The 144,179-nt window shown below is 42.7% G+C and overlaps 1 protein-coding gene across 2 annotated transcripts; it reads left to right on the forward strand.

Moving 5' to 3' along the window:
* The first annotated feature begins 27,354 nt into the window (after nucleotides 1–27,354).
* Nucleotides 27,355–106,717, forward strand: Ryk (receptor like tyrosine kinase). Of its 2 annotated transcripts, none has more exons than XM_059268468.1 (15): nucleotides 27,355–27,538; nucleotides 54,442–54,563; nucleotides 60,308–60,407; nucleotides 63,191–63,325; nucleotides 65,386–65,439; nucleotides 70,070–70,214; nucleotides 75,742–75,842; nucleotides 79,096–79,230; nucleotides 81,508–81,594; nucleotides 84,794–84,863; nucleotides 91,284–91,416; nucleotides 92,621–92,730; nucleotides 92,886–93,045; nucleotides 104,133–104,269; nucleotides 105,629–106,717. In XM_059268468.1, exons 1-15 carry the CDS (start codon nucleotides 27,355–27,357, stop codon nucleotides 105,738–105,740), a joined length of 1,785 nt encoding a protein of 594 aa, XP_059124451.1. In that variant the 3' UTR covers nucleotides 105,741–106,717. The 2 variants fall into 2 exon arrangements, with proteins under 2 accessions (XP_059124451.1, XP_059124452.1); XM_059268469.1 differs by having other exon boundaries at nucleotides 79,105–79,230.
* Nucleotides 106,718–144,179: the final 37,462 nt, after the last annotated feature.

Here is a 144,179-nt window from a genome sequence, read left to right on the forward strand (position 1 = left end):
AAGCAGCTACTATGTTCTCTGCCTTGTCACATTTTAGGATGGTTTTCCTTATTCACTTTATCTAGTGTCAGTTACTTGTATCATCACTGTGACCAAATGCCTGATGGATACATCTAATGGAAGGAAGAATTGATTTTGGCTTCAAAAGCTGCAGTGTCACTGTGGAAAGAGCACGGTAGAGCAGAGAGACCCTAGCAGCCAGGAAGCAGAGAGGGGATGCCAACTTTCTTCTTCCTCGTATTCCACTCAGACTCTCACACATGTTCAGGACAGACAGGTCTTCCCCAATAATAAATGGAAACAAAGACTCGGCCTAAAGGCATGCTTCACTGATCTCCAGGGAGCTTAATACAGTCAAGTCGACAATCATGATTAACCATCCCAAGTCTCAATGTTGCCTTCCCTGGGTCTGCTCTTACTTACTCTTCAACCCAAATCCCTAAGCTGCCCTGCACATTAGTAGGTATAGTCTCCTACTTGGATAGAAGGGCATCCTCCAACAGTACTCCCTGGGAGCACTGGCTCAGAGCCAGACCATCCAGAACTTTCTGGACATCGTGAATGCTCACCATCACCAAGAAAAAATGCCAACCTTCCTTTTGATTATTCCCTTGGTGTAAATTCCCAGGCGTAGAGTAGCATGGTCCAAGCATAACAATATTGTTCGTAGCTCTCAGTTCAGGGCCATAAATTGTCTCCCCGGAGTCACATGATAGATAAGCACTATGCATTATACCTAATCATTGCACAGTTGCCAGGGGTAGTGATTGTTTTAAATTTTGCTATTGTCCCTGACAAAATAATGATGTTCCCCTTGTTTTGATTCATGTCTCTGAGATTCCTGCAGGCTTTCATCTTTTGCCATGTTCATAGAAATGTCTCCACTCCAGTGATTTGTGAGTGCAGATGTTGGGTGACTTCTTTGGGCCTTAATTTCTTAAACCGATTTTTGGAAGCTCTTTACGTAACTAAGATGTCAGGCTTCTGTCTGTGGTGATTGCATCTTTGAGCTTTCATGCAGCCACACAAATCCCAGTCTCTTTGTCAGTCTTTAGTGGCTTTTCTCTCTCTGTTCTTACGTTAAGGCTTATAAATATATTTCCTAGTCAAAAAGTATCAGTATTTGATTCTGTTTTCTTCTACTTTGTCACATACGTTTTATATATATATATATGTATATATATATAAACATAATATATATAACTTAAATGAAATAAAAAACACTTTAGAATCATGCCATTTAAAATAAATTATTATTATTACTTATTATTATTAAGACAGAGTCTCACTGGCCTAAATTCACTCTGCAGATCAGGCTGGCCTCAAACTCATAGAGATCTACCTTCCTAGTGCTGGAATTAAAGTTGTTTGCCACCATGTCCAGTCTGATTTTTTAAAGATTATTTTATTATTGAATTTTATATGTACAGATATTTTGTCTGCATGTATCCGTGTACCACTTTTGTGCCTGGTACCCATGGAGGCCAGAAGTGAACATCAGATCCCCTGGAACTGAAATCATAGACAGTTGTGAATGGCTATGAGGGTGTTGGAAATCGAACCCAGGTCCTCTGGAAGAACTTGTGCTCTTAATCTCTGATGCATCTCTCCAGTCTCGTTTTTGTTTTGGATTTTTGTTTTTTTCTCTACAAAACAGGGTTTCTCTGTGTAGCCCTGGTAATCTTGGAATTCACTCTGTAGAGATCCACCTACCTCTGCCTGTGCTGGAATTAAAGGTATGCGCCACCACCAACCGGCTTTTTTTTTTTTTTTTTTTTTTTTTTTTTTTTTTTTTTTAAGTAAAAATCAACTCTTACGGTGGGGGAGAAGTGAGGGGAGACTGCCATTTACACAAGAGGGTGCTCTGACTGAGTGGGTAAGGCGATGGAGCAGGCTGCCCATTTCCCCTGTAGCTCTGGACCCCGGGGGAGAGCTCCTATTCTGACCCCTAGTCAGGGTTCTCCAAAAACAGAACCCACAGGGCGAATATACATTAAAGGAATTATTAAATCAGCTTACGTTGAAATAGCAACAACATCTGTCTCACACCTGAAACTCGGTGGTTGCCCAGTCCATGAGTCTGCCTCAGCAGTCCCAATCTGGTGTGGAAAACCTGGAAGGTTCCTGGAGAGCTTAGTCCTTAGTCCACCAGGGAACCCTGAAACGCTGCTTCTGACCAATGAAGGAATAGGCAGCTGCAGCAACAAGATGAACTCATTTGGCTTCAAGAGAAAAGGCCAAGCGAGCAAAAGGTGAGCGATCTTCCATCTGCCACGCCCCTTTTCATCTGGGCTGCTACCAGATGGCGCTGCTCTCGGGGTGGGGCTTCCCACATCAATGAAGGCAACCGGGACAGGTCTTCAGGCAGGGCTCTGTAACTCAGGGGATTCCAAACTGTGGCAGGTCGACATTAAAACCAGACTTCGATGTCCACCGTGGAGGAGCCGAGGAACTTCATCCTCCTCTTTCCCCCTTCCTCTCTCTTGTTCCCCCCCCCCCCGCCCCCCCCTCCCCATTCTGCTCTCCAATTACGGCAGGCAGAAGGAGGCAGGGACAATAAATACCAATGAAAAGTCACCAGCCTCGCCTTTCCTCCGCGTCATTCTGAGATAGCCTTAGCAGGGGAAACTGTTTGCTTCAAGGGGTAAGAGAACATATTTCGGGTTTTGAATTCCAGACCCATGGGGCCAAGTGTTAAGCTCTGAATCGTTGTTGGCTGGAAGGACTGGCGGCAGCTGTGTTCCTTGTTTCAGGCTTACTCACCTACACCCTGCACCCTATCTCTGATTTCTCTACTTGCTTGCTCTGGCTCCTGGCATTTTAGAGTCTGGGCAGGGCCTGTTCAGGCAAGCCTTCATTTCTGTTTTTAGAGAAGGAAGTAAGATATCCATTTATTCACCGACTTTGGTTGCTCTAAAGCTACACTTGGCACAACCACGCATCCACAGCCAACAAAAGTCCATTTCTAAAAGCTTGCCGTTATGGCCGCTGTTACTGAATGTTTTTCCAAAAAGGTGCAATAAAGAGAAATCTATGAGCCAGTCCGTGGTGGTGGCACTCAGGAGGCAGAGGCAGGTAGATCTCTGAGTTTGAGGTCAGCATGGTCTACAGAGTGAGTTCCAGGACAGCCAGGGCTACACAAAGAAACTTTGTCTGGAAAAACAAAAAAACCAAACCAAAACAAAAATGGTTGTTTTAAGCCTAGAGGTACTTTTTTTTTCCCCTCTTCATTTTGTTTTGACTTTGATTTTTTTGAAACAGGGTCTCTGTACATAGCTCTCCAGAAACTCATTATGTAGACTAGACTGTCCTAGAACTCACAGAGATCTGACTGTTTCTGCCTCTGAGCTCTGGGATTAAAGGTGTGTGCCACCATGTATGGCCTAAGCCCAGAGGTTTTAAGGTGAGTTTGTTACTTATTTGGGGAACACAGACTGCAGTCTGTGATGTGTGCTAGACACTGAGGCGGCTAAGGAAAAGCACCGGATTAGGGGAGAGAACATATGAAATGTGCCGTGAGTAAATGATAAAGATTGAGGGTTATGGAATTTTGGAGGAAGGAGCTGACTGAAGAAGGCTTCCCTAGAAAACATGAGATGTGATCTGTGTGTGGATGGGTAGGCTTAACAGAGTAGGAATTAGAGTATGAAGCCAAAGGAGTAACATGAACAACTGTGTAAACCAAAGGAAAGACATATGTATGACACTGTGAGTAGAATTAGTTCAAATCTTCTCTCTCTCTCTCTCTCTCTCTCTCTCTCTCTCTCTCTCTCTCCACACACACACACACACACACACACACACACACACACTCCCTCTCTCTTCTTTGATTCTGTCTTTATGTCTGTTTTTAATACTGGCGATTGAACCCAGGGCTTCTCACACGCTAGGCAAGAGTATGGACACTAAATTCCTTAAAAATATTTTTTTTTTCTTTTGAGACAGGGTCTCACAGAGTTACCCAGTTAGCTTTGAACTTGTAATCCTCCTGCCTCAGCTTCTCAAGTAGCTGAGATTACAGGCCTATACTTGCAGACCTGACTAGTTGGCTCTCAAGAGTCAGCTGAAAGATATATTCTACCAGCCAACCTCCTCTATGTCTTCACGTCTTTCTGTTTCGCCTAAACTCATGTTTCCACTTGTATCATAGCACCAAAGATACTCTGACTTACTTCCTTCCTCCCTTCTTCCTTCTTTCCTTCCTTCCTTCCTTCCTTCCTCTTCCTTCCCTCCTTCCCTCTTTCCTCCCTCCCTCCCTCCCTCCTTCCCTTCCCTTTCCTTCCTTCCTTCCTTCCTTCCTTCCTTCCTTCCTTCCTTCCTTCCTTCCTTCCTAAAATATTCCTGCTGGGACTGGAGAGATGGCTCATCGGTTAAGAGCAGGGACGATCTTCCAGAGGACCTGGGTTCAATTCCCAGCACCCACATGGCAGCTCACAACTGTCTGTAATTCCTGTTCCAAGGGACCCGACGACGACGCCCATGGCAAAACACCAATGCACATGAAATAAAAATAAATAAATTTTAAAAAATATTCTTGCTATGGTTAAGGTAAAGGCACATGTCAATAGTAAAGAGTTCCAAAAATGCAATTATTCAAACTATGTAGGTGTTAATTTTTATCTCCCATGAAACAGTTCTGGGACTGGTTTCTCAAGGTCACCCAGAGACCCTGGTCCAGACAATGTGACAACCTGTACAATGTGATCAACTGCCTGATGGAAACATTGTCACCACCAGATCCAGTTTGGAAGGAAAGAGGAGTCACCACTGATGCCCATGCCCATCACTTCCTTCAGGTAACCTTGCTAAGAACTTGATCCTGTGGCCCCCACCTGAGCCCAAAGGAACATGGGAAATGTAGTCTAGGAGGCAGCAGACAGAACAGGACTTTACTGGAAGAAAGCAATTTGAGGAGGGCAGTGGCACAAGCTGGGCCACAAGTCCTCATCTTTTTCTCAGTCTGGGAGATGAATCTAGGCAAGAACTACGTGTTCTTCATCATGGCCCCTAGCTCCGAGCCAGTGCTGACCCACGTGGTACTCCACGCCTGTTTTCTGAGTAGATGAGGCCACAGCAGTGGGCTGGACTGCTACAGTGAAGGTGTGAGCAAATGTAGAGACCTGAGCCTCGAGAAAGAAAGAAGACAGATGTGGAGGAATTTCACAGGGAGAGCACAGGGCTTGATGGATCTTGCCAGAACACAGAACTGTTAATGTTATGATTTGGGGGGATTTAAGTTGACAGCTCCTTGGCACACGTTGAAAGAAGCCGAGCTGAATACCTCACTTTGCAGCAATTTATTGAACATATTCCAAAATTAAGAAATTCCTCAACTGTTTCAAAATCATGTTAAGAAAATGCATGCCTGGAGCTAAAAGGCATTCTGGTTCACTGCCACCCCAGCTACTGTCAACAGGCTGGAGCACCAGAGTGCACATCAGGGCCTCACCTGACTGCCACTCCGCGTCCCCACTGGGCCTTCTTGGCTCCAGCAATACCTTCCTGGTTACTGGCAGCCCCCAGAACATGGATGCATGCACACACTCGCACACAGATAGATGCCAGACACCAACTGTCTGCAGAAAGCCAGGCTTTGTGGCTGAGCCCCGGTTGGACATATCACCCCTGAAAGTCATCACAGGTTTTGGAATGTGTGCAGGCAGAGTCTGAGTTTTGGCTCAGCTACTTACTACCTACTTTGGTCAAGTTATTTCGTCCATTAAACTCTGCTTCCTTTGCCTGTAAAATGGAGCTTTGTTGGGGCCACATCACTGGGTATGTGAGAACTAAATGAGGGTCGGGCATTTGGTTCCACCAAACAGCAATTAACAGTGAACAACAGTTCAAAGGATTATGACAGCTGGGGTTTCAGGCTTGGGTGTTTCTTCAAATTTAAGAATATCAGTAACTATCCCAAAGCCAGCACTTGGGAAGCAGAGACAGGAGGATTATTATGGGGTTGAGTCCAGCCTGGACTAAATAGTAAAGTTCTAGACCAGACTGAACTACAGAGTGAGATCTTATTTTGAATGAATAAATAAATCAGAAACAATACCTAGTTATAGGCATTAACAAAACAACTGGGCAGCAATGGAATGCTATTCATTTCCAACCCTGTTTCTTGGATCTGGCTTCTGTGTGGCCCACCTCACTCCATGACTTCTGGGCCAAATTTGTTGCGACTACGTAACTGGAGTTTAGTGTTCCACCTCCGTGTCCTCTGTACTCCTCCTGAGGTCAGATGTAATCTCAGGATTTTCCCATCAGACATCTTGAGGGAGAAGTGGCTCCCTCTTTCGGTTACCTACGCTTTGGGAGCCATGCTGTTATTGGCTGCTGACATTCCATGGCCTGTGGTGCTTTCTCAGCTGTGACTTAGGATCTCTGGTCAGTGGCATATTCTGTTCCATCCTACAGAGCCTCCTCTTGTCCTTCCCTCACTCAGCAGCTAGGCCTGACCCTTCCTTCTTCTAGGGGTGGGCTGAGGTCATTTTTCCAAGGGAGGTGGGTGTCACCCAGGTCCCTGTGGCTCCTGCTCTCAGCTGGCTATGAGCTCACGGAAACTCTACAAGCTACATTTGGGGCTATGAAAAACTGGGTTCAGGCCACCATTCTTCTGGCTTCCCTTTTCCAGAGGGTGAAAGGCCTTGGATGAGCAAGTTCAACTGGGATGCGGAGCCCATTGTGTGTCCTTCACTCATAGCCATGTCCTCTCAGGGACACAGTTCTCCCCTCACGTCAGAGCTCACAGTGAAAAGAAAGAGTAATTTATTAGTTACCCCTTGCTCTTCCTTTGTAACTCTCCTCAGCACAAAGCTTGACTACTTTGTGTAAGTTGCAGTGACACACACACACACACATTCACTTGCACACACTGACTACATACACACACACACACACACACACACACACACACACACACACACACCCAGGAAAGGAACTGATTCTCCAAGTTTGTGAGTGTTTTCTTGGTTCCTTTATCCCTCAACCAGCAGAGAATAGAACTTCTTTGAAATACTACGCTAAGGAGTTTGCCCCTCTGGTTATCAACAGCCATTTATGGTGATTAAAGGGATTAACAGGCTATGTGAGGGCCCAGCTATTAGCTGCCATAAATGGATATTCTTCACATTCTATCTTGTCTCATAAGTTACACCGGTTATCACTAAGCTCGTGGTGGAAAGAGGTCTGCCAGGCTGCTCAGTCCTGGAGTGGACAGAATTGCCTCCAGCAAGCTCAGTCTGCGGAGTGCTCAGAATCCAGTTTAACTTCCACGTCTCATTCTGATCTTTTTACTGATTTCATTTTTGCTTTTCAAGACAGGGTTTCTCTGTGTAGTCCTGGCTGTTCTGGAACTCACTTTGTAGACCAGGCTGGCCTCAAACTCAGAGATCCACCTGCCTCTGCTTCCTGAGTGCTGGGATTAAAGGCATGTGCCATCCTGGCTTTTGATGAATTTTTATTTTCATCAAAGATATGTAGTTAAATAAACAAAACAAGGCAAACGGCATCCCCCTGCCTTTCTTCCTACTTTTACTTTCTGGTTTTGTTCCCCCATCTGACTGTTGATAGCGTGCATTGTATTGCCAAAGAATAGGGCTAGATAGCCACTTTTGGAGTTTGCAGTTTAGGCATTATTTGCCAATATTCCAGTATGGATGAGTTATTTTGTTTTTGTTTTGTTTTTTGTTTTGTATTTTTTTTTTTAAAAACTCTGACATGTACTACTAGCTTCTCCTTCCTCCACTTATATTTAGAATTTACATTGCTGTGACAACATAAACACTAACTATGTGAAACATGTAGCTTTTTGTTGTTGTTGGTTTTTCGAGACGGGGTTTCTCTGTGTAGTCCTGGCTGTCCTGGAACTTGTTCTGTAGACCAGGACATTCAATGCCTCTGTACTTGAGAGGCAGAGGCAGGCAGATCTCTGTGAGTTGGAGGCTAGTCTGGTGGTCTACACAGTGAGTTCCAGGACAGCCAAGGCTACTACACAGAGAAACCCTGTCTCGAAAAACAAAACAAAACAAAAAGTCATTCTAAGGTAGATGCAATGTGTTTTGACAACGGAACAGCCTACATTGCAGCTGGATTAGGCAGCATGGATCCATGAAGCATGTATGCTTGTAGGTTTGAGGCACATTGTCGATGAGAAGCTAGACCTCAAAAACTGTTTTGAAGATATTAGGCTTCTGAATTTGTGAGGTTTTTATTACTCTACTTGTACAAGAATAGATTTTAATAGCTAAAAAAGATTAATGCCACCACTCTTGGGGTGTGAGTACTTCATTAGGGTGTTTGAAATGCCAATTCACTGTTTCTATAGTGTAGATTGATGTTAACTTACAGACAAGCATGTATCAGTGTTCATACTGAAGCTTTTTTTTAATCAGGTTTTCACACAATGTAACAGTATGCCTTCTTGTTCTTGGTTTAGTCCTTCATTATGATGAAACAAATCATATAAAAAACTTCCTAAGAAATGGTTTATGGGAAATAATACTTTAAAGGTGTTGTTGTCTTATGATATACTTTGAGATTTAAAAAAATTTTTTTTTAAATTTTTTGGTTTTTTGAGACAGAGTTTCTCCATGTCGCCTTGGAGCCTGTCCTGGAATTCACTCTGTCGACCAGGCTGGTCTTGAACTCACGGAGATCCACCTGCCTCTGCCTCCTGAGTGCTGGGGCTAAAGGCATGCATCACCACCACTGCCTGGAGTACTTTGAGATCTTGATTGAAAGCATCTTTATTCTCTCTACATAGCAGTGGATAGTTTGGCTGGGTATAGGACTGTAAGTCAGAAATGGCTTTCTCTTAAAGTTTTCAAGCCACTGTTTCACTATGAAACCAATGTTCTCTTTGTGGAGACATTAGTTCCCATATCTCTGTCTCTAACTCTCTTGGCCTGCAGCATAGCTGCTGTCCTGGTGGTATAGCCCTCATCAGCCTCCCAAGGATTCTCTTTGCATTTCTTCTTATTTCCTGAAATCCATGTGTCATGTGACCTGAATTAGCCTGACCATTCCATGTCTTGTAGATTGTTTTGGTAAACACTCATGGACTCTACTGTAAGTCTCTCTCTCTCTCTCTCTCTCTCTCTCTCTCTCTCTCTCTCTCTCTCTAAGACAGGATTTCTCTGCATAGCCCTGGCTATTCTGGAACTCACTCTGTAGACCAGGCTAGCCTTGAACTCAGAGCCTCTGTCTCTTGAGCGCTGGGATTAAAGGCGTACCACTGCCCAGCCCTATAAGTCTCTTCTTGATAATACTATTGAAAAATGACACCATCTCTACCCTTTAAGATCTCTACCCAAAGTTTTAGAATTTTATTTGGCATATCGATAAAATCTTATATTTACATATTTCCCTAAGGATCTGGCAAAACAATTCAATCTACAAAATTGTCCTTTGACTTGGGAAACTTTTCTTTATTACTCTCTTGAATAAAATCTCCTTTATTCTCTCTTCTGGAGCCCCTACTGATTCAGAAGCCATACCTCTATGAGACACAGCCTCGTTCATCTCTGCTCCCTTCTTTCCTTTCTTTGTTTTTGTGTTGCTTTCTAGGAAATTTCTTTAATCTCATGTCCCAACTTTAATGTTGCCTGTTTAGTCTCTTCTGTCATGCTTTGCTAAGAATGCTTTTTGCTTGTTACAGATTTGTTCTTTCACAGCCTCTGCATTATCCCTAATTTCTCCAGGAATTAGTAACTGTATGTGAAGTACTTTCTACCTTGTCTTGTAGACTTTTCTATTTATCTTGGTCTCTGCCTTTTATACTACAGAACTGCCTCCATTGTCTGGTGGGTGATCCTCAGTTTCCCTTTCATGTTCAGGGATGTAGTGCTAAAAGTCTGATGATCTTTGACCCCTGACCTTTACCTAAAGTAATCTGAGTCTGAGAACACCAGTTGCCAGCATCTTTAGGTATTTTCTCTTAGATCAGACTTCCTGGGATAAAGTTCCCTTCCAGCTTCCTGAGAATGAAGAGTGAGAGTTGGAGGTGCAAGCAGGGGTCTTCCTATCCCATGTATCACTTCCGCTTACCCATGCCATCTCAGTTCTCATTGGTTCCTGTTGTCCTTCTGTTCATGGACCTGTTTTGTCCTTTCCAGGACACCATCTTCAGGTCAAGGACACTGGGTGTCTATGTTTCTCCTTGAGACAATCTGTCCTCCCATTCTTAGTTCTTGCGTTCCATTTTCGGAGATACCTGCAGCATCGAATTCCTGACTTTAGCTCCGTCAGTCACCATCACTCACCTGCCTGCAGCTTTCAAAACGCAGCCAGCTGTTGCTGTCTCTGTCCCCACTCCCCTTTCTCATCTGGGTTTGTGTGCTTAAGAAAAATCTATTTGCTTCTGTTTCATAAAGGTCTGTGGAGATTGCTGAGATAAAAGCTGTGTTTAATTTGCCACCATTTTATTTAAAAATGATTTAAATTTGTGTTCTTTATTTGGATGTGTGTGTGTGTGTGTGTGTGTGTGTGTTATATGTGTGCACCTATGTTTGCACCTATGTGTGCACATGTGGAGGCCAGATGACAATATCAGGTGTTTTCTTCTATTGTTCCCCACCTTCTATTTTCAGACGGAGTCTCACTATACCTGGAGCTTGGGGCGCAGTGGGTAAGGGCACTTGCCCTCAACTGACACTGGAGTTTAATCCCTGGAATCTATGTGGTGGAAGGAGAAAACCAATTTCTGCAATTTTTCCTGAAACCTTTACATGTGTGCCATGGTATGCTGATGTGCCTGTGCATGTGTGTGTGTGCCATGTACATGTACACACACACACACACACACACACACACACACACACACACACACCCCTAAAAAGCAATCTTTGAGCTCACCAATTGACCAGGCTGGCTAGCCAGTGAGCTTCAGGGATGCTCCTGGATAGGCTTGTATGTGCTTGACACCATGAGCATGATTTGCTTTTTTTTTTTTTTTTTTTTTCCTTTTAAAGCAAAAGGGTCTCAATGTTTCTGGTCCCTCTGATCTAATTTGGAAACTATCCAGACAAGATGGTTTCTGATGCATCATGTTAAAAACCCTCTTGCAGCCTTGTTCCATTTCTCCCCACTGCTCAGGTTCTCCATACAACAGCCCCAGTCCCACAGGCCATCTGCTCTGCCACCAGACTGCTTAACACCAGGGATTGGTGTCACCTCAGAGGCTTTCCCTTACTAGTTCCGGCTTCACTTTCAACCTACAGTTCTTTGGTACATCCAGGCATCCACAGACTTCATTGGCAGTTTCATACATTTGATCTTGCTAGCAAGGCCCCATCACTTCCCTACTCCTTGGTGTTTTCACCCAGAAATGACTTTGTCTTCGTCCAGAGAAAATAAAAGCAGCTGAATGTGAACTTCCTTTGCTCTTCTTTCCTACCACATCAAAAGATCTGCATCTGCAGCCAACCAGACCTCCCTGCTCAGCACACGCTGGCCCCTCTGTGATAGGCTCTTTCTGAACTGTCTGGGGTGTCTGGGCTGTTTGGGCTGTCTCTCCCACCACAGACACCATAGGGTAGCTTTCGGGCCCAAGCTGTGGGCGTCTTTGGGACACTGCCCCATGTCCTCTGTGCTTGTGTCTTTGACCTCTTTAGCACATTCCTTTTAGCTTAGAAACAGCATGAAATTTTCCATCCACCCCCCCCACCCCGCCCCGTGTATGTGTGTGTGTGTGTGTGTGTGTGTGTGTGTGTGTGTAGTGATAAGGATGGAATCCAGGGCCTGCCACATATTGGGCAAGTGTTTCCCCAAAGCACTTCACACAATTGGCAACCACATCCTTGCGCCAGACCCCACAACTCCCCATCTGCTTCTCCCAAGCCGCTAGTCACTCCTTTCTACGGTTTCTTTAGAATATGGATACCTTCGGCGTTCCATCTCAGCTCTGTATAAGGCTTTCCTAATGGGTCTCATACTAACCCCACAGCCTCTCCTAGCACGTCTGTGTGAATGACACTGAGGCAGCATGCACAGGGCCTGCACAGGTCTGCACCAGATGGGGTCCTAGAGCTGAGAACAGAAGTGGACACACGCCCTATCCCTAACCCAGAGGGTATCTTCAACTGATAATCACTTGCAAATGAAAATGTCATTTTCTCCAAGGAAGTACTCACTGGGATAATTAGCTACACTTAAGGGTGGGCCGCATGACCAGCAAGCAGTAGATGGCCAACAGAAAACAAATTCAGTGGTATGTTAGGTGGTTTCTTGTCTTATAATGCTGTGTTAGGGCTCTTTCTTCTTTTAATTTTATCATTTCTTAATTTCTCCCTTTTTTTAAAAAAACTGTATAGGACCTTTGTGTATATATTATGACTTCTGGTTTTGTGTTTCTATGGGACTCCTGAGTGTGTGAACGAGTGAGTCTCTGTGTCTATATCTGTTTCTTGTGTTTTTTCCTGGGCTCTTTTCCTTCTGGTTTTTTTTTTTTTTTTTTTTTTTTTTTTTGTCCTTTTCTGATGTATTCGTGTTTGTTTTATCTTATTAGATTTTATTTTATATTATATTACTATCTCTTAGAAGCCTGTTTGTTTCCTAATGAGACAGAAAGGGGGCAGATCTGGATGGGAGGGGAGGTGGGGAGGAACAGGGAGAACAAACTGTAGTCAGTACGTATTATATGAAAAAAAAAATCTTATGTCACCTTCTCCTGGGGCCCACTGTGGAGCGGGCATTATCAACTCCACTAACAAGGGATTGTAATGTGCCTGGAGTCATAGGTCTGGGGAGGTCTAGGTGTTGGGGTCTGGTCTGCTCTGTCAGATCATGGAGGATCTCTGTTTGCCAGTCAATGCTCTGCCTTTATTCTTGGATGAATGATCAGCTCCAGTTTTTAAATTGCTCCAAGAAAAACTCCTATTCAGTCACAGCTCTGAACAAAACTACCAGACCTATCAACTCACTCTGCAAATGGAAATAGATTACTCCAAGGAAGTACAGGAGGCTATGCTAACTTAGACAAAGTTCCTTTTGTCCTACGTCTGGTGTTCCTTCTACTGCATCAGAGTCCCAGACTGAGTCTGTGGAACTGATGGTGCCTGTTGATGATGCCATGAGAGAAGTGCCCTGCCTCGAAATGAGCATGGAATGACTGAGGGGAATGCAGCTTAACGTACTTCTCAGAACCTTCCCTGCTAACGTGCATCTGATTCTCCCAAAGCAAGCACTCGTAGGCTATGCTTTCCAAACTCAGGCACAGAGAGTCTGCTGGAACAGTTATTAGCCTCTTATGAAGCTGGTATAGTGTAGAACAGCTGGAGAACTCTAGCTTTCCCTGCAGAAGAATGCTTGATTTGAAGAAACAAGGGCATTGCAATAAGCAAGAGGTTCTGGCAGTGTAAACTGACCCTCCAAGAGATTGTGTTGTCAGGAAGAAGGGAGAATCTCCAGAGTCCTGAGTGGAGACGGACTCCAAAGAGGAAGGACATTTGGGTTAATGACCCTATGTAGGATAGACTTTGGAGGTAACAGAACTTAGCAGAAGGGGTCTAAGAGCGAAGTTAGATTATCATAGAATGTACACCTTCTAACTAGCAAGGGTCCCTCTAAGCACAAGAATGATAGTACCCTCATTTTATTTTCTCCAATAATAAATCTGTCTCTGAGGACTAATCACCATGGTCCACAGCATATCCTGTGACAATCATTTCCTGTGCTCTCTCTCCTTCTCATAGATCATTCTGGAAACCAAGCTTGTCAAGTCAGTAACACTTGGGGGAGATGACTTCTGGTCTTGGGGTATCCCCAGGATAGTCAGTAGTATAGCCCTTGCTAAAATGTAGGCTGCAGCTTAGAATGTCATCATCTCTCTAGTCAGGAATCTGAGATGATCCTCCAGGCACTGTATCCCAGACAGAACTCAGAGACTGGGACCCTGGCAGCAACCAGGGCAACTGCTCAGTGTCCAAAGACAAGCTCCTCATAGTACCTGAGATGCTCCTCTTCGAAGTCACAGTTGGCTGGGTCTACGCCTTCTTGCCTGGAAGCTCTGTTCCCATCCCCCATCTCACTCCTACTCTCAGCACACCCAATTCACCTTCTTCAGCATCACCTGCCCATCCCCCACCCCCGGGACAGGCTTTTTCTATGTAACAGTCTCAGCTGTCCTGGAACTCACTTTGTAAATCAGGCTGGCCTTGAACTCACAGAGTTCTGCCTGACTCTGCCTCCTAAGTGCTGGCATTAAAGGTGTGCGCCAGCAATGCCTGGCCGTATTTATTTTTTATATAGGGTTTTATATAGTCCAGGGTAATCTCAAGCTCACTAGGCAGTCAAATATAGCCTTGAATTTACAATCTTCCTGCCTCTACCTCCCAAATACTGGGATTATAGGTACGTCTCATAGATCTGGTTTACGCTTTGTTAAAGATCAAACCCAAGGTTTCATACGCACTAGATAAGCTCTCTACTGACCACATCCTCTGCCTAAGGATCCTTTTGAATGGGGGAAAATGTCTCTTCTTTCTTGGGCTAATGATGTCTCTGACAGCACCATTTAAAAAAAAAAGAAAAAGGTGCTTTCCAAAAACACATTATATCACAAACACAGAGAAAGTTCATAGCGTGGCCATCATTATATTTTTATTATCATTATATTGTTTTGAGACAACCCAGTCTCCAAGGTGCTGTGAGACCAAAACACCAAACAAAAGGGCAAAGAGATTCAGGATTACACAGAATGTAGTTCATCAGGTGACTTGCTGACAGCAGTAAGGTCCTGAGCTGCAACAAGACCAAGGGGACCCTCACAGTTTGGGTCAGAAGGAGAGCTGCGTGTATTGGCTAGGACAATAGTGACCTCATAAAAGTGGAACGTACCTGGTTTATCTTAAGCTAGTATCAAAGAGACAGGCACATTCCTAGCACCATGGCCCAGCTGTAAAACTCCACATGCCACTCTAATGGTTGTGTCTATTTACAGTTTGCTGGGAAACTATGCAGGAAAACTCAATCAGGTTATTCTGGGCCTGATCCTTTCTGCTACAGCTCAAGATGGCTGCCATTATGTCAAGATGAATTCATCCAATAAAGAGGCCAGCAAAAAGAAATCCACTTCAATGGGGGCCCAGGTCCTGTGGGAAATCCTTCCGCTAATGTTTAGAGGAAACCGTGGAATGCTTCTGACATGAGTGACAAGGACACTCCTGTGATCTCTGCTGTAGCGCAGGTGTCTGGAAAGTGTCACGGCTGAGCACAGGAGTGAGCGTGTTGAGGACCTGTGTGATGGCAGCAGCAGTGAATAGCATAAATACAGCGGCCACAGGAAGGCTGGCTGTGGTGCTTGAAGCACGCCAACTTGATGAAGCTGTGGTGCCCAGTTGTTTGGTAAACACTAGTGTAAATAATGCCATGCAAATGTATTGTAGATGGAATTAATGTTCAACTCTGTAGACTCTGAGATTACTTTCCACTGGGTGGGTGGGCCCCATCTTGTTAGTTGTAGCCCTAACAGCAAAGACTGGTTTCTAGACAACAAAGGAACCCGGGCTGAGTTTCTAGTCCATAAGTTTCGGCCTCAAGGCTTGAACACTAACTCTTCCCTCTATGTCCAATGCTTTTGGCTGCTACAGATTTCAGCCTTGCCTGTCCCACCAGCATGTGAGCTAATTCTTTAAAATCCCTCTCTGTCTCAGTGTCTGTGGCTCTCTGTCTGTCTTTCTCCACACATGTGCATTCATACTATTTTGAGCATGACCGTATTCACTAGAGATTAAGAATTAAAGGAATGCCTAGAATGAATGGGACCCCGGGTTTCATTCCTAACACTGCAAAAACAAACAAATTCATAAATACACAAATAAAAAGGAAAGAGAACTTAAATGACCAGATAGAAGCAGAGAGCAGAGGAGGGGCATGCTTGTTACCCCTCTCCAATCCCAAATCCCTTTCCTGAAGTTGGGGACAACATAGGAAAGAGAAGGGACCAGTGAGGCAGGGAAGCAGACTTACCACAGGGGCGGAAAACAAGAAAGTATCTAGTCAGTACCATGCCATTTCTGGGTTCTGAGAATCAGAAAGCAAACTCTTGAAGAAAGAAGAGCACTCAGCTGGATCTGAAGGCCTAGAATGTTCCATTGGTCTGCAGGGAAGTTTCTCTTTCAGCATTTGCCCCAGGCAGTCACTCTCAGTTGATGTCAGCCGTGAGCAGCAAACTCAAGCATCCAAACTGTACTTTTGTTCCTCTTCTTGCTCTCTATGCCACCCTGCTCTTCCTCTGGCTCTCGTATAGAATCCATACATGAAAGAGGCTTCTCGGTTTTCCTCATGGCCATAAACGCAGGTGCACTCACCGTGGCACTGTGACGGGCGGGTTCTTCCCAGTGACTTCTGTAATCATATGAAAACAGTGCAGGGGGTGACTGCATTGGTTGGCAGTTTTCAACTTGACACAAACTCAAGTCATCTGGGAAGAGGAAACCTCAGTTGAGGAACTGGTTCCATCAGGTTGGCCTCTGAGCAACTCTGGGGAGGGGGGGTGCATTTTCTAGATTGACGATTGAATTAGGAGGGTCCAGCTCACTGTAGGCAGTGCTGCCCCTGGACAGGTGGTGGTCCTGGGTTGTCTAAGAAAACAAGCTGAGGAAGCCAGAGAAAGGCGTTTCATGGCCTCTCCTTTAGTTTCTGCCTCCAGGTTCCTGTTTGAGTTCTTACCCTGAGTCCCCTCAATGATGAACTGTGATGTGGATGCATAAGATGGAGTAAACCCATTCTCTCCCAAGTTGCTTTTGGTCCTGGTGTTTATCACAGCTATAAAAAGTTACCTAGGACAGTAGCCTCATTTGTGCACCTAATGTGCAAACACATCTTCAGGTTGAAGTACTAAAAGTGGAAGAGCTGAGCTGGAAAGAATATATGCCTGTGAAATGGATAGATAATTGTCAAATTATCTGTACAGGAGCCTCCAGTGATTTCACTCCATCAATCATGTATGGAAGTACCTGTTTCCCCACACTGTGACCAATACCACGCTGTCGAACTGTTAGAAACTGGTCCACGGGCTGGAGAGATGGCTCAGAGGTTAAGAGCACTGACTGCTCTTCCAGAGGTCCTGAGTTCAATTCCCAGCAACCACATGGTGGCTCACAATCATCTGTAATGAGGTCTGGTGCCCTCTTCTGGTCATACATGCTGTATACATAATAAATAAATAAATCTTTAAAAAAAAAAAAAAAAGAAAAAAAGAAACTGGTCCACACTGTGACCAATACCACACTGTTAAACTGCTAGAAACTGGTTCAGTTTCTATTGGTCACAGTGTTTTTTTTTGGTTGGTTTTTTGAGACAGGGTTTCTCTGTGTAACAGCCTTGAACTCACAGAGCTCCGCCTGCCTCTGTCTCCACGAGTGCTGGGATTAAAGGCATGCACCACCACTGCCCAGCCCATGGTAACTCTTATAAAGGTAAACATTTAAATTGGGGCTTGTTTACAGTTTCAGTTAGTTCATTATCATCATGGCAGGAAGCATGGCAGCATGCAGGCAGACATGGTGCTGGAGAAGGAGCTGAGAGTTCTACACTTTGATCTACAGGCATCAGGAAAAGATCTGGCTTGAGTTTCTGAAACCTCAAAGCCCACCACCCTAGTGGTGGCACTCCCTCCAACAAAGCCACACCTACTCCAACTAAGCCACAACTCCTAATAGTGTCACTCCCTATGAACCTATAGGGATCATTTTTATTCAAACCACCACACCATCTAATTATTAGATTAGATTCTAATAGGTTAAAGTATAGATTATTGATTAGGGAAGGTTAATTTTTCTTTTCACTATGGTTAAGGAGGCTGGAGAGACTGCTCAGCTTTAAAAATACTGACTGCTGTTCCAGAGGGCCAGGGTTTGATTCCCAGCATCCACATGGTGGCTCACAACCATCTGTAACTCCAGTTCCAGGGCATCTGACACTTCTTCTGTCCTCTGTAGGGACTGCATGCAAGTGGTATACAGACAAACACGTGGGCAAAATACCCATACATGTAAAATAAAAATAAATAAATATTTTTTAAAAGACATTTAGAATTAAGTGTTTTAATACATTTCCAAATTATTTGCATTTTCTGTAGATTGTCCGGGTTGTTTTTTTTTTTTTTTTTGCCTATTCTTATTGTTGTTGTACTATAGATGTGTGTATGTGTGCACACCAATGTCTGTTTATGTCAGCTGGCAAAAGTTCCTCACATAACACAGTTCTTCGACTGCGGTGAAACTGCAAAGATTTCTGTCTTCTGTTTTTTGCCTTTGTTTATAGTTATTTTGTCATGCAGAAACATTTTATTTCTTATGAATGAATCCCCTCAAAAAATTGAGAAATCATGTAAAAGAAAGCAGATGGTATCAAATTAGCAGCAAAAACGAGATCAGAGAAAACCACGTCGTAAAACACACCCAGAGAAGGTCCCGCTTTGGAGGTGGGAGTGACTTTGGAACAGCTCCAAGTTCAGGGTCAAGGGACTCAAGGAAGGGGAAGGTGCCCCTGGGCAAACACCAGCACGTTTAATTTAGAGCATCTGGATGGAGGATCTTCCTTCTGTTCCTCCTGTGCTGAGCAGGCATTAGCAGCAGAGTTGTCCCTCCTGAGCTGAGGCCAGGGAGGTAGAAGGATGTCCTGGCAGCAAGTAACCCCAGGATCGAGAAAGCATGGGTAGGAAATGAACCCGCAGAGGGTCTATGTGCTCCCCAGAGCACACCACTAGAACCTGCACCTCCAAGACGCACATGCCTGGAGAGATGGTAGAGTGGTTAAGAGCACTCATTACTCTTCCAGAGGACCTGGGTTCAAATCCCAGCACCCATGTGGTAGCTCACAGCTGTCTGTAATTCAATTTCCAGGTTCTTCTGGCTCCACGGCACCAGGCATGGAAATGATGCTCAGCCACACATGTAGGCAAACTATCCATCCAGAGAATTTTTTCTTTTTTTAAGTTCACAATACACAAGACCAGGGTGACAAATAACCAATGGTTAGGAGATCATGAAGGAAACCAACCCTGAAAGAGAGCAGAGAAGACGGACGTCCAGAAGAGTCAGAACGAAGAGAGAAGTTTAAAGTACAGTAACCTACTGCTTTAGAACAGCGAACGTGGACTTTGGAATCAAATGGCCTGCAATCAATGTTCAGCTGTACCGTTTTCTAGGTGAATGAAAAGTATTGGGACCATTTTCCAAATCATGCCTCATTTTTCTCATCTATAAAATGGGATCTAAATAATACCAATCGCATGTGATTATTTTGAAAATTAACTGAGATGATTAGATAAAAACACTTGGTTCAGTAATGAGTCAATAATAAATGCTCAATAAACACAGATTTTATTTTTATTAAATCTACAGACAACTTTTGGGAGTTGGTGCTTCCCTTCCATGAGGGTTCCTCTTGTTCTTTCTGCTGCAGCACGTTACAGTAAACAGAGGTGTGCTGGCATTGTGGGGAAATTAGGCTAACTGCTTGGCTTTAGAACCATCTCCTGCTCATGCCCACTAGGACTGCACTCAGCTACAGGAGAGCACTGGGGTGGAGTTCACATCCCCAACTGTGCAGACACTGTCACAATTGAAAAGAACATTCCTTGGGTCTTCTCTCACGTTTTCCTTTTTCTTGTGCCCCCAAATTTCAAATCTATAACCCCCCCAAAAAATTCTTAATTTTTCTTTTTGGTTTTTCAAGACAGGGTTTCTCTGTGTAGTTTTGGTACCTGTCCTGGAACTCACTCTGTAGCCCAGGCTGGCCTCGAACTCACAGAGATCCCGCCTGCCTCTGCCTCCTGAGTGCTGGGATTAAAGGTGTGCACCACCGCTGCCCTCCCCTCCCTGACAGGGTTTCTCTGTGTAGTTTTGGTGCCTGTCCTGGATCTTTCCCTGTAGACCAGGCTGGCCTCAAACTCACAGAGATCCACCTGGCTCTGCCTCCCGAGTGCTGGGATTAAAGGCGTGTGCCACCATCACCCGGCGCCGAAAGTGCAGTGCTCTTAATCACTAAGCCATCTCTCCAGCCCCCCAAAATAAAATTTAGAATAAAAATTACGTATGTCCCTGTATTTGTGTGAATGTGTGCACACACATGCACATGAGCCCACACACATGCAGAGGATAGAGGCTGATGCTTGGCATCTTCCCCAACTGCTCAACTGCTTATCTTTTTGAAACAGGGTCTCTTACTGAACCTGACCTCACTGATTTGGCTGGGATGGTTGCTCAGAAAGCCCCAGAGATCCTCCTGTCTCTAGTCTCCCCTGCTCTGGAACTAGAAGTGTGTACATTACATCTGGCTTTTCTTTTTTTCTTTTTTTCTTTTCTTCCTTTCTTCCTCCCTTCCTCCCTTCCTTTCTTTCTTCCTTCCTTTCTTTCTTTTTCTTTTCTTTTTTTTTTTTTTTCCCCCGAGACAAGGTTTCTCTGTGTAGCTTTGTGCCTTTCCTGGAACTTACTCTGTAGCCCAGGTGGGCCTCGAACTCACAGAGATCTGCCTGCCTCTGCCTCCTGAGGCATGCCCCACCACTGCCTGCTTCTGTTTCTGCTTTATGTAACTCATGCGATTAGTGAACTGTTTAAAGTGCCATGAAAAAAATGTAACCCATCAAAATGAAATCCCGAACAATCTGGACGTTCAAGCTAGACCATCGCTCCCCAGCGGAAATACAGGTGAACTAGCTGTGTGGCTTTCAAGAGGGTGAAAAAGAAACAAGGGAAATGAATTTTAACAACATAATTTAGCGCAAACTATTTAAAATAGTATCACTTTGACACGTGACCAGTGTAACCCAGATTAATGACACTTGTACATTCTTCAAAACCTGGTGTATATTTTCATTAGTAGCCTATTTCAGTTCCTACCAGCCACGTGTCAAGCACTCAACTGCCACATGTGCATGGCTGACATGTTGGTACCATGGGTGAAGTTCTGGAGAGCTCTATGTGGAGGGGTGGAGAGGAGGAGGTGGAAGCAGGTGAAAGTTCTTGTTTTGCTTAAAGTTCCAGAGAACTACTGAGTGGGATATGCAATATTTGGTATACAATACACGATGTTGTCAACAAATGGTTCCCCATATGGAAAAAATAAAATTGTGTCATATGCTGCACATAAACATACTTTCCAGTTGGTTGAAGAAACCAAATTTTTTAAAGAGAATTTTTAAAAGAACAAAAGTATTAAAAATACAAAAATTATTAATTGGAAGGTCCTTTTTAAGCAAGACACGAGATACAGAAACCATAATGGAAAACATGGTCAGTTAACAAAAATAAAAATCCAAACTTTAAGCAAAAGAGTAAGCAAAATGAAAGGACAAGGGATATAGAGAAAGAACTGCAAATGAGTTAGACAACCAACCAAAAACCATGCAAAAGTTACAAATACTTTATTATACTCAGTATTTTATTTCGTGTGTGTGTGTGTGTGTGTGTGTGTGTGTGTGTGTGTATGTGTGTGTGTGTGTGCGCATGTGTATGGGCATGCACACACCATGGTGCATGTGTGGAGTCATCCTTTTACCTGTATATCAGCCCCAGTGATGGTCAGTTCCAGGACTTAATCCTAGTCATCAGGCTTGCTTGGCAGGTACTTCTGCCCACAGAGCCATTTCACAGCCCCCTGAATGGATACTTTAAAATGCAAATTAAAGTGCATAAATCATTCTCAATATATATATTGGCTGTGTAAAGGATGTAAATGTACAGAATGCCCAAGCTAACTTCTGACTGAAGGCAATAAAGATTAAACAATAATGAATCACTTTTCTTTTTCCAGTTGCTGTGCTAAAACAATGACCAAAAACATCTTGGGGGAAGAAAGGGTTTATTTGGCTTACAGCTTACGGTCCTTCATTGAGGGATGCCAAGGCAGGATCTCAAAGTAAGAACCTAAAGTCAGGAACTAAAGCAGGTACCATGGCGGAATGCTGCTTACTGGTTTGCTCAGCTTGCTTTCTTACATACAACCAGGACCACTTACAGGGGAATGGCACCACCCACAGTGGGTGAGGCCCTGCTATATCAACCACCAATCAAGAAAATGCCCTATAGACCTGACCAAAGGCCAATCGGATGGAGGCAATTCTTCAAGTGAGGTTCTGTAGCAGGCTTTCTCAGACAACCAGCCCCCAAATCATGACATGGAGACTCATTATTAGTTATGAATGCTCAGCTTTATCTTATGCTTGTCCCACTAGCTCTTATAACTTAATTTAACTGGTTTTTCTTCATCTACATTTTGCTTCAGGGCTTTTTACCTTTCTTTCATTCTGTATGTCCTACTTTCCTGCTCCCATCCTGTCTGTCTATCTGGCGGGTTGCCTGGCTGGCTGGCCCCAGCGTCTCCCTCTCTTTTTCCCTGGTTCTTTCTCAAGCCTAGATTTCTCCTCCTACTTAGTCTCTCTGCCCACCAGCCCTGCCTATCCCTCTACTGCCCAGCTATTGACCAATCAGGTGCCTTAAGCAGGCAAGGTAAAACAAATGCAATTCATCTTTACATAGTTAAACAAATGCAGCATAAACAAATGTAACATATCTTCACATAGCTAAAGTAATATTCCACAACAAGGTTCCTTCCCAGGTGACTCTAGTTTGTATCGAGTTGACAACAACGAACACAATTACCTTTTAAGCTCTCTGGTAGAAATGTACATTGGTAAAGTCTTTTTAAGGGCAACTGAAAAGAATATCAAAATTAAAATGTAACTCTCTTTGGCTCAGTGATTTCATTTCATGGAATCTACCCTCTGAAACATCTACCCATGTGCACCAGGATGTGTGTGCAAGGAAGTGAAGTGTAGTGCTGGAGCAGGTAAGATCTCTCAGGGTCCATCTGAATCAGGAGTACTCGGAGGTATCTCTGGGTGCTTTGTCATACAAGACTCCTCAAAATCTCAAGTTATTTTGATGAGTTAAAGAAGCAAACCATGGGGTTAGGAGTGGAGCCTGGTCGGTAGAGTGATTGTGGAGCATGCATGAGGTCCAGAGCTTGTTCTCCATCACTCAAGAAGTAAAGGAAGGAGGATCAGAAGTTTAAGGTCATCCTCAAGGACCTTGAGGTCAGCCTGGGATAGCAGCCCTGTCTCAAAACAAAACAAAACAAAACAAAACAAAAAACAACAAAAACAAAAAACTAAAAAAAAAACAAACCAAAAAACAACCCACCAAAAACCCCACCACAATCACGTAAATCATGATTTTATGTATGAAATGGAAATTTTAAAAACACAGTTGTGGCTCTAATATATATGGCTGTGTTAATGCCTAGAGAAAGGACTGTGGGACAAGCACCACGCTAGGTGGTAGGGAAGAACAGTGAAGGTACATGAGAAGGGGAAGATCACTTTTTTATGCCATGTACTTCTTTGCTGTTTGACCTGTTTGCAACCTAGAAAGGTTTACAGTGTGGCATCCTCAGGTGATCCAGCAGATGATGCTAGTGGAGATGTAAGCGAGTCAGGGACAGGGGTGCTGGCATCCCCTGGCTCTGTGAGCTCTGGGCTGCCTGGATATCTATCTTTGTGGGTACTAGCCAGTGGAGACACTGAGGCTATGCCAGAGCCATGCGAGGAACATCTGTTAACTCTGCCAACCCCTGACCAGCCTGCAGTGCTTCCAAGCACCCATCCTGTGGCATCTCATGCCTAAAGACGCCCTACTCTTATAGTAGTGAATACTGAGTGCTATGGTATTTTATGACTTTATTTTGTCTTCTGGAGAAGAATAAGGTCAACCATGGTGACAGGCAAAACCAAGGAGGTTGGGGGTGGGTGTGTAGAGTGTGGTCATGGCTGTGGCTTTCATTTTCCCTGGGGGCAAAGAAGCCTCAGGCTGAGGTCAGAGCTTCCCAGCATCTAGATGTTGAGGCATATTGGGAAATGTCAAAAATTGCCACCCACACCTTGGCAGGGGAGAGAAGAGACTCAGAGGGCTGCATAGTGTGGAGACCTTTTCGGGACACTAGGAAGAGTCTGCCATTAGATTCTGAGAGTTCCATAACAGTGTTGTTATTTTATTCTTATTCAGAGATTAACATGTGCATATAGATGTGAAGGAGGTGAGAAATGAAGCAATATGGATGTCAGAGGGAAGAACATTCCAAGCCTGAGGAAGGATTGTGTCTAAGGTTGGAAGAAGAGCCAGAATGCCATTGTTGCCGCCATGGTAGATAAAAGAGACTAGGAGGTACTGTCAGAAGGGAAGGGAGAAAGGTAGGGCTTGAGAACTGCCTCCTTCACATCTTGCAAGAACTTTGCCCCCCCCACCCCCCCCCCCTTTTTTTTTTTTGGTTTTTCGAGACAATTTCTCTGTGTAGCTTTAGCACCTTTCCTGGAACTCACTCTGTAGCCAGGCTGGCCTTGAACTCACAGAGATCCGCCTGCCTCTGCCTCTCAAGTGCTAGGACTAAAGGTGTGCGCCACCACCGGCCCGGAAAACTTGGCCTTTTCTTTTAGATGAGCTAGGGAAACACAGTGAATGACGCATCAGGCTGATGTTTTACAGGTTGACTCTGGCTGGTGTGTTAGAAACACACTGTGAGTGAGGGAGAGAGTGGCAGGCAGGCGCCCTGGGGGTGATAAGGGGTGTGGGGGTGGGGATGTGGGGGTGGGGAGGCACCTGCAGCAGATCAAAGGAGAGGCAGGAGCTGAGCCTTTCTTAACTGGGTGGCCAATACCGGAATCACCTTTAGGGCTCATGAAAACACAGGTTGATCCCCAATTCCAGTTGCTCCTCCTCTTAGTCTGGGGTGAGGCCCAGGAATTTGCATTTCTATAATTCCCTGGTGATGCAGCTGGTTTGGGAATCACACCCTGGGACCCTTTAAGTCTCCTTCACCGCACTGATGAAAACTTGCAATCAGTAATTGCTCATTGTAAATACTCAAGGAAGCTCTTTGTCATTCCTGTGTCCCTAGGGCCTCACACAAGGCCCAGCAGAAATGGGTGTTGGGCACGGGCTCTTGGTCATGCTTGGGATTAGCGAAGGAACTTTTGGAAGATTCCTCATTTGATTTGCCTGATAGTGTTGGTGATGAAACTCACAGAAGTGGTCACTAGAGGGAAGGATTCATTACATCAACAGTAATAATCACAAGCATGGCGCTTACCCAGTGTCTGCCCAGGTGCTTTATTTATAGTTTCTCCAACTAAGTCCTTGTAAAAGTCCTGCAAGTCAGGCCTTAGCGCATCTGTTTTACAAACGAAGAAACCAAGGCTCAGAGAGTTTAATTTTCCCAAGGCCGAACCATTAGTAAATACCAGAACCTAGCCTGGCCTGACTGACAGCTCTGGGCTGCATTATATCATACTGTCTCAAGATGTCACTGGCCAAAGATGTGGAAGTATGAAAGGCCCGCTAGAAGTCTCAGCTTCCTTTCTTGGAGAGTATTAGCTTGTTGCAAAAATGTAGACACCTGTATCATCGCCATAAAGGACCCCCCCCCCCCACCTCCCTTTTGTTTTCTAGAGCAGAGAGCCCTGTTCACACAGCATGTTTCCAGTCTCAGGTCCTTCCTGGTAGATCCCTGGTTCTCTACTAGGGAGCAGCGGCCACAGCTGACTTTTGTGTTTTTCATCCTTCACTGATGGCATGCTTTTCTTCAGTTCATGCCCACTTCCTAGCTCTTCCTGCAGGGCTACGGGCACTGTATTCTGTGCTGGGAAACTGAAGCTTGACAAATTGAGGCCAGCTTGTCTCCAAATGGAATCCATCCCTCTCACTACAGGAGGGGGGGGGGCGGGAATCATGGTCCAATACTTCCCTCCCTCCTCAGTCTCTCTCCCTGCCCTGGCAGGGGATAAAAATAGCATCTCTCAGGACCTGAGTGTGGATGGGGCAACTGTGAGCTTGAAGCTGGGCAGGGCAGAGAGCAGCTGCTTTCCACAGGCAAGGAGGGAGGCATGTGGTCAGTGCACGGGCCACAAGGATGGGACGACCCTGATCTGGAGGAACTGAGGAGGGAAGCCTGAGAGCCAACCTGAGTCGTGGCTCTTGGAGTGATCTTGACTGTCATGGTCGGGGGCTCCCTAAAATTCTTTATCAGTGTCTTTGGCGTATATCAGAGATTCTTAACTTGTTTAGGGAGACAAGGGCTTCCTAGAGCAAGCAATGAAATGTAAAAACCACTTTTGCGTATGTGGAAGCATCCATGCACACAGACAGCAATTCACAGCACACACTGTCACATACACTGCATATTTTGGGGGGTAGGGGCTGGCATGGGCCACAGGTTAAAACCCCAGATGCATGTTGACTTACAGCGAAGTAGAACTAGAACAAGAAATACAAATAACACACATAAAATCAAGCTTGCCGGGCGTGGTGGCACAGGCCTTTAAACCTTGCACTCGGGAAGAAGAGGCAGGAAGATCTCTGTGAGTTTGAGGCCTGCCTGATATACATAGCAAATTCCAGGCCGGTGAGGGCTACAAAGTGAGACCTTGTCTCAAAAAAACCCAAACTCAAGCCAAAACAAAAAGCAAAACCCAAAATACAAAATAAAAACAAGCTTACTAAAGTTTGCCAAGGTCTTTCTGGAAAGTGTGTGGCATACAGATCCCAAGGAACAGACTCGCTAATGTAGAGGCTGACCTCTGATGATGGGATTAGGGAAGAGTTCTACTCAAAACAGTATGCTTCTCTTTAGAAAACGCATCCAAGGGCTGGAGAGATGGCTCAGAGGTTAAGAGCACCGACTGCTCTTCCAGAGGTCCTGAGTTCAATTCCCAGCACCCACATGGTGGCTCACAACCATCTGTAATGAGATCTGGCACCCTCTTACTGTGTACATAATAAATAAATAAATAAATAAAATCTTTGAAAAAAAAAATAACGCATCCAAGACTTGGGGCGCACCTGGGAAAGAATGTAAGGACCGGAGGCTTCCCTGTGAAGTGGACCAATTAAGTCCAGGCCTCCACAACGTGGGCCGGGGACTGACTATCTTTACAGAGGGTGCACCCAGACCCCTTCGCCTGGTCAGGTCAATTTTTTGATTAACTTGTTCCCCTTTATCTCATTTCTTTTCTTGGCGCATTTCATACATGTAAACAACCTATGTTATTATTTCGACTCCGACTCTTCGGGCCCCTAACCCGACTTCACGTCCGCGACGCCCCCGCGGGCACGCGCGCTCTAGACCCGGGCGCTCTCGGCCCGGCGGAGCGTGCGCGCGCGCCCTCGCGCCCTCGGGCACGCGCACGCGCGCGTCTCCGCCGGCAGCTCCCTCCCCCCCGCCCTCCCGTTCCCGGGCGGCCGGTCTGAAGCGGCGGCGCTATGAGCTGGCCGGCCGCCCCCGGCTCGGGGCTGTGAGGCGCTCGGGGCCGGGGTGCGCGGCGGCGCGGCGGGCGGCGGACGCTCCTGCTCGGCGGCGGCCATGCGCGCGGGCCGGGGCGGCGTCCCGGGGACCGGCGGCCTGAGGGCCCCGCCGCCGCCGCTGCTGCTGCTGCTGCTGGCGCTGCTGCCCGCCGCCGCCCCGCGGTCCCCGGCCCTGGCCGCCGCTCCCGCGGGGCCCAGCGTGAGCCTCTACCTGAGCGAGGACGAGGTGCGCCGGCTGCTCGGTGAGTGGCGCCGCTCCCGGGGCCTCGTGAGCCCCGCGGTGCTGCCGCTGAGCCGCCCGCGCGCGCAGTCTCCGCAGCCTCTCTCTGCGCGTGTCACTCTAGGCCGCGGAGCTCCGGAGCCTCGGAGTCGGCGCTCGGGACCCGGGTGGCTGCCCCTTAGCTTGCTGTGGGTGGCCCACAGGCCACGCCGCTGCGCGCGTGCTTTCTGCTGAGCGAGTGGGGGCAAGGTGAGCCGGGCGCCCCCGGTGTGTGGCATCCTGCACACCTTCGGGCCGACCGGACCTGCAGCTCGGGAGGTTTGGCTTGGGTTCGTTGAGTTTGACCTGGTGCTGCAATTCCAGGCCACTCGCCTGCTCTGCAGACCCTGCAGCGAGAGAAGTTGGCTTTGGTTCCGTGGGTGGTTGCGTTTACCTGTTTAGCTCCGTTGTTTGGGGAGTCCGTTTGGGAAAACGATTCTCCCCCTCCGCTTGGAACTTCGTGGATTCTGAAAGTCAGCCCTTCAAGGAAGGCCTGGCCAGCCATCAAAAGGAAGTCTCTGGACGCCGAGGATACCCAACTTTTACCTTCTTTGTGCATTAATGCAGCCCCTTCACTCTCAGAGTGTGGCGTGTCTGAGTGGAGTGTTGGAACTGAAAAGTTCGCCTCCTAAACATCCATTATCTGTCACTTTTATTTTAGTGGGCGCGCATCTCTCTCTCTCTCTCTCTCTCTCTCTCTCTCTCTCTCTCTCTCTCTCTCTCTCTCTCTCGTGTGTGTGTGTGTGTGTGTGTGTGTGTGTGTGTGTGTGTGTGTGTGTGTTGTGTGTTAGAGGAGTTTCTTTTTTCTTTTCTTGAGACAGGGACTCTATGTAGCCCGGGCTGTACTGGAACCCACTATGTTCAGGTTGGCCTGAAGCTCAAAGATCCACCCGCCTGTTAGTCTTTTTTAGTGAAGTTTCTTAAGGTAGGTTGAGAGAGCTCAGCATCCGAATGAAATTGCTCTTAGCAGACTGTTTAGACATTGCTATATGTGTGGGTTGGTACTCTTTAACCAAAGAGGAATTGTGTTTTTGTAACGTCCTGTCTTAATCTTCCTTAGAGGCTAGTTGAATTAATTGAATTTTGTCTAGCAGAATTGAAACTGCATCTGAATTACTCCTGGAGCATGGAAGAAGGGCTTAAGAAAATAACGATTTGTAAAGCAACTCATAGGCATGCTTTTGTAAAGTGTTGTCTTTTGTTGTTGTTGTTAAAAGAACTTACATAATTGTGACTTTGTTGACATGTACTTCCTCTCCTCCTGTCTCAGCCAGGATGGAAGTAGGGGGACAGACAGCTAGCTGCAGACATGGACGGAGTGTTTGCATGAATCTTCCACTGCACGTTAGAATTTTGCTACCTTATTTATTTATTTGTGTGTGTATACCATGATATGTTGTGTTTATTTTTATGTGTGTTGTGTGGAGGTCAGAGGACAGCTTGAGGGTGTAGATTGTCCCCCTCCACAGTATGGGTCCCAGGGCTGGAGCTCAGATGATACAGCTTGACAACAAGCACCTTTAGCTGTGAGCCATCTTGCTGGGGAGCAATATGGATTTATATATGTCAGTTCTTCTCAAGTTCTTGTTACCCAGTGGGGTAGGTGTCAGGGGAGATGAGAAAAGTGAGGCTTTAAATAACCCACTTAAGGTAACAGGGCTTATTCCATACATTACACATTTGGTTAAAACCCACACAAAACAGTGTTTGCTGGCTGCAGACTAAGCTTAAGGCATGAAGATATTGTGCATATAGAAGTTTGATTAGAGGGTTGGGGATTTAGTGCTTGCCTAGCAAGCGCAAGGCCTTGGGTTCGATCCTCAGCTCCAAAAAAAAAAACCAAAGTTTGATTATGGCATGTTGGAAAAGAGACCACTGCTCATTAGTGCCTGAAAGGACTCTTTTGTAGCCAGGAACTGATCTTCTTAGGATTTGTAGCTGCATAAGCTCCTATGCTGAGTACTTGGCGAGTATGTCCAGAAGTGAGCAGTGTGTGGAGTGGAGGTGAGGAGCTTGCCTCCTTGAACTCTCTCATCCACCTGTAGGTATTTTCTGCCGTGCAAACTGAGTTGACCTGTTGCAGTGTGGCCTCTAGATCTTCATGTACCAGAGCTAGGGCCTCTTTCTGTCCCTTAGTGTCTCCCTCAGGTGTGCTGCCTTTGAAGGATTCTCTGGCTTTGTCTGGGTGGCAAAAAGTAAATAGTGGGATGTATGTGGGGCCTCCTGAACGTGGTAGCTATTATGGTGTGCAAGACTACTGGAGATAGTGCTTTTCTGCCGCATTCTCCAGTGCTTAAAAGGTTGAGCGCCTTCCAGAAGCTTAGACAAGCTAATCTTCATCTTACAACGTTTCGTGGACGGTGGATTCAGAAGGCCAAGTAGAAACTTAGAAGTCAGTCGTGACAACTTTACATGTTGAACTGGTTGTGCTTCATAGAAGAGGTTTTAATGCAGTCACTACAAGCACACAGCAAAAACCAATCCAATAACAAAAAAGGGCTGAAACCAGAAACTGCCAGCAACCTTCCTTTGGTCTCTTTTTACCTGGGCCCCACTCCGCAGTGCTCATAGTTCTCTAAACTGTTCTTCTGTTTACTTTCTCGTTTTTCTTTTGAATTTCTAGACCAGTGCGGAATGAGCATTTGTCTTCTGGAGTCATCCCTGTACTCTCCAGTGCACTTTTTTTTTTTAAACTTTAAATGACTTATTTTTATTTCATGTGCATTGGAGTTTTGCCTATATCAGAGTGTTGGATCCCCTGGAACTGGAGTTATAAACAGTTGTGAGCTGCCATGTGGGTGCTGGGAATTGAACCCGGGTCCTCTGGAAGAGCAGCCAGTGTTCTTAACCACTGAGCCATCTCTCCAGCCCCTCCAGTGCATTTTTAAACCAGCAGTCAGTGTTGATATTACTGTATACAAATACATTGCCCTTTTCTGAGTTAAATAGAAGCTGGTTGCCCCACCCCCACCCCGATTTTGTTTCCCTAGAGCAAATAGTTGGATTTTAAGCTTTTCTAATTAGTCTGCTTTGTGTCTCTGCTTATATTCCCTCAGGTACATGCTGAGCGCTTTTGATTTCCCACCCCCACTCCAGGTAGCGTATCAAGACATCTGTTAGTTCCATTGGATTTTTCTTAGCGATGTCTTGATTTAGTGTCATCCATATTCTTGCTTCAGGCTAGACAGTAGCACTTTGTGTGCCTCTCTGTCCTCTCTTGGTCGCTTGTCCTCTGTGTCCTTGATTTGCTTTCCTTTGCTGGCTGTGTGTGTGTGTCCTCAGTAGAGTCCTAAGAATGGGGTGCCTGGGAAAGAGCAATTATTTGAGGTCCTCCATGCCTGAAAATTTTCATTTTATCCTCATACTTTGTAGATGGTCTGGCTGGCTTACTTTAGAATTTTAGATTGAACATGATTTTTGGTTTTTGGTTACAATTCGGGCTGTATCTTCTCTTATAAGAATTTCAGATAAAAGATCCAAAGCCATTTTTAAATACTCCCCCCCCCCCATTTCAGAATTTCAGAGTGTTTTCCTCTGGCATTCTGAAGCTTTATAAGCAGGCATATGGAGTTATTTGTTAATCTGGATGCAAAGCCTTCAGATTTTGGAAGTGTCTGTTCACTTTTTAAATAATATCCCACGCCTTACTTTTTCCTATACTTTTTCTGAGATGGCTGTCCTGTGTCTGTTGATTCTCCACGTTGAACATCAGTTTTTCTCATCTTACCTTTTTCTTCTTCGTATTGAAGCTAGTGGACAGAGAATTCTCCCTCCCGGTTTTGTCTTTCCACCTTTTGTTTAAAAAAATGTTTGTAATTTTTAGAATCTTTGTTCTCTGCATTTCATTGTGTCTTATAAGTGTGTCATCTTCATTTTTCTCTGAGGCGCGTGTTACTTTTTTTTTTTTTATTTTGGTCTTTATGTTTCAGTTCCTCTGTTTGTAGTCATAGATGGGTGATTCTTGGCTTTGTGTAGTGAAGAGTGAGATGCTGGGATTGACAGGAAAGATGTCGGCGATTCCCCGTGTCTGTTGGAGTGCAGGTGGACTTTGCACTGGAAGGCTGTCCGAAACACCAGAATTTTGTGTCTAATTAGGGTTCTGCTCAGTGTCGTGAAGCCTCTAGAAATGTCTGTCTCTGGAATGCTGGGTGATAAATTAGCTGTCAGGGTTTGGGTTACCTGGTTGGGGGAAGAATGGAAGTTCTCACCCTTCAGGCTGTAGACTTTGACTTCTGCTTATAATTTCCCTGCCCTTTGGCTCTATTTCCTTAGACCTTTGTTCTCCTGCTGAACTTGGGGACCTGCAGCTTTGAGTATTTGCACAGTGGCTCCTTGCTTGTGAGGCCTGAGCTTCTAGGCTGCCTTTGGTACCTCCTAGGTACTTCCAGGGCTGAGCCTCTTAGGGGTCATAGGGGTAGAGATCTCTCCTGTCTGCTTTCCATCATGCATAAGTTTGCTAAAATCTATGATGTTTTCCCCTTCCTATCCTGGCTTTACTATCTAAAGGCTTTGGTCATTCTTAGCTGAGTGATGGCAGCTAAGCCTGGGCCTTACTGAAGATGACATGTGGCAGTTATTTTGTAAGGACAGTGGTGGTCAGTAGTGGGGGACAGAGTGCTGCTGATGTATGGTGGGGGTTTGCCCGTGTCAAATACATAGTCCTTCACCCTGTACACAGGCGGGCTGCTGAAACAAAAGTTCGTAAACGGAAGTGCTTAGAAGCAACAGAAATGTACTTTTCACAGTTCTGGATGCTGGGAAAGCCAATGTCAACGTGCTGGTGGCTGGGTTTCTGGTGAGGGCTTTCTTTGTGCTTCATAGATATCCTTAGCTTGTTCTCACACAGTGGGGGTGTGACAGGGGCACTAATCCCACTCACGTCTTTATGGCCTCATCCCCTCTCAAAGGCCCTGCTTGCTTCTCTGTCTTCCAGTGGGGGTTAGAATTGTAACCTGAATTCTGGGGGGTACAAAGGTTTTTACCTTCGCCATGAGCGAACAGGCTTGTAGTGGGTCCTTGGTCTGTGCCCACTGCATACAGTCCTGGTGGAAGTCTGCCTTCTCTGAAGACTTCCCAAATCTTTGGAGCGCTTAATCTCTGTGTAGTTTTCCCACGTCACTGGGCCCTGCCTCATGCCTCTTAATACTATCCTCCGCAGACTACAGTACTGGCTAGCTGTGTCTGAGTGTTGTGGACATTGAGAAAGCCAGGCCTCCACTCAGTTGTGCCTGAACCCGAATCCCTGCTGCTTCTGTCAGCCCTGGAGCAGCTGCAGTGAAGCCAGAACTTAAGCGGTGCTGGTTTGTGGTCCTGGTTACTGTCAGCGTTCTAGGTTTGCTACCACAGCCCTGTGCTCCATGATTGCTGGAGCAGTGCAGAGGTTTGGGACTAAGATGCCAGTGGGTGGGAAGTCATGGTGACAGTGATGGCTGTGATAGGGGGTTGTGGTCTCTAAGGATGAAGACAGCTTCTGAAAGACTGGACCAGTTAAACATTTCCTCTGGAGAGCTTGCTTCTCCTTTCAAACTAAATAGCCTCTGGGAGCGTCCTGCTTGTTCACATCTCATTTCAAATCAGTTCACTCTAGTTTTAGACACTTGCTCTTCAGAGCAGTCTAGAGAAAGAAAATTGAAGTCAGTGTATTGTAGAGAAATGACTAAAAATGATTAGATTCCTTTCCTTGGGGAGCTGAGGATTTTGGGGGGGGGATTTTTCCATGTAGGACTGTAGCTCTCAGATAAAGAGTTCCATTGTGGATTGATACGTTATTGGAGGAGTGATCACTTTTGACAGTGATTGATAGGGCTAAGTGGTGGGCAGGGTTACTTTTCTCTGGTTGATGGAAGTTTTTTGTAGGAATAATTACTTTTGAGAGAGAGAAGAGAGGCTTGTAGAGTTTGGGGAAGGGAACCCAGGAAAGAAATCATTTAGGTCTCGTCTCAAGGTTGAGCTGGGCAGGCAGAAGACAGAAGCATTGAAGGCCAGGGAGAGAGTGTGGCATGGAGTGTGGAGGCAGATGTGTGTGGAAACAGAACTCAGAAGTGGCCGGGATGAGACCAGTGAGCCCAGAAGAGGCAGAGAAGACAGCTGGGAGGTCGGCAGATGGTGGATTACGGATTCGAACTGTTTCTTAGGGAATGGAAAACTATTGGAGTATTTGGGCAGTACTTCAGAGGTGGAGGCAGGAGGATCAGGACTTCCAGTCCAGCCTTGTATATGTGAGACTCTTTTTTTTTTTTTTTTAATTTTATTTATTTTATGTATATGAGTGACCTGTCTTTATGCACACCAGAAGAGGGCATCAGATCTCATTGCAGATGGTTGTGAGCTACCATGTGGTTGCTGGGAATTGAACTCAGGACCTGTGGAAGAGCAGCCAGTGCTCTTAACCGCTGAGCCATCTCTCCAGACCATACGTGAGACTCTTGACTAGTGCCCCCCCAAACCCCCCACTCCCACCAAACAAAACCCAGCCAACAAAACAAAACACCCCAAAACAAGTAAAACAGAATTTAGGAAAGGAGAGTGTAGTCAGTACTGGGCTATAGAAAAGATAAGACACCTGTCATGGTACGTGGTTTGAGGGAGCAGGTGAAGAGGTGGGGTGGATTTATTGCAAAGACTTGGGAGGCTTAATGGAAGGAGACCTCGGGGCTAAAGAGAAGGTGTTCTTCAGAGTCCGTGGTTTAGATTTGGGTGTCTGAGCCAAAGGACCTTGTCTTTATGGGAAAGACAGTTGAGGAGAAGAAAAATGTGATTAGCCAAGTATTCTTCTCAGCCAAGCTTCTCTCTTTCCTCCAGAATCTCAGGCCAAATATTTGATTGGGGAAGGATGGCATCCTCTATGCTGGTGGCACTGGCATAACCTGCCACAGGGCGGCTTTGGCAGGAGTGCGTTAGCATCCTGAAGTGAACCCTTAACCCTAGGCGTTACGTTGGGGTTGGTGGTATTGGCACAGTTTAATCTGAGCCCATGTGTTCTTCATTGTGAGAGCGGGGCTGAGACATTGTGCAATTGTGGGTTTGGATTTCTTTCTCCCCTGCACATATGGAGGAAAATTCTATCCAATTATGGCTAAACTTGTCCCCTGTGAGTCACATCCTGAGTTAATGAGTGAATTCTGAAGGTGCTGCCTAAAATGCTGCTTGGGTTTTAAAGTTCACTTCAAGAGCAAATGGAAGGTGCCTGTCCGTCCATGTCCCGTCCCGTGTCGTTCCCCCCCCCCCCCCCCAGCACGTGGAATTGAGAAGTTCCCCAGCATCACTTTGGTTGTTTGCTGCGGTTACATCACTGTCCTCACAGATCTTGCCAGCCTGAGAGATAAGAATATCCTGCACTTGAGACCAAACCATTCAGTTACTCTGAGATTACAGTGGAAATATGCTTTTTTGTGTTATCCTTGCTGATGTAAGTGTTTTCTGATCTGGTTGTTACCAAACCTTGTGTAGGACTTCCCAAGATGTTCCTTGCCAAAACAATGTGTGTGTCGGGAAGGGTCAGATAGTAAATGCTTACTGAACAGTTTATTTTGCTGTTCCCAGCAATGAATGACAATGTTGAGTGACTGTTATTCTTACATACATTTTAAGCTGGAATACTATGCACACAGCTCTTAACTTGGGAGATACCCGTAATCTAGAGAGAACAAACATGTCTTACACATGCCAGATACTTCACATATGTTCTTCAGCAACGTCAGGTAGCATTGGTTACTATTTATTTATTTATTTGTTTTTCAAGACAGGGTTTCTCTGTTTAGTCCTTGCTGCCCTGGAACTCACTTTGTAGACCAGGCTGTCCTTACACTCAGAGATGGACCTGCCTCTGCCTCCTAAGCGCTGGGATCAAAGGCATGCCCCACCACCACCTGGCTATTTATTTATTTTTAAAAGATTTTATTTATTATGTATACAGTGTTCTGCCTGCATGTATGTCTGGCTGAAGAGGGCACATTATCTCATTATAGATGATTGTGAGCCACCATGTAGTTGCTGGGAATTCAGGACCTTTGGAAAAGCAGCCAGTGTTCTTAACCTCTGAGCCATCTCTCCAGCCCCCATTGGTTACTTTTTTTTTTTTTCTTTTTTTTTTTTTTGGTTTTTTTCGAGACAGGGTTTCTCTGTGTAGCTTTGCACCTTTCCTGGAACTCACTTGGTAGCCCAGGCTGCCCTTGAACTCACAGAGATCTGCCTGGCTCTGCCTCCCAAGTGCTGGGATTAAAGGCGTGCGCCACCACTGCCCGGCCATTGGTTACTTTTTAAACAGATACAACTGAGATTCTGGAAATACACGATTTGCTGGTGGTCTCAGATGTGTGCAGTTATGTAGCTCTGAAGTGCATTCTTTCTACCCTGTTGCTGGGAAGGTTAACAGTCCGTTCGGGTCCTACTGAAATCATCTGGGGAGCTGCAACAACATGCGGATTCCTAGATGTAGGAATTGGTGTAGTGATCTGAATTGCTGATCCTCCTGACTTCCCCTTTCAAGCCCTGGCATTCCAGGAGTCCACCACACCTGGTTCCTGTGGTGCTGGAGATCAAGCCAGGACTTCATGAATGCCAGGTAGGTGCTGTATCAGCTGAGCCAGGTCTTTAGCCTCTGTAGTTGATCTCAGATGGAGCTCAGAAGAGTCAGCCTTATGACTTGAATGCTCTGCTTCATTAGCTGTAAGATGCACAGCTTGGAACACTTGGTGCTGTCTTATAGTTAGTGGGAGTCATCAGTTAACAGGCTGTTTTCCTGCTAGGGATAGACTTCAGATAAAGTGACATGGGCTGTTATCAATAGGTGATACAGCTGGGGTCTAAACTCAGCTTCTTACTCTTGTGTAGCAAGCGTGTTACCAGCTGAGCATCTCCTCAGCCTGCCTGCCTGCCTGCCTTTCTTTTCCTTCTTTTATGTTTTTGCTTTTGTTTATTTTAGACAGGCAATGAATTGTAGGTATGTGCCAGCATGCCTGGCTGCTGAACATTTATGTAGTCCTTTAAATATTCTTGGATTTTGTTCTGGGGTGCAGTTAAATACTTGGAGACAGTTTGAGTCTTCTGGGTGTTGCTTATAAGGCTTGTTGGATGGGACAAAAACAGTACGAAGTAATCAGGCTCATTATTCCCTGCCAGTGAGTCAAGACACTTCTGTACTTATCCTCAATGATCCGTGAAGCGTGAGGCCCTCCAGCCTGGCTGATGGGAATAGATTCAAATTCCAAGTGCTAGGCACTGTTCACTTTTACCCTTTCTTTGCCCTTGAATGGCTTCCTAATATGCATGCCCATCAGGACTCATGAGCACTGGAGCTCAACCCTCCAGATCTTGGATTTCTTACTTTGTTTAGCTCTCCTTTCTAGTAATTTGTTCTGTGAGCCATTTCTCTAGATTCTTATCTTTCTGGATTTTGATCTTTTAAACATTTTTATCTTTTGTGTTTTTGAGACAAGATCTCACTCTGTAGCGTAGGCTGGCTTCTCAAACTCACAACAGCACTCTTGCCTTAGCTTCTTGAGTACTGGGGTTACAGATGTTGCCACAAGCCTAATTTACCTTTGTCACCTTCGTTTCTTCCTCATCCATCCATCCGTCCATCCATCCATCCATCTATCTATCGTCTACCTATCCATCCATTTATCTGTGTGCACACACATACCACAGAGTTCATGTGGACAACTTAGAGGAGCCAGTTCTCTCTTTCCACTGTGTATGTGGGCTTTGGCCATCAAACTCTAGTCATCAGACTCTGGTGAGTGGTCACCTGCTGAGCCATGTCACTTGCCCTCAGCACCCTCCCTTCTCTGTACTGTAACCTTAGAACTCATCTACTTGTGTTCTTTGTTCAGGGATCACTGTTGCCTTGTGATGAGTGATTTAAACGAGTGAATCAGTTGTGTCCAGTCTTAATTATTTCAGATGAAAGGATCAATCTAGCTCCTATTACTCTAATTAAATGCCTATTGTTTGTATCTCCCCTAAGGTGAATTCCTTAATGATTTATTAGAGGAAAGAAGTAGTCTGCTAAAAGAAGTAAGGTGTAAGGTTTGGATCTGTTTGTGCATGCACACTTGTGAGCAGATAGTAGATAGCAAGTGTAGGAGAATTGGGTTGGGAATCCACATGTTTGAGTGTTAATTCTATCCCTTCCTTCACTCTCCATGGGTGGCCATGTGTGGTGGCTAATCTTGATGGTCAGCTTGACATACCTGGAAAGAGGGAACCTCAATTGAAGAATTGCTCCCATCAGAATGGCCTGTGGACATACTTGTGGGGCATTTTCTTGATTAATGATGGATGTGGGGAAGCCTAGACCATTGTGGGTAGTGCCATCTCTGGGCATTCAGTAGTGGCTCATGTCTTTAATCTCAACACTCAAAAAGCAGAGTCAGGAGAATCTCTGAGGCCAGCCTGGTCTACAGAGTAAGTTCCAGGACAGCCAGAGCTACATAGAGAAATCCTGTCTTGAAAAAACAATGAAAACAAAAACAAAAAGCCATCTAGCACGAGCTGGCGAGTGAGCCAGTAAGTGTAGGAGAGTTTCTGTTTCTCCATGGGTTCTGCTTCAGTTTCTGCCTGGACTTCCCTTGTTGATTAATTGTGACCTGGGGGTTATAAGCTGAAATAAAACCCTCATTCCCCAGCTTGCTTTGATGTTTTATCACAGCAACAGAGAAGCAAACTGGAGCAGCATGTAACCAGTGTTCTGAGTATCCCTTTTTGCATATGTAAGATGGGTTGCTCTGCACAGCTGCTATAATGCATTTGAATAAGGTGCGTGAGCCTCAGAACAATTTATTTTAGTCTCTGGTTGGGATTTCTGTATCTTGGTATTAAAACAAATATCTAAACATTTCAGGCTGCTGCTTTTCTGGTTGGGCCCCACCAAGGAGGGTTGGCTGGCACATCTGTTTGGTTATGAGAAGGACTTGGAATAAGCAGCAGGAGACAGAAAAGGAACCTATTGATCATCCCAGGAAGGGCCAGAGAACTGCAGCTCCTGAGCTCCCTCCCTCATTTTCAACTGCGAGAGGAAATACTGTATGCAGCCTCTTGTCTTAGGCACAACCCACTGGAGTAGCTACTATTTGCCACTACTTTAACAGACCAAGCCTCAGGTTACTGGACCATTTAGATATTTGGTTGGTTGCCTTCAGTAGCAATATTCACTTACATGTGTAACATGATCTTATTTTAGGAGTGTGGGGTCTATTTTTGGTGGATAAAACAGATAAAGAGGGGGCTGGAGAGATGGCTCAGCGGTTAAGAGCACTGGCTGTTCTTCCAGAGGTCATGAGTTCAATTCCCAGCAACCACATGGTGGCTCACAACCATCTGTAATGAGATCTGGCGCCCTCTTCTGGCACGCAGGCATAACACTGTATACATAATAAATAAATAAATCTTTAAAAAAAAAAAACAAAAAAAAAAACAGATAAAGAGCCTGCCCTTGTGCAACTAACTTTTGGCAGAGAGCTATGTGATTTGCCTTTAAAAAATTCATATAGTTTTGGAATTGAATTCCTGAGATAGTACTCTGCTGCATGTTGCTGGCAGAGAGAAGCGATGCTTGTGAGTTCCCTGTGTTTTATGGTAACAGCCTAGATGAGCAGGCAAATCTGAGTCACTCCAGCCTCTGAGGTGTGCTCCTCTTAGGAGTGGCTGTGGAAGAAGTTGGGCAACGCTCTTGTGAAGCATTGGGCACATCTCTCCATCTCTGACTGTGTTGGTGGTACAAGTGTGAACTGCTCAAATCACTTTCTTATTTTAGGTCAGGGAACAATGTAGGCAGACTTTTCTTTCCCACCTGCCAGTTCCCAAATAACTGACACGGAGACTTAATATTAATTATAAATGCTTGGCCAATAGCTCAGGCTTACTACTAACTAGCTCTTACAACTTAAATTAACCCATTTCTATTAATCTACATTCTGTCACGTGGCATTACATCTCTTTCATCTTGCATCTCCTGTTTCTTCCCTGGATCTCTGGCAACTCCTCTGTCTCCGTCCTTCTTCTTCTTCCCAGTGTCCTTAGTCTGGTTTTCCCACCTAACTTTATCCTGTCTAGCCATTGGCCAGTCAGCTTCTTTATTAAACTAATCACAGCATAATTTACACACTGTACAGAAGGATTATTTCACAAGAGAACAACACCAAATTATTGTGCAGAGTGTCTGTCTTACCAGATGCTGGGGATTCTGGCTTCATGGCAGGGAGATTGTGTTTTATGTTTTAGTGCTGGAGCATGTGGCTTACACTCTGTTGATGTCCTTGAAAAGGATTTGGGAAGTACCTTTCACACTCTTGGCTATTGTACAAATCACATTTAATCACATTTTTAAGGGAAATTGTCTTATGTATTTTTCCTTTGACCTATATTTTCATTGGGAGTGAAAACTTTTTTTTTAATTTAAAATCTTAGCCATTTGCTACAGTATTTGCTAATGGGGGAAGGTGGCAGTGCATCTATTTGAAATCAAGTGACCTTACTCTTCCTCCAAGTCCACCTAACTTCTTTCAGAGCACTAGCAGTGACAAACTAGAACACAGCTTTTGTGATGGATAGCTTTGAGTTTCTGTGATCAGGTGTCACAGAATTACCATGGGTTCTGTGGAGACAGGTCTTGGTCTGAAGGAGGTAGCCTGAAATAAAAGGGCTGCAAAGTGAGGGCATAGTAATCTTTTATTGATCCTGGATGCCCTCCCTTTTTTTTTCTTTTAAAGCACCTACCTATTCTTGCCTCGTATTCTCTGTATGCAACTATACATTGTTAGCTCAATTCTGCCAAGATATTTAAGGTTGAGAGAGAACTAAGTGAAGCAAATACTGGATGTGGTGGAGTGGTACATTAAAATTCTCAGTTTCCGTGATTTGTGTTTGAGTAGCGACAAGGCTTGAAGACTGTACTTTTTTAATTGTGAAAAAAAGAAATTCCTTTCCTGCCGTCAAATGTTGAGAGTTCTCTGCTGTGAGCTACCATGTGTGTGTTGGAAACTAAACTCAGAACCTTCTGGAAGAAAAGCCAGTGTGTTTAACCACTGAGCCATCTCTCTAGCCCTGGCAATCTCTGCTGCATGTAATTAAATAGTTCTCAATAGATTTTCTTGGCATAAATAGATTTACTAGATTTTGATGAACAAACTTACTTATTTTCCTTTTTTCTGTTTTTTATTTTTCAACAGAGGGTTTGTGCAGCCTTGGCTGTCCTGGAACTAGCTCTGTAGACCAAGTAGGCCTTGAACTCACAGAGATCTGCCTGCCTGTGCCTCCTGAATGCTAGGATTAAATTGTGTGCCACCACCACCCAGCAAACTTACTTATTTTCAGTTTATTAGTTTACACCACCCAGAAAACTATTTTCAATTTATTAGTTTATATAACTTAGAAACATTTGAAGTTAGAGCTTTTTATTTTTATTTTGCATCAGTAAGTGTATTTAGTGGTTTATGATACATTGATTACTTTTCTTTGATTAGACTTTAAAGATTGTTTTGGTTTCATGAACTTTTTTAAAGTTTTGATTGATATGTAGGAATTATGGATGATATCATATAATACTTACATTTTGGCTGACATCTGGAAACTACTGGTGATGTCATAAAATTAGAGAATTTTTCAGTGAAGGAGGGGATTAACATCATCTGGTCTACCTCTTTTGTCTTATAGTTGAGAAAGTTGACTTCTAGAAGATGGCTCAGGAATTGAGTGCCAATTGCCATCCAACCACTTAGTCTCAGAGCCAGGAAAGGAAGTCTGGACTGTAATGCTGCTTTAGTTCCTTGCCACAATGTTACTTCTGTTTTCTTATTTTGACTGATTACTGGCATTTAAAAAAAAACTTTTCCTTAAATCCATCTTGGGTGTAGTTGATTTTTATCAATAGCCAACTATTCATGTATCTGGTGTTGAATGCTGCAAGCATGCTAGGTAGAGGAGGTTGCCCGCCATTTGAGCAGCTTTTAGAGTTGCTTTCTGTCAAGGGCTGTGAAGGTGGCACTCTTCTTCACTGAGGTGCACTTGCCAATAGAGTGACAACATTGGGGAACCTGTAGTTAACTGTCAGAATCATGCATTTGGAAAAGATTTAATTGGTGGATTATTAGACTTTGTACTAAGCTGGGCAGGTGACCCAGGAATTAAATTTGGGACTTAATACTGTATAGTGAAAAGCATATTTTTCTTGATAGGGTCATAAGAGTTTTGCAGGAATAACTTAAAATTTTCAGCATCAAATATGGGTTGTTTAAAAATCAAATTATGAACAAGTGTTGTCTTTTCTTAGGAGAGAGCAACATCCCTACTTTGCTGGAATTGGCAGCAAGAAAATTAAGTCTGGTTCATGTAGTTGAACAGTTGAAGTGTTTATCCTAAGTTAGAATGGCAATATTCTGTGTGTTGTGATGACAAAATGCTGCCTAGTCAGTTCATGGCTGGTGGCATTTGCCCTGTCTACCTCCACAGAGCCCTTTCTGTTCTGCCTGTTCTGCTTTCCCTGTTTTCTTCCCTCCTCTCTTGGCCTCCCCTGCCCCCCCCCCCCCCGCCCCCCTTATATGGTAGAATTTCAGCTCTTGAGTCTCCTCTGAGTCTTCATAGTTCTGCTTATTTTCAAAAATATATCTCTGTCTGTATATCGAGTTTGTGTGTGCATGAGTGTGCAGGAATTGGTTCTCTCCACTGTGTGGTTTCTGGGGATCAAACTCAGGTCATCATTGGTGGCAGGTACCTTGACCAGCTTAACGTCTCCACTGACCCCATTCTATATATTTATATAAGTGGATTCACATACAGTGTGATGTTTTATCTGGCTGTTTTCATGTAGCATAATGTTGTGGAGGATCATATATATCTTTTCATTTTGTTTTTAACATCACAATTAACTCTTCATCTGTTTGTGGACATTTGAGTTGTTTATACATTTTGGCTGTTATGAATAATGGTGCTGAGAATCTGCAAGTACCCAGTTGGATACATGTTCAAGTTAGATATATACTTAGACTAGAATAATGAATCATCTGGTAACACTGTTTAACTTTTTGAGGCACTGCTAGACTATTTCAGTGACTGTTTTACATTCCTGCCAAGACTGCAGTGGTCCTGTTTCTCTACATCTTTGCCAACTCTTGCTGTTTTCTGCTTTTTTTGGTTGTGGTTATTCTAAGGAGTATGAAGTACCTCATTTTCGTTTTGACTTCTGTTTCCCTAGTATTGAACAATGTGGAGCATCTTTTCATGTGGTCCTTTGTGTGGCTTCTCTGGAGAAATGGGTGTTCAAGTCCTTTGTCCATTTTTAGGTTGGACTGGTGTTCTGCCCTGTTGGTTTAAATGGCTGCCCTGATACTAGAACTGTACTATTAATTATCTTTTAAAACTTTTTGGGGTTGTAATCACAACAGTAGTCTTTTGTTGAATTGTGAGGCTTGTTTATCTATCTAGAATTCTTGATCCTTACCAGGTATGATTTGAGGTATCATCTTCCATTCTATGTGTTGTCTTGTCTTTTTTGTAATAGTGGGTTGTTTGTTTTTGTATAGAACTTAATATTTTTATGAACTTTGGTACATCTTTTTTCTTCTATTGCTTGTACTTTGGTACCCTATCTTAAGCAATCCAAGGTTATGAAGATATGCCTCTATGTTTTTTTCTAAGAGTTTTATTTATGTCTTTTAACTCTTTCTAAGAGTCTCTATTGTAGCATGAATCTTAAAAGAGTCTTAGTAAATCAAACCTGAAGCCAGGTATTGGGGTGAACGCTGGAAGATCAGAGAAGCAGAAAAAGCCACAGCTTCCTCACTTCGCCAATTCCTGAGCTGATCCTGTTTCCTCAGACTAGAAGCCTCTGAGTTCTCATCCGAATGGATCTCAGCTGAACTGCTGCTCAAAAGCCTAAAAGCTTAACCAGCTCTAGTTCCTGGTCCTCACGCCTTATGTACCTTTCTGCTTTCTGCCATCACTTCCTGGGATTAAAGGCATGAGTCACCATGCCTGGCTGTTTCCAGTGTGGCTTTGAACTCACAGAGATCCAAATGGATCTCTGCCTCTGGAATGCTAGGATTAAAGGCATGTGCTACCACTGCCTAACATTATGGTTGTTCTGTTCTCTGACCCCCAGATAAGTTTATTGGGGTGCACAATATATCAACCACATTCTATATTTTGTAGGTCATTGATCTATTTTGAATTAATCTTTGTATGTGGTATGAGGTAGGGTTTCAGTTTCATTCTTCTGACTGAAGAAGTTATCACACCATTATTAGTTGAAGGAAAGTAGTCTTTCTCTGGCAAATGATCTTGGTACCCTTATCAAAACTTGAGTCTTCAGAATTTTGTAATTTCATTTCTGGGCTCAATTCTGTTCTGGTGGTTTAAATGGCTGCCCTTATGCTATAACCATACTATTATTACTGTTTTAAAAAACTTTTTGAGATTATATTTACATCATTTCTGCCTTCCCTTTCTCCCCCCTTAGCCTTTCCACATAGCCCTCTTTCTTCTCTTTCAAATTCATGGTCTCTTTTTTCGTGTGTGTGTGTGTGTGTGTGTGTGTGTGTGTGTGTGTGTGTGTGTTCCTAAATACATAAATACAACCTGATCAGTCTGTATAATATTACTTTTATGTGTGTTTTCTCTTTCTTTCTTTCTTTCTTTTTTCTTTTTCTTTTTTTTTTTTTTTTGTTTTTTTTGTTTTTTTTTTTGTTTTGTTTTTTTTGAGACAGGGTTTCTCTGTGTAGTTTTGGAGCCTGTCCTGGATCTTGCTCTGTGGACCAGGCTGGCCTCGAACTCACAGAGATCCACCTGGCTCTGCCTCCCGAGTGCTGGGATTAAAGGCATGCGCCACCTCCGCCAGGTTTATGTATGCTTTCAAGACTGACCATTTGGTATGGAATAACCAGTTGGTGGGCTTGCCCCGGGGAAGACTGTTTCTCTGGTTCTCAGCATCCCTTAGTTGCTTACAGTTGTTTGTGTAGAGTTGAGGCCTCGTGAACTTTCTCTTGTCCACTTTAGATGTCTATTGTTCTTGTTCAGCTCATGTTTAAGCAGCCATGTTGGTGAGACTTCATGGATGTGGATTCTAACATTTTCGCAGCAAACTTTCTTTTTTTTTTTGGTTTTTCGAGACAGGGTTTCTCTGTGTAGCTTTGCGCCTTACCTGGAACTCACTTGGTAGCCCAGGCTGGCCTCGAACTCACATAGATCCACCTGGCTCTGCCTTTCGAGTGCTGGGATTAAAGGCATGCGCCACCACCGCCCGGCCTGCAGCAAACTTTCTGTTTCTCTGGTTCTTACAGTCTGTCCTTCCCCGTCTCCACAATGATCCCTGAGCCTTAGTTGCAGGAGTTGTGTTGTTTATGTCTGTTGGGACTGGGCTTCACAACTCTGCATTTTGATTGGAAACAGAGAAGTTTCCTCGAGGAAGGCTGAGGACTTATTTGTGGTTATAGGACAGGTATTTAGAATATGATTAGAGATGATGCCGGTTCAGTGAAGTGGCGGTTGTTGGCTCTCCTCCAGGATCTATGGCTTCACTCGCACTGGGTGGTTGGCTAGGTTTCCAGTACCAGAAACGATTTCCCCCTTGGTGAACACGTCTTAAGTCCATCTAGAGAGTGTTGGTTATTACCAAGGTATGTGTGCCTTCCTGCACTGTTTTGATCTAAGTCGCTTTGTAGTGAGTTTTGAAGCTGTGAAATGTGAATCTTCTGTATATGTGCCTTTTAAAGATTATTTTGACTATTTGGAGCAACTTTGCAATTCCATATCCATTTGAGGATCTATTATTATTATTATTATTACTACTATTATTTTTTTACTTCTGCATAAAAGGCAGGTGGAATTTTGTAGAGATTGCACGGACTCTGCACATTTGGGCTACATTGCCATCTGACTAACCCTCTTGTCTTCCCAACCGTAAACATGAGATGTTTTTCTGTTTATTTAGTTCTTTCAGTGTTTTGTATTTTTTAACTTAGTCTTATTTCTTTGGTTACATTGCTCCCTAAGTGTTTTATCCTTTGGGATGCGGCTATAAATGGAATTGGTTTCTTAATTTTCTTTTGGAATCATTCTTTGAGGAACCAGCTCTTATCGTGCATTCTATCTTTCTTTCTGTTGTTTTGCCCCAGGATGGTGACTCAGAATCCTCTTCTTTTGTTGTATGATCTTTACTTTATATGACCTTATACCCTTTAGTATTGGAGTCAAAAGACCTCTACAAAGTGATCCCCAAAGACTTTATTCTCTAAATCTAATTTTTCTTATTTACTTTCCTTTATCCCCCCAAAATATCAGAACCTATTTTGATTTTCTTTCAGCTATTCCTCTTTGCATCATGATGGTCCTGGTTTCTAGGACTCTTTTCTAAAGGCACATGTTGGGGTAACCTTTAGACTCATCCTCTTCTTGTTCTGACCCAGCACTGAGCCTTCCTTCCACTACCTTTCCTGGTTCCTGATCTTATAGCATTCCTGTACTTAGGGCTGGCAATGAAACTGGCTCACTGATGTACTGTGGAATGTGTTATTTTCCTGTCTGCCTCAGTAATACTCCTCAGTGTCCATTTGAGCTGGTTGATGCATGCCCCACCATTCTCCATAGTTATATCTGCCAGCCCCTATCCCTGAACTCAGTCTGCATTTAATTACTGTGGTTATAGTTGAAGCATTGATAATTGGTAGCAGTTGGAAAGGGGTATTTTGTATTATCTTCACTTGCCTTTTTTCCCCTTTGAGTGTATGATGGGAAAAGAAAGAAAAAGGAGATTAAACCTAGAAATATAAAGTATGTTATTCCCTATAAATTTAATATTTGTCAGAAAATCAGGATAAAATGGTTTAAAATTCTTTTTACTTTTCCTAATTTTATTTCTTGGATGTCAGTGCAAAACATAGTCTTTATTGACCATTTGGAAAATATATGTTCATGAAGAAGAAGAAAATAATAAACATTCATTACCAGCTTTTGGTAAATAATCTTTCTAGCTTGTTTTCTACATTCTTGTTTTTCTTTATGTGGGTGAGCACTTATAAAGGTGAAGAATGCAGGTAGATTGTACTTTATAACCTATATGTGTTTTCTGTCTCTGTGCCTTCTTCTTACCCACTGCTGACCAAATTGTGGCCTGTACATTTTTCTGCCTTAAGAAGTTGATTGTTCATTTCCTTATAACTGATAACTTTTAAAATTAGAAAAAATATTGCTATTTTATAGCTATGGGAAAAGATGTGGCACCAGTGTGGAGGTCAGAGGACAGCTCTCCGCTCTTTACTGTGGGATCTGGGTACTGAATTTAGATGACTAGACTTGTTCAGCAAGTGCCTTTACCCACTAGGCCACCTCATCAGCCCAACATTTTGTTGTTTTTGTTTTTATTTATAAACTCTGTCTTATATAGTCCAGACTAACTAAAAACCTGGTAAGTAGCTGAGATGCCTTGAACTCCTGCTGCCTCCACACCCCAGTTGCTGGAATTACTAGTGTGTCACCAGCCTGGCTGCTGATAACTTCATATAACTGTCTTGTGGGTGATTTGAGAGGAGATGATTTTAAGAGTGTACCATCTTGACTTGTGCCTTAATTATGGCTATACTAATTATAGATGTGCATGTCTTCTGTTCTCTGTATACTAATTTCATACCCCAGTTATACTTAAATTGGGTTCTCTATATGTTTAGAAATGCTTTGTGTTAAAAAATATTTATTTATTTTCATTGATATGTATGATTGTCTGCATGTGTGTATATGCTCCATGTGGGTGCAGTGCCTATGGAGACCAGAAGAGGGCATCAGATCCCCTTAAACATCTGATCCACACCCACAAGGCCCACAGAGAGCTAACTGGAATGGTATAAGCTTTTGAAGCCTCAAAGCCCGCCTCCAGTGACGTACCTCCTCTAACTAGGCTACACCTCCCAAACCTTACATTTCTACCAACTGTGGACCAAGCATTCAAATATATGAGACTCTAGGGGCCATTCTCATTCAAACCACCATAGAAAGTAATTGGATTTTGGTTTTAGTGACTTGCTAAATGCTACATACATATTTCTTAAAATGTTTTTGAAACCCTTTAATTTTTTTTCTAGTTTATAGTTCATAGAAAACATAAACTCTTTTAGATGAGTCTCAGGATATTGTCCTGGCTGTCTTGGCGTGGAACTCGTTATGTAGGGTCTACCTGCCTCTGCCTCCTAAATACTGGAGTTAAAGGCATGCACCATTGTACCCAGCCTTCAAAGAAAACTTAAGGAGAAAGAAAATAATAAAGGGTACGTAAAAGTCACTCATAATCCACTATTTATAACCAACTACTTAGTGTATTCTGATACTCACTTTCTTTAAAAAAGTGGAACATACATAATATGCATATTCATATATCATTCATATATATTTAATTTCGTGGACATTTATTGAACACTTTTAGGTGCTAGGCATTTTTGAAAATTTGCTGAATATTGTTTGCATCTTGCCTGTTTTCCTTTAGGGTTAAATTCTGGACAAAACTCAGTTTATTACACTGTATTTGTAGGAGCCCTGCTCATTGTGTCAATCTTTTCAGAGTTTTTTAGTTTAGTCTTCCCTCCCTCCCTCCCTCCCTCCCTCCCTCCTACCTTCCTTCCCTCTACCATCAGAGTTACTTTGTGTTGCTGGGACCAAAAACCTGATGGAAGCAGGTTGAGGAAGGGCAGGCTGATTTGGCTTTGCATTGCAGAGTACAGTCTGTCCTGACAGGGAAGGCATGGCAGCAGGAGGTGGGCAGTGATTTGTCCACAGGCAACAGACAGGAAGCAGAAAAGGCAGGCTGGAAGCCAGTGGCCAGTACCTCTAGAGTCCTGCACTTAGTGACCTACTTCTGACAGGTAGGGCACCAGCCCTGAAGGCTCCCTCCACAGCTTTCAAAATAGAAACATAAGCTGGGGACCTAGCATTTAAAGCATGAATTTGTGGTAACAGACCAGACTCAGACCATAACAGGTGTCTAGTATACTGCATGGATGAACGTGGATGGATTAGATTGAAAGGCCATAATCCCTGGGATACCACCTCAGATGGTCTTCTACAAAGAAAGACATGTTTAGAATCATTGTTTTCTTACAGATGTGACTGTGGTTTATTAATCATTGCTGTCTTGCTAGGAATTTATAAGTTTATAGCCACAAATTGCTGCTACACCCTGTCTAACATTCAGTGTTATATTTAAAGAACATAAGCATTTCTGTTATAATATCAAACCCACTCCTAAGAAAACTTTCAAGAGTGCTTATTCACTAAAAATAACGGGATTATGGTGAAAAGAAGGTTCAAGGCAGACCACTCAAGACTTCTGCTATTTCAGACCAGAGAGCACTAACAAAAGCATAATTGGTACCTTATGAGGTAAGGTGGGTCGCCCAGTCAAACCACTTATTGTGGCTGAGGCTGCCTGAGAGCAGAGTAAAGCTATTAAAGTAAGAGGATGGAAATTGCAGGGCTCTGGTGGTGAGCTGTAGGGCTGCCCTAGGAGTGGCACAGGGAAGTGCAGCTTGCTCTGCCAGGAACCATGCATAGGCCGATCTGTGCTCCTGTGGGGAGAGAGCCCATGTGCATGCATTCACCTTGACTAGTCTTCAAATGGAGCTGAAAGAGCCCAGGCTTGGCGGAGCGGAGTTGGTTTGAGGGCTGTTGTCACTGAAATCGAGGATTCTCTTCCTGTCTCCGCCACTTTGTTGTGTCAGGAACAGAGTTCCTTATTTCTCTGGGAAAATATTTGATGTTGAAATTTGGAAATCGATTAGTTATAGCTAATCTTTTCCCTAAAGTTATTTGTTAGTGCTATCCTATTTTGTGATTAACAGTTTTTTTGAGATTAAAATGAGGTAAAAAATCTTGACTGTTGTCTTTCACTCCTCTCAGAAAATTTAAATAAACTTACATGAAATGAAGTGCATGGGCTTTATATGTTCAGTAGATTGAGCTTTAAGAAATGCAGAGAATGGCCAGGCGGCAGTGGTGCAGGCCTTTAATCCCAGCACTTGGGAGTCAGAGCCAGGTGGATCTCTGTGAGTTTGAGGCCAGCCTGGTCTACAGAGCAAGATCCAGGACAGGCTCCAAACCAAAAGTATACAGAAAAGCCAAAAAAAAAAAAAAAAAAAAAAAAAAGAAAGAAAGAAAGAAAGAAGAAATGTAGAGAATGTAGCTCAGTGATAGAGTACTTGCTTAGCCAGTGGAAGGCCCTGAGTCCAACCTGTAACAGCAGCACTGAAACCACATCACACCCCCCACCCCTACACACCCTGCCTCAGGACTACAGAGGTAACTCAGTTGTTAAGAGCACTTACAATTCTTGCAGAGCACCCACCCAGGAGGCTAGCAACTGTCTATAACTCTAGCTCCAGGAGACCCAACACCCTCTCCTGGATTCTGCAAGCACCTGCACTCACATGTGCACATACCCTCACCCCTACCCCCAAGTTAAAAATAAAATAAATTGTTTATATACAGCCTTGTGACCTAGACTCAAGTCAAGATATTGAACATTGCCATCATCACAGGAAGTTCCCTATAATCTCCGTGTCTCCTGTCCTTCTTTCTAGATGACCATGGTTGGGAGTTGTATCACTATGAATTAATGTTGTATGTTCTAGAAGTTTTATCTAACTAGACTCAAATAGTTGATATTCTAGATTCTCATTTGTCAAGTTTCTTTCACTCTAAGAAGTCCATCCTTGTTTCAAAGTTTGATTTTTATTGTAGAGTAGTATTCAATTGCTGAATGTTAACAATTGGTATCAAGTTCAAACATTTACATTATTTCCACTTCTGCTTATTAAGCATAAAGGGCCTATGAACATCTGTACACAAGTGTTTTGTGGATACAGTGTTTTCATTTCCTTTGCATAATTACCTCAGTTGGAATTGATGGTCACAGAGCAGGTGTGTGTTTAATTTATAAGCAACTGTTAGCTTTTCAAAGCAGTTGAGCGCTTTTTTTCATGCTTGCCAGCCAGCCTTGCCAGAATCAATTGTAGTTATTCTCTTGGGTGCTAATGGTTTTCATTGTACTTCTAACCTTTGTTTTTCTGAAGATTAATGATGTGTTTTAGCACCTCTTCACATTTTCATGGCTCCGTGTCTCTTACTTTGAAATGCACCAATCTCCTTTCTACTCATATAGTGTGGTTGAGAGCAAAATTTACTTAGGGCTCGAGAAGAGGCTTGGGCCTCTTCAAGCTCATTCCTTGTGGTTTCTTTGCACAGCTCTATCTAAAACATAGAATATCTTAGAAGAAGGCTAACCAGCATTTAAAGGGGCAGCAGATCTTTTCCCATAAGTGGAGTTTTCTCCTAAGAGCACTTGTCTAGCACAAATTCTCCAGTACTTGTTTTTCATAGTGTTTAGTAGATTTTCATTGTGTTCTATAACTATAATGACTATAATGTCTTGTCATTGGCAGGGACTCCTAGTATGAAATTGGCTAAGAGTGGGGACATCCTTACCTTGTACATGATTTTAAGAAGAATTTAAGAATTCACCATTGAGCATGCTAGCTATATGGCTTTGTAAATGCTCTTTACCAGACCAAGAAAATGTCTGTTCATTCATTATTTGTTGACTATTTTTTTTTATCAGTATAGGCTTTTAATCTGAGATGCCCTCAGTGTTTTGTTTCAAAACAAGGTCTCATGTTGTCCAGGTTGGCCTCAAATTTGCTAAAATAACCAAGGATAACCTTGAATTCCTGACCCACTTGCTTCTGCTTCCTAAGTGCTGGGACTACTGGTGTGAGCCACCACATCTGCTTTTATTATTTTTTCCTTTTCTACTAATGTGGTGAATTGTAGCTAGAGTTTTCCTGCCTGGCCCACGGTCAGGGCAAATCTCTCTCACCCGCCAGTCCCACAGCCACTCAGACCCGATCAAGTAAACATAGAGACTTATATTAGTTACAAACTGTATGGCCGTGGCAGGCTTCTTGCTAACTGTTCTTATATCTTAAATTAATCCATTTCCATTAATCTATACCTTGCCACATGGCTCATGGCTTACCGGGATCTTCCCATGCGGCTTGTCATGGTGGCGGCTGGCAGTGTCTCCCTCTCAGCCTTCCACTTCCCAGAATTCTTCTCCTTGTCCCGCCTGTACTTCTTGCCTAGCCAATGGCCAATCAGTGATTTATTTACTGACCAATCAGCAACATACTTGACATACAGACCATCCCACAGCAGTGAATTCTGACTTTTTGGAAGTAATTTGGTTATGATATGCTTTCCCTTTCACATACTGTTGTATTACATTTGCTAATATTTTGTGGAGAGTGTTTGAGTCTGTGTGAAAAACATTGGTCTGTAGTTTTCTATTCTGTAATATTTTAATTAGTTCTTGGCTTTGTGCTGGCCTTGTGAGTAAGAAAATGACCTTTTCTCCTATTTTCTGATAGTTATTTAAGATTGGTGTTTATCTTCTGTAATGTTTTGAATTCCCTGGTGACTGGAGCTTTCCCCTTGGGTGGGTTCTTGATCATTTGGGGCTTTTAATTTGTATTGTCTTTTGGTAACTGATGTTACCAAGGATTTTCTATTTGATCTGATTTATTGAATTTCTTGTCATAACGTTCTTAGTAGTCTTTATATTTTTAACATCTGTAAGATTTGTAATGATATTCCTTTCTATTTCTAATATTGATAATAGCATTTTATATTTTTAAAAATCTATCTTTTAAAGGCTATAACTATCTTCAAAGGGTCATTTTTGGCTTTATCTTTATAATTAATTTTTTGTTATATTTGACTAGAGAAGGCAGGCTACATGATATTTTTGTTGTTTTTAAAATGTGTATGGTCTTAGTTTATGATTAATCTCCTTTTCATATTTCATAATTGTTCAAGTCATGAGTCCACTCTTTGGGTTCTGGGGGGCTGTTAGTCTGTGGCTATGGATTGTCTATCTTCTCTCTTGGCTTTTGTTTTCTATATAGAAAGCTTTGTTGCTATACAGTATCCTTCGTAGCTTTTGTGTATAGAGAATCCTAGTTGTGAGTTTTATTAACTAATAAGTGAGTTGTTTCACCTTGAGTTCTAATTGTATGCTGTCACTTTGGCTTCATTTTTGTTTGTTTGTTTTTTGTTGTCGTGTTTTTTGTTTGTTTGTTTTTGTTTTGTTTTTTGTTTTTTGAGACAGAGTTTCTCTGTGTAACTCTGGCTGTCCTGGAACTTGCTTTGCAGACCAGGCTGTCCTCAAACTCACAGAGATCCATCTGCCTCTGCCTCCTGAGTACTGGGATTAAAGGTGTGTGCCACTACTGCCCAGCTTTTTTCTTTTTCTTTACTTGACACATATTTCTGAACTTTGTTTTAACCCTGTTTTTATAAATCTACCTAGACTAGCGTATCTCAGGCTTAAGTGAATTTTTGTAAACATTTTATTATTGTTATGTGTATAGGTGTTTTGTCTGCTTGTGTGTCTGTGCACTACATGTGTGTAATGCGCACAGAGGCCAGAAGAGGGCATTGAATGAAATGCCTGGAAATGAGGCAATGAACTGATGTGAGCTGCCACGTGGGTGCTGGCAATCAAACTCAGGTCCATTGAAAGAGCAGTCAGTACTCCAGCCCCTTAAATGAATTGAAACCATGTATTATTGTGATTATTGGTGTTTTCTTTGAATTCTTCTCCCCTTTTTTGTTCAACCCTACATCCCCCTGCCTTCTTTCTGTCTTCCTCCACCTCCACCAGCCCCCACCTTGTTCCTTAGCATTTCCTGTCCTGTCGGCAGGGAGACTTCTGTACAGCTTCCAGCTTTCTCCTGCTGTATCTGGCATCCCATGCAGGATGCATAAAATAGTGCCACTCAGATCTCATTTTTGACTTAAAGATGTTATCAGATCTGAGTCAGAAATGAAGAAGCAGCATTGACAGGTGAACTATCCGTGGCAGAGTTGTTGTTCTTTCTCTATGTGATTAGGAGGTCTGAGGTATCCAGTTTGACCTCTTTCACACCGCCCTTGAGTTTCAGACCTGCAGTGCATGCTCAGTAAATGTGCAATTTAAATTTCATTTTGCCTGAGTACTAGGGACGTCCGGACTAAACTTTACCAGTAAATCAGTTTAAAGGATGTTACTCTGCCGTTATCCTTTCAACGCTGGTTCTTTGCCCGTCTCTAACACTGGCTAATACCTCCCTCTCCCTTTTGTCAACAGAGCCCAGGGCTCAAGTCCACTGTCTTGGCAGCACCAGTAATGAACATAGAACCATTGTTTTATTTTCCTTCTGGTTTCTTTCCTTTTTTTTTTTCGTTTTTTTTTGAGACAAGGTTTCTCTGTGTAGTTTTGGTGCCTGTCCTGGATCTTGCTCTGTAGACCAGGCTGGCCTTGAACTCACAGAGATCCACCTGGCTCTGCCTCCAGAGTGCTGAGATTAAAGGCGTGCGCCACCACGCCTCCTTTTTTTTTTTTTTTTAAACCATCTTGTATTTTTTCACAGTAAGTTGACTTTCCATTGAAGGTAGTGATTTAAAAGTTTTCTTCAGGGCTAGAGAGATGGCTTAGTGGTGGCTCACGAGCTTCTGCCACTCCAGTCCCCCCACAATCCCCCCTTTCCATTTTGACTTTCTAAGTCTGGGCCAGTGTTGGGGAGGCGGGAGGGTTTCCTCTTTGGTGCTCCTCTGAGAGGTACCATATCCAGAAGGCCGGTGGCTGCAGGTGGTACTGGCATGGCTGTCTCAGAAGGAGAGCTACTTCTTGGGTGCCAGTTTCTCTGTTTGTGAGCTGTGATGCTGCAGTGTCCTGCTTCCTGAGGCAGCTCCCATGTCAGCTGTCTGCAGCATACACTTGTGCATCCGTGTTTTCTCTCTGCGCTGTACTGGTGTTTGTGATGCTCTGAAGACATTTGGATGGTTAACTCTTTTTCCATTTTTTTTTTCTTCTAGGTCTTGATGCAGAACTTTACTATGTGAGAAATGACCTTATTAGTCACTACGCGTTGTCCTTTAACCTGCTAGTGCCCAGTGAGACAAACTTCCTGCACTTCACTTGGCATGCAAAGTCCAAGGTAAGAGCTGCTGGCAGACAGCATGACAGGGTCACCCAGTCTCCCTAGGCAAGGGCTGTCCCTGAGGATGGGCTTTCCTCTCCACCGAAGGGTCAGTGATGGTACACATGTAGCACTGGGTCTTTTCAGGTTTAGATCTTCCAGATGCAGTCTTGAGCCTGTTCCGTTAAAACTTTAGATTTAGGTGGCTACCAGGTGGATGGTCATCACATAGGACTGGGTCCTTTCAGGCCTTTCCAGTGGGATCTGGATCCAGCTCAGGAAGAGGACAGTTGGCTCTGATGATGACCTTGCTGTTACGGAGAAGCCATGTGTGGTTGGAGAATGGCTGTGGGTATGTGGGGAGAAGTATTGCTGAGCTGGCTCTTCCAGACACAATTGATGACTTGAATATAGTTTTCACATTCAGCCTCCCGCATGTACCACACTGAGCTCCAGTAACCTTAGAGATTGAACACAGGGACTTAGCAACTTCTTGTCTGGTTTATTCATTGGTGATTTCTTCATATCTCTGACTGCCTCAGTTCCTCCATCCCAAGAAATCTTACATCTTCATTTCCCACATTTGCAAAATGAAATTGTTTGTACCGTTTGCTCCTGACTCCCTGCCCATGTTTGCCCTTGAACTGTTTGAAAGTGCATTGAAAGCATTGTGTTCCTTGCTCCTACCTTAGACTGCAGGACATTGGTGTTATTTACATAATCAGAGTACAGGTCCCAGAATCAGGAAGTTAGTGTGTAAGTCCCAGCACTCAGAGCTCATCAATTATCTCCAGCATCTTTCTGACTAATGTCTCACTAGTTGATATTGCTTTAGTTTGTGTCAATCTGAAGTTTTTTTTTGCCCTGTCCATGTGTTTCAGCCTCAGAAATTATTGGTAGTGGGGAACCTGTCATGATGGAAGCTAGCTTGGAGGGATTTTCTATGAATATATATATATATATATATTCATAGAAATATATATATATATATATATGCTTTCAGGGTAAACACTAGAGGGGCCCAGTATAACTCTAATTATCCTAATATCTTGTAGATTTCTTTTCTTTTTTTGAGAAAGGGTCTCACTCTATAGCTCTGGCTGTCCTGGAACTCAATTTGTAGACCAAATTGGCTTTGGACTCAGAGAGATCTGCCTGCCTCTGCCTCACAAATGCTGGGATTAAAAGTGTACACCACTACACCTGACTAGAGCATGTTTTTAAACTATAGCTTTAGGCTTCTTCTTAATGATATTGCAGTTCCTAATTCTAGTTCTTAGATCATAGTAAGTGGTGATTTTTAGCATGGTTGACTAGTTGCAGTTTGTTTATTTAAAAAGTTAATCATATGAGTCGGCAGTATATGGATATGGTACAAATTCCAGAGGCATGTAAGAGTATACAATGAAAGGAAGGTTTTCCGCTGTCGTAGTAGCATGCTGAGCAAGCCTGTCAAGATCTTGGTCCTCACCGGGCATTATTGCCTGGTTCTTGTCTCCTAAAGAAAGGTGTGTGTGTGTGTAGTGTGCATATGTACACTTAAATGCTTCATGCTTTTGTGTAGTGCAGAGTTCTGAGCAATGTGTGCTGGTAGAGGTCCTCTGTTCCTCCGTATTGATTTGTGTGTTTTCCCCCTTCAAATAACTTTTATCATATTTCCTTGTATAGCTGTGCTTTGATTTATTGATCATTTCCTGCCAGAGGAAACTGGGACCCCAGTTTGTTAAGGACTTGCTCAAGAGAGTTTGGAGGCAGAAGAAGCAGTAGAGGTGACCCAAAGTGGCAGAGTCACCCAAGAGGACAGAGTGCTATGGTGATGGGGTCTCTTGATCATTTGGCTCTGAGATGCAGTCATAAACTTTCAGAAGGAAGGCTGCCACTCTCAGTTTCTGACACTCTGTCAGAAACTCTCCGTTTGGACTTTTTAAGATCTTGCCAGAAGATGAAATACTTGCTTCTGAGGATCCCCAGACTCCCTGATGTATCACTTGAACAGTACAGATGCTTTAACGTCAGTTGTCCACATCAAAGCTTTTGGTGGTAATGTTTACTTGACTGGTCTTGCCAAAGATTCTAGTTCCTCAGAGGCTGGGGCCGTGTGTGTCTTTTTCTTAACATCTGTGTCATGCGTGCCTTAGTGAGTGGTAGAGACTGTGTTAATTGTGTTTTAAGATGGGAGTAGAGCTCTGGTATTGATTCTCTCACAAGAATAGACTACTAGGCGGTCTTAACAGATAATTAGTTTCTTGTATGTTCCAGAAAATTCCCCAGTGTTCAAGAAAAAACATGAACTGTGCCTGTTACATGTCAGTAGATACGCTCGAGCGCCAGAAGGCAGAAACATACCAAGATGTGGCAGAAGACTCCACCACCCACTCTCCTTGGTCTCAGTCCAGGAGAGTGTGCAGGGAGCTTGTCAGAGCTCCAGCAGCAGCCTCTGGGGGCCGGCCTGCTGGGTCCCCGGAATGAAGTAGCTGTGAGAAAGGCAGTTCTGGCAGCTTGGGAGGAATTAAAAGGCTGTTGGACCGTAGGCAAGCACATTCACTTTAGATCTGTGTTCCAGAAAGAGACAGCTTTACTCATCATCTGCCTAGTCACATAGCCATGTGTTCCAAGTAAGGGAAAAATACCAAACATGTTTATTTTTTAGCTTACTCAAATATTTATAGTTTCTCTAGTAACTTTTCTGAAGTATTTTGGCTCATTTATTTTTCTGATAAACAACTGCTGTTCAGAGTATTTTGTTTGGTAGTCTGTGATGTAGTTTCTAAATAGATCTGTTTCTTCAAAGGTGATTGACAAGTGATGTTCCTTACAGATTAGTGCTTGCCAAAGTAGAGAAAATTGGATTTCAATAATTGGCAGTCTTCTCTGACTCCAAAAACTACATTTAAAAATTAGGTACCCTAAGGACCTCAGTGGGAGGAGAGAGTTGCCTTGTGATGCTTCCCAGGTTCATTCAGCCTGTCAGAAGAAGTGGTAGACAAAGGGTCGGCTTCCATGCGTCTTCCTGTGGTTCCTCCAAGCCACCGGTGATTGTCTTAGTGCTCTCCTCAGCCTCTCTCACCTCTGCTTCTGCTCCTGCTCCTGCTCCTCATTTCTTTTCTCTTTCTCCCTCTCCCTGTGGCTACACTGAGACGCCTCTTGCCCTCAGCTCTGCCATTAGGGCCCTTCGACTCCTTGGCTATGCCCAGTCTTTGCTTTCCTAGGTGTTTTGGTCCCCGGGCAGCTATTCCTCTGCTTATAACTGAGACTTTTAATAAAGGAGACTGAAAGGTTTTGTGGGGGTTGTTCAAGAGGGACACTGCAGAGGATTGATAGGGAGTAAGGAGTTTCTAGGAAAGCTATTAATGTCATGGACAGACAGAGAGGCAACAGTCTGGTAGGGGCCTCAAGGAGAGTTCAGGCCCTAGTCCCAGAGACTAACAGCATGGCAGCCTCTCTGGAGAGAGGCATCAGAGCCCATGTGATAAAGGTGGGGTCTTGTTTTTATATCTGAGGATGGAGTGAGTTCCAGAGCATACACCTATAGTCAGGTTCTCTGATTCCCAGGCAGGAGGCAGGGAAGGAGTGGGGAGCAGCTTGTGACACCAAGTAATTAACTGCTCAAATGAGAGATCCTGGCCCGCCCCAGAGTGTTTTTTAGCTAGGAACTCACAGTGTCTCAGTAGGGTGCCTGTCTGTATCTATAAGAGGAGACTGCTACAGGTAATGGCCTGAGGCTGGATTCTAGCATGGCATTCTGTAGAAACTTTGTGAGTTTGGTAAAAAGGGAAGCTCAACTCTGGATTTTAGATTTGAGGCTGTAGGGATACAAGGTGGATATGCCCAGTAGATGGCTGGAGGGAAAGGAGAGTGAGAGACAAGTTGAGATCTCATCTGTGGCCAAAGGGGTTGGAGCCTAGTGTATGGGGAGAAGGGTTCATCCTCTGATGAGGAGGCTGGAGCTTTCCTTGGAACCAGAGTGCAGAGTTCTGACAGGTGTGTCTGATGCTGGAAAGGACTAAAAAGAGTCCTCTGTGCTAGCTGAAAGTGAAGAAGGAGAAGGCAGCATGTGGTGCATCACTAAGAGTGTCAGTGAGGTTGAAGAAGGGCAGCCATTGAGCACAGGACTTGGGGGGTGGGTTCTCATCGTGTGTAAACACAGTTCTCTAGGATATCTCCCAGCAAGCTGATCTGAGGGCATTGGGGCATTGGGGCTGCCATCCAAGTATGTGGAACAAGGAGTGAACCAGCTGAAGGTGTTAAAATGACTATGTCAGTGATGTCCGTGCTGGGGCACAGGCCGTCGGAACGTGAAACCGAGTGGTCCTGGCTGTGCCGGGAAGGAAGGAAGTAGTTTAATTGACCACTGCCTTCCCCTTCTACAAGCACAACCCTTGGCTCATAAACATGCCTCATAAATGTTGTCTGACTTAAAGCAGTGAACACAAAGAACGGCTTTTGTAGGGACCAGAGGTGGGTGGTCAGAGGCAGTGCTGGGACCTTGGGTGGAATGGACAATATTTTTGTATCTGTTTCGGACATGGAGAGGTTGAGTGGTATGTCAGAAAGAATACTGCATTTCAAAGTTAACAGGAAGGTGGCAGGGGACAGAGTGAGCTAGCGGTCAAAAGCTCTGGAGTCAGTCCTGTTAGCATGCTAGCGTGTGGATGGCACGGGTGGAAGTGAGCTTCAGAGTGTGTGTGTGTGGGGGTTTCACAGCACATCTAGAGAGGACCTTAGAGCCTTAAACGCCTACTGACCCCACATGTAGACCCAGTGGTCGGGTGTAGAAAGTGGACACCAGGAAGAAGAAGAGGATGCCTGAAGGGAAAGCGACGGTGAGGGGAACAGGAGGAAGATGGCCGTGAAGAGGTTGAGAGTCTGAGAGGCTGTGAGAACCCTGAGGTTTCTTCCGTGGGGAACAAAAAGGCATGCGCAGTGTTGATAGCACAGGAGGTCTGTGTGGGAGTCCCTGGGGTTGGCAGGAGGCTGGGGAGCTTCTGAGGCCTCCAGGTCTACGTTAGCAAAGGGCCCTGATCCGTTGTCACAGGTGTGCTGTGTGGTCAATACATTTGCTCCTCATGTTGAATGATCCTCATTTTCTAAAAGCTGAAGCTTGGAAAAGTTGCTTATTTGTGTAGGTCACATGGCTTCATGATCCTAGAGCCATGCTAATTTCCTTCATGCACCTTCCCTGGCTTTATGGTTGTATTCTGAGATAACTTTGCCATAACTATACGGTTATCCTCTTGATGTTTTATTGTTGGCAAGCCCGAGGGTACCCTAGAGATAGCGCTCTAGCACCCCTTGGTGGCAGTCAGGGTGTTGTGGTGAGTTGAAGAGAGTGAATGCTTCCTCTCCAGCATAACAGTAAATCATTGGCTATAGCATTGTTGTCAGGAAGGCTGGTGGGTTTTAGTGAAAGGGTGGTCCTGTTCTATATACTAAATAGCCTTTGGTTGAATTTTTTTCTGGTTGAAAATTCCTAGAATGATTTTAGTTTTATTGTTTTTATTTATATTTTTGAGAAAGGTTCTCACTTTGTAGTTCTGGCTGTCCTGGAACTCACTATATAGGCCAAGTTGGCCTCAAACTCTCCAAAGTCTGCCTTCCTCTGCCTGTGAATGCTGGGATTAGAGGCTTGCTCTTCGGAAATTTTTGGTAGTGGGATTGTTTGCACCTGCGAATAGCTCATATACTGCTTAATTAATGAGCTCATTAACGAAATCCTTTCTGTTGTCACAGGTCCAATGCTTTTATCTCTCTTCATTTTACAGGTTGAATATAAGCTGGGATTCCAAGTAGACAATTTTGTGGCTATGGGCATGCCCCAGGTCAATATTTCTGCTCAAGGGGAAGTCCCACGCACTTTATCAGGTGAGCCAGTGAAGACAGACTTAGCACACTGCTTTCAGCTGTCTCCCTCATAGCCCTACAGGGACGGTTTACTGAGTGCCTGTCTTTGAAAAGTACTTTGAATGAATCCTGTTACGTCTTTGTAGAACTGTCTTTGCTTAGCTCCTCCTTGGCTCCTTTTCCGTGTTGCTGGCATCTCCATCTGAGTCCCTGCCTCTGCTCTTACTCCCTTTGTTTAAGTCCTACCTGATACCATTGGCTTGGGATGGCCACTGTACATTTGCATCTGACCACATGGTATCAAGTCCTTCAGTGCCTCCTGCTCCAGTCAGCTGGCTCACTGCAGACTTCTCAGCTTTTCCTGCGTCCATTAATACCTGCCTCTGGCCACTGCCCATGTTCCAGCACCCCAGGAATCCAGTCTGTGTTCATTTTTTTTTTTTTTTTGTTGTTTTTCGAGACAGAGTTTCTCTGTGTAGTTTTGGTGCCTTTCCTGGACCTCGCTCTCTAGACCAGGCTGGCCTCGAACTCACAAAGATCCGCCTGCCTCTGCCTCCCGAGTGCTGGGATTAAAGGTGTGCGCCACCACCGCCCGGCCTGTGTTCAGTTCTGATACCCAGGCCTTTGCACACACCCCAGCATTGCAGCAGTTCCAGTTTGTGTATAATTTTCACCCCCAGGCCTTTGTACATGCTGGTCTCAATTTGGAACCGTCTTTCCCTTATTTCTGCTTGGAATTCCCATCTATCCATTCTATAAGATGTAAAGTCTACACCATCCTTTTCCTGTTCCACTGCCAGTTGTTAACTCCTCTGTGCTTCCTGCCCATACCAGCTTGCATGTGACTGTTAATAAACTTATTACAGTATCTAGTGATTCCTTGCACAGCAGTTGGTATGCAATAGGCACTCAGTATGTGTCTGACTAAATGGACTGAATGTTTTATTTCCACCACCGTCACAGCGTATAAGCAGACCCTTTGAAAGATGTCCTGGGTGGTTTTCGGTTGCTGTCATAAATACCACTTGGGGAGGAAAGGGTTGATTTCAGCTTTCTAGAGTCCATTCTCGAGGGAAGTCAAGGCAGGAACTCAAAGCAACAACCTGGAGGAGGAACTGAAGCAGAGATCATGGAGGAGTGTTGTTTGCTGGCTTGCTGTCCATGGCTTACTCGGTTTGCTTTCCTATACGACCCAGGACCACCTGCCCATGGCTGGCATGTCCTGCAGTGCTGGGCCTTCCCATGTCAATCATTAATTAAGAAAATGCCCCACAGCCGAGCCTGTCTGATGGAGGCAGTTCCTCAGTTGGAGGTTCCAGTCTCAGGGACTCTAGTTTGTATCAAGCTGATGAAAACTGAGCAACACAGAAAGGCTCTGGGACGTGGGAGATTTTAAGATGGATTTTTGTTGTTGTTATTATTACTTTAAAGGAAGCGTAAGTAGAGCTTTTCCTGGCAGTTTTAGTCACTTACTGAATTCACTTATTTATTTCCTCATTCTTAGTGGCACATGTTCATCTAGGCTTTTTTTTGTTGGTCAGCAAGGATGTTCAGAAATGCCTAAATCTCTGATCCACTTATATAGATGGTGAAATAATATTTTCTCAAGTTGTAAGAAAGAAATCTTAAGCTGAAAGATAAAAAAGTTACTAAAATCTACTTTTTCATCCTTAATGTCACTAGAAATACTTTTTAAAGCTAATCCTATTTAGAAGGGCAGTGGTTTCAATTCATATCAAGAATTTGTCAGTTTCATTTATAGGTTTATTATAACTTATAGGTTTATTATAACTTCATATAAAAGTTTATTATAATTTACCCCAGTAACAATGTCTTTATTTCCTAGGAGTACTTACTGGATAAGACAATTTTTAAATGTGATTACTAAATACACATACCCATTTTCCATAGAGAGTACTTCCAAACATGCTATTACTATGTCATTGAGGTGTGCTAATGTATATATTTGCATATCTGTATGTCATAGCTCTAAGTCCAATAGGAACTCTCGGGCCACCCAATTCAGTGTGGCTTTGGTTTCCCCCCATTTTGTTAACCAGACACCAGGAAAGGGTGCCCCTGCTCTAGGAATATGGTGCTGACATGTTTTATTTGGGGCATTTCATGTCTGCCCTGCAGACAGCAATGCATACGCTACCTTCCTGAAAGTTACATCCTCCAAATGCTAGGAGCAATATATAATTGCACTTGGTACTGCATAGTCTTTCCTTTTACTGTGTGATTTTGTTACTGTTGCTAGTGACACTGGTAAGGTCAGCAGGGTTTGCCTTATGATTTTGTAACATTAGTATATTGGAAAGCAGAACGTATAAGACAAACTAGCATGTTCAGAATCACAGGCAAGGCTTGAAAGTGATTGTCACTTATCTAAGCCTGCTTTCCTCCTCAGCACTCTTCTGTGTCTACAGTGAAGGAAATAGAAACGTCCAGAGCTGTGGTGATTCGGTCTCGGAAAGCTTCTGTCTGGTCCACTTATTTAAATGTATTTGATTTTTTTTTTTTTTTTTTTTTTTTTTTTTTTTTTTGGTTTTTCGAGACAGGGTTTCTCTGTGTAGCTTTGCGCCTTTCCTGGAACTCACTTGGTAGCCCAGGCTGGCCTTGAACTCACAAAGATCCGCCTGGCTCTGCCTCCCGAGTGCTGGGACTAAAGGCGTGCGCCACCACCGCCCGGCGTATTTGATTGTTTCATTTGAGAGCAGTAATAAAACGTTGGATGGTACTGTTGGGGCATTGATCCTGATGTTTAGCACACTAAAATATTTTCTCTTACTTCTTTTAAACAGTGTTTCGGGTCGAGCTTTCCTGTACCGGCAAAGTAGACTCTGAAGTTATGATACTAATGCAGCTCAACCTGACAGTAAATTCTTCAAAAAATTTTACAGTTTTAAATTTTAAACGAAGGAAAATGTGCTACAAAAGTAAGGAATTTATTTAACAAAATGTGTTTCATGTAAATAAGAGGTCCACAGAAGATTGTGTTGCTTGTTTACAGACTTAATTATGGCCAAGTCTTTATTTCAGTTGTGAGACAAAGAAAGCACACTAGTAGATGAAATTCTAGGGTGGCCCCAGATAGTGTGTAGCCAGGATCTCCTTCAGCCCCACTCAGCCTGTGGTTCTCAGCTCTGTAGAACTGCTTGAGTATTTCCATTAGGAGTGTGAAGTGGAGCCTGTGTGGCCGAGAAGTAGAGAAGGAAGCTAAACCCCACAAGGGCCACTGAGCAGCTGGGAGCTAAGCATTTGCTCAGTGCACGTGGCTTCTGCAGGAGCTTCACTTTGGGGGGTCACGTGGGCCTGGGTTGGAACCGCATCTCTGCTCTTCTCAGGATGGGGCATAAGTTATTGCACCTCTGTGAGGCTCAGGGTCTCATCTGTAAAATGTGCCTGGTGCTGTTTCAGAGAGAGTTTAAAGGATAATTAAATCTAGCCTAGAATTAGGATGTCACATGTGGGTACTTAATAATTATTAGCTGTTTGGGGTTTGGATTATATTGTTTATTGCTCAGGAAATCACCACAGATACTAGTGAGTTCTAGCACACCAAGGCTGAGTTTTGAAATTTTAAGAATTCTTAAAGGTTATCTAATCTCTGTGTAGTACAGAGATTAAGTTTCTGAATTTACAAATAGGTAGAACTGTTGACTGTTTAAGGTAGAAACAAAACAAAGCATAAACTTAATGGATGTTTTTCCATGGTCTGTAAGCTTTACATGCACTAAATCCATGTAGCCTTACATTAGCTCCAGGTGGTATGTTTTCAGAACATCTGAGTAACCTGGCCAAGCTCAGACAAAGTGCTGCAGCTGAGAGGCAAACCTGTGTCCTTGGCTTCTTTATGAAACTGTCCATTTACAAATTTCCCAGTTGAAATTAGTGCTGGGTGTTATCCAAACACTCAGGGTCAGCAAGTGAATTACAGTGGCAGATGTCAAGATACATACCAACAAAGAAGCTATAATGCACTGAAAAGAGACATTTGAAAAATAACAAATTAGCACTCTTAGCTTTAGTGCATTTTTAGTTCTATGAGTTATATACCTACTTTGATGTAAATAAGTTTAAAGCCTGAGGGGACTATAGAGGCTCTACTCCAACTTTATCTTTATGTGATTAGCATGAGGATGCTGGGCCTTTGAGAGGCCACCTAGACTTGTGTAACTAGTCAGTGAGATGGATGGACGAAGGGTGGATGGATGGATACTAGTGTTGGACCCAGGGTGTGCTAGGAGAGTGCTTCACCACTGAGCTGTATCCCAAACTCTACTTTAGCATTTTTATTTGAGACAAGGTCTTGCTAAGTTACCCAAGCTGGCCTTGAACTCACTATGTAACCAAGTCAACTTGTGATCCTCCTGCCTCAGCCTCCTTGGCAGCTGAGGTAAAGGTCACTACCATGCCTGACTTCTGAAAACTGTTCCGTTTTAGATTTAATATATACCACCTTCTTAATTTGGTGGGCATAATTTGTCCACTTAATTGAGCTAGTTTTTTTTTTTTTTGCGACTCTTAACTTTAATATGTGATCCTATTGTATTTGTCTGGTTTCCTAGCCCGTGGCACTTAAACATCTGCACTAGCAAGCACACCTGTGCTATGTGGAATGCTAAGAGCTGTTACTCCCTAGAAGTTTATCTTATTGGTGAGAATTAAGGGTCAGGAAGTTTTCATCCTCTAGAATTCTAGAGCTTGTCCACTGAGCTGGTTGTGCCGTGAGTTTCCATGATGACAGTGTAAGTTTGTGGGTTTCTCCACACTCTTGACCACAGAAACCTGTTTCATTGGGAATCTATAAGTAACCGGCACAGGCTGTTTCTTTACTGGTGATTGCACTGATGATTATTGGAATGGCACAGTAGTTTTCATTATCTTATAAGCAAACACCTTGTGACTTAGTTCAATGCCCAGAAGATGTGTTAGTATATAAGGATTCTTATGGAAAACAATTTCTGAAGTATTTTTTATTTCCTTTTTAATCTAGAACTTGAAGAAGTAAAAACTTCAGCCTTGGACAGAAACACTAGCAGAACTATTTGTGAGTGTCACTCTGTTACCTTTCTTCATCCTGAGTGAAGCGGTGTCTGAGTGCATGTGAGCATGATTGCATGAAGCCTGAAGCCTGCCTGGTGCTGACGTTAGTTTGCTGTTTATTTCGCTGGTGGTTTGTAGATTGCTACATAGATCAAATGAAGCTGTTAGGAGATTGAAGATTGTGAGAATTCAAACTCATACATCTTTTACAGCGCTTACTAACTAATGCATACCTTCTGGGAACAATAATTTATAGTGTGCTTTTTCTCAGGTAGGCCCAATAAAGGAAGGACTATTAAAAATATATATATATATAAGACCACCATTAGCAGGGTGTTAGAGAATCTGACTCATAGCCTGGGCACAACCCTTAGCTACTTTCATCTAGGTGAAAGTACAGATTTATGTTATTTATATTTTATTTTGAGAGAGAGAAAGATGACCTAGTTGGTAAAGTGCTCGCTATGCAAGCATGAAGATGACTCGTTCAGATTCCTAGCACCCGTGTAAAAGCCGCATGCTGCGGTATGCTCCTGTAACATTAGCGCTGTGTGGCATGGGATGGTGAGAGGTGGTAGAGGGGCAGAGACAGGCAGATCTTTAGAGCTTGCTGGCCAGCCAGCTTAGCCAGCCAGTGAGCTCCAGGCTCAGTGAGAGATCCTGTCTCAAAAAGTAAGGTAAGAAATGATAGAGGAGGATGCTGTATGTCAAATTCTGGTCTCTATACATATGCACACACATATAAACTCCTGCCTATAGCACACATACACACCCAAGAGAAAGAGACACAGTGACAGAGACATAACACCCACAATGGGAGGGAAGGGACAGACATACAGACCAACACTCAATAGTTCAGGCTGGTCTGGAGCTTTGTATGTTGTTGAGGGTGACCTTGAGTTTCTGATTCTTATTTCTCTACCTCTGGAGTGCTGTAGCTAGAGTTTTTTCTCTCCGGGTCCCGCCAAGCCCCAGCAGTTCCGTAGCCCACTTATAAAATAAACATACAGATGCTTATATTATTTAAACTGCTCGGCCATTAGTTCAGGCCTACCATTGTCTAGCTCTTACTCTTATACTCAGCCCATTTCTGTTAATCTATATGTCACCACGTGTTCTGTGGCTTTACTTGCTGCCTTTACATGTTGTTCCCTGGACGGTGGGCTGGCGTCTCCTCCAGACTTCCACCTCCCAGCCTCTCCTCTCTGTCCTGCCTATCCTATACTTCCTGCCTGACTACTGGCCTATCAGTGTTTTATTTATCAATCAATCATAGCAACATAGTGCTGGGAATTAAACCCAGGGCTTCATACATGCTAGGCAAGCACTCTACTGAACTGCTCTCCCAGCCCAAGTTTATATTATTTAAGCACACAGAGAAGAAATTTTGCTAAGCCAATTAAATTTGTTTACTCCTGCTATTGATAATACTTAGGCACTATTAACAGGCTTCTTTTTTCTCTTACGAACACATTATTGAGTTCTTTCCCTGAGATAGCATTAGCACCAGATGATCTTTATAGAAATAGACAAGATTTTCTGGGAAAGTTGCAAGTATGTGGAAGTTCAGAGTATGTGCTGGTGGACATTCACATCTTAGGTAATGATCACATGTACCAGTGTTCTTCCATGCATCATTACTTCCAGTTTGATGGGTTAGGGGGGAGTTAAAAAGTGTTTTAAAGCACATCCCAGACATCACATTATTTACTTGTCAGTGTTTCACTGTAATAAAAAACCCCTAGTTACCCAACACACACTCATTTTGATTTATCACATTTAGCAAAATAGAAATTCCTTAATAACTTCTCCTAATGTGTTCAGATTTACCTAAATGTGCCTAAACCATTTTTCTATAGTTTTCTTCTTCAGGATCTAAATGAAGCCTATATACAGTGGTCAATATATATTTTATGTTCACCAGAAACACCCCTTCTTTATTAATTGATCAAATTGTGGTTTGTTTGTTGTTTTTTTTTTTTTTGGTCCTATAGAATTTGTCACGTGTACATCTTTCTTGTGTTATTTAGCCTGTTTTTAACTCTTCCGTATAACTGGGAGCGTGTTCTAGGGGAGATGGAGCAGGCTCAGGCAGTGACAGCAGTACAGTATGGTCGGCTGAGAGATCAGGAATGCACAAGGGAGGGGCGTGTAACCCCCTCTGAAGGAGAGAGGCAGCAGCTGTCTGAGGAAAGTGCCTGGGACCCTCAGGGCAGCTGGGTTCTGACAGCTAACATCAGAGTGAGGAGCAGGAGCAGTTACACGTGCTAACAGAGTGCATGTGGACAGTCTGCTCAGCGGACCGCTCTGCCCTGGCCACTGCTTGGGTCACATTGTCTGCGCAGGCCTTAGGTCTTTTCTGCCCTTCCCGAGACTTCACAACTATCCCTGGCACGCAGAAGCTCTTGAGAGTCTTGTCTTCACTTGGGCCACAGCTAGCCATCCCACTCGATTTATTGTTTGGTTGTTGGTCTTTGAGCAAAGTCTTACTATGTAGTGCAGGCTAGCCTCAAGCTCAGAATTCTGCCCAGCCTTCCTCCCAGTGCTAGGATTACAAGCTTGTGTCACCATGTCCAGCCTGGAGTTTGAATTTTTTTATTTTTTATTTATTTGTTTATTTTATTTTTTCCAAGACAGGGTTTCTCTGTATAACAGCCCTGGCTGTCCTGGAATTTGCTTTGTAGACCAGGCTGGCCTCGACTCACAGAGATCCTCCTGCCTCTGCCTCCTGAGTGCTGGGATTAAAGGCATACACCATCACCACCTGGTGAGTTTGAATTTTTGACACAACCTTTTTTCTCCTTTTACTGTTTTAAAAAAATATGATATTTTTAGTTATATTTTAGGAATTTCACACACACACACACACACACACACACACACACACACACACACACATATACACACACAATGTATATTGATCATATCCACCACCACCCCATTCCTACTGGGTTTCCCTTCCACACAAACCCCTGCCCCTCCTTTTAAGAACTGTAACTTTTAATTTTTTGTCCTGACCTATCCTATGTTTCTGTATCTTTCTTTTTAAATGTGTGTGTACATGTGCATGCACGTAGCACACTTACAGAAGTAGAGAAAAATTTAGGGGATTGGTTCTCTACCTTGTTTGAGTCAGGGTCTCTCTTGTTTCTGGCACACACTATACTCTAGCTGGCCCATAAACTTCTGGGCAATTCTCATGTCCCCACCTTCCACCTTGCTGTGGGAGTGCTGAATTACAAGTGCACACCACCACACCTGGCCTTTTATGTGGGTTCCAAGTTTAGATGGCCAGGCTTGTGCAGCAAATTCTTAACTCACTCAGCTGTTCCCATCACCCAGTGCTTGTCTGTGTTTTAATCTGACACCCCTACAGCATAATTTCAAACTTAACTTGTACACAAGGGAAAAAACACCCAAGAATTCTCAACCTTTTCCAACCTGTTTCTTTTATATCTCTGTCAAGGTAGCACCAAGTGATTCCTTAAGCCAAAGCTTTGCCTCCTTTTCCTTTGAGCCCTGAAAGGTTTGTGACTCTGCTTCCCATCTACTCCCCCCTCGCCTTCCCTGACTCTCCCAGCAAAACCACTGCAGCCTCTTTCTTGGACGGCCCTTTAGCGTCCTGATCTGTTCCAGCTTCTGCTCTTGCTCCCCCTGCAGCTGCTTCCCCCAGCATGCCATCAGAGGGCCACCCTGCCTGTCTCTGCTGTACTTGATACCTTGCAATGATTGCTTGTCTCATTCGGGATAAACTCCACATTTCTTGGGTACTTTTAAAATAGGATCATGATGTGAATACACGGTTGAAACATCTGCAGCTCTGTCTCATCAGTTTTGCTCACAATGTGTATACTTCCGCCTCCATGAGCCCCTTCACAGTTTACCTTCTGCTGTCCTCTGATCAGCTGTGGAGGGAGGAGGGGGCAGGGGAGAGAGAGAGTGAGTGAGTGGGTGTGTGTGTGTGTGTGTGTGTGTGGGTGGTGTAGTCTTTTGTGTGTTGAATTAATTTTCCTATTCCTGAGGTGTTTCTTGTCTTAGAATAACATTAGCTGGGTATAATCATATTTAATCAATAGAACTTTTTAAAAAAAATCAAAGAAGCAAAATAGTATTTATTGATCAAAAGAACTGTGCTGTCTGGCCAGCAGGGTGACTGTTAGCTGTATGTAGCCTCGAAACTGTAAATTCATTAACATGATATAAAATAGACTATGGCAAAGTTACTCTGGTTGTTTTTCATGCCACATAACCAAGGCGGCAAGTGGCTCCTGTGCTGGACGCTATGTTCCATTTCTCTGTTTCTGTAAATGTGCCACAGAACATTGCTTCACTGCAGAGCATTCTGTGGGACAGCTCTGCTGTATGTCTTATGGACTGGGGGGTTTCGTATATACCACTTGTGAGGACTATGGTTCTTATTAACCAGAACTTTTATTTAAAGTTTTTCATAAGACTCTAACAAAAACACCAAAATTTGTGTGAGCACCACGCTGCGGGTATCTGCTTTTATCAAAGAGTAAGTGTGATGAAATGCAGGTCTTTTTGTGAGGAACAGGGCCTACTCACTGTGTTAGGACAGAGCACGCCATCAGCTTTGTTGAAAAAGCCTAATGTGCTTTTCGTTTTTGTTTCAGATGATCCTGTACATGCAGCTCCAACCACTTCCACGCGTGTGTTTTATATCAGTGTAGGGGTTTGCTGTGCAGTAATATTTCTTGTAGCAATAATATTAGCCGTTTTGCACCTTCATAGTATGAAAAGGATTGAACTGGATGACAGGTATTGTACATGTTTTGGGAAAGGAGAAAAATAAAGTCAGTTGTTTACATATGCATGAGTGCCCCCAACCCCCATCCATGCACACTGATGCACGGGAGGAGGGAGGATGACCCAGCCGCAGCCAAAGAGGAAATAAGATGCCTTGGTTACTGTCTTTATGTTTGTCTTTTATCTTTTAAATTTTTTGGAGTTATAACCTGGGGAGAAGTAGAGGTCAAATGTTTTACATCTCCATTATCCTGACTCGCCTCCAGACTCCAATTGCCTTTTGAAACTGCTCCTTTCCTTCCTTCTAGACCCCCCCAACCCCCACCCTCTATTCCTACCTCCCACCTGCCTTCCCTCCCCACCCCCCCACTTGAGTATCTGCTGTGCTTTAAAGTTTCCTGGATGATCCTAATGTATAGGAAAGTAGAGATACCCTGAATAGATAATCACACTAAGTGTTGGGATTACAAAGATTAATGATACACTTCATGGTATCAAGGTTCTTTGATGTTAGCCCATAATTACAGTACAGAATTGATGATTGTGATATGTATAATGTAGTGTGGGAATGCAGAAGGTGCCTGCCTAACCTGGGTGAGTCAGAGATGACACTGTAGCAGAATTCAGTGAGAGGTAAAGATGGAATGGTAGATGTGTGCTCACAACCCACAATCCTTAGTGACTCCTACATACCAACTAAAGACATTCTCAGCATTGTATTTGACTTTGAACTTTGAACCCTTTCTACCTCTCTTGCTGAATCCTTATTGTGCTTTGTTGGGTGATTCCTTACCCCTCACTCTGTGCCCCGCACCTTGCCCTTCAGAACTTTCGTTCATACTGGAGCCATGGGGATTTTCCACCAATCCAAACCCATAATTCATACTCCAGATCCATCACCATCTTTCCCACAAACAAGAATGTCAGCTTTTTCCAGGCAGAGAGCAGTGTCTTCTCTCGCTAAACGCTCAGTCCTAACACTGTATGGTAGACCTATGTGGTAAACATTCCTCCGGAAAGGTCGGGGAACAGCTTGGAGTTAGTACTCCTAAGCACTTCGTCTACATTGTGTTCCTTCCCTTCCTTGAGTAGGGAAAGAAGAGAAGCGATGGGAATGCAATGGGACGTGTGCAGGTGCTCTAGTTGGCTTTTCTGTTGCCATGGTAAAACACTCTGACCAAAACCAACTTAAAGGAGGAAAGGCTTTATATCATTTTACACTTTGAGGTCACAGTCTGTCACTGAGGGAAATCAAGGCAGGAACTGGAGGATGGATGGTAACTGCCTTGCTTTCTCGCTCCTGTCCACTTAACTTCCTTATGCATCCCAGGCCCACTTGCCTGGGGTGATGCTCACAGTAGGCTAGACCCTCTCACCATCCATCATTAGTTTCCTCACCTACATAGCCACAGGCCCGTCTGATTGGGCAGTTCTCAGTTGAGACTCCTTCATATGACTCTAGGCTATGTCAGGTTGACAGCTAACTAGATTATGGATGCTATGTTTCAGAATGTTTGGTTTTCACTGTGATAATTGAGTCCATTGATTTAACAGAGGATGAACTGTCATTTGGAAGCAGTTGAGGAGATAAAAGTGTTAAACATTTGTATACAGTTTTGAGAGATGATGTAAGTGACAGGAGTCACTGGAGAGCAGCATAGTCATAAGTCATATTTTATGGGGTTTTTTTTTTTGTGTGTGTGTGTGTTTTTTGTTTTGTTTTGTTTTGTTTTGTTTTTAGTCAGTGTCTCATAGAACACAGGCTGGTCTTGGTCTTGAACTCTTGCTGCCTCCACTTCCTAACAGGCACAGATCTGCCCTGATACCCATAGACTTGTATTCCTTGACTGTGAGTATGTGTGTTAAGGCCACAAATTCACACAGGCCTAAGTTGTCTGTAACTTTTAGATTCCGTGAAACACACGTGTCTTCCTGCTAAGTAAGTCATCACTACACACGAGCAGGAGCTTCAAACTGTCTAGGTTTCTAGATCCGGTCTGAATAAAAGCAGTTTATATTATTACTTATTTTCAGGGCACAGCTTGGTAGTTAAGAGCTAGCCTCTGGGGCCAGGCCATCTGTATCTGAATCAGTCCAGCTCTTCTATTACTAGCCTCACAGCCTCCTCCCCTGTAAAGCAGAGATTGTGGGGTTTGAAGAAGTGACATGAGAGGGTAGGAGGTCTCAGCCCTACATACACAAGTGCCGCCGCCGCCGCCGGGAGAGGGGATTCTCAGAAAGGTGCAGTGTGCTAATCATGGCTTCTTTACGTATGCCCCTTCCCCTGCAGTTATACACACCAGGCGAGCTAATGGTGGTGACCAGTTCCTCTGCAGTGCTCTGACCACACCGGAGAGACACCTGCTGCTCCTCTCTGCTAATTGTGGAGTTTCTGTTGCTATGATAGAACACCATGACCAAAAGAATTTGGGGAGGAAAGGGTTTATTTTAATTAGTAACTCTCAGATCACATTCAATCACAGAGGGAAGTCAGGGCAGGAACTGATGTAGAAACCATGGAGGGAAGAGCGCTCCTTACTGGCTTGTTCAGCCTAAAGTTCAGGGATTGCACCACCCACAGTGAGCTGGGCCCTCCCACGTGGTCGTTTATCAGGAAAATGCTTCACAGGCTTGCCACGGGCCAGTCTGATGGGAGCATTTTCTCAATTGACCTCCCTCCTCTGAAACAACTCCAGCTTGACAAAAAACTATCCAGGACACTCAGCAGCTCTTTTGACTGAAGAAGGAATAGAAGAGGAAAAGTCAGTTTACTACACTAAATAATCCCATTTTCACCATGTATTAGCAGCTCATGTCAGAAGCAAGCATTCTACCTGGCTTATGTCTTCCCACTCTTTGAGTGTGGCTTCTCTTTCACCGGGTAGTTAACCAACGGTATTTTGGGCTCCCATAGGGGCCCATTTGGTCATACTGTGCTAGGCACTGGTGTAGGTGTTGGAGAGAGCAGGGTGAACAGGCACTTAGCTGTCCCCGTAGAGTTTGTGGTCTGCCTCGATGAGACATTCAGCAAGAAGTCCCAATTGTAACATAGGGTGGGAAACCACATAGTGTTCACTGCTGTGTCCTCAGCAGCCAGAGCAGCACCTATCGCCTGATAGACACTTGGGAAATTGAATAAATGAATGACTCACTGAAAACAGAGAGTAAGAATTTAGTATTTTGAAGATCTTTGTCTACATTCTTAGCTTATTCTAAACCAGGATGTTTACTTGCTTATGAAAATCAAATTTATGTAGACTAGTCTTAAACTATTAAATGTTAGCAAAAGATATTTTAATGTTTTCTACCACCCACGTGTGATGTAGCTATGAAAGTGTGGGCTTTAATGGGTATCCAGGGCAGGTCTCTGACTTTACCTTGCTTTTCTCATAATAGTAAGGTTTGGGATCCAAAGAAAGTTTCTTTCTCCACCATTGCTTTGGGCATTTCTTTCTTGGGCATTTCTGACCTAGATAGCCCTAAGGCTACTTGACTGCTCACAATCGTAAGCATTTTTAGGTGACCCAAGTGTGCCACCTACTGTTAAGTTGTTGAAGTTTATTCAGCCATCGGTACTGTTGCTGGCAGGGCATATTTGTTGAGCTTTCACATGCATCATAAATTTGAGCCTCACAGAAATCTTGTGAGGTAGGTTTTCTCGCTCCACTTCTGTGGAAGAATTTCCTCATCTGCTTCCCCTTCAAGATGCAACCCTTCACCCCTGTACTGAATACTGAACCTCTAACAAATTTGACTTTTAGTGGGATTCTTGAGAAGTACCCAGCAAAAACATGTACCTTATAGGTTTTTATCATTGTAAGATTGGGGACGTGATGCATAATATTCCTCATGATAAAATAGTAATAGTTTATTACTATCACTATTATTACTATTACTATTAGTGTGTCTGAGGGCCACACAGTGTCTTCAGTGCTGTACTTACACATCTTCCATGGAACCCTTTTAGCAGTCTTTTTGGGAATAGCTTTATGTTCCTTCATCCCTAAAGAGTTTGAGGCTCCAGAAGGATTGAATAGTTTGCCTAAGCCGTGCAGCTGGTGGTGTTGGCAATTATGATTTAAAGGTTTATGTTCTCCATTTGCTTATGACCAACAACATATGTAAACTCACATAAATCACTACTTAATAACTTCCAGAACTCTGACCACACAATGTCCTGACAAATCTTTGTTATATTCGCTGAGTTGAAAGTCCTTTCAGCAAAGTTGCTTGGAAACAAAGCTGATTGCAGGCTCACAGGAAGATGGTAATCTGAAATACGAGCATCACCAGGGAAGGCATGCGGAGGATATCCCATTAGACACACAGGCATTTTCAGATGGAGGATGTGCTGAGCAAAATGGCTTGTGTATACAGACGCTCTCCAAATATTTATTTGAGGACACCCCTATCTCAGTACTTTAGCTACAGTAGTGGGTAATTCTAAATTGTATTGTTAGTGCCAGAAGGCTGCATAGAGCTTACAGTACTCATTGTGTGGATGTTTTATGTCTATGTCTGTCACATATATGTTTGGGCTCTTGAAATTGATAAAATAAAATTTATGTGTAAGTGTTCCAGATTATATGGCATTGATCACCAGTTTCCTTGTGACCACTAGGTTTTGTAAATACAGTGATAAGGTGCAAAGAGCAGTCAGTCCAAAGTCTGTCCATACACTGGACGTTTGGAGCCTCTGCGGGGCTCCGCTGCCTCTGTAGTTACAGGAGTCCTGTCTGGCTATCTGGTTTTACTCTATATGCTGCATCTCTCTATTTTACTTCCCCACGGCTACAAAACTAAAAGAAATAAGGCAGTGAGCCCAGGATGTGACCTGGGACATGGTTGCTACCCACTGAAAAGATGGAAGAATGTTTGGGAACCATTGATTTATAGTAATTGCAAACACTTGATTAACAAGATCTTTGCCCACTACCTTCGAGTCTCCTCTCACTTAGGAGTACAGTGTGATGTAATGTTTCAAGTAGTAGAGATTTCTGATACTGTGAATTCCAAGAGAGTGGGGTGAGGGGAGGTGACGAGGGGAAACGTGTATAATTAAACAATGAGCCACACTCTGCGCGTGGCACACTGATTTAGATTGTGACTACTTCATCTGAACTTTGTCTAATTTGGGCTGTTACTTAAAGGAGCTTGTTTCTCCCCTTTTCTGAAAACCAGTTCAACTGAACGACATGGGCTCTTTTCTAGAGAGATGGGCCATAGTTCCCTGTCATACCCTGTGTGAGGTTCAGAATTGCTCTCTGAGGACTTCTACCTACATTTCTGAACAATTTCACTATGATGACATGCTCGGCCATTTTGGAAGTACAAGTGAAAGACTAAGTTGAGTCCTACATTATGAAGTAGCTTTGGAGTTCAGTATGGAATGCTGATAGAAATGCATGCATTTATTGTCATCTCTATCAGAATTTGTAGGCAGGCTATAAAGCTACGTGTATTTTATTTTATATGCATGCAAAGAAATTTCTCATTGAGGTTCACTTGTCAAATATTTCTCTCTTAAAATTATTTGCAGCATCAGTGCCAGCAGTAGTTCCCAAGGACTATCTCAGCCATCCACCCAGACGACTCAGTATCTGAGAGCAGACACCCCCAACAATGCGACTCCCATCACCAGTAAGAGTTAATTTAATTCTACAGCTGTTTGCAAAGCTTTGTATGGTAGACTCTGTCAGTCGTCCTAATGTGGTTAGTGTATTTGTGGAATTAATGTACAAGCATGTAACGTGTGTAAAAGTTGGTCTGATTTTCAGTTTTTGTTTCCTATAGCATTGAATAAAACATTTTAAAATTGGAGTATTCTATGTAAAAATTAATTGTTAGAGCTAGCTTTGCTTTGGGGAGATTTCCATAATTAATTACATTAAAAGAGCTAATAAATCAATTCTATACAAATCCAAAATGAAGGTTTTCAGGTAGTTATATAGAATAAGCTGATATTTTCACAGGGCACATAAGGACTTGCAGTGATTAAACCCGGGGTCTCCAGCATGCCATGTTCTGTGTCACAGAGTTGCCCACCAGTCCTTCACATGGACTTCTGATCTTAATACAATACTCTAATGGTCCTTCTAAACTTTCCCACCAAAAAGAATCAAATTTGTTAGGAGAAAGAGCTGATTCCAGGTCTGGGTCAGGAAATGAACAGAGTAAATCTGAGACATGTTGCTGCAGATTGAAGCTCCTGCTGACCAAGGATGTAGCCATTGAGTATCCAAGAGAATAATGACTGCAGTGGATTGGAACAAAAGATGTGTAGTAATCCATAAATGTATATTGCTTTGCATAATTGATAACTAGAGCTCCATTAATACCTTATTATTCTGACAGCTGGCTAAATGAATTGTATTGCAGGATGAAGAGCTAGTACTGGTTGACTAGGACAAACATTTCTTTACAGAAGGCTCCCAGCTAATGAAAGTGAAAGGAGTGACACAATTAGAGAATGACATTTATAGTCCTTAGCAAAATACTCTATTTAGGAAGATCATCATTGATGAAAACCCTAAGAACAAAGGGAAACGTTTTACCGTTAGCTAGCCCAAATCCTCCCCTAAATCCACCAATAAAACAGCTGCACAAAAAGTGCAAGAAACAGATACTTTGTACTTGTGGATGTGATGGTCTGACCCAAAATAATTAGCCTGGATGTAATCAGGGCTGTTGGAATTGCAGCGTTCGTGTAATAAAGGGAGGGAGGGAGAAGATAAATGATAGCCAAGGAGCAGAGAGGCCAGTTCTGCATAACTGATCTGTTTCCTTCACTCAGACAGTGGCGAGAAAGAAGAGCTGACAAGGAACTTAAGTCATTAGAGCACCTACTGTCACTCTCAGGAGAGAAAGAAATAGAATGAGCCCTTCATGAAAATGCCGCAGTAGATGTGAAAGTCAGACCTGCTCAGAAAGGCGCACCATTGCTTTTAATACTTACATGCCAGGTTTTGCGTATTAGGGCCTGTGGATATGACCTTACAAAATAGATACTTCAGTGACTATATGTGCTAAAATTTTTTTCTTTTAAGAAAGGCAATGAAAGTATGTTTACATATTAAAAATTTGTCATTAATATGAAATTTACTTATGTTTGTTTTTAATTGTGGACATTACCATAAAGAAGCAGATAATTCATTTATTAATAGATGCTGAAAACAAAACACTTAAGATTTTTTTAACCTTTATTTTTATTTTATATGTATGAGCGTTTTGCCTGCATGTATGTATGTGACCATGTGCATGAAACGCCTGCAGAGGTCAGAAGAGGGCCTTGGTCCCCTAGGACCAGAGTTACAGAAAGCTGTGAGCTGTCATGTGGATTCTGCGAATCTAACCTCTTACTCTGTAAGAGTAGCAAGTGCTCTTAAACACTGATCTTTCTCTCCATCCCCCACAAAACACTGTTTAAAAAACTCAATATAAATACATTTGTTTTATGACTAAAATAAGAAGGCCAGGCATGGTAGTGCCGCACTTTTAAATCCTAGCACTCAGGAGGCAGAGGCAGCTGGATCTCTGTGAATCTGAGGCCAGCCAGCTCTACATAGTGAGTTTCAGGTCAGCCAGGGATACATAGTGAGACCCTGTCTAAAACAGACTAGTAACAGCAAAAAAAGGAGTGAGGTGTATTGGTACATAGCTATAATCATAGTACTTGGGAAGCTGAGGCAGATCGTGAGTTCTGAGTCAGCATGGGCTGCCTAGTGAAAGAAAGAAAAGAAAAAAGAGAAGTAAAGGGGGCAGAAAAAAACAAACTCGAAAACTGAAGATAGATTGGCCAAGAATTTTCCAGGGTAACAATAGAACAGACCACAGATCCACGGCACTCAGAGAACTTCAGGTAGAGTTAAACTTACACAAATGACTTACTGCTGGGTTCAGGCATTGCCAGAATACATCCATTATGAAATTATAGAGCCTTCATGTAGTCTTCTGGCAGCCACTGATGCTCATTGTTATGATCCATTACTTTTTTAAAAATGAAGATTTAGTAATTGTATCGTTCCCTCCTTCCCTTCCTCTAACCCTGCCCACCCCCACCTTGCTTTCTTTCTATTACCTGTCATTAAAAATGCCATTTCGGTTTCTATTGCCAACACTGGTTCTTCCTTTTATCCTGATTTTTTTCTTGTCATGAAAACTTTAATTTATGGCTGTAAATTCTATTTTTGTTGTCATTGTGTTGAGAATGGATGGAAATTGAGTGAACTTAAATTTGAACCTCAAAATGACATAAGCAGGCTAGGCTGTGGGAGTACAAACGAGTATTTTGTTAGAAATGATCTTTTTTCAAATATCTCTTCATTTGAAAAGATCTTTTGTTATATGATTATGTTGAAAATTATTTGGAAGGAAAAACTAAATAAGAGAGGGATTAAAGTCTGTAAATCAAAGTTTATATCTTTTGTCTCAAAGTCATTCAAAGTGATAGTAATCATATTTTTAGTATTTCTTATTTTAACTCCGTATTTTGACATTTGGGGATAGTATTGTGGTGGATGGCAATGTTTTTCCTTAATATTTTTTTAAATTTATTTTTATTTTATGTACATTGATGCTTTGCCTGCATGTACATCTGTGTGAGGGTGTCAGATCCCCTGGACCTGGAGTTAAAAAGTTGTAAGCTGCCATGTGGAAATTGAACCTGGGTCCTCTGGAAGAGCAGACAGTTCTCTTAACCACTGAGCTCTCTCTCTCTATTCCCTTTTCTTAACATCTTATGTGTCCTTCATAAGTAGCTTCCCTGGTTTGTGTATATGGTTGTTTGCTTTTATGCTGTTTCAGTATTCAATGCCATCCTTAAGTCCGGGGTTAAATGACTAGCTGACCTCAGTGCCGTAGTAGGGTATTTATATTGCTTGGTCTGGCTTTGTTGGCTCCTCAGGTTACCCTACCTTGAGGATAGAGAAGAATGACTTGCGGAGTGTCACCCTGTTGGAGGCCAAAGCCAAGGTGAAGGACATAGCGATTTCCAGGGAGAGGATAACATTGAAAGACGTTCTTCAAGAAGGTATTTCTTTTCTCTATATTTTCAGGTTTGTTACCAAAAAGATTTTGTTTTGCTTTTCTTTAGACTTCATTCAGTGTCCCCTAGCAGCTTTGATGAACATTTTGATTTTGAAGTGTGGTAAAACACAGACAAGTATTTGTTATCTATAAGTGTATTTTGCATTTATTCTTATTTAAATGATCAGTACCCAGCAGGTGTATTTGAAATATTCAGATTAATTTTTTTCACTCATGGGTTGTGGGTAATCAAGTGGATGGATGGGCTTTGGGATTAGACACAGATTCCATCCCCAAGATTTGTCACCTGTGTGACCTTAGAGAAAGCACACAGCATCTTAGAGTTTCTGTAGAGTTGACAACATAGTGGTCTTGATCACTCTTGGACTAGTTGAGAGGTGAGATGAAACTATGTACGTGGAAGAATTAACAGAATTTGTATTTTATCCAGTACTCTTTCTGTCTCTTCTTGCAGGTCCTTGCTTTCTGTTTTGAGTTTTAGGGTCTTGATTAAGGAGATGTTGAAGAGGACAGAGATTCACAATAAAATAGTGCGCTGACCTTTTCACAGTGTTAGATAGCAGATACATGCTGCCTCCGCTGCAGTTCACTATGGAATGGTTTTTTTTGGTTGTATGAATCCATTCTGTTGGCTGGGACTCCTGGAAGCTAGAAGGAACTTCAAATGCTGTAAAAGCAAATGGTCCTTCATGGAAGCAGGGTTTTGTTTTTTGTTTGCTTTGTTTTGTTTTTTTCCTGGTCTGTTTTTCAGTGTCTGTTTTCTAAGAATAACTAGTTTTCAGATCTGTCTGCAGTCTGAAGAGGGTAACCAGGCCAGACGGCATTTCCTACAGAATTAATGGTTATGTTTACAGTTTTCTGGGTCTCCGAACAGGATGGAGCAAGTAACCTCACTTGCTTATAATTTGAGGAAATTTGGAACCAGGCTTTTTCCTTGATGTTTTTGGAACTTTCGCTTTCAGAAAAGAAAGCATTGCTGGCTAATATTTTATGAAGTGGTCAGGTTCACAAGTACAAATCAAACGATAGTTTACATGCCACTTTTCATCTGTCAGATTAGACAGAATTAAAGAGAGATATTCAGATATCCAGATATCCAGACAGAGTATGAGTGAATTTGTACACCGTGACCTGTGGTAGGTAGGGTGATCTGTGTACACATGTGCTTTTAGTGTGGGGTTCGCCCAGTTAGTTTTGCCTTTAAAGTTTGTGTTTGGGGTATGTAAAGTGGGGCTAGGTATGGGGAAGAGGAGACAGCAGAAGGTCTGTCCCACTCTACCTCAGAGGAGCTCCTTTGACTGTGCAGAGGCACGAAGGGGTTGGGACAGCCCCAAACAAAGGTTCTCTGAAGCCTTCCTGCCTGCAGCATCCACGTTACCTTGTCTCTGTGCCTCAGTGGGACCTTCCGCACAGGCACCAGTAACTTCAGCACATACAGTGACAGACTTTAAAGCCCAAGGTGTATGTGGTGTCCACAGCAAAGCTTAACCATTTCAGGCATTTCTTACTCAATTATGGAAGGATGAAAGTAAAAAATAGCCCTTTGTGAAAGAATAACATGCCATTAATTTTTTTTGAAGATTGTCTCAGTAGAAGGCCTTTTTAATCCAGGACAGCCAAGGCTACACAGAGAAACCCTGACTCACAAAACCAAATGAAAAAGAGAAAGAAAAAGGGAAAAAAAAAAGATTAAAATTAAAATATTTTACTAATAAATCTCTATGGATTTTCATATCTCTGTTTTAACCACTGCTTTGCCCCCACAGAAATGTCATAATTTCTCTCTGCTGTAAGAGCTTTTTAGGAACATACTTGACCCATAATGACCTGAGAGTCCAGTCACCTGTCTGAGACTTGGTGCTACAAGGCATGGAACCCCTGAAGTCAGGATTTGCTTTCCTTGGCCCTTTCTTCACTGAAGTCTGTAGCAGCAGAAAGGAGAAGCCTTTCTCTCCCTTTGTTGTTGCCTTGAGGTGACAACCTGGACTGACGCCTATCACTGTGCTGCAGCTCTCCTGACTGGGTTACTAGTTTATTTAGGGAAATTAAGGAAAACATTCTCACATACTTAGTTTAGATATTGGATTTCTCAAAGCAGATTGTTTTGTAGTTACAAATGGCTTTTAACTGCTTTGGTCCAGTTTGCTCTGGAGCTAGAACAATGGCCACCATACCTGTCATGTTTAGGTCACATTGCCAGAAAGCTTTTTGATGGTGTGAAGATGATCATGTGACCTCATTAACTTATTTTTCCTTTTAGGTACTTTTGGGCGTATTTTCCATGGGATTTTAGTTGATGAGAAAGATCCAAATAAAGAAAAGCAAACATTCGTAAAAACAGTCAAAGGTAGGGTTTTCTTGCATGCTGTTTTCATAATAGTTTTTGTGTAGATGACTCAAGCTAGCAAAACTTTGTCTTCTGTCTCAGTGTGTGCTGGACCTTTGGAATTAGTTTATAGTAGTGTGACTCACAGGCTCACTTTTGAGAATTAAGGTTTTCTCACCAAGTATAGGAAATAGTTTTCTAACTTAACATTTATTAGATAGGATTCCAACTGTAGTTAAATTACATTAAATTAACTTGTCTGTTGCTGTGTCTAATTTTGGGTTTTCCCTGTTAAAACTCTCTCATACTATCCTTTATCCCATCTAAGAAAATGTCGTCATTAGTCTACTTTTCAACACAGACATTTATAAAGAAAACAATTAAATGCCCTCAGATCCCCAATACCTTAGATATGGGCTGTTTATCTTTCATTCCCTCTCCATCTTGTCCTCTTACATGCTGTATAGTACCCTAGGAAATGCCTGCCTGACACAACCCCCACCCCATTACTACCCCCCTACTCCCAACCCTGTGGGTGAACAAGCGTGTATATATACATATGTGCATGTGTGCATACATGCATACATGCAGAGACCAGGGGTCAACCTTAGATTTCTTTAATCAAGTGTTATTTACCTTTTTTTCTTTGTTTTTGTTTTTAAATTATTTTTATTTTATGTATATGAGTGTTTTGCCTGCATGTGTGTATTTGTAACACATGGGTGCCCCAGTCCCCGAGGAGTGTGTCAGAATGGTGGTTGTGAGCCACCATTCAGGTGCTGAGAACTGAACCTGGGTCCTTTGGAAAAGCAGCCAGTACTTTTAACAACTGAGCCCTCTCTCCAGCCCATTCCACCTTGTTTTTTGGGACAGATCTCTCTGTCTGGGACCCAGGACTTTCCAGTTAGGCTAGGCAGACTGGTTAAGGGGCTCCAGGGACACACCTGGACCTGCCTCAACAGTGCTGGGTTATCATAAGCACACGCCATCATGCTGGCTTTTGTACCTCACCTTGGAGCTTGTTCCCCATGCTGGAGGGCGAGTGTGTCATGGGCCAACCCTTCTCCCCAACCCAGTAAGCACTGATTTCTGAAAAAGAAATTAAACACTTTGCAGAGATTGAGGGGAGATTACTTTTGAGTAGAGATGACAATTTTTTTTTTTTGAGATTTACAGAGTTAAATGTTTCTAAATTTACTTAAAGGCATACTTGGGAAGGATGGAGGGCTTATGTATATTATTTCTAAAAATTTGGGTTTTACTAGTCTTAACTAAAACATCTGGAATTTATTGCCTGTAATTTAGAAAAATTACCCGGTTAAGGCTGCTACAAATGCTTAAAACCCTCCACACTCCCCTTAGCTTTTCTAAACAAATGGGTTAACTTGCTATTTTGTTTAATTTTTGTTTACCAACTCCCCTTAGCTCCCCAAACATTGAATATTTTGTTAGATTGTAGTGGGCTTTCTGATTAGTTTTGAAGGATAGTTTACATGACTCTTTTTATATTTTACTCACTCTAAATAGGAGGTTTAAACCACAAGTTTAGTAAAAGAAACTTCCTTTTGTTTTCTTACCTTTTTAAAGGAAATATTTTATTTTAATGCTGATATTTTTTAGATTTATACTCTATGGATCATAATGAATTAACAAAAGAGGTTTCCACACAGAATTGGTTTGATTTAGGGTTGAAAAGGAAATAATAGTGATAAGAAAACACAGCACGGATCCTGCAACTCTGTGATAAACTTTCTCTTCTGTGCCAGAGTTGTGGTCACTGCTTGGCATCCCTGTAACTACTGTGCTCTCCCTGATTGGAGGGCAACAGGAGAAAGCACATGGGTCCTCAGCATCCAGTCATGGCTTGTGTGGGGCCGAGGGAATGTGCGACGGCACTTGTTTGCATAGAGTGCTGATTTTCAGTTAATGTTCAGTACTATCAACAGACTTCCCTCACAGGGCATGTGCTTTATTTCTGGACAAATAGGAGTTCTCTGAAGAATATATTTTGGGTTTTGTTTTAGAGAACACTTTTTTTTTTTTTTTCCAGAGCTGAGGACTGAACCCAGGGCCTTGTGCTTGCTAGGCAAGCGCTCTACCACTGAGCTAAATCCCCAACCCCGAGAACACATTTTTTTATGGGGAAAAATTGGATTTTTTTTAAAGTTTAATAATTTTATACAGAGAGCTAATGGATATCCAATGTCACTTTCCAAAGACTGAAGTCAGATATGTCACCTGGACCCACACCCATGAATTAAGAGCTAGTAATACAATGGAGTCAGACAGTACAACGTGACTATTGTCACAGCATCTAGGAGGCTGAAGCAGGAGGATCAAGAGTTGGAGGCCACCCTAGGCTACATAGTGAGACTTTGTAAGTTCAGAAAACTTAAATAGTATAGGAAGGTGCAAAATAGAAGTTATCCTGTCCCAAAGGAACCAGCATAAGAGTTTATGCTCTTTCTCCAAGTCAGGGAAAAACATGCTCATGGGTATTTTTTTTCCAAGTAATTTTGTTTTTAATGATCACACAGACCTTTGCACTCTGCTCCTGAAATTTAATGTGTATTTAATTTAATGACTTCCACTGTCAGTGCATGCAGACCTTTCTCTGTAGAGTACTCTAGGGAGCCCATGTGGCTCTTGATGGCTCTGCATTTGGTGATGATGCAGGCACAAATGTGTTCTCACTTGTTAATGCTGCTTCCCCTACCCACCTTCCCAAGAGTCTGCTGATGAGTCTGTCTCCATCCATTCTTGCCAAACCGGCGGACAACTGAATATTTGTCTGTATCAGTCTGATGGGAAATGACCTCTCCTAGTTCACTCCTGGTATCTTTAGTTAGTGGACCTGAAAGTCATTTTATAGTTTTCTTGGGCTCCATCTGTGCTTCAGTATTTCCCTAATAGTTTGTCTGACGTCTTTATGAAGAGGGAGTGAGCCTTCTGTATGTCTCATGTGTTTTCCTAACTGCTGCTGCCTTTTCTCCTTGGCTTATGGAACCTTACTCAATTCCTGTCATCTGTGCAGCAGTTTCTGAGAAAGCTAACCTATTCAGGAAGGTTCTGTCTGCTGTCATGAAACTTTAGGCTGTATCTCTTTAGATTTACTTGTAACTTACAATGAAAATTTACCTTGGAGTAAAAGATACTTACCAGTAAAATGTTAATGTCATAAATACAGTGTTATTCAAGGCAATGTCTTCTCTTTATATAGATCAAGCTTCTGAAGTTCAGGTGACGATGATGCTCACTGAGAGCTGTAAGCTTCGAGGCCTCCATCACAGGTGAGAGCAAAGGGCGCATCTCAGCATCAAGCACAGCTCAACTCCGAGCTCTTATTTATTTTTTAAGAATTGAAGACTTTTGCAGTAGCTTGTTTTTTGTTTTTTCTTACTTTTTTTTTCTGAATATGAAGAAGGTAAATGCATGCTCATTGAACACAATTTCAAAACAGTAAAGTACAAAGAACATAGAGAGCAGTGTATAAGCCACATAAATAATAAATGGACACAACCAAGCTTTCTAACATAGTCTATACATATTTATGCACCTGTCTCCCCTTAAAAAATATGACAAAGTGATGTATACATTAAAGATAATTGCAATGAATATTTCAAATGTATAGAACATCACTGACAAAAATAGTCGACTAGTCTTGGATGCAGTGAGGTTGTTGGTCTGCCATGTTTGTTGTGAGTGTGCACTCTGTGTGTGTGTGTGTGTGTGTGTGTGTGTGTACGTGTGCGTGTGTGTGCGCACGCCGTGCGCGCGCCCTCCCATGTGCATACCCGTGTCTGTGTGTCTTTGGTAGAGGTCTTTATATCTAGAAATAGCATCTATGTATTTGTCTGTAGAGATATTTTATAATAAGTTAGATATTGCAACATGTTAGTGTGTTTCCAGTATACATTTAAAAAGGATAGTGTTATCTTTTAATAAAATTAATGCATTTCTTATTGTAACAAAAGAACTGTTTCTAGATTTTCCTGTTGGTAACTATAAATCCCTGTCCCTATTTTAAAAGGCTACTTAGTGGTTTACTGAATGGCTGTATACCACATTTTATTTAACTCATCTCTTACATATGCTCTTAGAATCATAGTATGATTTCACAACAAGTACCTGGGGGAAGAATTCTAGATCAGGAATCAACCAGGGACAGCAGCATCAGTATCATGGCAAAGTTTTTGAGGAAGGGTTTCTATACAGCCCTGGCTGTTCTGGAACTCACTTTGTAGACCAAGCTGGAGTCAAACTTACCAAGACCTGCCTGCCTCTGCCTCCCAAGTGCTGCGTTTAAAGGCATGTACCATCAAGCTCAACTGGCAAAGTTTTTTTAAAGCACTGTGTAGAGATCTGAGAGGTGGTGTATGTCTATGACCTATGGGGACTATGGCAGTCCAGCCCCTCAATAGTCCCCTCTCAGGGTCCGGGAAGAATCTACAACCAGCTGATAATTAATCTTTGATGAAAAGAAATGAATCTATGAACACGAAATTCCTTAGTCAATACACTTTATTATTCTGTGTCAGTTCTCTCTCTACAAGCTTCTATTCTGCTTTCATGTCTAGCTCCTTTCTTGCCTGATTTCTCTCTATATTTATCTACTGCTCCTTCTAAGTTCTATCTTAATTCTCTTGTCTTAATTCTGCCTCATCTAGGTCCTTTTCACCTCGTTCTTACCCAACTAGTACTTCCCCATCTGACTCTTCCTCATTTTCCATCGCGTCCACACGTTCTCTCTGGTCAAAATCCTCCTTATCCCTTTCCGTTCTCTGTCTCTTTGTCTCTCCGTTCTCTCCAAGTCTCTCAGGAATCCAGTTATAAACCCAAGCAATAGCAATCCTCTGGCTGAGCAAGGTTACCAGGCTTGAATTCTACGGGGTCATAAAGGTAGGTAAGAATTTCTCTCAGGCAGTGACCACCAGGCTTTCTTTTACAATCCAAAATGGGAGTGGTAAAAGAGGAGGTCAACTGAGTGCTAATGAAGGGTTAGTATATCAAAAAGGGGGTCTATGTGCTCAGTCTACATTCCAAAAAGTGGTTAGGTAAGAAGTTAGGGGTCTTTAAAGTTAGTAAGGCTGTAATAATGGAGGATTTGAGCTACATTGTGTAAAGCTATTATTTAAGGTCCACCTGAACTAGGTGGTGTCTCCTTGTGCAATTTACCTTAAATCAGGAGACTAGCATGTGGTGGTCTGGACTGTTATTTCTGTTAGTCCTTGAAAGTGGCTAAGGGAGATATCTGATTCTAGTGCTGAAAGGGGAGAAATGGATGAACTCGGGGGAAGGAAGCCTTTCCTGGGGCTGTTCTCCAAATACCTTGAATGTGTATGTCCAGAGAGTGATCAGTCTACACTGTTAGCACTTCTTAGGGAAAAATCAATTGGGAAAACTATGAAAGCACACATGATTTTCATAACAGAAGACAGCTGTAGATAACAAGCCAAATAATACCAAAAGCTCCTTGGAATTTGGCTTCCTCTGAAGGAATTCCTTGATCCCTTCAGGTACTGGCTTTGCCATAACCAGCTGAGTTCTTATATTTTCCTGTGGCCTATAGCAGTTCTTATAACATTTTCCTGAGGCCTGTAGCAGTGACCCAGAGTTCTTGGGGTACAGACAAGTAGATATCTGGAGCTCAATGGCCAGCCTAGCCAAATCGGTGTGCTCCAGGTCAGTGAGAAACCAAGATGGAGAGCAATCAAGGAAAGCACATGATGTTGACCTCTGACCTCTATGCACATGCTTAAACATGCATACATACACACACACATACACACACATATACATGCACCACACACAAGTCCTGGGTATACTTGCCTTAATTTGTATGACTAATGAGAATTTCACATGTTCAAAAAATGAACCAGGACTCTACATGTCAGAAGGGTCTATGGACTTCTGGGAAAGGCAAGTGGTGTATGCAGAGAGCCCCATGGATTTCCATTTCAGTAGACATGGGCAGTTGCTTCAGCTCTGATAAAAAATGTGAATACATAGAACTTTGTTCTTTTCATTTTGTTTTTACTTTGGCTTTTGAGGGCCTAAAAAGATGACAGCCACATAAAAATAAGACTGGTAACGAACATGAGACAGATTTTTGGCATTGTGTTAGTAGAAAAGAAAACAAGCCAAGAGCAGAAGACAACTGTTTGGGCTGGGATTAAACACAACATAATTCTTCGCTTCCGGTCAGCTGAGATGAAAGCAGCATTAAAGGCCAGTAAATCTCAGTAGCAAATGGAAAAGAAAAGAATGCTTTGTTTAGAGTAGGAGGTTAAAAAGGTATTTAGTTTCACATCCCAAAACAGATGTCACATTAGGTTTGTTAGATAATGTAGATACTAACTAATATAAAAGTAAGTGCTCATTTTTTAAAATTTCAGTGGAAAAAAACTCAGGCTTTTGAAAAAAAGTTGAATGTAATATTGAGAAAAAAGTGAGAGTATGCCTTGGAAGAATTGAATCACATGACTCAAGAATGTTGCCTTACATTGGCCAAATTCAGCCCCAAGTGCAGGAGTCCTCACTTGTAGAGGAGTACATGGACAGTCCCTTCCTTTAGTCTATATTTGCTTTAAAAAAAAATAGTTATATGTGTTAAACAAAATTAAAAAAAAAAAACAAAACAAAACAACCCAAACCGTGTTTTGTTTCCTCAGGGCTTTTGGAGTATCCCTTTTGACAGTGCTGTGAGCGAGTGCTTGATGTTCCAGCAGTGTTTCCCACTAGTCTTGCACGCTAGCTGAGGACTTACACTCCTGGCCAGTTCTTCTCACCCAGTGAAACCTGCACCCATCAGCACAGAAGCATGGGCAGGGATAAATGTGGACAAAGCCAGGTTTTCCCCCAGAAGCTGTTTTCGGTCTGCCGTAGCCCTGAGCATGCCTTGGTTAAGCAACCCCAGGCAGGGATCTGCAGCATTCACTCCTGCAGCTGTAGACTGTATGGCTTCTCAGCATCCCACCATGGTGGGTTAGCAGTCCCACTACACCCCACAGAGTGGAGCTGAGTGGTATTGACTTGGAACACTTGACGCTGGATGAGAGGGGAGGCTTGTAAAGGCGAGTTATATAGTTTGGTCAGAGTTGGTTGTCATCTGGTCTTGGAAGTGACATCAGGACTCCCAGTTGTAGGAATAAAATTGCTAGTGTGTGGCATCTGTAGCGCTTCATCTCACCACACTTTCTTTTTAAACAAATATTCCTGGCTATGTGTTTGTTCTCTTTGATTTAGTTCATTAACTGCCCATTTTGCACTCAGAACTCAGCTAGGTACAGAATAAAAATGAAACAGTGATCTTAGATCAGTACTATGGAATTTTTTGTGCAGACTGCGTTCAGCAAGGACTGTCACCTGTTTACAGTTTTCACCCTTTGAACTGGTTGTGGTCTATAATTCAGAAGGTTTGCTCTCTGTTTTAACATCTGTGAGGAAGGGTGGAGAGGCACTGATGCATTTTAAAGCATCTTCAAATTCTCTATTTTTTGTTTTTATTTTTCCACTGGAACTTGTAAGCATAAGTTTTTATCATAAACAAATATTCATATAAATTAAAAATAATCCGATTTCATTACTTCATGTCAGAGCATCTCTAAGCCATTTCTTGTGGCTTGAAGTCCCCATTTGGCCCAGGATGATGACATTTGTTAGTGCTGAATGACACACAGCTTTAAGGTTGCAAGAGTGCTCAGCATGGGAGGCAGTTGTTCCCAGTTCCACATCCCCACTTTACCTCTGCTTTCTCACCACACCTCCTTTACACCCACTCATCCATTCTGAGATATCTCAGGCTTTTCTCTTTGTCCTTTCCTTTAAGATGGCCGAAGTGAAGGACAGTCATGTGTTCTCGAAAACATTTTTATAAAACTTATTACTGCTTCCAGAGTTGTTTTTTCCTTTTTTACTTTATGTGTATGGGTGTTTTGCATCCATGTATGTCTGTGCACCACATGTATGCAGTACCTGGATGGGGGGAGGCAGAAGAGGGCATCAGATCCCCTGAGATTGGAGTTAAAGACAGTTGTGAGCCACCATGTGGGTGCTAGGAATCAAACTTGGTCCCTCTGCAAGAGCAGCCAGTGCTCTTAACCACTGATCCCAGAGGATTTTTAATCCTGGGGTTATGGAATAAAAGCTTTGATTTCATTTAGTGTATTTGTTGTGTCTGGACAAAATGCCATTAATTCTGCTAAATGATTTCAGTCTTGAGGGAAGGAACAGAGATAATCCTTTAGGGTTAAAGAATGGGCCAGCTCACCAGCCCATTCTGAAGTCAAGGTTTGCCTTGGCTGCCCTTAAGGTGAGTCATGATCTGTTCTGTGCATGGGGGTTGGTGGGAAGGGGTGTGTGTGTGTGTGTGTGTGTGTGCGCGCTGCGCGCGTGCGCGCGCGCTCTGGGGTCCTTCCTGTGTTCTCCTTTTCTCCTGGGAGGAAATGTCCAGCAGCCCAGGGAAAAGCATGGGGGATGGAATCTTGTAACACCTGCATTCTCTTCTCTTTGTACTTGATCTTTGTCCCTAGGTTCCCTAACCTTTCTCCCTGGCATGGCTGCCAGTGATGCAGGCAGAAGCCCTGGAGGGTCCAGTGCCTCTTAGAGACCAATGCCTCTTACAGTTCTGCTCAATGGGGACATTTCTTATTTTTTTTTTTTTTTTGATCATGCAACTGTAACGTGTTATTTCATTATTCTTGGGCATTCATGTTGTTGGCAACTTTTCACTATCGATAGCCCATTGACTGTTTTGTTAATGTAGCTTTTTATGTTTGATATTAATTCTTTATGAAACCATCCTTAGAATTTACTAAGTAATAGTGCTTTTAGGTTATTGTTATGTGTGTTTCAAATATGTATTAAATATCGTAATGGCACAGGACGTGACACATTGAATATGTAAATGGAGTCTTTGATTACTTCTGGCTTAGTAAAGAGGAGGTGATTACTTAAATAGTTACAACATTGGGGAAAATTAGTTATTTCCATATGTCAGTAGGAGTGTCATTCCACAGGAGAATGGTGTGTGTGTGTATGTGTGTGTGTGCCACAAAAGGTAAAGTGGACAAGATTATTCACCATACACTTGGTTTATTTTGCATATAAAACTGTGGTTGGTGAAATCCACATGTTACAAGTTTGAAAACTAAGGCCAAGGCACTTGTTCTCTCTCTCCCTCCCTTCCCCCTCTCACCCAGATAGTGAATTTTACTTTTAAAAATTGGATTCCAAATTCTATGTGACTGCAAACATTTTACTTTTGTGACAGTTTCAATCTGTTAAAGACCTCTTTGATGACCATATTTTTATTCACAGTCTAGAATTGGCCTCTTTATTTTTGAATGTGATGATGACATTAGTAGGATAGCATCATGATGCACTCATAGCCAGGCCGTTTTCAGCTGTCTGCGATTATCCTTTGGGGTGGAGATTTAGCATGGCTAAAGTGTCTTTAGAAAATCCAGTACAAAGGGATCCATTCTGTGTTAGTAATCTTTATCCTACAAAGAAAGCTCATCTATATGGAGACTGTTTACATATGGGTCAAAAAGTAGAACATTTGAAAATAAAAGTTGTAATGGATATCTTTTTAAATGTTTTGGGGATTTTATTTTGCTTTAGATTATCTTTATTACTTTTAATTTAAGATAAACCCATAAAGTTTTAGATTTCATTTGTATTTTTCCAAACTTCTTATTATTTTACAGAAACCTTCTTCCTATTACTCACGTGTGCATAGAAGAAGGAGAAAAGCCCATGGTGATACTTCCATACATGAACTGGGGGAATCTTAAATTGTTTCTACGGCAGTGCAAATTAGTAGAAGCCAATAATCCACAGGTGAGAAAATTTCCCTAAATACCGATGGTTTCTGGTGTCTTTTGAAGAAGATATTAATAACCACACATGTGTCCTAAAGATCTTCAGAGAAACTCAGAATGAACCAGGCAATATTTATAAACTGTAGATTTAGAGGAAAATAGGATGATGGTGTATGATTCCCCCTAGAGCACACTTGGCTGATGCTGTTTGGCTTTGTTGGCTGTGTGTTCATTCATAGTCACCTCTGATGGATGCCCTGTGACAGCATCTCAGTCTTGAGGATGTGTGTCCAGGATTCATTCTAGGAATGGAAGCTATTATAGGTCTGTCTGACCATATGGTGCCTACAGTGGTGCTGAGTAGAGGCCTGGATAATTGGGGTATCCTTAATGTGCTTGGCTGTAAGATGCCCCCATTTAAGAGTTTCTCTCTTGTCACTGCCCATGTACTCTGCTGTGAGCATCTGATCAGATTCCAGACATGTTATGATAGTGGTAAGAAAGTCTGCTGTGTGTTTTGCTCTTTGCTATATTTTTTGGTTTTGTTAAGTTGATTTTAAGATTTATAATAGCATACTTATTGTAGTTAATAAGAAAAAGACTCAGATCTGCATTGAGTAGTTGACTTAATGTATATGATACGTTGTTTAAGCTGAAAGGATAAAGCTGTGGTTGGAACCACGTTGTTGGAGGCTTTGGCCCATGAGCATCACTAGGGGGAGAACTTCCTTCTGCAGCCTGCAGTGCTGGTGTGCATCTAGAGGAGCATGTCAGCCGAGAGAGCTATGGACTTGTTTAGTGGAATGACCCTCAGGGGAGAATCTGGTAAAACCTACTCCTGCGAAGGAAAAGAGCAAATCATTGCTGCACACACTTGAAGTGATGCTTTAGAGATTCCCTGTTCATTGAGTAGGAATCACTGAGAAGCTGTTCTGTAATGCTGATTTGAGAGAGATCAGTACAAAAGATGAGGTAAGTCACAAGATAAATTCATGTAGATGGCAAATCCCATTATAGATCAGGGGCTATTGTAATAGGTGAGCCGTAGACAATGCTCCAGAGAGATCTTGGTTGAGAATAGGTTTTTAAAAACTCAGTAAGTAGGTACAAGGAAGTGCTTTAGGGTGGGACTATGGGCTCAGGTAGTCAGATCCAACTAGCTTTGTACTGTCAGCAAACTGTGTCCTTTTTTTTTTTTTTTTTTTTTTTTTCTGTTATAACAGGCAATTTCCCAGCAAGATTTGGTACATATGGCTATTCAGATTGCCTGTGGGATGAGCTACCTGGCAAGAAGAGAAGTGATCCATAAAGACCTGGCTGCTAGGAACTGTGTGTAGGTGTCAAGGGCTTGCTGCTGTCAGTAGATGGGTGGTGCTCCCTGGATTTGGGGTTCTGTTGGGAGTCGTTGTGGGACTCAGACTGTTTATGGGTAACCGTGGGTCTTCTGGACACCCTGATGCCTGTCATGTTCGTGTTTTTACTTCTCAGCATTGACGACACGCTTCAAGTGAAAATCACAGACAATGCCCTTTCCAGAGACTTGTTTCCCATGGACTACCACTGTCTAGGGGACAATGAGAACAGACCAGTGCGATGGATGGCTCTGGAGAGCCTGGTTAACAATGAATTCTCTAGTGCTAGTGATGTGGTAAGTACTGGAACCCAGGTATCAAGAGCGTGGAGAGGAAAGCTTGCTGTTTACAAAGTTCTGCCATTTCGTCCTTTTAAAAATCTTGTTACTGTTCCATGAAATTTTCATTCAGAGAGCATGTGTAGTTAGCTCCCTTTTGACCCCTTAAAACAGAAAAACTGGCTCAAATCCTGGGCTGGTGCTGTGCTCTCCCTGTCCACAGAAGCTGACACCATGGTGGGCACTGGTGACCAAGTGTTAGAGTGGGCACTGAGGTTCAGAGGCCGACAGCAGCTCATTAGCTCCCTGGATAAGTCTCGATGACCAAGAGGCTGCTAAAGCACAGAGTGCATTGCTTTCCGCAGATGGCCTCTTCTCAGTTGAATAGCACTCTGTGAGTTCAAGGCCAGTCTAGTTACACAGAGAAACCCTGTCTCGAAAAACCAACCGATCAAACAAACAAACAAACAAAAAGAATGAACAACAAATGTTTTTCTTTTTTTTTAAAAAAGATGATTTATTTATTTGCATTGGTGCATTTGTGTAAGGGTGTTGGATCCCCTGAAATTGGAATTACAAACAGTTGGGAGCTGCCATGTGGGTGCTGGGAATTGAACCTAGGTCCTCTGGAAGAACAGCCAGTGCTCTTAACCGCTGGGCCATCTCTCTAGCCCCCAAATGTGTTTTTTTTTTATCTCTTATCTGTTACATATTGTAGCTGTGTATTTGGGAATTTGGTAAAAAGTTTTGCTGTTAAGGTTCCTAAATCATCACTCAATAATACTGTATTACTTGTAAAAATAATTGGGATTCGTTCTGACACTTCAACATGGAAGAACCGGGCATATTGTGTTTTGTATCCTGGTATATTTTATTTATTATTCAGAATTGCCTTTTTATTTCAGTTTGTATGCTTTACACATTTCTCTTTTAATAGTGTATTACTGACAACAGTTTTACTAATCCATTATTTACATTGATTAGTATATACTCATTGTCATACAGTCAATGTATTAGTTTTTGCTGGTTGCTATAACAAGTTACTACAATCTCAGTGTTTTAAAACAATAGATTTATTCTCTCACGGTCAGTTCTAGAGGTTGAAATAAGGGTGTTGGCAGGGCCATGCTTTTTCCAGAGACACCTGGTTGCTGGTGGCAGTCCTTGCTTGGCTTGTGGCTCCATCTCTGTTACACGTTCATATGCAGGCTCTTTTGGATGCTTTTCAGAACTCTCTGCTCTTCTCTGACAAGGCTGTAGTGACTGCATTGATCCCTACACAGTCCAGAATAAGCTTCTCCTTTCAAGGTCCCTAGTCACACTTTTTTCCATAAAAGATAATGTTTATGGGTTTTAGGGGTTGGTAAATGGATCTTTGGGGCTATCATTCAGTTCACTGTACTTAGTAATTGAAATTATCTAAGATTTCCTTATTGAAAAACAACTTCAATTTACAATCAATGATTTGATAAGGAGAGAAATCTCATTAATTATGACCTAATTTTTTTTTTTTTTTTGGTTTTTCGAGACAGGGTTTCTCTGTGTAGCTTTGCGCCTTTCCTGGAACTCACTTGGTAGTCCAGGCTGGCCTCGAACTCACAGAGATCCGCCTGGCTCTGCCTCCCGAGTGCTGGGATTAAAGGCGTGCGCCACCACCGCCCGGCAATGACCTAATTTTTTTCCCTCATTCATAAACTGGGTGCTATTTGATGTATTTCTCTTTTTATGTACTAAGTATTGTGGTAAAATTTGTTCACTTGGTGTGAATGAGCAATTTACTGAGTTCTTAAACTTTTCCTGTTAAAGTTTTATGTGTGTGTGTATTCAAAATCATTTTTTTATTTATTTTAAAATTAACTATTCTTGAAAAAAAAATCCCTGACATTTGAAATGTTCAGAGTAAAAGTGTGCATGGTTATAAGAATGGGTGTTACCTGACTCAAGGAGGGGCTGCAGCGGTGACACCAGAAAGAACCTGCTTCATGTTGCTCACAGAGAAGCCCAGCATATGCTGGGAAGAAAGTGTCAGGCAAGGAAGATGAATGCAGAGTCTTAGATACTGAACCCTAGGGGTTCAACTTGGAGGATAGCAGAGAGCCGGATCTGGGCTTTCTCCAGAGCTTCTTATCAGGAAACAGTTTCTCTAACATTAATGTTCAGAAGTAAAAGTTCCAATGAAATCAGTAGAGAATATACCTTGGCTGAAATCATAGTTTTGTGAACTCAAAACTATTTGATGGGCAGGAAAAAGGAGACATTTCTTAGATGATAATCTGTAGGTATGTTGTGTTATTTTAAGGTAAACTTCAAGAGATTGGAAAATTTTAAGTTTTTTTCTTGGTAAAAGGAATATTGATAGGTAGTATTTCAGAAGGGGGAAGAAGAATTGTAGGAGCCAGAGGGGTTGATGACACCCTGAGAACATGGCCACAGAATCAACTAAGCAGAGCTCACAGGGGCTGACAGTAACTGAAGCGACAAACACAGACCCTGCATGGGTCTGAGCCAAGTCCTCTGTGTATACCTTAAGGTTGTGTAGCTTGGTGTTCTTGTGGGACTCCTAACAGTGGGAGTAGGGGGTGTCTCTGACTCTTTGGCCTGCTCTTGGGATCCTTTTCCTCCTCCTGAGTTGCCACATCCAGCCATGACATGAAGGTATGCCTAGTCTTATTGTATCTTGTTAGGCCATGTTCAGTGGATATCCCTGGGAGACCTGTTGTTTTTTTTTGAAGGAGTTGATCCTGGGGGATGGGGAGGGACTAGGAGGAGTAGTGGGAGGGGAAACTGTGGTCAGGAGTAATGTATGAGAGAAGAATAAAAGTTAAAGGGCTGGAGAGATGGCTCAGAGGTTAAGAGCACTGACTGCTCTTCCAGAGGTCCTGAGTTCAATTCCCAGCAACCACATGGAGGTTCACAACCATCTGTAATGAGATCTGGTGCCCTCTTCTGGTCTGCAGTCATACATGCTGTATACCTAATAAATAAATAAATCTTTAAAAAAAAAAAAGTTAAAAAGATATTTCAGAAGGGTATGTAAGATGTCTAGTAGTGCCATAATGTGAACTGCCTAATGTACTGTAGTGCTTCAATATGAATTGCTTAGTTAACTTGTTCGCTTCTGTGTAGGTATTCCATTGTATAATTAATTAACGATGGGATTTTTATTTTATTATTTTATATGTGTAGGTATTTTGCCTACATGCATGTCTGGATCCCCTAGAACTGGAGTTAGAGACAATTGTGAGCTGCCACGTGGGTACTGGGAATTGAACCTGGGTCTTCTAGAAGAGCAGCAAGTGTCTTTAACTGCCGAGCCATCTCTCCAGCCCCAACAATGGGATTTTTAAATCACACTTATGATCACATACTTTCTAGGACTCCTAAAACAAAAATAAGATGAATGAATGGGATTCAAGTTAATGTCATGCATGTCTAAACGGTACAGATAAACTGAATGAATGGGACTCTAGTTAACATAATGCATGTCTAAACAGTACAGATGGTGTCTCTTCAGGCACTGTTTAGACATGCATTATATTAACTAGAATATAATGCATGAATGCTGAATTACTGAGTGCACTGCTCTGGGCTATGGAACATCATGCTTTAAAAAAATCTCAAAATCATACTTACAGTCAGTTATCTTTACAGTCATGGTATTTTATAAAACTTTTGAACATTCATATGTGTGCAAGAATTTATCTTAGAATGCCATTATACTAAATACTTCGTTTCTATTTTTTGACAGCTTTATTTTTTTATTATTTAAAGTTTTTTTTCACTTTTTAAATTGAAAATAATTTTTTTCATATACAATATATTCTGAGTGAGGTTTCTCCTCTCTCATCTTCTCCCAGGTCCTCCCCATATCCCCACCCACCCAACTCCATGCCTTCTTTCTCTCTCTCTCTTTTAGAAAACAAGCAAATATAAACAAACAGACCAGAATTTTAACAAATAAAAACAAAGAAAAAGCATAAAAAACACATGCAGAGATACACACAAACAAAACAAAACCCATAAAAGCACAAAATCAGAAACCATACAAGCAAAAGACCTGTAAGATTAAAAAGTGAAAAAAAGCCTGAACAAAACAACCTGAGATCAGAGATATCACTGAGTTTGTTTTGTGTTGGCCGCCTATTGCTGGACATGGGGCCTTCCCTTAACTGTTTACATACCCAATAAGATCCTTCGGAGACAACTGATTTCCCTTTGTAAGCAGTTATCAGTTGGAGATAGCTTCTGGGTTAGGGATTGTGTCCACCTTCCCTCTCAGTCCCAGAACCCCATCTGACTTGGACTTGTGCAGGCCCGTGTGTGCTGCCACAATCCTTGTGAGTTCATATGTACATCAGTCCTGTTGTGTCGGGAAGATTCTGTTTCCTTGGTGTTGTCTGTCCCCTCTGTCTCATGATCTTCCTGCCTCCTTTTCTGCCTAGTTCCTTGAGCTCTGAGGGAGGGTTTGGTGAAGACATTCCAATTAGAACTCAGAGTTCCAAAGTCTCGATGTCTACACATCGTCCAGTGGTGGGTCTCTGTATTAGTTCCTGTCTACTGCAGGAGAAAACTTCTCTAATGATGACTGGGCAATATAGGCAGAATGTCATTAGGAGTCACTTTACTGCCAAATTCCTTTAGCATAACAGTAGTGTTTGGTTTTCTTATAGGACTGTGGTCTATCTAATTGCAGGTACTGGGCCACCCAACCAGTGTCAGGCATGAGTTCTCTCTCATGGAGTGGGTCTTAAATCTAACCAGATAATGGTTGGCTGCTCCCACATTTGTGCCTCTGTTGCACCAGCATAGTGTGTCCTACAGGCAGGTCGCCATTGTGGATTTCAGGGTTTCTAAGTGGGTTGATGGCTGCCCTTCTCCTCCAGTAGTGTGCCGTGAAGACTCTACTTAGGCGCTGGTACAGCTTCTCCATGTTCAGTGAGTTCCTGTAGGCTTACCTTCTTACAATAGGTCCTTACCATCAACTTGGGAAGAGCAACCCATAGCCTTGGCAGTAGCCTGAGTTGTTTGAGGGTGTCCATGGAGCCCCTCTTGGCAACAGCTCAACTAGATGTAAAGCATTCCCAACACTGAGGTTTCACTTGATGGTGAAAGAAATCTAGTTGGGGCATTCTCTCCCCCATTATTTGATGACCCCATTTAGATTTCTCTCATATATGTGTATTTTTAAGAAACTTATATTGTAGGTTTCCATATGACTCCTCTAATGGCCTAGCTTTATTTTGTTTTAATTACTATGAGTTCACTAATGGACATCTTAACAGAATTCTCTAAACTCACAATACCAACCTTTGTTTCAACAGCATTTTCACGCTTAGAGCCCAGGCTGGTCTTGAACATGAAATCTTGCTTCAGCCTCCTAAGTGCTAGGATTACAGGCATGTGCCACCATGGTTTAAGTATTACATTTTTTTTTTTTTGTCTTATTCAAAATTCTTTTGAGTTGTGCTTAACATGTCATTATAAGAATGTCTCTTGGTTATATTTAATATGGCTAACTTTTTTAAATGTTCAGATTTTTCTCTTTATATTCTTACAGATTCATGCACTCCTATAAGTGTCTTTTGCCTTGAATAATTGGGACTGAAAGGAATAATTATGTCTTTTTCTGTGACTATGATGGCCTATTAGTGTGAAAATTCTGCCTTTCAGTTTGGACTATTGAATATTGTTTTAAATTCTTAAAGATTATTAAATGTTACATTCTAGTGTTGGGGTTGAAAATGCTAACAACTCCATGAACACAGTCAGGCTGAGTTCCTTTGCCCTCTATGGGTGGAGGTGCGGTTTCATTTATTTATTTATTTTTCTAAATAGGGTTTCTCTGTGTAGCCCTGGCTGTCCTGGAATTTGCTCTGTAGACCAGGCTGGCTTTGAACTCAGAAATCCTCCTGCCTCTGCCTCCCGAGTGCTGGTATTAATGGCATGTTCCATCCACCATGCCCAGCTTTGGAGGTGGGGTATCAAAGTTGTCCTCACTATCATTTTTAGGGATGCCGAACAGTTTTCACCATCATGTACTAAGTAAATTAACCTCACCCCCACTGGAGTCTGCAACTGTAAAATGCACACTTGTAGGTGTATAAAATGCACACTCACAGGAGTAATGACCCTTTTCTTTCCTTGAAAGAACCTTAACAATTCTGCATTTCTTTGTAGTTTAGAATTCTTCATGATTTGCTTAGAAACACATTGTTGTTTTTTTGTTTTTGCTTTCTTTTATATAAAAGTAATACATTGTGACTTTGGGCTTTGTTTTTGTAATTCTAATTGGAAAACTTCCAATATTTTGGTACATGAAGATTCTAATAGTGTCAACATCAGCTTAGGAAATGCACACAACCACAGATTCTGCTAGTTATGAATGTCTCTGTTATTCCTATGTGACCTCACATGGGCCCTCTGCAGACCGTCGGGTATTGTTCTATATTTTCATCAAATGTAGGCACAACGACAGATTTCTATTGTGACTTTCTTTTCCTTTATTTGAAAAAAATATTTTTTGATTGATGCCTCCTTTGAATTATTTCGATAATTATAGTAGCTAACATAGTTGAGCTGTCAAGACTCTGCCTCCGACTGAGGGGTGAATGCAATCAGGAAAACACAGTTGAAAGTTTCATGTTGGTTTTCTTGTCTTTATGGTACTACATTGTGTTTAAAAAGCATTTTCTTGGGAAAAAAACAAATCAAGGAAATGACTTCCATGCTAATCTTACCAGTGTGATTTATGGCCGTCAGGAGATCCTTTTTAAGGCATTTGAGCAGTTTTTAGGCCACAGGGCAAATCAGATGTGCCCCTGTGCCTTGCTGTTTCTTTGTAGACATTAGTGAGTATTTTCCTGGGAGGAAAATCTGTAGTTCTCCAGAGCTTGCGTCTGCAGGGTGTCTCTTCATCTTACTCCTGTTTGCCCGGTGTTCTAGAGGCCGTTGCCAGGTACTGAACACTCACTCGGGAGACCCTCAAGTTTACAACATTTTCACTGAGAGCAGTCTTTGGAACTCTGCTATCTAAGTGAAATCTGGAGTTACGGGAAGAGGCTTATTATTTTTAAAAGTATAGAATGCTTTCTGTTTTATATTTTGCATTACTAAGTTTAGAGCAGTGTGTTGGTATTGTGTTCCCCAAAATATTGTATACCCTAATAAACTTATCTGGGGTCAGAGAACACAAAAGCCACTAGATACTTAGGATAGGCAGTGGTAGCACACGCCTTTAATCCTAGCATTCCAGAGGCAGAAATCCATGTGTTCAAGGGTACAGCCAAGCATGGTGACTCACGCCTTTAATCTCAGAAAGCGAGCCTTTAATCCCAGGGAGTGGTGGTAGAAAGCAGAAAGATATATAAGGCATGAGGACCAGAAACTAGAAGCTTTTAGCTGGTTAAGCTTCAGACTTTCAAGCAGCAGTTCAGCTGAGAGCCATTGGGATGAGGACACAGAAGCTTCCAGTCTGAGGAAACAAGACCAGCTGAGAAGTTGGCCAGGTGAGGTTAGCTGTGGCTTGTTCTGCTTTTCTGACCTTCCAGCATTCACCCCAATAACTGGCCACAGGTTTGATTTTATTAATAAGACTCTTTAAGATTCCTGCTACAGAGTAGTGCTTAGAAGATTGTTTCTCTCATAGTTGTAGATTCTACACACCAACAATCTTGAACCTATTAAGTATCAAATTTACATTAAGAGAATTAACATAAAGGCATAAAGAGCAATATAGAGATTAAAGGATGAGTCCAGACTTTTGTTTAGGAAATAGAGACCTAAGATTTAATATTTTCAATGTTAAGATACTGTTTAGTTGTATTATTCTAACTTTAGTTGTCCTGATATTTCCTAAGAATGAGGAATATATGAATTACTTTAAAAACAGTTCTTGTGCCCCGCAGTGGTGGCACACACCTTTAATCCCAGCATTCAGTAGGGCAGAGGCAGGCAGATCTCTGTGAGTTCGAAGCCAGCCTGGTCTACAGATGGAGTTCTTGGACAGTCAGGGCTATACAAAGAAACCCTTTCTGGGGTGGGAGTTGGGGGCAACAATCAGTTCTAAGAACAGTTGTTGTATTTCCAGAGGTGAGCAATTGCCTCATTAGTATTGTCTGTAGCTCTGCCTTTCAGGATCTCATGTGTCTCTGAACACTCCTTCTGGTTGCTTTGGAGACTTATTCGTACACTCTGCTTCATGAACTCACCTAGAAGACCCTGATGTTCTGATGAAGCCATGTGCATCTGTGGAGAACGTGGCATGAACAGCCAGTTCTGGGATATTCCACTTGGGTGGAGGTTTGCAGGTGTAAGGACTAGTCATGCTTGGAGCTGCAGATTTCTGACTTTTGAGGTTAGGTGGTGTCTGAGTAGATTAAGGCTGATATAACAGACTGAGTCGCTCAAGACACAGGCTGCATTCCTCATCTCTCTGAAGCCTGGGAAGTCGAGTTTGAGGGATGGATCAGAAGTGTCCTTCCTGCTGTGTCTTCACACAGCACAAGGAAAAGGCTTTGCTGAGATCTTTGTAAGACACCAGATTCTCTCCTGAGATCTCCACCCTCATGATGTGAACTCCTCCCAAAGCCCCACCTGCTAACTTCATACACTGGGGTCAGGAGTTCAACATGTGTGTGCCTGAGGTGCACACACAGTAAGTCCATCATGTTCTGCTGCTGGGCCTCCTAAATACACCCTTCCTATAGTAGATTTGCTCCATTTCTTCCTAAGAGCCCTAAAAGCCTTAGCTCATTTGCCTAAAATCCGAGTCTCATCAGATGTGAGTGAGCCTCGAGGTAAGATTTATACTGAGGCAAATTTGTCTTCAGCTCTAAGTTTAGGAAACCAAGAAAGTTACTGACTTCCAAAATGCAGTGGTGGGGCGGGTTTAGATTGGTGCATCTGTCTCCAAAAGGATAAATCAGGAAAGGAAAAACATCAGCAATACAGTGTCTGGTAAAAAAGCCAAAACCCAACAAACACAGTGGTACCTCAGATTCATGTAATTCTCTTTAGCTGGGTACCTTGCCATCCAGGTCCACTGGAAACTTCACCCACAGCTGCTTACAAAATTTCCTTGGTGGCCCTCTGCCAGGGTCCCAGCCAGGCAGGGCAGAGTGTAAAAGTGTATTTAATTGCACTACTTCCCCACTGAATATTCATATTTATTTACTCTCAGTCAGCTGGCTAGGGGAGACTGCTATGTTAAACCCAGTCTGGCATTTTAGGTTCCCAGAGTAATCAGTCACACAGAAGTTTCATTACCCAGTGGCCTCAGCCTCATACATTAGATGAAAACAATTGTGTACTTTATGACAAGCCATATATATGTTGTGAATGAAAAGAATAGTTTTATGTCCTTCATCTTAAATGGCAAGATCATAAGCTGTGTGATCATAAGCTCATGCCTGTAATCCCAGCACTTTAGGAAGCTGAAGAAGGAGAATTGCTGGAGTTTGAGGCCAGCCATCGTGAGAGAGAGAGAGAGAGACCCACATATACCTCCCCCCAAATAGAAAATAGCATTCATGTGCACATGTTACTTACATGTCCTTCTGCCAGTGCAACCCCAAGATCAGATGGCTGTGGTGCTCACTGCATGAGGGGACAGCAGATTCTGAAAGGCTGGAGCATTTGGTTTTGATATTCAGGCAGGGCTGCTCCTTAAGAGTTTGTATAGCATTGTATGGTGGATTGGGTTGTATCGCCTCCCCACCCCAATTCTCCAAAACATATATTGGCAGTCTTAATCCCTGTAACTAGGAATGTGACCAGAGAGAGAGAGAGAGAGAGAGAGAGAGAGAGAGAGAGAGAGAGAGGGAGGGAGGGAGGGAGGGAGGGAGGGAGGGAGGGAGGGAGGGAGGGAGGGAGGGAGAGTTTGTATTATGCGACTCAAATCTAAACACAGTTCTATTTTGTGTGATATTTTTAATGATTTTGTGCATGAAACAGAGTTTCATGGTATGGAAATTTCTTCATTGTCATGTCAGCTCTGTAACTTGGATTTTGGAGCATTTTGGGTTAGGGATGTTGTACCTGTGAAAGACTTTAAAAAAACAGTGTTTCCAGATTTTGTTCATACTGAAAAGCAATGACCTTAGGCTTATTGCACTGTGCTTAGATTTTACAGAAAGACTTTGTATTTGCCTGTGTGCTACACCCCCCAGTCCTGCTCTTTTACTCATTGAGAAATGTGTGGTTGAGCAAGCCACGAATTTCACCTGTCCCCTCACCTTATAACCCTAAGCTACCATTGCGAGCTTCTTGAGGTTTGTTGTGAAAACTGAATGTGATTGGAGGCTCATTGCAAAATACTGTGAGAACGCTTGAGCTCTTGGCACACAGGCATTATTCTTTCCCTGGCTTCGGTTATTGTGAGCGCAGCATTTGCAGGTGACAGCAGGTTGGAGATTGTCCCAACCCAAGCCCTTCCTAGTAGCATAGCAGCAGTTTTGGGGACACATTCTCCAGGAGCTACTGTGCAGCCAGGGCTGAGCCCAGAAGGGAAAAGTCAGCCCTCCAGTGCCTCTGCTGCCTCTGCTTAGGTTCCCTCCTTACTGGTCATTCACCTGCTGGTTTTAAGGAAATCTGATCTTTCACTCAACTGGAAGATATTTTCAGGGTGTTTCCATCTGCTAACCAACAGTTATAAATATAGAGCTCGTGATGCACCCCAGTGGCAGAGCAAGTGCTTTGTGTGCACAGTACCCAAGTTCCATCCCAAATCAGAAACCCACGACTTCTTATATTTTATATAATCTACATATTTGACTTATTGAGGGTGTTCTGTCAGTCTAGATGGTTTTCCATTTCCCAGTGTAATTAATTAATTTCAGGGTAGCATGATTCATAGCCAGCAGTAAAAATGCTTTCATCCAACAGACCTAATTACTCAGAACAAATAATAGCAATATTCATATTAAAGAATAAATTCATTAAAGTATTCTTTGCTATAACCCAGCTAGAGAAACTAACCAGCATGATAGATTTCTTTTTATGAACAGTGTTCTTTAAGAGTTTGTTCAGCTCCTGTTTTTGGCCTGTAGCTTACTCTAGTCATCATACCGTTTTAAAATGTCCCCTCATTATGCTGTTGTTCCTCCTAGTGGGCCTTTGGAGTGACTCTGTGGGAGCTCATGACTCTGGGCCAGACGCCCTACGTGGACATCGATCCCTTTGAGATGGCCGCTTACCTGAAAGATGGTTACCGAATAGCCCAGCCAATCAACTGCCCTGATGAACTGTGAGTGTTTTGGATCTTGGACATGAGCTTTGATGCATTTACTTTATGATTATAAAAGTAGAAAAATAAGTTCCTGTGTTCACACGGAGCCTTCCTTTTCCTTTGAGAGTGATGAGTCTTCAGATGTGACTTAGATCTTGTGGAAAACCACAAAGTCACTGTTTAATGCACGTAGCATCTTATATCAGTGGTGTATAATCTTAATTACTAAAAATTGGCCTGAGAATTTAACATAATAGTGAGGAAGCTGATAGGATATTATATCAGTTGCGTGACTTTTGTTTAAACAGACATGTTTAACAAGATATGGTACTTAGAAAAGCTTTTCTTGGGGTCCAAATTTGGATGCCCAGCACCCACTAAAAAGACATGTGCCGGGCGGTGATGGCACACGCCTTTAATCCCAGCACTCGGGAGGCAGAGCCAGGCGGATCTCTGTGAGTTCGAGGCCAGCCTGGGCTACCAAGTGAGTTCCAGGAAAGGCGCAAAGCTACACAGAGAAACCCTGTCTCGAAAAACCAAAAAAAAAAAAAAAAAAAAAAAAGACATGTATGGTAGTGTGTGTCTGTGACCATACCACAGGGTGGGTGGAGACAAGCAGATCCCTGAAGCTCATCCCAGGCTAGCCATCCCAGCTGCATCTGTGAACTCCAGGTTTAGTAAGATATCTGTCTGAAGGAGGAAAACAATACAGATGATACTCACTGTTGACCTCTGGCCGCCACACCCATGCATACAACCACACAGACATGTACATATACTACATGAGCGATCAGAGACAGAGAGACAGACACCTTTCTCTTTATGATCTTGCCTTGCCAAGCATCAGAGATGCTTAAGGAAGATGCTCTGGGCTAGCAAGTGACAGGTGCTTCCGGCCTCCTGCCTCCCTCATGTAGCTGACCTCCGTCATGGCCGTGGGGTGTACAGAGTCTGGTTGGTGAAGTGGATACAGAATGAATGTTGTCTACAGAGGCCCCAGAAGGTTTCTCTGCCAGTTTTAGGCAGCGGCTTTGCTATACATCCAGGAATCTTGATTTCAGATAACACTTCCTCTGAGTTCTTCTCCCACAGCGTCCAGGATGACACAGGCTGTTATTTTGACTGTGTTCTGTGTATTTACATGAAGCTCTGAACTTGCTAAGCTAAGTGTTTTGTATTCTCATGAAGAACTGACATCCATGTGTGTAATCCAAATAAATCATCTTAGCTCTTTTCAGTGCTAAAACTGCCAACACATAGTCAAATGAAGTGATTGTTAATAGGCTGTCTTCTCCACAGCCACATTTGAACAGAAAGCTAACTGGTACGAACTGACTGAAAGGCTGTTACTAGCCACATTTCCGTGTCACTCTGCAGGTTTGCTGTGATGGCCTGTTGCTGGGCCTTGGACCCAGAGGAGAGGCCTAAGTTCCAGCAGCTGGTCCAGTGCCTCACAGAGTTCCATGCCGCCCTGGGAGCCTACGTCTGACTTCACTCCCAGCCCCACAGCTCGGAAGAAAGTGCCTGATGCAGATGCTCTGCGTGCAGCGCAGCGCAGCGCCTGCCGAAGCCCATGTGTCTCCCAGAACACCGTGCCTTAGGAATGCTTCCAAACTGAACTAAAGACACACTTCATGTGGAGTATTTTCTAGAAACCACTTTTATTAGGTTGAACTGAAAGGGGTTTTGTAAATTTTTTGGCCAAAAAATTTTTTAAAATATAGTTACTTTGGACTAGGGGGTGCATTCTTAAAAAAATAAATAAACAGTTTAAAAAATTGTTTAGACACAGATATTTGGAATAGCTTTCTTAGTGCCAACTTCTTTTATTTTTATGTTTTACTTCATTGAGGTAATGTAGGTGACTCACCTTTAAAGCTATTTTAATATTTTTGTCACTACTTTTGGGAATGGTTTGTCTACAAAATGTGGTGCTTTTCTTAGGAAAAACAGCATAAAAAGATGTCTGGTTTGCCCTATACAAGGAAAGATAGTATATTAATAGAAGGCAAATTGAAGAAAAGGTAAAGAGAAAAATATAAAAGGCAACAACAATAACAAAAACCATATTGCCCCTGCATGGAAAATTGCTTGTTTAGTGAACGTGGCTCTGCTTTCTTGTTTCGGGAAGCAGTGGCTGAGTTCATCACATCTCAGCTTTCCTGTGAGCTAGAAGAAGGCTGGGGGCAGATTCGTAGGAAGCAGTGGTGACCTTATTTATTTTTGCTCTCTGGGCAAGGAGATGGTACGGTTCCAGAAAGTGAACCCTCTCTACGTAGGCCTGCCGCTCCCTCTGTGTGCACCTGGGCTTGTGCTGTGCACAGCTGCTGCTTCGGTTGTGGGCTTGGGTAGTTTTTGTTTTTAGTTTCAGTTGGTAATTTTTATGCTTATCTTCAAGGCTGGCTTAAGTATAAATTTGTTTTTAAAACACTTGAAAAATTAAAGGACTCATTTTATATGACGGCATTCAAATATTGCTCATAATGTGTGGTTGGTGGTTGTGTCTCAAAAGTCTTTGAACATGCAACTGCTAGATGATCATGCTTTATCTCATGAGCATGTGCCTCAGGTTCCAAAACCCTAACAGAAAGGCAGCTGACTCTGCTTGGCCTCTGTGGCTTGTGAAGTTGGAATTACTGTCACAAGGAAGTGTCACACAGAGACATCTCTCCAGAGCCAGTAAATGGTATGTGTGTAGCTGTGCACAGGTTTAGTTGACCTAAGAGAGAGTCAAGTAGGCCTGTGAACCAACGGGGCCTGCAGCTGCCTGCCTCTGTGCCCATCCTCTCAGGGATATAAGGGAGAACTTGGGTCTCTTATATTAAAAATAAGCCTTATGAATAAGCAGAATATCTGAAAAGACAGCTCCCACAATGCAAGCTCCCACAAGCAATCAGAACCTTGATGTCCTGCATCCAGCGTCCTGCACACAGCCCAATGTATTAGTGTTTTGTTCATGATGTGCTTCGTCCCCAGATGTCTGGGTTTTAAATTGCTGCTTTTGATGTCTTTGTAACTTGGAGGTGCTTTGTTAATAGCCTACATCTTTGAAGACATCCAGTCAACAAATACTAGGGTATACAATACCTGCATAGAGCAATTCAGCTTTCCCTCCTTTGCCAACATTCAATACATTCTTTTCATCTTAAAATGAGAACAATGTTAAGAAGTTATAGGTCAGTGTACAAGAATTGCCCAAAAAAAAAAAAGTCGGTGTGCTGGGGCTGGAGAGATGGCTGGGTGGTTAAGACTGCTCACCCCTCTTCCAGAGCACCTGTTTGGGTACCAGAACGCACAGCAGGCGGCTCACAATCACCTGGATGGAACTCTAGTGCCAGGGTTCCCTCAAGCTTCCACAAGAGCCAGACACAGATACACACACACACACACACACACACACACACACACACACACACACGATACCATAAACTCACAAATGCTCATACTCATACACATATGCACACACACACACATACACACACACACACATAATTTGGTGTTTTTGTTTGTTTTTGTTTTCTTTGATTTTTTGAGACAGGGATTCTCTGTGTAGCTTTGGAGCCTGTCCTGGAACTCACTCTGTAGACCAGGCTGGCCTAAACTCAGAGATCCACCTGCCTCTGCCTCCTGAGTGCTGGGATTAAAGCCGTGTGCCACCACTGCCTGGCACAATTTGTTTTGAAGGTAAAGTGAATATGCGCTTCAGTCTTCTTTGGGTTTTGTTAAGCTCTTTTACCTATGTCCATGTGCATGCTCTTTTGTTTGAGTAGATTTTTCTGCTGAACTGTTTGGAGAGAGCGACAGAGGAAGAAAAGAAGTTTCAGGTTTTCCACGGCTGATTCCTCCAATGGTGTGTGCACCTTGTGAACACTGCTGAGCGTTATTTCCCCCAGAATATGTAGGTTCAAAAGGAAGAAGCAGATTAGGGAAGCACAAGATGTGACATGGTAGGCTGTCTCTGCCGACAGCACTTTTAAAAGATGTTTGATGTAGCATCTTGCTCTGTAGCCTAGGCTAGGCTCGAAACTTGCAGCCATCCTCCTGCCTCAGCTATTCAAGCACTAGGATTGCAAAATAAGCACCACCATGTCTGGCTAAAAGTAAAAAACATCTTGTAGTGATTGTTTCTAAAGTAGTAAGGACATCTCTGAAACTGGCTGTCCAGCTAGCTCCAGGGAGCCACCTGTTGTGCATCCGCAGTCCTGGAAGCACAGTCACACGCTGCCGTTTCTTTTGGGCACTAGGGATAGAACTTAGGACCTCCAGCCTGGCGAGATGGCTCAGTTCGTAAAAGTGCTTGCCGTCAAACCTGATGACGGGAGTTCAGTCCCTAGGACCCTCGCGGTGGAAGGAGAAAACCGACTCTTGCAAGTTGTTGTGTGTTGCGGCATGCGTGTGTGTGAACGCAAACAGGTAATTGTCATGAAGAAGATCGAGAACAACTCAGATCCCTGTGCTCGACTGGCAGACACTTTTCCAACTGAGCCGTCTTCCCAGCTGCTGTGATAGGAAAATGAGAACGCCAGTTAGCTGGGTCCTTGTGTGAGGAAGCTACTAACATTCTTGTAGGATGTTTCTGCCAACATCTTGCTGGAACTGCAGCACATGGGTATGCGTGGCTATTAGGCATTCTAGGGAAAAAAATGTTATTTTTATTTTATGTGTATGAGTGTTTGCCTGCATGTACATATGTGCACCCTGTGTGTGCCCCTGGTACCCGTGGAGGCCAGAAGAGGGTGTCAGATGCCCTGAAGTTACAGGTGGTTGTGAGCCACCATGTGGGTGCTGGGAATGGAACCTGGCTTCTCTGCTAGAACAGTGAGTGCTCTAACCACCGAGATAACTCTCCAGCCCAGAAGTTACATTTTGTTGGGTTTTATTGAAAGTGGCTTTACTAATTGATATCTTACCCATTTAAAGTAGATGAGTTTTGATCTGTTCAGTGTTGAATGGTCATCAACCACAGTCTAATTCAGTTTATTTTATCTTAGTATTTGTTTTATTAAATTACTTATTTTGTCTTACAGGTTTTTTTGTTTTGTTTTTTTTTGAGACAGGATCTCACAGTGGGGCCCTGGAGGGTCTCAGGCTGTGGCCCAGGCTGGCCGTGCATTCCCCCTGCTTTACCCTCACAAACGCTGGAAGAAAGCGGGGACACCACTGTGCCTGGTTCTCCACTTTAGACTTGTTGCCCCCAAAAGAAACCCAACCCTCATTTGCTGTCGCTTTATTCCTTCTCCACCCTTCGCTCTAGGCAGTTACTAATCTACTTACCTCTAGTCTGAGTTTTCCACTATGTGGATCCTATAGTGAGTGGTCTTTTGTGGTTGACATCTTTTACTCAGCACATGGTTTGCAGAGTTCTTCCACACTGCAGCAAGCCCAGCAAATACTTGGTTCTGCTGAAAACAAATATTCCTATGTAAGGAGATGCAACATGATCGGTTGACACAGCCTTGAGGAAATTGAGTTTTTTGTTTAATCCCATCCTCACCTGGACAAAAGAGGCCCCCAGTGGGGCAGGATGGGGAATGGGACAGCCACTGTGGAGAGATGGCCTCTTACCTGGCTTCCTTCGGTAATGTGTTTGCACATCAGGAGCTATCAGATGTGAAGGGAAGCAGGGTGATTCTAAGGAGTGCTCAGTTTTCTTGGATTCAAGTTAGCAAGGACCACCACTGTTTGAGGAGAAAGGCTGGTAAGAATCAACACCTAAGTTTTAGCTTTTAGTTCTTGGTCCAGAAAGCCCTCCCAGTCCATCATGGCTCTTGTTTCTTTGACTTCTGGCCTTCCTCTTTTTGTACCAATTTGTATTTGGGCTTGCAAAGTTGAGTATGTTCGCTGTACTTGGTATTGTCAAATCTACTTCAAGGTGCCTTTGCTCTAGCTTTGTGATATAACTACCTAGGACCTTTGACCTGGAGGTAATCTGGAAATTGGCCATATGCCTGTGTAAAAATTCATAGTAAAAGAGCTTAAGCCTTCACCTAATGACACAACTCTTGGTCTAGGTCTTATGTCGTTATGTTTATATGTACAAGAGGTTTGTTAACATTTTCTTTTGGAGACCAAATCTCACTATATAGCCTGGAACTCTTGATCCTCTGGCTTCAGCAGTGAAATTATAGGTGTGCAGCATCATGCCTCACTAGACATTTTATTTCAATTTAGTTTTGTGTGTGTGTGTGTGTGTGTGTGTGTCTGTGTCTGTGTCTGTGTCTGTCGTGTGTGTAGGGCAGAGGTCAACATCAGGTATCTTCCTCAGTTGCTTTCACTGGTTGTCTAGACTAGCTGGCTAACAAACTTCATGGATGCTCTTGTCTCTTTCTCCGCAGCATTGGATTATAGGTTTACACAGCCACGTTTGACTTTTGTGTATGTGTTGGGATTGAACTCGGATCCTTGTGCTTCTGTGACAGGTGCTTTGCAGACTAAGCCATCTCCTAGAAGTCTGTCAACCTAAACTAGCAGTACATAATCACAGAAGTAATGTATCTAAAGAGCACTTTAGGATTTGTCTTCAGAGATTGGCGAGCTCAAGGGGGCGGTGGTCATGGTTTCTGGCTTCAAAGAAACACCAGAGTTACTATTATGAGTAAAGATCCTTCGGCCCCAACTTGTCTGGAGCCAGAATGGCTTTGGCCTGACCAGGTCAGGAAGTGCGGTGCACGGTATGTGGGTTTGAATTTTGTGTTGGAATCTCTAGGAGTGTCCCTCTGGCCTTTGCTCTCTCTTTCCCTCAAGACTCACACATGCCTTAGCTGAAGGAGAGGGTGGTGTATTTGACCTGACAACCATTTGGTCACCTAAACAGATCCTTGTTTTGTGGTAAGTGCTCCCATAGGATCCTCAGCTCTTCTGGGAAGGCAGGAAATGGAAGAGACAGCCTGGCCGTCCCTGCTGGGCTCGGTGGGAAGCTCCCCATTCCACCTTCCCTGACCCTCCAGGTCTCTGCACACTTAGGCACCCTTTGTTGTTGGCCTCACCCTCTGGCTCATGCTAAGCATGTCCTTCTTGAAGGAACTCTGTTCTCTTTCCACAGGATGTGGCCCTTAGGTGCATTAAAACAATATAAGATCTGGAAGTAGATATAAATACTGGATTTTCCCATCACTGCCCCAGCATAGTGCTGTGTTTTAGAGATGGGAAGCTGATAACCTAGCTCCCTTATTTTACAAGTGAAGGAAGTGGAACTCACTATTGCTTGCAGACATAAGATGTACAACAGGCTGTTTCTTGTGTTGGTGTATTAAAGGAGGTGAATGTGCTTTTCCAGGAAGGGAAATTAATTTGATAGGACACTGACCTATACTCCATTAGTAGTCATTTTAGTAAATGCTTGCCAAGTGAGTCCAGATTCATGTATTTGGTTTTCTGGACCCATGGACAGCATTTTTTATTATGTTATTATTTGTCAAAAATGAGGATGCCATTGGAGAGAAGGTTGGGAAATAAGTGGGCAGATGTGCCACGAGGGTCTAACATCAAGAAGTTCAGACTTTGGTCCAGAGGTAATAGAAACTCACAAAAGGCTCACATCAGAGAGCGATACAGTCACTGTTTTATTGCTGTTAGTGACAGGCAGCTGTTGCCACTGTACATCAGGCGTGGGTTGAGCTCAGTTGCATAAGTAGTGCTGTGTTTTAATCCAGGGAGTTTGGCCAAAACATTATGTCCTTGAGATTAGAGGAAAGATTTGCAAGGGTAGCAGGACATGTTAGGAGACCCTGCCTGCTGTTCTCAACATTTCTAATGATGTGAGAGGCAGTATTATTGATTGGAAATGCAAGGTTGGGTAGGGGCTTGTAAGCCTCGTAGGAGGAGCTTGAAGTTCATTACAGAGGGAAATTAGAAAGGGAGCTGGCCAGGAACAAATGAAAACGGGACAGAGCTAAGGCAAGTCATATTGGTACTACCCTGGTCGGTCATCACATTTTTCTTTAGAAATTGTGGTTATAGTGGAATCTGCTGTAACAAATAGTAAAGTAAATGTGTAGCTGGAAGTTCCTCTGGCCCCACCCAGCCCCGCAGTCCCGCAGCTGCTTATAATCACTCAGAGGCTTATATTAATTACAAACTGTATGGCCAATGGCTTAAGTTTCTTGCTAGCTAGCTCGATCATCTTAAATTAACCCATTTCTATTAATCTGTGTTTTGCCACATGGCTGTGGAATTACCAGTTTGGTGGCATGTTGTTCCTTGGGCGGCGGCCACACCTCCGCCTTTCTTCTTCCTGTCTCTGTCTTGGATTTCCTGCCTGGCTATAACCTGACTCACCATAGGCCAGAGCAGCTTCTTTATTAACCAGTCATAGCAACACATATTCACAGCGTACAGAAAGACCATCCCACAGCATAAATGTTTGCTTCCTACATTGTAGTCCAAAGGGAAGAGTGTCTTAAGGACCCATCTCAGGCCCCTTCCATCCCATCCTTCCACATCACAGAGCATTTTAATGTGCCTGCATGGCCAGTGCTGCTTTGTGACCACATCACTGCAGCTCCCAGAAGAGGGTACATGCAGAAGTAAAAAGTAATTTTCGTGTACGTAACAGAAAAGCTACCCACATCACTTCTGCTGACATCCGTTGGGAAAGACTTGAGCACCAGCTGCAAGGGCATCATCTAGAAAGTCTTAACTAGGCAGCTGGCTGGGAGAAGATGGGTTTGGAAATAGTCTGCCCAAGAAGAGAAGGGTTGATGAAAGAGTTAATGAAGAATTGGGGTTTTCTGGACAGCTATGAGGCTAGCAGCGCTCCAGAGTTTAGGCTGGTGGCTAAAAGGAATTACCTGGTCATGCTGTCAAGTTAAGCAAAGTATCTGGACCAAGATACTGAAGATCTGAGTACCATGAGCCTAAGAGTTTCCAGAGTAAATATGGGAGTAAGGCAGAAAGTAGAGAGTTGGTGGTTTGTGGCAAAAGTAGAATCTGGATTTGAGCCCAAAGTGTCTTAGTTCTGGAAGGTAAGACCCCTGCAGCCATAGTTTGGGAGGTGGAGGGACGGGGGTGGAACAGTCACAGCATGGCTGTGTTACCCTAGTACACAGCACCCTCTACTATCTGTTAGCTTGCTCTCACACAGTACCTGAGGTGACTGAGGGAAAGAGGAGAGCTATGTTCACTTCCAGTTTGTGGAGGTTTCAGTTCACATCTTGCTTTTGAGCTTGTGGCAAGGCAGTATGGCATGGCGGGTTGATGGCATGGCAGGTTGATGGCATGGCAGGTTGATGGCAAGGCAGTATGGCATGGCGGGTTGATGGCATGGCAGGTTGATGGCATGGCAGGTTGATGGCATGGCAGGTTGATGGCAAGGCAGTATGGCATAGCGGGTTGATGGCATGGCGGGTTGATTGCATGGCAGGTTGATGGCAAGGCAGTATGGCATAGCGGGTTGATGGCATGGCAGGTTGCATATGGTGGACTAAATGGTTCCTTGACGGCAGCCAGAAACCAGAGAAAGGAAATGCCAGGGTCCCAGTATTCATTTTAAAGGCATAACCCCTTTTGGCTGGAAGGCCTCCAAATAGGTCCCACCTCTTAAAGGCTCTACCACTTCACAATAATGCCTTGAACCGCAGACCAAGCTTTAACATATGGACCTTTGTGAGGACAGTGGCCCAAACCATCATCTGGTCCCTGACCCTTTACTTCACATGTGGTTTCTTTTCTGCTTGTCACATTGTATCAGTTCTTACACACACACACACACACACACACACACACCCCTTGTGCCTTCACATGTAATCTCATCTGTGTAGTGCTGTTCCATACCTACTGTAGTCTAGGCAAAGCTTTTGTTCTGTAAAACCTACCTCTCAAGATTCTTCTGGATCCTTAGCCTCTCAAAGTCTCTGTTTTCGGTCTGGCTATTATCAAGTTGCTCATGTTCCTACCCTACTCCGTTATTCATAGCTTATAACGTAAGTGCCACTTGAGGGACATTTCCCATTTAGATTATGTGACAGACTGAGCCTGATGGTAACCGTGGGTGTGTTTTCTAAGCAGCTGGCCACACTAGAGGCCCTCTTGACCACATGGCACTGTCCAGTTGGCATCCCAGCAATGTCACCGTCCTCCTCTAGTGTCTTCCCCAGCTTCCCTTGAACTCAGCTCTAGTCAACAGCTCCTCTCTTGCCAGAGTGTTCCCAAGATAGCTCCTTTATCAGAAGAGCTTCATATTTGCCTCCCGTGCTCTTCCTGGACACCCCCTCCCCCCAATCTCGTTCTCTCTGTGTGTTTTTCCTGCCAATGACTTTCTCACTTTCTATCAGCCTTTCCTGCCTTCCTGTGGGTACATGTTGAGTTGCCACTTCTCAGTGACTCCCCTCCACTCCACTCATGGTCTGCTCTGATTTGGGTCCAGGGTCCGTCCTTCTTGGGGTGGTGGCTCTCTCTGTAAGCCCCAGACTCCACAGGTGCCAGATTCAGTGACACTGTCTCAGTGACATTTGTCAACCATCATTCTGCTTGAAATGCCTTGCTTCCACACTTAGCTGTTCTCAGGATTTCTGAATTCCTATGGTTCCTAGTTCAGTCTTGAGCACCTGTCTCTTAGTGGCCTTTTCTGTGCTCAGCACTTCTGAAGGACCATCTGGCATCCCTCAACCCCAGCATTGAACATAGTCCCTCCTGTACCCTCCACAGGACCACCAGGGAGCCACCCTTACTGCTTTGTACTTCTTCCTGAGTCATCATGTGTGGAACTTGTGGCCTTTTGAGCCTTCCCAGACTCCATGGCCCCAGGCAGCTTCTCCCCTGTCCCCAGGTTCCGCAGTGGTTACAAGAGGTTTTGATTATTTGTGTTGATGATCACTTAGGCTCTAAAAAATTTGTTGTGGGAAATAGTTTTGTTAAACTAGTGATACATAGAACCATGTGAACAAAGTGTGTGTGTGTGTGTGTGTGTGTGGTGTGATGAGAGAAAAGGAGAGGGAGAATGTATGTGTGTGCTCTCTATTGTAAGCTCCTGAAACAAGGGCTACCCCACCCACTCCTCTGCAATTTCCATTAGCTTAGAATTTATTAAATATTTCTTGGAGTTGGTCATTTTAGTGACTACATAAAAGTAATCCTGCTCCTTCTCACTGAGAAAATACACTTAAGGAATTCATTATTCTAAAAGTTTTTACTGGCAAGGAAAAAAAAACTAATATATTCAAAAGGCTTAGAGGAAGGTATCCAGAGACAAGGCTAGCAACCCCCCGCCCCCCAAAACGGAGAGATGGGCTTAACCTCAATGTTGACCTGCAGAGGGTGCCATGTCTAGGATTTTGTTTTTTATGAAAACCCTACAGGTAGGGGGCTATTCCCACAGCCTGTCATTATGGTCCTTCTCATACTGTGGCCCATAATTACTCAGCCTTCACTACAGCTAGTTCCAACAGTTGTTCTAGTAGAAGTAGAAACTTCAACACGATGAGATGACCCTGACCTCTGTATCCAGGCCTGAGACCGCAGGGGTTGGGCTGCAACCTATGGCTGTGAGCCACTGAGGAAATGGCCTGTGACCTGCCATCTGCCATGTCGTGCTTCATCAGTTTACTCACAGGAACATGAGCTAGAAAGCCGCTCCCCAGAGCTAACACTGTTGGCTGCTCTGCCCTGGGGGAAGGCGCCGCCCCTACAGGATGACTTTGCAACAAGTAGCCTGTCTCCTCCCGGTCTGGGAAGTTGGGCTCCTTGAGACAATCTTCTGTAGTGCAATCAGTACACAGTACCTGTTACAAAGTTGCAAATGCACTTCCTTACCAGGTACAGGTCACTAGAAAGCGGCTTTGAAATTGTTTTCTCAAGTTCTACTGACGTGTAGATTTTTGGAACCTTGTGTACTAGCTACAGTGAGCATGATTCCCTTCCTGTTGGAGAGAAAATGTCAAATGCTGAACATAGGCTCTGAATTTATAGCTGGGTCGATAGTCTTAACAATAAAAAGAAAAGGCTAGTTTTGAAGGCTTCTATGGCTCCCTATTCCAGCAACCCTGTTTTTTCGGGATATTTTAGAATACTGCTCCTCGTATTAATTCTGCACGCAGAGTAACAATGTAACTCATTGTCTGCTTTAGCTCTGTCTTTATCCACTTCAAGATATTGCACTTAGGTGGTTTTTGTTTCTGTGTTTTTCAAAACAGGGTTTCTCTGTGTAGCCCTGGCTGTCCTGGAATTCACTCTGTAGACCAGGCTGGCCTTGAACCCAGAGATCCACCTACCTCTGCCTCCCTAGTGCTGGGATTAAAGTGCACCAATTTTAATTTCTTAAAATTCTTAAAAATTTCCTTTTTACCTGTCATTATTTGAATGTTTGTTTTTTGAGAACAGATTGTACACCACTACCCCTGGCTTTCTATTATCTTTTCTTTTTTTCTTAAAAAACTATGTTATTACCATTTTTGAAGCTCTTGGAAGCTGTGTATGCTTTTACTGTCTATTCATTGTGGCTTCCTTCCTCATGTGGTTTCTCTGACCCTGTTCCTTGTCTGTCAAAAGCCATCAAGCACATGTCATGTTTGCTGTGTTGACTCCTCCTTGTGATTTATCTCACTGGCTGCTTCTAATACTAACTGGTCAACTGATAGCCCATCTAGACCATGGCTTTGTGATTGCTGCAGTTGAACCCCATGCAGTTAACCAGCCTGGGATCATTCATTTCTCAAGGCGCTTTTTCTTGCCCACTCAGAACCCAGGATGAAGGTGAAGTGTTACCTGTCACTCCTTTGCCTGGTGGTGAGCCAGCTTCTGATGACCCTGGCTCTCCTAAGTACTGCTGTCAGTGTACATTTCCAGGTCTGAAACTTCTAGAAGCTGGGGCTTCAGGTCAGAGGCTTTAGAATAAACTACTGGTTGTGTACGGTCCTAAGTGAACTCTTCTGTAAGTCCTGGAAGTAGGGAATGACAGTGAGGACCATTCATCATTCTAACTTCCCCAGGTCACCCAACGTCCTTTTTGTTCCTAAAGGGGTGGAATTAGTGTAGAGAATGCTCTGTAGTGGCCGTGCCTCTTACACAGGATGATGGGTGGCTTCTGCTGCTTAGAGGCGTGCAAGCTGTGACAGTTACTGTTGATTATTAATGTCACTTAGGAAGAAGCCCTCTGGGTATGCCTGTGGGAGATTATCTTGATTATATTCATTAAGATGGAAAGATTTGCCCAATGTAGATGACACCATTCCTCGGATGGGATCCTGAATTGTTCATAAATGGAGGAAAGGAGCGTAGCAGCAACATGCATTCATCCTTCTCTGCTTCCAGGCCATCTTTTTCACCGTGAGCTAGAATAAACCCTTTCTCCTTCAAGTTGCTTTTTCTTCACAGTTTTATTTGTTTTATTTTATATGTAGTGGGGTGTGCATCCATGCCAAGGTACAGCACATGTGTGGAGGTCAGGAGATAACTTGTGGGAATCGCTTCTCCCCTTCTACCATGTGGGACCAGCTGCTGGAGCTCACATCATCAGACTTGAGTCTTCTGGTAACCCCACAAGCTGCTTTTGTCAAGTGTTAGGACAGCAGCAAAAGAAACTAAGACACTAGCCCCCTCCATCAGTCCTGCCCCACCTGTAATTTAGATCGACGAAGGCTGTTTTCATGTGTTCAATTGATTCCACCAATCAGATCCCTTCCTGGTCCTGCCAGGTCAGATTCTCCAGGTCATTTTAGATCACATGCTTGGTGTCTGCACCTTCCCTGGAAAGCCAGACACACTTACACATTTCTGTACTCCCACAACTGTGCTACATGGAAATTTCTTGTCTCACCAAAACAAACAAAACACAAAAGTGGGGGAAATGGAAGTTCAAGGGGAAAGAGCAAACCACTCGGAATATTTCTGGGAATTATAAAACTCAGCTATGAGTTTGTCTTTCGAATGAAGACCTCACACTTCACATGGCCCTCAGCATCCTTGCACAGGTTACTGCTGCTGTGGTTAGGATGCGCAATGTCTCCCCCAAAAGTTCTCCTGCTATGGTTACGATGTGGAATGTCTCCCCCAAAAGTTCTCCTGCTATGGTTAGGATGTGGAATGTCCCCCCAAAAGTTCTCCTGCTGTGGTTAGGATGTGGGATGTCCCCCCAAAAGTTCTCCTGCTGTGGTTAGGATGTGGAATGTCCCCCCAAAAGTTCTCCTGCTATGGTTAGGATGTGGAATATCTCCCCCAAAAGTTCTCCTGCTATTGTTAGGATGTGGAATGTCTTCCCCAAAAGATTTGTGTATTGAAGGTTTTTTCCCCGGCTGGTGGTGCTACTTGGGAAGGTTCAGGAACTTCAGGAAGTGGTTGGTGTCTAACTGAAAGAGGTAAATCACTGAGCATGTCCTTGGGTACTGTATTTTGTACCTAATGCCCCCTTCCCATCTGCCATGAAATGAGCTGCTTTTCTCTTCAGGATGCTCCCTGACAGGATGTTTAGCTGTGCCCCAGGATCACAGCAAAGGAACTAGCCCGGCATGGACTGAAATTTCAGAAACTGTGAGCTAATGGAAGTCATTCTTCTGTTGCATGCTTTGTCAGAGATGAAAAGTCGGTTATATTTTATGTCTTTTCATAAACTCACAGCCACCCCCTTCTCCCTCTGCTTTTTCTTTCCTTTTTCTTTTTCTTCTTTTTTTCTCTACTCACTGAGCCATCTTTCTACCCCACCAGTAACAATTCTAATAAAGTTTTTAGTTCAGATACAGAATTTGATCAACTGGAAAGTTTAATACATACACTCATACATATCAAATATGTACAAAATAACAAATTACCGATTTTTGAGATATTGGTAAGGTAGTGCTTAGAGGAAAATGTATAGTGTTGAATGCATATGTTAAAAAATCTAAAACTAATAACCTAAGCCCATCCATTTGAAAACTATAGAAAAAAGTAGCTTAGCCTGATGAAAGTGGAAGAAAAGAATAATAAGATTTGGGTGAAAACCAGCAAAAACAGAAGTAGGAGCATGATAGGTAAGAACAGTGCAACCCAAATCTGACTCTCTGGGAACATGAACACAATCAATTGAGAAAAGTTGTGTTGGTCAACATAAGAGCATTTATTCATTAATGCCATGTTTTCAGATTAATGGAAAAAAATAACGTTGCCTCGGTAAACCCTAAAGACAGCATTGGATAACTCAGTACCTCTTCACAAAAGAGTTCCTAAAGGACTCAAACCAGAAAACACTTAACTTCTGCAACATCACATGCAGTAGTTGGAGAGGTGGCTCCGTGGGTAAGAGCACTTCTATAAGTGTGGAGACCTGAGTTCAGATCCCAGCACCCCATGTAATAGCTGAGCATGGCCACACACCTGCCTACAACCTCAGTGCCATGGAGGGCAGAGATGGGAAGATCACTGGGCTTCTCTGGCCACTAGCTGAACTCAAGTGAGAGACCCTGTCTTAAGAGAACAGGTGGAGAGTGAGAGAGAACATTCGAGCTCCTCCTGCCCCCACATGCATGCTCACACACGTGGACATACCACATACAGAGATGGGAGGGAGGCATTTAACATACGTGGTTACAGCATCAGGATATGGCATGGATGCAGGGCCCCATTTCTGCTGCTCACTGTCTTAGGCTTTCAATTGCTGTGATAAAACATGACCAAAAGCAACTGAGTCAAGAAAAGGTTTATTCTCACAACTCTCCAGTCACACTCCATCACTAGGGGACATCACAGCAGGAACTCAAGCAGGAACCTGGAGGCAGGAACTGAAGCAGAGGCTGTGGGGGAGTGCTGCTCACTGGCTTGCTGCCTAAGACATGTTCAGCCTGGTTTATTATAGCTTTTCCCATGAGCGTCACCACCTGTAATGAGTTGGTCCCTCCCACATCAATCATCTGTCAGGAAGAATCCCCACAGGCTGGCTCATAGGCTAGTCTGGTGGGGGCGTTTTCTCAGTTTCCTTTTCCCAAGTGATTCTAGCTTATGTCAAGTTGACATAAACCTAGCCAGCACATTCATCCTGACAGTGAGACATGGACAAGAAATAATGGGAGTGGGGGTGATTTGCAGGAAAGTGGAAGACAGCCAATCACCTATTAAACTACTAAATCAAGAGACCTGATAAAGAGAACTTACCTAAGTGTCTTACTTTCCAATAGCTAGTAATAAACAGAGTAACCATTTTTAGAAGAATTGAGTAAAAATAGCCTTTAAAACAACTGATACAAGTAAGGAATAAACAAATCAACAAATGTGTGACACAAGCATGGAAACAGCAAACCGAAAACAGCTCTGATTACATGGTGATGTTGACTGTGTTTCTGATGCAGAGATCCAAGATCATAAACACGTCACTCCTTCCTAAGTTTGCTAATGCAGGCTGTGTAGTTACAACACGGACTTGGCATGGGAGAGCTAACATTTATGTGGAAGAAGAACTGGTAAGATAAATAGTGCACATGGCAGGTTTCCTTTCTGTTTTGCTGATTGGGAAACTGAGGCACAGAGATGACATGACAACCCTTAAGGGAGAAGCTGATGGTGGGGTGGGGTGGGGCACCAAGGGAGAAGATGTCACTGCTCACAGAGTGTAGAGTTCTAGGGATTACACTGGGTTGGTTGTCACTATTATAAAACTCTTAAAACTAGAAGTGATTGGAGAAGTGGATAGTGATTATTATTCAAGAATGATCAGAAAGCCAGAGAGCCTGCTGGAGATGGCATCTGGGAACTGGAATAAGGCTATTTGCAGCTTACACTCTGTACTGTCACTTGTTCATGGTAAGGGGCAAATTGATTACAAGTAATAAACATCACTGAGAGAAGTACACGGTGCTCTGGGGTTGAAAAATGAGTGAACTGACCCATGTCAGCGTCAGAACGTCTGGGCGGCATGGTGGGTGGAGGGCGCCCAGAGATCTGTTGTTCTGGTTTGCAGAGAGCACTCTGTTCTTTTGAGTCCACAGGCTTACAAAAATAGCCAAGCATTCTAAAGGAGCTTGATTCCCACTTTACATAACAGTGTGAAAAGATTCGTTGTCACTAATCATTTTTATTCGGGATAGTTTGGGACACTTTATGGAAGTGGAGGGCTTAATGCCTCCTAGCTGTGGCCCAGCCATAGCCTGATGATTGCAAATGTCTTGGCTTGTAAGCTGGCCAGCTCCCATTCTGGCCTCAGGACTCAGCCGTGGCTGCGAGTGATGACAACTGGCTTTGCTGGAGGCCAGCCTGAGAGGAGAGGCCGTGGGATCATGACTTCTCTTCCTCTCCCTGGGACTCTGAGATCTTGGTCAAAGCCCGTGACCATGAAAAGTGTCTTTATTGGAAGGATGGCGGCACTAATCATCTGGGTTCTTTCTTGGATTCAGTGTGATGGTATGGCAGACAGTACTCTCAAACTTTTCCCTGAGAGTAGCTGGAGAGCCTAGTGGGGTGGACTCTGAGAATGGGGACGTAGAGCTCACTTGTTCTTACTGTTGATTAGATCTGTGCTGAACATACAAAATGTTACATTTATCAATGTAGCCTCCATCCCAAACCTTTAGACAAAGGCTAATACCAAATAAAAAGTCCTCTAGGCAGAGCTGGGGCTGATCCCTGGTGTATGAGCAGCCCAGTGCAGGAAGTTGAGTGATGGGAGGGCCTTGAGTACAGCATCGTGCATTCATGGCTGGCTGGCTTCCTGTTACAGTCCAAATGACAGAACTGGCTGTGTATGTCTCAGCCTAAGAGGTAGATGGTACTCGGGCAGGTCAGTGAGGCTTCTTGAGGTAATTGTGGCCTGGCCTTGAAGGGTGGGGCAGTGTTCCTCTCAGGAACTCCAGCCCTTTGCAGGGTAGTCTCATGAGGCAAGGCCTGCAAGGGCAGTAAGGAGAAGGTTGTCATATATCCCAGCCCTCAGCCCTGGAATGAAAGCCATACTGTTCCTTTTAGCTGCATCCTGTGGGTAAGATAGCCTGGCTCCAAGGGGCTCAGGAGGGCTGAGCTTGGTTCATAGGAATTGTCTTAGTTAGGGTTTCTGTTGCTGTGAAGAGACACAATGACCATAGCAACTCTTATAAAGGAAAACATTTAATTGAGGTGGCGGCTTAGAGGTCAGAGGTTCAGTCCATTATCATGGCAGGGAACATGGCAGCATGCAGGCAGACATGGTGCTGGCTACATCTTGATCCTAAGGCAATAGGAAGTGGAATGTGTATCACACTGAATGAAGCTTGAGCATATATGAGACCTCAAAGCCCACCTCCACAGTGACACACTTCCTCCAACAAAGCCATACCTACTCCAACAAGCCACACCTCCCATAGTGCCACTTCCTTTGGAAGCCATTTTCTTTCAAACCATCACAGGAGCCATATGGTCCAATGGAAAGATTTCCCAGAAAGGCATTGGGCTTCAGAGAGGGTTTCTCTCCTTCTGTGGACACTCCTCACAGATCTCACAGTCTCAGATTGGCTTTCTGTAAGATACTGAGGGCTGCTGAAGTCTGTGACTGGGACAACTAAGAGGAGCCGGATATGCTTGCTTATTCCTGAGGCAAGTGCCTAAGGAGCCAGCATAAAGTGTCCTCTTACCTCATCAGATCTTCCTGTAATCCTCTTGGCTGAGAGAGTTGGGTTTCTTGACTGTGGGGAACTACAGACTGAAGAGCTATGAACTATGCAGGGAGAGGCACCTTAAGGAAACAGGCGCCAATATTAGCAGCAACTGGAGCCAAGCCACCACAGCCAGAAGGAAATGGCTCAGGATGCCATGAATTGGGAGTATCCACAGAAGGAGGAAGGCGGATGCTGGAATCGGCTTCACAAATCCACTATTGCTGGTGGGTTTTCACAACAATCTTAAATGTACCGTGCATGAAATTCTACTTTCTGTGTTCTTCCGAGACTTTAGCAGCATCGTTAACTATGTGGTGCACTCCTTGCCCATCTGTTTGGAAGACTGGGCTCTAGAAAAAGTGGTGGTGTGGGTCTCTCTGAGTTTCTTTGGCCCAGTTTTTGTGGCTTTGACAGTCACAGCCACAGCTACATTCTTTCCCTCATCACCACCATTGCTACCAGCACCACCACCATCACCACCAACGGATCCACAACAGGGCGTGACAGGAAGCCAGCTGGAGATTATGAAACTGATTGGGCCTTCCCCACAGGCCAGTATTCCTCTAGGCATCTTTGTGTTGAACCTGGCGGTCCATCAACCTAATCACCTATTATGGGCCCTAGGGAGCCAGGTTATTTCTTAAGGCTGTTTACCTCATTGGCTGCTAGCATTGACGTCATCTACCTTATCATCATCCAGCTCGTTGACTGAAATGAGATAATGGTATACTATCACCATTAACCATTTACCACTATTATTTCTACCAAATGTTGGTCCTGATACACTCTCTCAAACCCACCAACCCAGTGACCAAAAGGCATCTGGGCTACATGATGAAAAGCCTGTACCTCATCTCCTTGTTCTCCTCCTAGCCAATCGGAGACAGCCACCCCAATAATGGGGGAGTGACACCCCTTTTCTCTGTTTCCACTCTTGAGCCCTTAAAAACAGCTATGTGCCAGTCATCATTGTTGTCTCTGCTCAATCTAGAGGCAGCCCCCACTTGTCCCTCCAAATAATAAAATCTCCTTTCTGCTGAGAATCTTGTGTCCAAGTGTGTCCTGTACTGTATCTGGGATCACTCTTTCCTCCCTCCAGACTCCCCACTTTAATTCACCAGCACCAGTGTCCACCAACACACCTATTTAAATATCCCTTCCCCTTCTGACCCCAGCTGTGGCTTCACTCCTGGGCCTTTCCTAGCGAGCTCCTACTTTTCAGTGCAGCTTGTGTTAATCCTTTGATTCGCCAGAGAAAAACCAGTTCCACCATGTTGAGCCAAATTTGAAGCAAGCTTTAAAATATTAAATACTAACCAAGATGGACTTTGGTCAGGACCATTCCCAGGAATTTCCCAGCTGAGTGGTTCTGAAGCACGTGTTTCAGAGCTATTTTAGGAAAACTCATATGACCACTGTACTTTCCCATATGGCTTTGTTGTCATTTTCCCAGAACTACAACTCCCAGCATCTCTGAAAGTCACCTGGTCTTTGGACAAGTGAGGCTTACAGGTTAACTTAGGGTCTTACTTAGGGTTCCCCCTAGAGTTGAATCCTGGGTCAAATCTTTGACTCTATGATGGGTACTTGTTTATATTTGGATCTAGTAACCATCAGCTTGTATACCCAGATAGGGATTATCATTTAGTTATTTTACCAATGATGTAAGAGCAAACAATAATTAGCAGAAGCAGGAAGGCCAAAGGTCCTGTGATGGATAATGTCTCCTTGTTCTGCATAAAGTAGGCCAAGTGTCCTATCATATTGTAGAACTGTTTTAGTTAATGAATCTACCTGTTGATAAATCTGAGCCCTGTAACCAGAGGCGGAGCCTTTCTGTCCTGATTGCCCAGTCCCAAAAAAACACACAGAAGCTTATATTAATTATAAATGTTTGGTGATGGCTCAGGCTTACATTAGCTAGCTCTTACATTTAAATTAACCCATGTTTCTTATCTATGCTTTGCCATGTGGTTTGTGGCTTGTTACCTTATTTACTTATTTATTTTTTTACATGTTTTGCTTCCTTGGCAGCTGGCTGGCATCTGCCCCGAATCCACCCATCTCCCTATATCTCCATTTGTCTTTCCCGCCAAGCCTTATTCTGCCTGACTATAGGCCAAATCAACCTTTATTATCAACCAATTTAGAACAACACATATTCACAGTATACAGGATCCCACAGCATTTCTTCCTTTCTGTCTAATCAAAATGGAAGGTTTTTTAACTTTAACGTAGTAAAATTATATACAACAAAAACAAGTATCAAGTAAGAATCAGTTACAATATCCAGTGTATTTGTATTTGGCAAAATTAAAGAAAATACCCTATCATCTATCCTGTCTTTGTGAGTCTAAAGTTTTATATCTAATTTATTTTTTATTATAACCAAGGAAACCTATAATTATAACTAACTAGTCTTCAGCTCCATCTAAGACCCAAGAAGGATATAATATTACCTGAGTAAACAGGAAGTACATTTCAAGCAACTTCCAAAACTCCATAAATGACAGAGACATCTGGCTGCCTGGACAGTCACCCAAAGTTCTTCTGTAATGTTGGGGCATCCATCTTCAGCCTACAGGCCTAGAGTATCTGGCACGCTTTTCCGTGAAGCAGGAAATTTGAAGTACTATCCAGCCTATATTGGCAGAGTTCATCAGTCACTTTCCTCTGTGTTCTGCAGAATGTCTGGCAATTTCTTCTGTGGAGCAGGAACTCAAAGGACCATCCTGCCTTGTTTTGGCAAAGTTTAGTGGTCACTCTCCTGTGGGTCCTGCATGTCCAGTTTATACAGCATACTATCAAGCAGTCCAGGAAAGAGCAGCTTCTTGCCCAAATGGCTAGCATTTTCTATAAAGAAAATAAACTCCATATGGAGCTTCTTTGATGGCCATCATCCTCTTTGAAGTAATTGGTGCTACCAGGAGCAGACGTGTCTCACTATCAAAAAAAGTCTATAAGTTCTTAAAAACACTTTAAATGCCATATTCTACAGGTCTCTGAAGTGTTTGAAGATTGCCTATCTATCTGAAATATATCTCTGTATGACTTGGGAACATACCTAACATGACTATAAGTTTGATTATTACATATGACTATTAATCTGTATTTTTAAATTATACATTATATTTTTAAATGAACTGTATAAATACAATACCTTAAACAAGAGTAGAAATATACATACAGTATAACAAAATTGACTTTAAATTTGTATCAATAAACTAAAATCTATACCAGTGTAAAATATTTTGAGATTAACAGTTTTATAGATTAAATTGATCCAATAATCTACCCTTTTTTCATAATAATCTACTCTCTTCCCCATCATTTCTATACCATATCCCCCTTTCTTCTTTAGAAAGAGATTGATTATAACCATTAACAATCTATAACCAACTCCTTTAAGTGAAATAAAACATTCATAAACAATATTTTGGGGATTTGGGCGTAGTTCTCTAGATTACTTCCTGCTGATTGGGTCACTGGTAATCTTATGGGGACCCTGAGAAAATTTAGAATTATGGTCAAGTCCCTGACTGAGGTATTTTGTGTGGCTGGTCCATCTCAGCCAGCAGCCTTGAAGCTGTTTTGAATGCAGAACTCAGAGGAAACTCAACAGGAGCGTATTGAAACCTGATGTTAGATCATATGGGCCATCCATTTTTATTGATGTCTAGTCCCCTTGTTCTGAAAAGATATAAACTTTTAAAGGTAACATATATATCTGTATTAATATAAATATAAACTGTGTATTGTACACAAGCCAGCCAAAGATGAGTTTTTGTTTTGTATTTGAGCAGGTAAAATATATGTCACTTGTCTTGTAGTTACTTTAGGTTTCTTTTCATGTCTGTAGTCAGGATTTTCAAGGGTCTTCCTTAATCAATCGTGATTTTTACTAACCCAGAATAAATCCACAGACTTTCACCTTCTGTGGAAACAAAAGTAGAACCTCCTTCCCAAAGCAACACATCCCCAGACTCAAATTTTGAAGGCAAGATATTTTAAAAATATATAGGTTGGTTTAACCTAGCAGTACCCACAATCAAATGTCTCTCAGTAGTTAGCTCATTAACAGTAAAAAAGTCCAAAGAAAACACCACAGCATACATCATCCAGACTCTCTGTATATTTTCCATCTTTATGTGACTTATTACATTTTTTATTACTCTATAAGGACTTTTTTCTACCCTTTTTCCTTTCCCTCCCAAGCTTATGTATACTTTTAAACACATTGTGACCCGTTTCCATCTGAATCTGTCTTTACTGTGTATCTGTAACCTTTTCTGTCTGCGTGAACAAAAAAATTGCTGTGAAACTTAGATCATGGTGTGCTGGTGCTGGCTCTTTCCCCTTGGTTCCCTAAGAGGCTAGTCTTATGGCAGAGGCACCTTTGCCACCAACTCTGGGAGCCATGTTTATGTCTCCAACTCTGGGAAGTTTCTGGGTCCATGCCACCACCAAGTAGTGTGCCACCAGCTGCTCATAAACACCATGTAAGTGTTTGGTAGTAGGGCTTCTTGAAAGAGCCACCTGTTTTTGCCACTAACACTAAGCCAGGAAGCTGTCTCTTAAAGCAGCCATGCCTCTGCTCACCACCAGCAAACAGAGTCTACCAGAGAAAATGCAGCTACCAAGAAGCTGTAATTGACTCCATTCTTTTATGTGTAGAATCCTTTATTAGCTTTGTCAGGTTTTATATGGAAATTTCGGCCACATGTTGGGATGCCAAATGTAAACGGAGGCAGAGCTTTCTGTCCTGTATGCCTGATTATACCCAGAAGTCACTTCCCAAATTACCACTCAGATGCTTATATTAATTATAAATGTTTGGCTGATGGCTCAGGCTTATTACTAGTTAGCTCTTACATTTAAATTAACCCATTTTTCTTATATATGCTTTGCCATGTGGCTCATGGCTTGTTACCTTATTTTCTATACATCTTGCTTCCTCAGCAGCTGGCTGGTGTCTGCTCTGACTCTGCCATTCCTCATCTCCAGTTTGATTTTACTGCCTAACCTTATTCTGCCTGGCTATTGGCCAAAAAAGTTTTTTTTAAAATCAACCAATGAGAGCAACACATATTCACAGCATAGAGATAGACCATCCCACAGAGCCCACTTTTCCTGGTATGCTAATTGGCATTATAGGTAACTATTTAATCACCTGTGCCCAGGAGTTTTCTTCTGATTTAGCATTTTAGCCTGTTAAGTGGGACAAGGGATGATGTACTTTATTCTATAAATACTTTCAGCTGAAACTGGGGTGTCAGTTGTCAGAGCCCAGGAAGGCTAAAAGGCTAGTCAATGATTGGGCAATGAGGCACTTATCAGAAGCATCTGGTTAGCTGATCTAGCTGAAGAGACAGGGAACAAGCACATCAGCTTTCAGCAAGTCCAGAGCTCAGCAGTTTGCAGTCTGCAGGTGATCCCTGGATGGTGTCTGTCAGCCAAGTGGAAAGCTGCTGAGACAAATATAGACTACGGACAGAAATTAAAATTTAGGAACTTAAAAGAGAGCCTTACATTTGGAACTTTCAGTTCCAAACACAGTCCTAGTAATTGAGGGACAGAAGGAATCCTAAGAGCAGTGGAGAGAGTCCATTTTCAGGAATAGACAGGTAAAGAAATTTAGGCTGTACTTATCTGGAATCCATTTGACCTGTGACAGGTGGATCCAAGCCTTATGACCTCTTTGACTCCCTGAAGCTTACATGATTTTTTAATTTACAAAAGACATTTTTAGTTTACAAATGTTTTAGATATACTAGCATTACCACTGTACTGACATCCACATGGTAGAAAAAGCAGCTAATGGGTATGTGTAAAACAGCTGGAACAGATTTCTACCTTGGAATCATAGCAAAAGATATGGCTTTGGGTTTAAAGCATAACCATTTTTTCCCTTGTCCAAGAGCCAGGTATATAGATTGGACAGAGATGTTTTTAGCTTGATGAAAAGTACCTTTAAGTCTATACTTAGAAGACAACAAAAGGAAATTTAAAGTCTTCAGCTTGTGACTAAATAGTAAGCAGTCAGTAGTCTACCAGTTATCAGAACTCCATTTATCAATGTTAAAACTTTGAACCCTTGAAATCTCAGTGTAGCAATATATATTTATAGCTTATATTTACATATCTTAAAATGATATATTTATATATCATTTTCTGAGATACTTAGAACTTATTTAAGATTTTACCTCCTCAGACCTTGCATGGACTTTGAACCTCTCTCTTTTTAAAAAAAATCTAATCATTTTCCAGAGACATGAGTAGTTCTTATTGAGAGCAATCATTGTAAAGCATATTTCTTTAGAGGAAAGTTATACCTAAAACCTGTTATTCCTTAATATGAAGCTGGTGAGGAAGGTAAACCTGTGTGCCTTTTCTTAACAAAAGACTTAGTAGCTTCAACTAATTAATGAACTGAATAATGAACTAACAAGGTGGCTGCAGCCTTGAGGAAGGAGCTGATTGTCTGCTGTTGCCTAGCTGACAAAGCTACAGTTAGCCTAGCCATCAATGTCAGAGTTCTGAGAAGGATAGACTATAGCAGGAATATAGTCAAATGGCCTATGTATTAATTAAAATGACAGAGACCTGCTGTGGGATGTCTTTCTGTATGCTGTGAATATATGTTGGTCTGATTAGTTGATAAATAAAGCCATTTGGCCTATGGCAAGGCAGCTTAGAGGCAGGTGGAAAATCCAAACAGATAGACTGGAAGAGAAAGGAGAGGCAGAGCAGATGCGAGCTGCCACCAAAGGAACAACATGCCAGGAGACCAGTAAGCCATGACCACATGGCAACTTATAGATTAATAGAAATGGGTTAATTTAAGATAGAAGTGCTAGCTAGCAAGAAGCCTGCCATGGCCACAGTTTAAAAATAATATAAGCCTGTGTGTGTTTATTTGGGTCCAAGCAGCTGCAGGACTGGTAGGTGAGAGAGATTTGTCCTGACCCTGGGCCAGGCAGGACACAGAAAAACATTCAGCAACAGAGACTAGTCCGGCTGGGCGGTGGTGGCGCACGCCTTTAATCCTAGCACTCGGGAGGCAGAGCCAGGCGGATCTCTGTGAGTTCAAGGCCAGCCTGGGCTACCAAGTGAGTTCCAGGAGAGGCACAAAGCTACACAGAGAAACCCTGTCTCGAAAAACCAAAAAAAAAAAAAAAAAACAGAGACTAGTCCATAGTCTGTTACCCAGTCATCCCAAGCTCCTGAGGTCTCCATTGACTTGGGCAGAGGTATCAAGACAGCATCAGTCTTTAACTTCCAGGCCCAGAAGATGAGAGACATTTCTGAGAAACATGGGAGGGACTGACACTGCTTTGTCTAGGCAAAGTGGGGCAAACAGCTCTCCAGTGTCCTGCTTGTCCACAGTTTGGGCTGGACCTTGCCTGGAGGTGAGGCATTGGGACAATCTTACCAGTGGTTAGCATTACCACAATCCAGGTGCAGTTGTCATCCTGCTGATTATCTCCTTGGAGACCCTGGGGGTCACTGCTAGGATCTAGGAGTCTGTCTGTCATAGTAAGTTTAAACATCTTTAATGCAATATTCAGCAGGTCTCTGACAGTTTGAAAACCATTATCTATTAAGTATATTTGAGCTAAACAACCCTTGTTTGTTTTTAGTTACACATATAGGAGGCTAAATAAAGTTTTTCCTGCACTTAATTACGTTAATACTTAGCATGACTTTAAGTATAGTTCTGAACATCTCAAGGCTTAATCATCTTTAATGAAAGTAACAATTTTTCAATTGAAGCTCTTCATGAATATAGGCCATAGGGAGACTGGCAACTTTATTTCCTTGGTCCTTACATAGTGTATCATTATTGAACACAACAGTTCCCTATATGACTCAGTTTACCAAAATAACCTATAGCTTAACAATGCTGGCAAAAACAAGGAGGTTAGACATACATTCTTAAGTCAGTTTCTGTTAGCCCGAATAGACCTTAGGTAAGAAGAGATATTCGCTAAGCCAGTGTTTCTCAGCGTTTTTAGTGTTGTGACCCTCTAACACAGTTTTTTATGTTGTGGTGACCTCCAACCATCATTCTCATTATTTTATAACTGCAATTTTGCCGTTGTTATGAATCGCAATGCAAACACCTGACATGTAGGTGACCCTAGGCTACCCCTGTAAAAAGGTCCTTTGACCCCAAAGGGTTGAGAAACTGCTCCAAGTTCTTTGCATGGTAAAATAGGAGGAATACCTCAGTCTCTGGTGTTTAGCTGGGGCCCCAATTTTTAACCTTTTATTTACCTATTTATCAAGATCACATATTAATAAAGACATTATAGTAAAATATCTTATAAACTTTAAAATGTCCCATAACCTTATAAATTTAAATGTTTTTAAAAGCTGTTCCTTAAAAATATCCAAATTTTAAAAAACTTTTTGTAAAACTCTAAGAATTTTTAAAACGAAGTTTAAAATTTCTTAACTGTGTTCTTGCAACATCAAAATAAAATAAGTTTTTTTTCAAGAGTGAAGATACAGGGCACAACTATAATCTGCAGAAGGCAAAATCAAGTGTAAAGATTTTCTTTGTCCCAGAAAAAAAATTGTACCCATGCCAAAGATAAAGCCAGGGCTAAATTTTCTGAGTGAACAACTAAAGGTTGTTTCACTTTTTCCAAAGTGGGAACTTTTTAACAACAAAAAAAGAGAGGGAAGGAAAGAGGGAAGAGAAGGATGGATTTATCTAAAAACTCATGGCATATCAACAATTAACTAAGGAAGGGGGCGATTCACAGGGCCCTACCCTTTACTGTATACTATTGGCTGTGCAAAGATTCTGGGAGACGGGGCATCACTGTCCTTCAGTTATATTCTCTGCTGAGTCCACCTGATACTGACCGATAGCTCCATACCCATGGTCACACAGATGACCCCATTTAACTTTTGTGGGTCACAAAATAAAATGGATAGACATGGATGAATGAGAGAGATTTGTGGGAAGGAGGAAGGGAGGACAAGGGAGATGGGGAAGTGGGAAGTAAGACTGGTCAATGTGTAAAGCATATATAAGTCAAATAGTTGAAAAAATTAAAAAGCCATGTCATTTTTTAAGAAACCATTAGTTAAAGTGGTAAAGACAGTGTTTAAATAACTGCACACTATTGCTTTAACTGAGAGTCCGTTGTGAACTCTACCTCCACTTTAATTTGTAACAGAGGTGACTGGGAACATTAAAGAAAGTGTGAGAGAATGGGAAGCAGACACTCGGTACAACTCAGTAGAGTTTGCTCTGTGTAAAACCAGCCAGGCTTGCTGACTGGTACCTGTAGAAGTTAGATTCCTAGTCACCTATGGAGCTGAGGGTCAGGGTCCCATTTTCAACCACTGGCTGGAATAGTCAGGAGAGCCTTTGGCAGGCCCTCTAAGGGAGCCTCAGGTATCTTAGGGATGCACCTTAAAGTATATTTATATTTAGGATGCTTGAGTATTTATATTTAGGATGATGTTGAGGCCCAACTGAGACAAGGCTTCAGAGAATCTTGGCTACTGTTTGTTCATGGGACGAATCTCTGTCCCTCATTAGGAGCAAACCATTCCCCCTTTTCCTGCAGGAAGCCACGAGTTGACTTTTTGTCTCAGTAAACAGACCTGCCTATTCTGCATATTTCACATACACGGGATCATACAATACTTAACCGGCTTACTCATTTAGCATAATGCTTTCAAGGTTTACCTGTGTTATAGTGTGTATTAGCATTCCCCTTGGAATGCTGAGTAGCATTCCTTCGAATGGACATACCACATTTGTTCATCCATTCATCATCTGATGGCCACTTGGGCTGTTTCTACTTCTGTTATGAATAGTGCTGTTTAAGTCGTTAGATACAAGTTTTTCCATGAACATATGTTTTCATATTTCTTGGGTAGATTCCTAGGAATAGAATTGCTGGTTTGTGGTCACTTTTTGTTTAGTTTTGGAGGAATTTCCATATCGTTTTCTAAAGTGATTGAACCATTTTACACTCCCATCAGTAAGGGATGGGGTTTTCAATTTCTTCACATCCTTGCCAATGTTTGTTGTTATTAATCTTTTTGAGTGTAGTCACACAGGTGGGTACAAAGTGGTATCTCATTGTGGTTTTGATTTACATTTAGCATCTTTTCCATGTGCTGTGGTGGTTTGAATAAGAGATGTCCCCCATAGGCTTGGGTGTTTGAACACTTGGTTACCAGTTGGGGGCGCTGTCTGTGGAGGTTTGGGAAGTGCAGCTTTCACTGGGAGCAGGCTTTGAGATGAAAAGTCTTGTGGTGCTTCCAATTTGTCCCCTGCATTGTGCCTGTGGTTTGAAGATGTGATCTCTTGGGCTTTCTGCTCCTGTGCAGTGTCTGCCGCTTGCTGCCATGATTCTCCACCATGATGGACATTTACGCTTCAGGAATCAGAAGCCAAAACAAGTTTTTCTGATATTTGCCTTGGTCATGGTGTTTTATCACAGCGACAGAAAAGTAACTAACATGTGTGCTTATTATCTTTTTGTATATTTCTGTTCAAGAAATGCCTTCAAATTCTTTGCCTGTTTTAAAATCAGTGTCTTCCTTTTTCCCTCTGCTGCTGTGATGAAACAGTCTAATGAAAGCAATTCAAAGAGGAAGAGTTTAGTTTGGATCCCAGAAGGGTACAGTCCATCTCAGCAGGGAAGTCCAGCAGCAGGGGCTTGAAGCTGCTGAGCACAACGAATCCAGAATCAGGAAACAATGAACGCACAGTACTGCTCAGCTCCCTTATGCAGTCTAGAATCCCAGCTAGGGAACAGCACCACCCACAGTAGGAAGATCTCCCACTTTACTTAATGCAGTCAAGACAATCAGTGTCCAGAGGCCCATCTCCAAGGTGTTCTAGATTCTGTCAAGTGGACAACACTAGCCACCACAGTTACTTTGTTTATTTCTGAGTTTGAGGTTTTCCATTTTGTTTTGTTTTGTTCTTTTGAGACAAGGTCTCTCTATGTAGCCCTGGCTGTCCTGGAACTCACTATGTAGACCAGGCTGACCTCAAACTCACAGTGATCTGCCATTCTCTACTTCCCAGGTGATGGGATTAGAGGTGTGTGACAGCACACCCAGCTGAGTTCTTTATATATCTTAAAATATTAAACTTTTGTCAGGTAGATAATTTGTAAATGTTTTTCTCAGTCTGTGGTTGCCTTTTTGCTTATTTGACAATGTTCTTTGAGGACAAAGTCTTTCAATTTTTAATGAACTCCAAATTATTGATCTGTTTAATTACCTATATTTATGTGGTATAAGAAACTGTTTCCTGACTTATGATGCTGACTTATTCTGGTGCTCCCTTGTAAAAGGAGGTGGAGTTTTTCTGTCCTGACCACTGGGTCCCAAATAAACACACAAAAGCTTATATTAATTACAAAATGCTCAGCCAATAGCTCAGGCTTATTATTAACTAGCTCTTACTTTTAAATTAACTCATTTCCATTAATCTATGTATTGCCACATGGCCAATGGCTTTACTGGCCCTTTGGCATCTTGTTTCTTGGGGGGCTGGCTTGAATCTCTCCCAACTTCTCCATTCTTCATCCTAGTCCTCAGTTTGATTGTCCCACCTAACTTTATCCTGCCTTGCCATAGGCCAAAAAGCTTTATTAATAACCAATGAGAGTAATACATATTCACAGCATACAAAGGGATCATCCCACAGCACTCCCTTCTAAGAATTTGTTTCAGTTCTTAATATTTCCAACTCCAATCCACTTTAAGTTACTTTTTACATATGATCTGAGGTGAAAACTCAAGTTCATGTGCATATCCAGTTGTTTCCAACCCATTTTTTAAAAAAAGAATTCTATTTTCCTTATTTGATTATCTTAACTAAAAAAATCAATTGTATCTTTTTCTAGACTCTTTTGTTGATATGTATGTTCATCCTTTTGCTAACACCATTATTATCTTATTAGCATAGAAATGTTTGAATGTGTGGGAGCGCACATGTCTGTGAGGCCAGAGGTCAACCTCCATATTGTTGTTCAGGAATCATCACTCTTGCTTTTTGAGACAGGGTCTGCCCCTGGGATCTGGGCCTCCATAATTAGGCTAAGCTAGAAATTATTGTGATGGCTACTGTTAATCGTCAACCTGACAGAATCTAGAATCTGCCCTTCTAGTATTGGGATAACAAGCCTGAGCTATGATGCTCAAATCTTATTTGGGTCCTGGGGATTGAACTCAGCCCCTCATGACTCATGTTGTAAAGCTAACACTTTACCAACAACCCATCTCGCCAGCCCATGTGGTAAGTTCTGAAATCCGAAAGTATGAGCCTCCTAACTCTTTTTCAAGATTGTTTTAGATATTCTGGACCCCTTTCATTTCTATATGCATTTCAGGATCAATTTGTCAGTTACTAGGGGGAAAAAAACCAAACTGGGATTTTTGCCTGTGATCACACTGACTCTCTAGGTCAATTTGATATTACCATCACAACAGAATTAAGCCTTCCAATCCATGAACATAGGACATCGTCCTGTTTAGAGACCTTACAATTTCTTTGTACTTCTCAGTGAAATACCTTGAACTTCTTTTGTTAGGTTTATTTTAAAATGTTTTTATATTTAGAAATATAAAATTCCACTGGGCAGCGGTAGCACACACCTTTAATCCCAGCACTCAGGAGTCAGAGGCAGGCGGATCTCTGAGTTTGAGGCCAGCCTGGTCTACAGAGTGAGTTCCTGATACTACTATAATTTGAACTGATTCCCATAGTTGCTAATTGGTGGATACATGCGAGCACTGGCTAGAGAAAGAAAAACTTCTGTGGCCTAGTCTTAGGGAGACCCCTACACTTTATGAGCTTTAGCTCCAGAAAGCCTCTCCAGTCAGGTTCTCGGGGTGATGATCAAAGAAAAAGCCTCACGTGCTTCAGGCAAGGAGAGGGGGGCAAATAACTGCCTTGAAATACACACAGAGCCTTCTGTGCTCACCAATGGAGACCTCCTCTCAAGCCAACACTTTACAAAAGCCTAAACTGACAGGCAGTAACTAAAATTCTCAGGTCTAGCCCCCTGTAACTTTTCAAGATCACTTAAGAATGTATGTAGAGAGGGTGGGGAGGGGGATAAGAAGCACTGTGATTGTCACAGCCCCGAGCACCAGCTCATTAATGATTGAAATGTGACATAGGAGTATTGACTGCTTCCTCTCCCCTCACCTTACACCACATTAACAGAACTCCTGCATAGTCATGTGTAGATGAATTTTAAAAGGTTTTATTAATAAAAACAAACCTGGAGCCAGGTATTGGGGTGAATGCTGGAAGATCAGAGAAACAGAACAAGCCACAGCCACCTCACCTTGCCAACTTCTCAGCCGATCCTGTTTCCTCAGACTGGCAGCTTCTATGTCCTCACCCAAATGGATCTCAGCTGAACTGCTGCTCAAAAGCCTAAAAGCTTAACCTGGCTAGTTCCTGGTCCTCACGCCTTATATACCTTTCTGCTTCTTGCCATCACTTTCTGGGATTAAAGGCATGTGTCACTATGCCTGGCTGTTTCCAGTGTGGCTTTGAACTCATAGAGATCCAGACAGCTCTCTGCCTTCGGAATGCTAGGATTAAAGGCATGTGTGCCACCATTTTTTGGCCTCTATATCTAGTGGCTGTTCTGTTCTCTGACCTCAGATAAGTTTATTAGGGTGCACAATATTTTGGGGAACACAATATCACCACATGGGGTTACAGCTGGATAGAGCCACAAGCCTCAGTCGATTTAGGAAGGGGTATGTAGAAAAACTCAAAAACAAAAGGGGATCAAAAATGTATTCTGGAGGGCTGGAGAGATGGCTCAGTGGTTAAGAGCAATTGATGCTCTTCCAGAGGACCAAAGTTTGGGTCCCAGAACCTATGTCAGGTGGCTTACAACTGCCTGCAGATTCCATGCACCCTCTCCCGGACCCTATAGACAACTGGAAGGGAAAAATCAGTAGCCATCTTGAGAGATGCTTCCCCCTCCCCTCCTCCAAAGGTATTTGCTGACCAGCAGTTTTAGAAGTGACCAGAAGTTGAACTTATAAGGCTGGGACAATAAATCTATGTATCCTGGACTTGGCAAAACAAGATGTGGGGAGTAATGGGCTTAACTGACCAGAAATTGAACTTACGGGAGAATAGGACTAAAACAATAAATCTGAATGTATATATCCTGGGTTCAACAAAAGCAGGACATATGGAGTAAAAATTTATGTCTCTGTAGATATCCTGAATCCTGTTAGCCATCAGTAACCTCATGCTTATAGTTCAGCCAGTCACTTCAAAGAACTACCTCACCTCTACCCGCCTCATCCAATCCCAAGCTGCATGTAAACTTTTCCTATACAAACCCCTTCAAGGGCCATTCTCCTCCACCCACTGTGTTGAATGTTGGACGTGGACCAAGCTTGCTTGTTTTATTATTAAAAACTTCTGTGTGCTTGCATCAGATATTGGCTCTGTGGTGGTCTTGCTTGGGGGTCTTGTGACCTGGGCACAACACAACCACACACAAGTGGCATACAATCAACACAGGCATACACACACACACACACACACACACACACACACAAATCCTTAAAAAATGTGTTTATAGAATCACAGTTCTTAGAATAATTACTACTTAAGAAAACAACAAAAAATAAATGTTGACAAGAATATGGGAAAATCACAACTTTTACCCACTTGTGGTGGGAATGTGAAATGATAGTTGCTATGGAAAACAATGTGATGATTGTATTAAGCAAAGAAGAGTAGAATTTCCATCCCATGCACCGTTTGCATTTGTGGGTGTGTAAAAAAAAGAATGAAAGAAAGCATGGTCTAGATGAGGTATTTGTACAACCTTGTTCACTGTGGGAGCAACTGAGTATCATATATTTTATTTATGTATTATGGAATAGATCAAACAAAATCCAATATTTGTAAATAATATTATTTACATAGAAAAATCCCAAATAATACAAAGAAAAAGTAGTAGAGTTATTACAAGTTTATCAAATTTGCTGGTTACAAGTTCAATATAAAAGAAAGCAATCCCATTTTTAGCCAGGAGCTTGTAACAAGGTTAACATATAAAAATTAATTAAAATTTATATAACAGCAATAAACAATTTGTTTTGTTTTTCAGGACAGGGTTTCTCTACATAGTCCTGGCTGTCCTGGGACTTTCTCTGTAGACCAGACTGGCCTCAAACTCACAGAGATCCTCCTGCCTCTGCCTGGGATTAAAGGCGTGCACCACCACTCTCTAGCTAAACAAACTGAAAACATGAAACAATTCAATTTATAGTAGCTCTTCCTGGCCTCTTCCTTTGTCATGTTCTCTCTGCTCCCTGGCTGGCACGAGGAGTAGCTCCTTCTACGACACTATTTCTGCCAGGCTGCTGTGGTTCCCCACAGGCGCACAACCGTGGGACCAACCAACCATGGGTGAAGCCTCTGAAACCGTAAACCTCTCCTCTCCCTAAGTTGGTTTGTTCAGGTACTCTGTGTCACTGTGATGGAAGAACTGACCAATGGAAGGAGTATGCCTTGAACTATTCTGCACACACCTATTGATAGTGTCATGTGGTTTTTCTTTTAGCCTTTTAGATAGAAAATTAATTTACTGACTAGTTTTCTGTTAACATAGTAACAATCCCGATCTTATATTCTGTGAGTAAATGCAACTTTGTCATGATGTATTGTTTTTATATATTGCTGAATCTGATGCAGTAGCCATTTTGAAAGGACCTTTTTGGTTTATGTTTGTGATAGCGCCCCCTAGTTTTCTCTCCTACGTTCTTCGTTAGGTTATGGCATCAGGGTTATGGTATCAGTTCCCAGAACGAAAAGTATTCCTTCTTTTGAATATTGGAAGTATTCCTTGTTTCTCTTTCTCTAGAAGAAGCCATATTAATATTGAAATTGTTTATTTCTAGATTAATTGGTAACATCTAGAGTTTTCTCTGTGGCAAACCCTATGATTACTGATTAATTTCTCAGAGGATGTAGGACTATTATAGCATTCTATTTCTTCTAGCTAGTTTTTTGTTTCTCTAAGAATTTCAAAGTCATGTTGTTTTAATATTTATTACATTTTAATGTCCATGGCATAAGTAGTTATTTCATCTTTTTTCTTCATTTTATTGTATTTCTTTTAATCTTCTATTCTTCACTAAAGGGTTTTGGCAAGTTGAATAATTTTTAAAATTCTATGAAATAATAAACTAGTTTTTTTGTCCCTCCCAGGGCAACTTTTTTTGTTTGCATTTCATTGAATTAATTTGATATCACTTCCTTATCCAAAATGCTTACATTTAGTGTTTTTTCTTTTATATTTATTGCCTGTCTTTTCTGTCACATGTTGCTTCAGTTGAATCCCATGACTTTGCTGTTTGTTCATCATTGTCATTTCTATTCAGAATAATGTCTGATTTTTAATATGATTATATAACCTATAGATTATAAGTGAATTCATTAATAATTAAATAAACAAAATATTCTAGCTATAGTTAGTCAATTTCCAGAGCAACTACATAATGCCTGCAGAGTGTTTTCTCTCTATTTCTATTCACATAAAATTTGTTGTTATTTTATAGTTTTATGGTAAATTTCTGTAACTATTCTAAGTGTGCTTGGAAAGAATGTGTATTTGTGGCTGTTAGGTGCAACAAGTGTGCCTGTTACTGCACATCTGCTAATTGCATTGCTCAAGTCAGCTCAGAATACTGTTGATGTTTACATACTGGTGCAGTTAGATGAAGAGATAAATTCAAAACTGACTAAGCCAGCTTTCTTTCTTTCTTTTTTAAAGATTTCTCTCTCTCTCTCTCTCTCTCTCTCTCTCTCTCTCTCTCTCTCTCTCTCTCTTTCTGTGTGTGTGTGTGTGTGTGTGTGTGTGTGTGTCTGTGTGTGTCTGTGTGTCTGTGTCTTTGTGTGTATCTGTGTTTGTGTCTGTGTCTGTGTCCGTGTCTGTGTGTGTCTGGGTAAGTGTATGCTACATATGTGTAGGTGTCCATGGAAGCCAGAAGAGGGTGTCAGATCCGCTAGAGCTGGAGTTCTAGGTAGTTGTGAGCCACCTTTTGTGGGTGCTGAGAATCAAATTCTGGTCCTCTGGAAGAGCAACAAGTGCTCTTAATCACCTCCAGCCTCAGCCAGCTTTCTTGTCATTGATACTTTCTTGATTTGGTCACTTTCTATACGTGTGCTTCCATGCAATCTGTCACTTATAAGAAGCATCACTTGAGGGGAGAGTCTTGTTTGTTACAGTGTAACAAGTAACTCTTAACCTGTTTCTCTACAGCTCAAATCTGTGCACTAACTTGTCCCAGAGTCCCATTTCTATTTCTTTGCTTTTGGCTGAGCATGTTTTAATAGTTTCATTTCCCTTGCCTGTTATTCATATTTTAATTATACACATTTGTGTTGTTAGCTGTTCTTCAGACAATCATAATCATCTTTGGTTTTCCAAAGATGAATGTTAATCAGTATCTTCACCCACTCCCTGGGCAATGGAATCGCAATCTTTCCGTTCCATTTGTTCCTTTCCCACGGTTGTCAGGTGCAGTCTGTTCCATTGTGATACATTTCCTTCATAGCAATTAACTCATATGTGATTGATAAATGATGATGTCAGAATAATTCATAAGTTCTACTAGTCTGGGCATGATTTCCCCCAGTGCATTGGTGTTTTGAAGCTGTAAGAGGCAAGCTTTCTTATTATTAAAGATGGACTCTTAGTAATATGTGAATAGGGAGCCTTTAGAGAAAAGGCTGACTAGCCTGTAGATGTATCCATCTTCTTCAAAAGCCTCTAGAAGGTTTGGTAATCTACCTGGGGAGATCACAGTGTAAGTGAGGACATTGCAAAGATACATCCTTCTATATTAGAATAATGTTTGATTGATGGGGAAGTCTACTCTTCGTTGTTGTTGTTTTTGTTTGTTTTTTTGAGACAGGGTTTCTCTGTGTGGTCCTGGCTGTCCAGGAACTCACTCTGTAGACCAGGCTGGCCTCGAACTCAGAGATCCACCTGCCTCTGCCTCCCAAGGAGACGTCTACTCTTGAGTTTATTTTTATAACTTATTTACCTTCTTTAACATGAGAATTTTACTTTTTTTTCTGTGTGTCATCGTATGAATTTCAACACAGCCAGAAGTTCAGAAACATCTGCACCATCAGAACACATCATGTTCAAAATGTCATTCCATTCTCTCCTGTTGCTTTGGTTTTTGAAAAGAAATCAGTCGTTTGATGCTGTGTTTTTGTTTTTACTTTGTGTTTACAAGATTTTTTCCACTTGTCTTTAGCTTGAAGCAATTTGATGAAATGATTTCTTGGCATTTACTTTTTCAGTTTACTGAGCTGTTTGGAGAGAGTTCAACTTCTTTGTGTGTGTGTGTGTGTGTGTGTGTGTGTGTGTGTGTGTGTGTTTCTATTCCGTGTCTGCCTGTCCTTCTGCAACTTCAATGACACAAATTATCCCACAGCTTCACTAGCTCTATTTTTTTTCTTTTAAAATGTTACTTTAATTTTTTTCTCTCCTTTCTTCAGATTGGATAATTTCTACTGATCCACTTTCAGGGTCTATTTGTTTTCTCTGTCATCTCTTTTGCCTCCTAGTCTATCCTGGAAGGTTTTATTTTGCTTGTTGTATTATTTAGATCTGAAATTCCCAGCACTTTTAATCCCAGCACTTGGGAGGCAGAGTCTCATGGATCACTGGGAGTTTGAGGCCATCCTGGTCTACAAATTGAGTTTCAGGACATCTAGGACTGTTACACAGAGAAACTCTGTCTCAAAAAAACAAAAAAACCTCAAACAAACAAACAAAAACAAAAACAAAAACTGTTAGATCTGAAATTCTCATGTGTTTTTTCTTTAAATCTTCAATTCCATCCATCTGAAGGAGGCACATTCTCGCTTTAGAGCATTTTATGACAGCTGTTCAAATCTTTGTCAGATAATCTCAATATCCATGTCATATTGATGCTGGCACTCGCTGCTGTCTCTCCCCATTTGAGAGTTTCCTGATTTTTGTGTGCCAGGTCATTTTGAGTTGTGTTCTGGTCATCTTAAATATGATGTATCAAATCCAAGTCTGCTTTAATTTCTCTAGAGAACAGTGGATAGGCTCTTGGCTTTTAGAGCCTATCAACTCGATTGGGATGTGCCTGTAAATTCGAACCTGGCTTCTGGAGTTTTTGTTTTTGAAATGAGCTCCATTTTCAAAACCTTTGCATTTGCTGGTCAGGTGCTCTATTCTGGGGCATCTAGCCTCACTCTTTCTGTGGTTGTTGGATGTTTGGGTGTGTTTTTAGGATCATATCTATGGGGGGCCATCCCTCACCCCTGCATTTCCCCAGAGTACTCTTGAGTAGAAGCAGCAGGAGATAGTAGTTATAGATATAGATAGAGGGGAGAGAAAAAGATAGAAAATACAGGATAGCCTAGAGAGGGCCTGGATCCTAATCTATTGGTCCTCAACTGTCTCTGCCCTAGGGTATTTAAAGAAATGCCAAGAAGTAGAGCAAAAGACCTCCCCCCAGCACAGTCAAGTGCAGACCATCCCAGACACCTGTACTCAGGCCTGTGGTCCAATCATCCTTTATATGCAGACCTGCTGGGTAAAGCCACTAGGAACCTAAAAATGGTCTCCAACACAGATCCATGCATTCATAGTTAGAGGTGAACCTGGGATGCCATAGACAGTATTTGCACCCAGCTCCTTATTCTTTGCACCCTAATCTAACTTCCTGTTTCCCAGGGCCTCTCATTTTGGTTTTCTGGCTGTGACTAAAGCCCAGCTTTTAGTTTGCTACTTCCCACAACTGTACTCCTGCTTTAGGCCAAAAAGCAGAAAGACAGAATGATAGGGAGTTTTGTCATCCCCTTGGGATAGTTTTGAATACTAATAAAAAAAAAACAAAACAAGATTCCTGGGGCTGCAGAGATAGGTCAGTGGTTAAGAGCACTGATGGCTCTTAACAGAGCAATTGTGGAGGACATGAGATGTGATCCCCAGCACCCACACAGTAGCTCACAACTGTCTGTAACTCCATTTTCAGGGGTATCTGACGCCCTCTTCTGACCCCCACAAGTACCAGGCACACACATGGTGCACAGACATGTGTGCAGGCAAAGCAGACATAAACAAAAAACAAAAGAAACCCAATTAAAGAAAAAGAATAAGACCCCCCCCCCAATATCTCCTCCAGAGAATTGCCTGTTGGTCACATTTGATCATTTTCCCTTTGAGTGGCAGCTCTTATATGTCTTCTATTCACTCAGATTTATAATATACTTTGGATGTTACTTGTTGATCTATATGATGAAGATGAAAATATTTCCCCTAGTCTGTCATATTTTTAAATTACATTTTGTTTGCTTGTGTTTTTAGTTAGTTAGTTTTGTTTGTTTTTGAGACAGGATCTATGCATGGGAAGGGCCCTGGTTGTCCTGGAACTCACTATATAGAGCAGGCTGGCTTTGAACTTACAGAGATCTGCCTGTCTCTGCCTCCCAATTGCAGGTATTAAAGGCATGTACCACTATACTAGGCTGAAAATTGCATTTTGGTATGGTTAAATTTATCAGTTTTTTTCTCTCTCTGAATTTTTGTACTGGGAATTCTCTCCATTCATTCTTATTTTTTGAGAATTATTTTATGTATATGGATGTTTTGTCTGCATGTATGTCTGGGCACCACTTGAATGCCTGCTACCCATGGAGGCCAGAAGAAGGCGTAGCGTCATCTGGAACTAGAGTTACAGATGGTTGTGAGCTACCATGTGGGTGCTAGAAACGAAACCTGGGTCCTCTGGAACAGCAGACAGTGCTCCTAACCACTGAGCTGTCCCTCCAGTGCCCCCCCCTGCCTCCCTCTCTCCCTTTCAGTTGGCTGAGTCAGTATGGCAGTCTGAGTTCCTATGCCCAGCACCCACATAAAATGATGGTCATGCTGGCACACATCTGTAGCCCTGGCACTGGGGGTGCAGAGACAAGCAGATTCCTGGAGCCTGGCTAAATCAATGAAAGGTTCACTGAAGGACCTGTTCAGAAAAATAGGGATGACTGAGGAAAAGGACACATCCAGCCCTGACCTCTGGCTCCATATGCACTCACACACAGTGTTTTATGTAGCAAAGGCTGGCCTCATTCGCTTCCATAGCTAAGAATGACCTTGAACCTTTGATCCTCTAGCCTCCACCTCCCAAGTTTCCAGACTAGAGACATGCAACACCATGCCTAGTTTATGTGATGCTATGGATTGCACCCAGATTGTGCATGCTGGGCAAGTGTTCTGCCAATAGAACTGGATTCCCAGCCTCCAAGAACTCCTTTTTATCTTCTAACTATAAATACATTACACTAAATTTTCTCTGTGCCTTTATAGATTTTTTTTTGGCTT

The sequence above is a fragment of the Peromyscus eremicus genome, chromosome 7 (assembly GCF_949786415.1).
Source record: "Peromyscus eremicus chromosome 7, PerEre_H2_v1, whole genome shotgun sequence".
In the NCBI taxonomy this organism is placed as follows: Eukaryota; Metazoa; Chordata; class Mammalia; order Rodentia; family Cricetidae; genus Peromyscus; species Peromyscus eremicus.

Excerpts from the sequence above, each read along its gene's own strand:
- Ryk (XM_059268468.1), top strand. The coding sequence starts at position 27,355 with ATGCGCGCGGGCCGGGGCGGCGTCCCGGGGACCGGCGGCCTGAGGGCC. Across the intron at positions 79,231-81,507 it reads GAAAGACGTTCTTCAAGAAG|GTACTTTTGGGCGTATTTTC; the intron begins GTATTTCTTTTC and ends TTTTCCTTTTAG. Across the intron at positions 84,864-91,283 it reads CTTCGAGGCCTCCATCACAG|AAACCTTCTTCCTATTACTC; the intron begins GTGAGAGCAAAG and ends ATTATTTTACAG.